This window comes from Lissotriton vulgaris, chromosome 1_1, assembly GCF_964263255.1.
Source record: "Lissotriton vulgaris chromosome 1_1, aLisVul1.2, whole genome shotgun sequence".
Taxonomy (NCBI): domain Eukaryota; kingdom Metazoa; phylum Chordata; class Amphibia; order Caudata; family Salamandridae; genus Lissotriton; species Lissotriton vulgaris.
The window spans coordinates 156,112,746-156,256,924 of record NC_141685.1 but is presented as its reverse complement, the minus strand read 5'-3'; the positions used below and the strand labels follow the sequence as shown (position 1 = coordinate 156,256,924).

General features: G+C 47.0%; 1 protein-coding gene and 1 long non-coding RNA gene across 2 annotated transcripts; both read right to left on the bottom strand.

Moving 5' to 3' along the window:
- Positions 1-24,988: 24,988 nt before the first annotated feature.
- LOC147737928 (uncharacterized) lies at positions 24,989-73,246 on the bottom strand. Its single transcript, XM_086924998.1, is given in 4 exon segments — positions 24,989-26,143; positions 42,554-43,245; positions 69,674-69,699; positions 71,811-73,246. Coding segments are annotated over 4 exon segments (3,309 nt in total).
- Positions 73,247-74,283: 1,037 nt separating this feature from the next.
- On the bottom strand, positions 74,284-128,270 carry LOC147737927 (uncharacterized). The gene is made up of 4 exons (XR_015304741.1): positions 128,175-128,270; positions 117,413-117,463; positions 77,614-77,694; positions 74,284-74,357 (listed from the first exon to the last, which is right to left on the bottom strand). It is a non-coding gene; the product is annotated as an uncharacterized LOC147737927 (long non-coding RNA).
- Between the last annotated feature and the right edge of the window lie 15,909 nt (positions 128,271-144,179).

Genomic DNA, 144,179 nt, shown 5'->3' with positions numbered 1-144,179 from the left:
CAGCCTGGACCTGGAGGCACACAGAATTAATGGCATCAGATAGTCCCTTGCAGTAGTCTAAGATCAAATTGTCTGTGATGTTCAACAACGCTGCAGTCGGAACCGATGGCAATCTCATAGCTCTCCCCATTAGCACTTCATGTGGAGAGAGACCTGTTTTCCTATCTGGTGTGCTACGTATGCTCATAAGAACCAATGGAAGTGCATCAGGCCAACTCAGAGATGTCGATGAACAAACTTTGACGAGTCTGGACTTGATTGTACTGTTGATTTGTTCTACAATCCCTGAAGCTTCTGGTCGATAGCTGCAATGAAGCTTCTGATCGATACTCAAAGCTGAACACAGCATCTTCACTATTTCGCTGTTAAAATGAGTTCCTCTGTCCGATTCCAAAGAGGATGGCACCCCAAACCTCGGTATCAGCTCTCTAAGTAACAACTTTGCTACTGTGAGTGTATCGCACCTACGTGTAGGGTAAGCTTCAACCCATCTTGAAAATATACAGACAATCACTAAAACGTATCTGAGTCTATTGCATTTGGGCATTTCGATGAAATCCAGCTGCATTCTATTGAAAGGCCCCCCAGACCTTCCTATGTGACTCAACGTGACTGGTGTTCTCTTTCCTACGTTTAGTTGCTGACAGATCACACAACGCTGACATACTGCTTCTGCCGCTACTCTAAACTTCGGATTAAACCACGTTTGTCTGAATACCCTCACCATGGCATCTCTACCTATGTGTGCTGATCCATGCAATTTCCTTGCCATTGGACTAACAAGTTCGTTTGGTAAAACTGCTCTCCCATCTGCAGAAATCCAAAAATTCATTTCACTTTTGGTACATCCAGCTGTTTCCCAGCCCTTTTTCTCATCATGTGGTGCATTTTCCTGAACACATTTCAATTCGTCCCACGTATCTACAGTGTCTAACAACATTGTTAACTCAGTTCTTTCTTGTATTCCCCCCACTTCTACATTGGTGTGAGAATATCCCTGTTCTGCACAGTAACGTGCTACCTCATCGGCATAACGGTTGCCTTGCGACACAAAGTCTACATTCTTCGTGTGCGCGGCGCATTTGACAACTGCTATGGCTGTCGGACCTTGCAATGCTTCTAACAATAATCTCACGAATTCTCCATTTCTAATGGGAGAACCCGATGAGGTCATGTAACCTCTTTGAGACCATAACTGCCCGTAATCGTGAACTACCCCGAAACCATACTGGCTATCGGTGTATATGGTGACTCGAATCTTGTTACCTGCCAAACAGGCACGCGTCAAAGCAATAATTTCAGCTACCTGAGTGGAATGTACTCCTTCCAGGCAAGCGGCTTCCACAACTCTGGTAATTGTGCAAACTGCATATGCTGCTCTCAGCTGACCGATATCGTCTCTTACGCATGAACCATCGACAAAGAATATTTCATCGGGATCAGTTAATGGCTCATCTACGATATCGGGTCTCGGTTTGGTGCATAGTTCAGTCACATCAAGGCAGTCATGATCTGTACAAATTTCATCATCAATCTCATTTGGAAGTGGCATCTAAGTAGCAGGATTCAAGACAGAGCATCTCTTTAGGGTCACATTCTCGGCAGCCAATATGACTTGCTCGTAGCGTGTGAGCCTGCTATTCGTCAGATGCTGAGTCTTAGTCCTGGTCATTAACAATTCCACAGAATGCGGTACGTACACCACTAACTGATGTCCCATTACCACACTTTCGCTTCTTTCAATGCTGACACCCGTTGCAGCTACGGATTTGAGACATCCGGGCAACGCTGCGGCTACTGGATCTAATGTAGCCGAAAAGTAAGCAACTGGCCTACGCGCATTGCCGTGTATCTGGGCCAAAACTGCTAAAGCGCAACCTTCTCTTTCGCAGCAGTAAAGCAAAAATGGTTTTTCGTAATCAGGCATTCCTAAAGCCGGGGCACGACATAAGTCCTCCCTCAGCTGCAAAAACGCCATCAAACAATCTTTGTCCCATGGTACCGGATCACTCACTCCTTTGTGCGTCAGTTGTAGTAACGGTTTTGCCTTCAGTGAAAAGTTGGCTATCCACTGTCGACAATAACCGACCATGCCTAGAAACATCCTGACTTCTCTTTGTGTTTTAGGCGCGTTCATTTTCATGATCGCCTCTATTCTGTCGGGAGACACCTTCCGTTTTCCCTTTTCAATCCTATGGCCCAAGTATTGCACTTCAGTCAGACAATACTGCAACTTACTTGGAGACACCTTGTGTCCGTTCTCGGCCAAGTGATTTAGTAAGGTAATGGTGTCTACTTTGCAAGCTTCCTCAGTTTCTGACGCCACTAGGAGGTCGTCTATGTACTGGACCAGAACCGAATTCATGGGCAGTACTAGACTTTCAAGATTTTTCTTCAGCAGCTGGTTAAAAATCGATGGGCTTTCTGTATACCCCTGGGGAATACGACACCATGTTAAAACGCGATTTTCCAGCTTAAAAGCGAACAAATACTGGCTCTCCTCATCTAAAGGAATCGAAAAGAAAGCCTGACACAAGTCTATCACTGTGAACCATTCAGCTTGGAACGGTATCTGAAACAATATCACTGATGGATTCGGTACCACTGGACAACATGAAACAACGATATTATTAATCTTTCGAAGGTCCTGTACTATTCTGTATTTTCCACTAGGCTTCTGCAAACCCATAATCGGGGAGTTACATGGACTTCCCACGATCTCCTTCAGTATTCCCTGTTTAATCATGGATTCGATCACAGGCTTTATTCCTGCAATCGTCTCCGGTGTCAACTTATATTGTGGTGTTCTTGGATACTCGGCATTGGGTCTTACCATGATCTTTACCGGTTCTACCCCTTTGATCAGTCCTATTTCTTCTCCAGTAAAATCCCACACCTCAGCTGACACTTTCTCCTTCAAGTCCTGTGGAAGCTCCTCCACCGTCAAGGTAGGATACAGTTCCACGCATCCCTGCGAGTTTACAACCTTAAAATCGGCATCATCATCGTTAGTCTGCACCTCTACTCCTTCAGGTGTGCAATATATTGTGCAATTCAGTTTACACAACAGATCTCTTCCTAGCAAACACACAGGGCTAGAATCACAGATCACAAACTGATGTTCGTCACTGTAATTCCCTATCTTCACTGACACTGGTTCAGTCAGAGGATTTGTCATTCTCCTGTTTGCAACTCCTACCACCTGAATCGTTTCTCCCGACATTGGCAGACCTGGGACTACCGCTGATCTCAAAGTGGATCGAGTGGCCCCCGTATCCACCAAAAAGGTCGTAGGACATCCAGCCACTTCAGCCTCTACGTATGGTCCTCTCTGATCTACCTCCAGGGCTGCTCCTAGAGTACAGTCTTCTTCTCTATTCACTCGTTGCCCCGTAAGAGGATCAACGTAGTAGCATTCTTCTCCTCCTACGAACAATGGCATTTGTCTATAGGTTTTCCCTCCATTTGCAATGCGAGGCGGTTGAGGGAACGGGGCTCGAGGAGTCTGAGTCCCCCCTTTGACAAACTTTCCCTTCGGGACTGCTGCTCCCTTAACCACGTTGTTCTGAACCTCATCCTCCTCCTGTTCTAATTCCCCCGTCTCGACATTATAAGGACACTCGCGTCTCCAATGTCCCACCTCGTTACACTGATGGCACCTCGTTGTCCTTTTCAATGTCGCGATATCTACTCTCGGTCTCGGTCTTTCTTCCTCATCTCTGCTTTGATTATTCTGTTTCTTTCCTAGTGTTCCTGTTCCCTGTTGCCGCTGTCCACCCTTTCCAGCTGATTGCATCTGCACCAACATCAGCTTTTCCTTAAGTTTCTTTGCCTTTGAATCTATTTCATCGCTACAGTCCCTTGCATACCTCAGAATCTCATCTAAAGGTTTGTTTTGCCAACAAATCAAATGCTGTTGAATCATCAGGCTTATGTCTGGTCTCAATCCCAGGACAAACTTCGACACAAACTGTCCTATGTCTTTGGGATCCATTACGTCCAATCCACTATACTGTTTGAATGCTTTCAGTAATCTCTCATAGAACTCGTGAACGGTCTCTTTAGGTTCCTGAGTTGTTCGATCTATCTTAACCCAGTCTATATCCTGCACCGGCACTTTCTCTTTTAACCATGCAATTACCCTCTCGTACTTTTCCATGACTCTCTCTGATGGACCGTTTGTCTGGGCATCCCTCGGAGGCTCACAAGCGGGCCATTCAACACTAAGTTTGCATGCCGTCCACAAATCTCCGGGTACTACGATATCAAATAGGGTGTTCAGATCGATCCACAACACCTTAGAGATCTTCACGAACCTCTCTACCTGTTTATACCACTCGACGGGGTTCTCTCTTAACTTGGGGAAAGAATGTGTAAATGCCGCTAAATCCCCCCTACTCCAGGGCACATGGACGTAGTTTCCATTCGCGATTTCTCGCAAAGGGAAAGCTTCCATTCGCATTAGCTCTCCATCCGGGGACCTCGCAAGTGTACTCCTTCTGACGGTTCCCCTCTTGGACCATTTTTCCTCCCATTTATCCAAAGTCCTCCACAATCTAATACTCTGAATCAGTTCCCTTATGTGTATTTTCAGCGCGATCGTCCTACGCTCATCCAAATCCTGATCCGTGCAAGTTAGCCTATGGTTACCCTGTAAAGCTTTAGTTCGTGATAGGTCTATCATATACCTGTTTGCCAAATTAGATACATTTTCATGAGCTGACCTCGCTCTTCGAGTAACATCCTTAGACATAAACAGTATTTCATCTGGCTCATACAGCTCTATCCTTTCCATTGCCACTGTGCCGTCTATTATTTCATCCAGGTCTGATTTCAAACTCATTACATCAAGCCGTTTTGCTTTTATCTCAGCTTTCAGTACCTCACTCCTAGGTGGTTCGCTTACATCCCTCTCACCTCCACTACGCGCCCTACGTCTAAGCACAGGTGAGTTATGAGGAGTTCTCCTTGTTTCTCTTTGTTCCCACCTCTCTAGATCCCAAGCTTTTCCATCCTCCCTTGGGGTATGGTGGAACAATGTTCTATTCCCCATCACTACATTCTGTCTTTTCGGCTCGGTCTCTCTAGATACGAGATAGGATCCCCCGTTCTGTTCTAAACCACTGCAACTCCCTTGCTGTCTGGTGTCGCTCAATAAACGATAAGGTCCTTCACGGTCCTCCATGTTCCCGCGATCTCGTTCGTGATCACCGGATGCATGGCGAGACGTTTCGCGACTCCCTATATTCTCATGACTTCGTCCGTGATCACCGGATGCATGTCGAGACCCTTCGCGACTCTCCATGTTCCCGTGATTCCAATGTCGCACATTTTCGCCCGGGGCATGGTGAGTGCACCTGAAACTATCTCGGTACTCCTGCGTCCTTCGTTCTCCCTCACTAAGGATGATGCGAGGCACTCCCCCACACCCTGCACTCCTGTCGTCGCACACTTGCCTACTGCTACTGGTAGTATGGCACGTATCTCCTTTGTTTCCTTGACTCCCTCTCTCCCACTCTGGGCTGCTTTCGCCAGCTCCGCAATGAGAGAGGATCCTGTTATCCTGATCTCTCCATTCTGCTTCTGTTTCCAATTGTTTATTCTGAGTCTCTTCGGCAGCATCCCATTCTCTCAAATACTCCCTTAATTCCTTAAAGGTTTTCGGTTTCGGTCCCCTCAAATCCATCTGTCCTCTTTGACCCCCCTGCTCTATCCAGGGACCTGTTGCTGAATCTAATGGGGTACTCCGACTCATTGGTCCTAGCAACTGCCTTTGGGAATTGATCGTATTATTCCTATTCTCCATCTCTGCCCTTTCCCTGTCCCATCGTGCCTGTTCCTCCTGCTGGACTCCCTCTGGGTTGTAGATTGACACTATAGGGCCTATGGTAACAGGTACTTGTAGAGCATCCGGCAATTGATACGACCTTGCATGCTGCGTTTCTGGTACCTTCTGGACCACGAATCTTCCTACTACTCTCTGTTCGGGACTAGATTGAGGTACTTCCTCACCTTTCTTGGAATCCCACTCTGTTACTGGGAGCGGTTTACATTCCCCCCATCTAGCTCCGTCCCCTTGCTGTAGTTCGGGACTTTCGGCTTCTCTGTTGTATGGAGGTGGTCTATCCATTAATAGCCTTTCTATCAGATCCTCTTCTGACTCGCTATCCTCATCTTCCTCTAGAGGTTTCTTTTCTCCCGTAACTTCTAGCATCGGGTACAATTTGTCTGCTTCTATCTTTTGCACCCTCCACTTTTTAGCTTCATCGTCTCATTTAGCATCCTGCACTGCTTTTACCGATCGTCTCACTCTTTCTTGGCGCCTCTTCAAGCTCTTCTCGTGTGCTGCTCTAAACCATGCACTAAGGGCTTCGAACTGTGTTGGCCTCGGTAGAGGTCTCGTTGCGAGCATTACCGCTTTCAGTTGGTTCAATACTTCTAGCTTAAACGTCCCGTATCTCGGAAACGTCAGTTCCTTATTCCCTTCTGTTAGCTTATTCCACTCGGAGATCCATAGTATCGAGTGTAAGCCTACATTCACTGCCATATGATAAGCTGGTGTGCCTTCTGGTGGAGCTTCTTCCCCTGTATACAAGTTTCTTCTATCTCTCTTAAAGATCGCCCTTAAACGCTTAAAACACTTCATTTTCGAGAACCTACAATTTTCCTTATTCTTCTTCCTTGTTTACGTCCCGATGACAACCACCAATCCCTGTGCGACTCTCGCTAATCAGCCTATCCCAGCGCAGTTCTACACCAACCGGCCAATCTCAGCGCGGCTCTACGTTGACGTCACTCGTCCCCTCTGCAGCAGTTCCCCTCCTTTCTCAGCTCGTTTCGCGGTCTTGCATGCGTCTCATTCATACACCGAAAAATGACTACTTCCGTCCAAGCGATCACTTTTCTCTGACTGTACGTCCACAGTCTAACTGTAATTGTCACCTCAACTGGCGAGACGTCTTCCTCTCACGTTCAGACGCTCGCCTTAACTGATAGGTTACTTACACACAGTAAACGTACGACCAGCGTCCGTTACTCATACACTCACTCTTACGCTCCCCCTATCATTGGTCCGACGGGCGATCAATGGTACCTCATGACCCCCTTTACAATGGTAGACAATTACTCTGGGTGTTCGATACACCCGAACCACTTAAGCCCTTCTCTGGATCTTAAGATTTTATCCGGTTGCGCGCGCTCACAACCTTCCCTCAATCACACTACAGGCATTCAACTCCGCTTGACATTACAACACAGGTACAACATAAAACACCGCAATCTGGCAACGCATGACCCTTATACTCACTCTCGACCGACTCTGCTGCTTTTCTCTCGACGCACCGTCAGCACCTTCTTCGGCAGGGATTCTTCTTCTGGTCGTCGATGACTAGGGACCTTGGGGTAATCTAGACCTGACCTAGGTTGTCTTCCTCAAGAAGAAAACCATCTTTCTCTGCTACCAACTGCGGGGAATGAGAATTTGATACCTTTTCTGATCACTTTGATACCTATCTCATTCGTCAAATTTGGATCGATTATTTTCTGTCATTGAGTAAAAGACAAACCCCGCATAGGTTAGATAAACCCCATGGACTGACGCAACTCTGAAGAACCACTTACGACTGATAAAGTTTTAAAAGTTTAATATAAAATCAGAATAATTTGCATATACAATCCTCTCAGGATAAGATTCAATAAGTATACAGGAACTAGAAGGAACATAAATTCCCTAAAGAACCTCAGTCTACAAACGAATACAATCAATATCAATTCAAGAATCAACAGATTAAAAAGCATAGACACAAAGTGGTTCCGTTGCGTCATCTAAAGAAAGAGAATAAACAAGTTAAATCTGTCCCTACTCTATACTAAGTGACATCCCTACTTCGCAAGTTCCTTACCTAAAAAAGGTGTCAGCAGTTTGACTTCCAAAGAAGTTCAAACTCTCTTAGCCTCTAATGGTAACTTATGTCGAGAAACAGTACCCTCTCTGCCTACCCATCCGCTCTCTCAGGGTCCTCGGCCTACTGCTCTCTTGCGCTCTGCTGTTCTCTCTCAGGCCATCTGCTCATGCCATCTGTGCTATCTTCTCCCCGGGGTGCTGTCCCTAAATACACAATCATTGCATGGGTGGAACGCCCCTTTGACGCCCACCACGTACACATTCACATGATGTCATTTCTGGCTCTTTCCATAGCTTCATCTCTTTGCGTCGTCCGTTAAGTTGACCCTTCTTCTTAGGCGCCATCTTCGTCTTCTTGCTGGTGACTTCATTGACATTCCATTTGACACTTTTGGAGCAAAAGTCTATCACCTCAGCAGAACTCTACTTTTTACGACTATGTTCTTAACCTCCTTTGGTCCTGTGAATGGTCATTTCTAAACAAGACTCAAATTCCAAGCGTCTCTTATCACGTTTAGGCCATAAACTTCGTCCAGCATTGTCACCTTAAATCTAACAAGACCTTTGACTCTTGGCTCGCACATTCAGATCAAGGCTATTCACGACTCCTGTGAGCCCACTAAATTACATACAGCGGACTACACTCCTGCGAACCCTTGGTCAGTTAGGTTAAAATCACACATGACCAAACTCTTCTAACATTCCTACAAACTCTTCTACACAGTATATCCTTTAACACACATTTATATATAATCGCATTTAGCTAATCATTTGATTATACTTGAATACATGTTACATAGAATACAACTTTATATTCTCGTGTTACATCGTGCTATATATGCTCTGCACATTTCTTCATTTCATTTCGCCGCTTTCTCCATTTAATATTACACACGTACATGAATTCTACTTGGCACGTTCTGCTGTTCGTAAGCATTTCTATACATTTCTATATTAGCCCACTATGTATACGGGCCTCTCAAATGCATATTCTAAAGTGAACACGAATACATTTCCTATTACCTTGGTTACATCGGCCAACTTTATACTACAAGTGTTAACTTCACGTTATAGATTCTACATTTGCGTTATATGCTTGTGAATATGGTACAGATATATTTTTTATTCAAATTGCGCTCTCTCACGGTTGTCGGGAGGTAGCGTAGGCGGGAAGGCGGCGCTGCTGAGGGCTGTTTTTTCGAGTGACATTGAGCAGCCCTCACAATTTTATTTATTTTAAAATGGCCAAGTTTGGAGAGCTTTCAGCTGGGGGCGCCATGAGCGACGCAGCCCTCATTGAGACGACACGCTTGTTGGTGGCAGAGCAGAGGAGCATGACGGGACCTGAGGTGACTGCACTGGGGCCTTCACAGGTTCGGCGGCCGAAGAGGATGGCTGCGGAAGGAGTGACAGAGGCGGTTGCGGCATGTCGGCCCATTCGGGGTTGTTTTTTGAGTTCTTCATTGCCCCCACATGCAGGCAAGTATGGCGCACGCAGGGGAAGGGCTACCCGGAGGAGCGCAGTGACAAGGAGCTGTCCTTCGCCCTCTGCAGACGCTGGGAGGAGGCTGGGGGTGTTTCCAGTTTTGCGCGGTCGCTCCGGGAGGCTGTCAGGGGGCAAGAGAGGAGAGATCCAAAATAATATTTATGGCCTGTTCAGGGCTGTGTAGTGTGGAGTTGCCTGGCGCTCCTTTATTTTCTCAGAAGGCCGGTCGGTCTTTGAAGCAGAGTCAGCCAGTGTGGGGGTTTGGTGATGTATGGCCGCCAATTTTGGCGCAAATTTCCATACCTTTGGTTGATATAGCCCCCGCCCCCCCCACCCTCCCCCATGTGACGCCAGTAGTGGTTTCTGCTCCTCCCGTGGATTATTCAGTGGATGGTGATGAGGTGGAGGAGACAGCCCCTTCTGGAAATCAGCCATTTTCACCTGGGGACTGCTTTGAGTATGGGTGCGAGGATGGCCAGGTTGTGGATTTACCTACCGCAATGTCTCAGACGCGGAGAGCTCCATAGAAGGCTTGCGGACTGGCAAAGCGCGCGCATATGTGTCAAGCTGCGTTTTGTGATTTAATTGACTTGGGCATAGGCGTGCACTCGCCGTTATTTAGCGTACAGGCTGGTTGGTTGGGGGTTGATCTGATGCAGGATTCGGAGAAGCATGGGATGTGCCGGCAGATGTAGCGCCTGTTTTCTCTGTGTCTCGCACATCTTTTTCTCATCCACAGGTTTCACTTGATGCAGAGTTGGGTCCGCGGAAAGACAGTGGGTATGGGTGGAGCACTCTGCCCCTGCGGTCTCCGGAGCGGGTATTAGTGAGCAGGTTTCTTCTTCTTTGGCTGGTAAGTTCAAGGCTCCTGTCACGGGCGGACGGAAGCTGGCGCGACAATCAAGCGTCACGGCAGCATCTGGTGTTGCTGGAGGATTCCGGGCGGACCATGTGCGGGTGTCTGACAAGCTCTCTTTACTGCACGGATCAGGTGCGGATTTTGGTAACACGGCCGGGTTGCCCGTACGGTTGCCTGTGTCCAATTGGAAAACATTTGATGGGGGAATTGGGGATGGCATGAGACCAGGTACAAGCACAGACATTGTTGATATTACTGTGTCAGGGGATACCTAAGATTTTGCTTTGGAAGATGCTTATGATGATGCGGTGTTGGAAGATGCTTTGGAGGAGGAGGGTGTTTTCTTTTTTGCAGGTTCGGGGGCGCCCAGCAAGGGGCAAGGGTGCAAATAAGTCTTCTAGTCTTTTACAGGGGTCAAGGACGGACTCTTTTACGGTTCACGAGCGGAACTCAGGACTGCAACGTCGGGATGATCCTCAGGACTTCTCTCCAAGCGGGCGGCCCAGTTAACTTCAGGTGAGCCACATTGGTCGGCTGCTTGGTCTGTGCCACTTGTGGGTACACAGGGTGATGTGGGAGGGACGTTGTTGGGTACGGACTCAGGTTTCATTGAAAAAGGGGGTAGTAGGCTGGGTTTGTCGCAGGCACCTGTTCGTTCAGTTTCGGCAGGTAGTCGTGCAGTTTCAGATGAGAGGTTTTCCCTGACAGTCTTCTCAGAGCGACAAGACTGTTTTTACCTAGTGAATCTGTCTCTGGTGATAGATACCAGAAGCTGCCTTATATGGGTTTGGCCATGCCTTTGGGTATACACCTTTCTGACAAGACTAAACAGCGTATTTGGCAACATGTATTTGTGGATGTTTTTAAACTTTTGCATAGGGACATTAAGCCAAGGTAGGTTTCAAGGAGGAGGAGTGGTAGATGGCCCGACGCCCGCGGGCCGCTCGCTCCATAGAGAACTGGACAGCTGCATTTTTAACTTATGCTAGTGTGTATAGTGAAAAATATCAAGATAGGGCGGTGTCTTTGTTTAAATATATAGATAACATCCGCAAGGCATACTTGCAGTTCGGGGGTTATGCATGGTTGAACTATGATGAGGAGTTTAGGGCACGGGTGGGGTGGTTTAAGGATAAACCCTGGGGGGGTGGATCAGGAACTTTGGCTACAATGGATGTTGGCTTCGCAGCTTAATGCTACTCTTCATACAGCAAGTGGTTTGCCTATTACTTATCGGCCCTTTCTGCAGCGTCCTGCCCAAACTGGGGCGGGTTTTGGTTGGGAGGGGACAACTGCCAATCTCAGGTGCCTGTTGGAACTTTAACAGAAGTTCTTGCATTAGACAGTTCTGCAGGTTTAAGCATGAGTGATAACAATGTGGAGGGAAACATGCCGTTACTCAGTGTTTTGCACAACGGCCATATGGAGGTCAAGGGAGTTTCCAAAGGGGTGGGTTGCAGTTCCAGCAGTTATGCCAAAGGGTTCCTACGCCATTTAGGTTGCAGGCTTTGTTACCTTGGTCGGAGTGCTACCCTGATTATGAAGCAGCATCAAAGATGTTTTGGTTTTTTTTGGAGGGTTTCAGAATTGGTTATCAAGGGTCACGTTCTTCTGGTTGGTCTGATAATTTGAGATCCAACAGGGAGCCCCCTCATATTGTTCATAAGAAGTTGCTGGGTGAGTTACAAGCCAGTAGGATTGCAGGACCGTTTCCTAAGTGCCCCTTGGTCAATTTGATTGTGTCTCCTTTGGGGGTGGTATCCAAAAAAGCTGGCTGGTGAGTACAGATTAATTCATCATTTGTCTTGGCCTGAAGGTCAGTCTGTTAATGACTATATTTCCACTTAAGATTCCAACATTTCGTATGCGTCGGGTGATAATGCACTTCGGATGGTGAGACTGGCTGGAGTTGGAAGATCTCAGAATTTGGTTAAGATTTTTGGAGGATTTCAGTGGTGTTTTTATCTTTCTTCTGGAGGACAACACAATTTGGCAGATACAGGTTTTTTCGGATGCTTTTGGTGTGAATGGTTTTGGCCTATTCTGGGAAGGGCGTTGGTGTGCGGAGCCTTGGCCTCCTACTTGGTTACAGCAAGGTCGCAGTATTGCCTTTTTGGAATTGTTTCCCTTGGTGGTGGCTCTGGTAGTTTGGGGGAAGGAGATGCGTGACAGATCTATGCTGTTTCACATAGACAATTTGGCTGTTGTTCACCTTATCAATAATCAGAAGGCGAAGGATCTGCGGGTGCTTCAGCTGTTACGTTATTTTGTGCTTCAGACACTTAAGTACAACATTGTTTTCAGGGCACGGCATATTCCGGGGATCAACAACTCAATTGCTGATGCTTTGTCTCGTTACAATTGGCAGAAATTCCAAGAGTTGGCACCAAGAGCGGATCTTTTCAAAATTGCCATTCCGCAAGACATCTGGTTCCTGGGGGACTAAGAATCACCAACTTGGTCTTTTATGGTCAGCTGTTTTTGGGGCGGGGTCTGGTTACGGATGTTCTATTGAGGCGAATGTTGAACGGTTTCAGGAAGGAGTGTTCTCACTTGTCTCAATTGAGGGAACCTATTACTTTTGACCTTTTGCGTATGTTACTGGGTCATTTACCTACATTTTGCTATGATTCATGGGAGGTTTTACGTTTTAGGTTTTGCATGCTTTGGTTGTTTTTGGGCGCATTTAGGGTTTCTGAGTTGTTGGGTCTAAAAGGGCATTTGGGTATCCAGTACAGTGACATCCGGTATCAGGATGGGGTTTTTGCATTTATGGTTACAGAGTTCCAAAACGGATCAATAGGGTGAGGGAACTTGGGTTTCTTTACAGGCCAGTGGTGTGGTCGGGTGTTGTCTGGTTGAGGAGTGGTTTTCTTTGCTTCGTCCTCATGCCTTGGCACATGCGCCTATATTTGTTCACCGTGCAGGAGACAACATTACCAGTTTTCAGCTTTTGTCAGCCTTGAGAAAAGCATTGTCACTGGCTGAGAGGAACACCTTACTTTTTGGGACACATTCTTTTCGTATTGGGGCTGCTACTGAGGCTTACAAACTGGGTTTGGGTGGGGAGGGTATCAAGCGGATTGGTAGGTGGAAATCGGACTGCTGTGCGCGTTATGTTAGGTTGTAATGTTCTATTGCAGTTAAGTTTTTGTTCTAATACCCAATTTTTTCTGCCTAGGTCGTATTTTACTATTCCTTGTCACGAAAAAAAAAAAAAAAAATCCACATGGCTGGTGGGACACTCATTTCTCAAATGGGCAGCGTCATTTGCAGAACGACAGATATATGGCAGAGCGCTGGATCTTCCTAGCAAGAGTCACAAACATTTATGGAAAGGTCAAGGTGGGATGAAATGGTCTAATTTGTTTACCATCTTATCACATTTATCATCTGTGAGAGGAATTCCGGATTTGATTATCATTCACTTAGGTGAAAATGACCTAGTACAGCTTTCAGGTTTATCCCTGTTGAAACAAAGGAAGCTCGATTTGGCAGTTTTGAAAAATAATTGGGCGGGTACTACTGTGGCGTGGACGGAATTCGTCTATCATTTTCATTGGTTGGGGGCCCGACATCAGACTGCAATGGAAAAGGCTCGTAGAAAGATAAACAGGGCCATGAAGTGTTATTGCAGGGCCATGGGTCTTAAGGTTTTGTGCCATGAGCACTTCACAGGTAAGGAGATGGATTTGTTTCATGAGGATGGGGTTCATCTTTCTGAGTTGGGGAAGGCCTATTATTTATTGGAGGTGAGGGATTTTTTGTCTGGTTTTTGGGGTCACAATCTTTGGTGTGTGGCTAAACGTGAAGTTTAATTCTTTGTTTGTTTCCTAGCTGGGGGTAGGGGCAGTGGGGACCAGGAAAACTCTTTGGTTTTCCTGGGTGGCGCTTTTTGGAGGGATGGGATGGTCTGGAGCGGGCTCATCCTTCCCTATGGGTTGGGGGGGGAGCGGAGAAAACTGGAAGGGTGAAAGAAACCATTGGCATTTTTCTGTTCATTGGGGAATTTGCTGATATAAGTTTTTGTGGGGAAGTTTGAAAATGTTAATAATAAAGAACATTCATAATGTTGTGCTAATGAAAACGTTATTTCTGTTATGGCTATACTGTTTTACCTGTCTTAATAAAGTGACCTTTTCTCCTAAGAAGTTATCGTGGTGGTTTGTTCCTGTTGCGCGATGGGGACCCAGGGGGACTTGGTGTCAACCGATGTCCCCCTGGGGTTGTTCGCGCGATTGGAACAATCCACGCGCTGGGGATTGGCAGCTGGGTTTTAGGCTCGCGAGCGGGAGGCGGTTGTGGGGAGGTAGCGTAGGCGGGAAGGCGGCGCTGCTGAGGGCTGTTTTTTCGAGTGACATTGACCCACCCTCCCTCCCCTTTTTTGTAAGTATTAATTCAGTTTGTTGTATAGTTACTTTTGCAACGTCACTATAAGACAGGTGACAGTGCCATGTGTTTTTTGTTCTTTTTGGGGGCGCTTTTTGGGGGGATGGGATGGTCTGGAGCGGGCTCATCCTTCCCTATGGGTTGGGGGGGGAGCGGAGAAAACTGGAAGGGTGAAAGAAACCATTGGCATTGTTCTGTTCATTGGGGAATTTGCTGATATAAGTTTTTGTGGGGAAGTTTGAAAATGTTAATAATAAAGAACATTCATAATGTTGTGCTAATGAAAACATTATTTCTGTTATGGCTATACTGTTTTACCTGTCTTAATAAAGTGACCTTTTCTGCTAAGAAGTTATCATGGTGGTTTGTTCCTGTTGCGCGAACTGAGCCACAGTTGTTCCAGCCATTACATGGATGAAAAAATGCTCACATGCCTCTGGTGGAATGGCGGTTTCTCAAAATACAGTTTCCGGGTGTAAGAGTACTCCTGTCCTGATTCTGCGAACGAAGATGTGAAAGTTTGGTCTACCTGAATCGGCCCCCCTGCACTTCGTGAGCTTCCTGGGAGCCCCAAGAGGCGCTTAGAACTTCGCAGCGCAAATTTTCTTTAGAGTCACCTTGCGCCCGCTTTTCTTTCCATCTCACCATTTTTACCAAGAGAAGCCAGGATTCTCCAATTTCCAGGGTTGACAGATCTTTTAACAAAGTCGACAACATACCCCGTAACTGTACATTGCACACTCCAAATCCACATGTTTAACCACGCGATATGCCTCTTTGCTTTAGCACCGCCGATTAACCCATACCAATATAATAAACAACTGGAAACAGGATGTAACTTTATTTTCTCTTCCTGTCTCACAGTTGCATGCATATTAAATGAATACGTTCGTAATTACGCCTGTCCAAGGTACCTTCATGTGGAACCCGAACAATCACTCACACCATTCCTCAGTACATAACGAGAACGACTGTATCAGCTGACCCGTACTTAACGAGAGTTCCTCACACAGTGTACTGTACACAGGCCTATTATATGCTTCTTACGTCGCTGACCTTATTTTATCAGAAACATTCAGTGGTGCAGTCAAAACAGTATAACGTGGCGTGCAGTAGAAGCACGGTCTTCATTAAAAGTGTTTCACATTAGAAGAGGGACACACGAGACGTCATACCCACGGTGACGGCGCCGCAGTGCATTTGTACGCACAATAAAACACCTGCAAATAGATGTAGTCAGAACGACCTGGCACAGAGTGTTTTGGGGAACTTCATTATGCTGTTTGGGAAAGATAGGACAAACTTTTCTGAAGTCCAGCAGTTTCTGAAGCAACCCTCAGAGCCCTCACGCGCCAGCACACCAAGTACCCGGAATTGTTTGGGTTCCTGGCCGCGCGCCGGTGTGACAGAGACGACAAGTTAATACTCACATTTCAAGGGGGATTTCCGTCTTATTGCCAGGCAGCGAGGAGCCCGCCACTTGCCACTGGCACATCAGATGTCGTCCGGAGCACTGACACAGCTGCTTGCACGGGTCAACCTGTAGTAAATTTGCAGGGCTGAAGCAAACAAAGAAGAGGAGCAGGCAGGACACATCAAAAGTCCCCATTGTGAGGTGGCTTGGAGGGTTTCAGTTAGCGCAGTCAGCTAGTGACATTGTCTTTGCTGTATTTAAGTTGGGCAGTCGGCGGGGTGAGGAAGAAGAGAGCAGAGAGGTGACGCGGGCAGCCGCGCGAGCAGGCAGCGTGTGATTTCTCCTCGTCTCTAATCAAATAGATGCTCAATTCGAAGTTCCTGAAGAGCTCCTCCCGTCTTTACCTCTGATGAACTGCCTATTTATTTTTAACCCATTGAATTATTGTCATATGCGTTGCCTCCTTCATATTTCAACTTAAGTTCACTAAAAGTAGCCAATCGCTTGACCTTTCTTTCATACTGTACTGGACACACGTTTGTTATTTGTTTGTTTAGAAAACAGTGCACGGTGAATGGGGATTTGGGGGGGCAGCCGACCAGCGGGAGGCGCCCACCCGGGGGAATTTGGGGCAGCAAGGGGGGGGGGGGGGGGAGGGGAGGGGGGAAGGTGAGCACTGAGGGCTCCCGTAGTTTAGTAGCATTGGGCGGTTTTGGGCTGGTTGGGCTCCTTTCTGGTCACCTTGGGCGGTTTTGGTTAAAACCGGACATTTTGTGGGGTCAGGCACCATTTCAGGTGCAGTGACACGGCAGCCGGAGGGTGAATTTAGATCGTTGTCGTTTCGTTCGCTGTGTGGCGGCGGGTGTCAGGCGGCGTGAGCGGAGGTCGTGTGAGGCGCGGTTATTGGGTGCTGAGCTGCGGGGATCGAGATGGCGGCGGAACGGGATCCCAGAGTTGCGGAGGCGTTGAGGCTCTTAGAGGAGGCTGGCCGTCTGGATATCGTGCGGCCGGAAATTCAGGTGAGGCCGCCGCGGCGCGCTGCCAACGGCGCCGCGGCAGCCGTGTGGGCGTGCGAGCCTCCGCAGTCGCGACCGCGGGCGGCTCGGAGAGGTGGGAGGGGGGGCGGGAGGGGGAGCGGTGGCGGGAAGGCCGGTAATGGCAGCGGAGAGGCGGCGCCGCGGAAGGAGGCGAAGAGAGGGTCGGCGAAGGCGAAGAAGCGTGGCGCGAAGGAGGCGCTGGCGTTTGTAGAGGGGCGGGAGGGAAGGAGTGTGGTGGGGGAGGAGCGGGACGCGAGGCAGGAGGCGGGAGGGGGGCAGGCCACGAGGAGCAGGCCGGGCCGGTTGTTGAGGAGACTGGGGGTCCGCGGGGGGCAGCAGGTGGCGCGGAGGGACCAGGGGGGGGTGACTGACCAGGGGGGGAGGCCCCACGATGGGCAGAGCGTTGTGCAGGCAGGGCGGGGGGGGTGGATCACCCCTGTTAATTGAGGAGACCGATGTGAAGGAGTTGGGTGGGGGGGGGAAGGGAGGGGGGGTGGGGGGGCGGACACGGAGCTGGATTGGAGCTCGTCGGAGGAGGAGGAGGGTGGGGTCATTGGGGGGCCGAGTGGGGTTCCAACACCGGGGGGAGGGCTGCGGGGACAGGGGGGGGTCAGGGGGCGGGGGCTAGGGGTGGCGTGACGAGCAGGTGGGGTGGGGGCGAGGGAGAGCGCGGTGGGGGGGCGGCGGGGTGGGGGGGGCGGGGAGCACGGGCGGGGGTGCCGGTGGCGGGTTTGGCGCGGCGGGGGTCTGGGGGGGGGGCACAGGGGAGGAGCGGTGCCTGGTTGGGGGGCGGGCGAGTGGGGGGGTCCGGGGGGATGGGAAATGGAGGGTGGTTGGGGCATGGGGGGCGGAGGGGTCCCTTCCCGTCGCGGCGGTCACTCGGCGGGGTGGGGGCGGGGGGCGCCAGTGGGGTGGGGGAGTGGGGGGCCAGGGGGCTCCGTGGGGAGGGGAAGGCGGTAGTTTTCACCCCGGTATGCTGGACTCCACCTTTTTTCCTTGGCAGGAGCTGTTTGCGAGGCACTCGAGTGAGCAGCATGCGGCTCCACACCACCGAGAGGATGGGCCGGCTCTGTCTTGTGCGGGCAGTCGAGCTCCCACGAGGGACCTAACACTGGAGCGCGGTAGCAGGCGGCAGGAGCCTTCTCCGCCGACCCCTCCCCGAAGGGTTGTTACGGCCGCCGGGGGCAGGGGAATGAGAATGGAAGCATTTACTGATGTGACGGATGCGTGTGCGAGTGGAAGGCGTGGGAGTGTGGATTTGGGTGAAATGATGAGGAGGTGTCGGGACAGTGCGGGTTTGAGCCGGGTGGATCCCCCAGGGGGGGCCCGGGAATGTGTGGAGGTAGCTGATGGTGAGTCAGCAGAGGAGGGGGAGATTCTGGGGGACGGGGGGCAGAGTAATGTTGTTCGCAGTGTTTTCCAGGTGCCGGCGAGGCAGGAAGTGCCTAGAGTGACGGCCCCCCCAGCTTCACTGGTTAGGCGGCGGGATCCGGAAAGGACGCCGACCTTGACGCCAGGTAAGGCGGGTGATGGAGCGGGGAGTGAGTGGCAAACGGCGCTGTGTGCAGGTCTCGGTGGGGACGGGGGGAGAAGGGGAGGACGGCTGGCGGCTGGTGCGGGGGCGGTACGTGCAGGACGCGGGAATGGGCACGGACGGTGCGGCAGACGCGGCGGCAGGCGCGCAGGCGGGGTCGGAGGCGATCGCCGGTAAAAGCGCGACCACTGGGGGGAAGGAGAGCTGCGTGGTGCCGGTGCGTAAGTTACCGTACATGGGGCTGTCGAAGCCGCTGGGCGCGCACCTGTCGTTGGCGACGAAGGAGAAGATATGGAAGGGCGAGGATATAGACATATTGAAGCTTCTCCACAGGGAGTTGACGTCCAAGGAAGGGTCAAAGGAGGAGGAGCAGGAGTTGGCCAGGCACCCGAAAGTGCCGTTGATGCTGGACAACTGGTCAGCCGCGTTTCTTATTTACGCGAGTGTGTACTGCGAGAAGTTCCCTGACCGCTCGGTGGCGCTCTTTAAATACATGGATGTGGTGCGGAGGGCGCAGGTGACATACGGAGGTTTCGCGTGGTCGCACTATGACAATGAGTTCCGGGCGCGCATGGCCGCGGACCCGGAGGCGGTGTGGGGAGAGCTGGATGCGGACCTGTACCAGCAGACGATGGGCGGGGCCAAGTTTGGCCACACCGTCTATACGGCCAGCGGTTTGCCGCTCGGGCCGCCCCCCTTTGCCGCGCGCCCCACCCGAGGGGGGGTGGGGCGGGGAGAGTCCACCAGTCAAGCCGCGGTCGGGGCCTGTTGGGACTTCAATAGAGGTTCGTGCGGACGGGCGGCGTGCCGTTTTAGGCATGAGTGCTCGACGTGCGGAAGGCGGCACCCAGCGCTGCGGTGTTGGGGGCCCGGGGGCCCGCCGGGCCAGCAGCCCGGGCATGGAGGCGCCCAGGGCGGGGGGGGGGCAGGGGGGAGGGAGGGGTAGTGTCAGGGGGGGGGAGCAGGCGCTATGGGCAAAGGCTCGTACGCCGGTTAGGTTGGATCGGATGGAGCCCTGGTTGGCGTCATATCCGCAGGCGGAGGATGCAGAGGTGCTGCGTAGCGGTTTTCGGGAAGGGTTTCGACTGGGCTATGAGGGCCCCCGGATTGCTCGCTGGGCGGACAATCTGAAGTCGGTGAACACGCACAAAGGTATCGTGCGGGAGAAGTTGTTCAAGGAGGTCAGAGAAGGGAGGATGGCGGGCCCATTTTCGGAGCCGCCGATGCCTGACTTGATCATCTCCCCCATTGGGGTGGTGCCCAAGAAGGAGGAGGGGCAGTTCCGGTTGATACAACATTTGTCATGGCCGGAGGGGGAGTCGGTCAATGCCTACATCGCGGCGGACCTGGCGTCGGTAACCTACTCATCGGTTGACGTGGCGCGGAGGCTGGTTACGGCAGCAGGGAGGGGTGCATTGATGGCGAAATGCGATGTCAAGTCGGCTTTCCGGCTCCTTCCGGTGCACCCGGCAGATCACCAGCTGCTGGGGATTCAGTTTGAGGGCCTCATCTTTGTGGATAAGGCGCTGCCGATGGGGTCTTCCATCTCCTGCTCGCTCTTTGAGCGATTCAGTTCCTTCCTGCAGTGGGTCTTTTCCAGGCGCACAGGCTCGGAGTCAGTGACACACTACCTGGATGATTTTTTCCTGGTGGGACGGCCCGGTACGACGGACTGCCAGCGGCTGCTGGACGGTTTTGCCGGGTTGATGGGGGATTTTGGTGTTCCCCTCGCGCCAGAGAAGACATACGGTCCCAGTACGGTGTTGTCCTTTCTCGGTATTGAGCTCGACTCGGTCGCCATGGAAGCACGCCTACCGGACGATAAGAAATCGGCCATGCTGGGGCTGGTGGCGGACATGCTGGCTAAAAGGAAGGTTTTCGTGCGGGAGGTGCAGGTGTTGTTGGGACACTTGAATTTTGCTTGTAGAGTGGTGCGGGCGGATCGAACTTTCTGCCGGCGGCTGGGAGTGGCGTTGTCCGGGTTGGCGTTGCCTCACCACCACGTGCGGCTGTCGGCGGGAATGAAGGAGGATCTGCGCATGTGGCGGGCGTTTTGGAGCGGTTCAACGGAGTGCCCATGGCGCCGGCGGAGGATTGGGAGTGGGATGTCACCATGTATTCGGATGCGGCGGGCGTAGGCGGCTTCGGTTTGTACTGGGACGGAAGATGGTGCGCAGAACAGTGGCCGGCGCATTGGCAGGCGGGGGGCCGGAGCATAGCGTTTTTGGAGTTGTTCCCGTTGGTGGTGGCGGTCACGGTTTGGGCCGGGGAGCTGGCTCACAAGCGCGTGTTGTTTCGGGTGGACAACATGGCAGTGGTGCAGGTGGTGAATAGGCAGTCAGCCAGGGACCCGCAAGTGTTGAAGTTGATGAGGGTTTTTGTGCTGCGCTGCTTAGAGAACGATATCCTGTTTCAGGCGCGCCACGTCCCGGGGGTGGACAATGACATTGCGGATGCTTTGTCTCGTTCCCAGTGGGAGAGGTTCCATGGGCTAGCCACGGAGGCGGACGAGGTCAGGACGCAGGTGCCGAGAGCGATGTGGTCGGTGGGCGAGCCCGGGTCGTTCAGCTGGTGAGGAGGTCCGTTGCAGCATCCACGTGGAGGTCATACGAACAGGCGTGGGAGGAATTCATCAGGTCTGGCGCGGTAAGGCAAGGGGACCGGTGGCAGCGCGAGGAACAGGTGGTGCGGTTTATGCTGGCGCTCATGGACAAGGGATTGTCGCGGGTCACTATTGCGGGCAAGTTGTCGGCGGTGGCATTCATGGGGAAGTTGTGGTGGGGTTTCTCTCCGTCGGCGGGGGAGTTGGGGTCCCGGCTGCTGGAGGGGTGGGCGAGGGAGAGGATCGCGGCGGCGCGGTTGAGGCATCCGATCACGGTGGCCTTGTTGGAAGCCATCATTGGCGCGCTGGCAGTGGTGTGCAGGGATGAAGGTGAGACGGTGCGATTCGCGACCTTGATGTCTTGGCTGTTCTATGGAGCGTTTCGAGTGTCTGAGCTTTTGGGTACGAAGGGGGTGCCAGGCGTGTTGTGGGAGGATGTGGACTTGCGGTCGCGTGAGGTGGCGGTGCGGCTGCGGCGTTCGAAGACTGATCAGAGGGGGGTTGGAACTTGGGTGGTCCTGGGCCCGGGGGTGCGGGAGGGAGTGTGTCCCGCGGCGTGGGGTAGGAAGTTGGTGGCTGTCCGGATGGAGGGAGTGGGGGAGGTGTTTGGCCGGGGCGGTGGGGGCGGAGTGACGGCGGCGCAGGCTTTGTGGGTGCTGCGGCGCGCCCTGCGGGGCTTGGGTGAGGACCCCTTAGCTTTTGGGACTCACTCCTTCAGGATTGGTGCGGCGACAGAGGCGGCGCGTAGAGGTTGGGGGAAGGAGGAAATACAGAGGCTGGTACCGGACGTATGTGAGGCTGCGTGAGGTTGAGGGGGTGTCGTTACTGTAATTCCGAATTCTGATATATGTCTCTTTGCAGGTGCTGTGGCGGGGCCAGAGGTGGCTGTGTTGAATTTGTATTTGGTGGGACACTCATTTGTCAAGCGGGCCGAACAGGCGGAGTGGGAAAAGCATCATGCACTCAATTTGGGATTGGATGGAGGACTATATCGTTGTCATTGGAGGGGAAAAGGGGGCATGCGTTGGCATGAATTGTTGCCTTTGTTGAATTCAGTGGTTCGGGGGGGTGTGTGTCCGGATGTGGTTGTGATTCATTTGGGGGAGAACGACCTTGTGCAGTGCAAAGGGTTGGCTTTGGTTAAACAAATGAAGAGGGACCTCAGGGAGGTCAAGAAGCAGTGGGCGGGGTGTCATGTGATCTGGTCCGAGCTGATTCCCAGGCGGGTGTGGAGGGGAGCTGAGAGCCCCGGGGCGATTGACAGGGCACGGAGGAAGATTAACCGTGTGATGGGGGATTTCTGTGCACGTGAAGGGGTGGGGAGAGTGGTTCATCCGGAGTTACGCTATGGGGCGGTGTATTTTTTCAGGGAGGATGGGGTCCACCTCTCCAGGTATGGCATGGAACTGTATATTGTACAGTTGAAGGAGGCGCTGGACGGGGCTTTGGGGGTGCTCAGGTATTCCAGGAGGCAGGAGTCCTAAGGGGGGGGTCGGAAGTCGAATCGGCTTCCGAGTGGCATGTTTTCCTAAGGAAAGGGGGGTAAGCACAGGAGGCCTGGGTCTGTATGGACAGATGGGGAAGCGGAGGTCAGGAAGGTCAATGAGGTCATTGCAGTTGGGGGTAGGTTGATGAGCGGATGTGGACACTTTATTGCATTGTTGGAGATACATTTAGGGGTGGGGGTGGGGGGGGGGCGTTAGGCAGTTGCTATTTAGCGAGCTTTAGTTTTGTTTGGCACAGGCCAGGCGGGTGTTTTATGTAGGTGCACCTGATTCCAAATAAAGCGGCCTTTATCACACTAAGTTGGTGTCCGTGTCAGTGCTTCCCCCCCCCCACCTACTGGTGTGCCCCAATGGGGATTTGGGGGGGCAGCCGACCAGCGGGAGGCGCCCACCCGGGGGAATTTGGGGCAGCAAGGGGGGGGGGAAGGTGAGCACTGAGGGCTCCCGTAGTTTAGTAGCACTGGGCGGTTTTGGGCTGGTTGGGCTCCTTTCTGGTCACCTTGGGCGGTTTTGGTTAAAACCGGACATTTTGTGGGGTCAGGCACCATTTCAGGTGCAGTGACACGGCAGCCGGAGGGTGAATTTAGATCGTTGTCCCGCCCTCCCTCCCCGTTTCCCGTGGGGTGGGGGGGGGGGGGTTTCAGGGTGGTCCAGGGGATTGAGGGGCTTTCTTGGTTGATGGTGCATCTGAGGTGAGGGTCAGGAGTTGTGTTGTCGCTGGAACAGGTGCTGGAATGGGTCCCTCTCCCCTTCTGTTCTACATTTTGGCCACAGGTGTGGTCTCCACAGGGCCTATATTAGTTCGGGGAGGGGCCCTATGGCCCCTTTCTCCTTTAAAAAACAATGCCCTAGGTGATGGAGTCTTATGAGGCTCGGGGAGATTGGCCACATGGGGGGTTGGCTTTACATATGGTAATACAATATTACTTTAAGTTAATTTTTAAAACACTAGAAATTCACTGGAAAGACCAAAGGTTATCTGAAATCTGGCACAGACCATCTTAATGTCTGCATTTCTGCAAGTACAGCATTTTAAAACCTATTACAAGTTGTACTACACTCAGGGTAAAATAGCTAAATGGGGTGGAACCAGAAACAAGCACTGTTCCCGATGCCATTCACACGGGGCACATTTAATACGCTGTTTGCAACCTGCCCAGCCCAAGGTGGCCTCATTGGGGACATTACTGAGTTCCTGGAGGGAGGGCTGAGATTAAGTATAGTACAGAGCCCGTAACTTATATTACTGGGGATTAGTAATGAATCAATCCCTAGCCAGGCACAGGCATTTGTGTTTATTGTAATGACAGATTTTCGGCTAAGCTTGGCTACAGCATGGCAAGACCTCTCCGGACCATCGGTCCAACAATGGCTCGCTCGTCTAATGTGGGCACCTCTGTCGGGTGGGTGGCTACACTTGAAGAGGGATAGTAGAGCATCGTTCTATTCTCTATGAGATGTGGGAATAGGGGGTCAGTTGGGTAAATTTTTCCACAGGTGTCTCCTACGTGGGAAAGATAGGAATATATGTATAAATGTTTGATCAGTGTATAAGACGTGACATGAATTAACCTTAAGAATGGACTGTCCACTTGGAGAGGTACGTTTAAACGTAAGCTATAAAATGTGCAATAAAGATATGTTTAAAAGAAGAACGGAAAACATCAAGTCATTCTCAAAGCTGTTGCAAAGGTAACCCATGAACCTTAGAAGAGGGGATGTGAACTGTGCCCGGTAGACCCAAAGACCTATTTGAGCAATTATCAGCGTCAACTTTTTGAGATTGGTAGTAAACCAGTTTTGCTCTTAGTTTAAGTGGTTTACAACCACTGCAATGGATATGACAAGTGCTTCTGGCAAAGGGTATATATTTAAGATTTTTTACTCGGTGGGGGTTCTCTCATGTTGAAAGGCATTCATTTTACAACTCGTGTTCCTGACATTCAGATCAGTGATAAGGATTTGGCATAGGACGCGTTCTTGAATTTCACTGAAACTAATTTTATGAATAAAGCTTTTCTGGCATCCAGAACACTAATAAACACTTTTCCTTTAGAACATGGATCTTCCAAATGAATCTTTACATGCCTTCATAATACTCATACTTTTTTTTAGCTAGTATGGGCTTTTACATGTGGAGGGAGAATTATTTTATAACTAAAGCTTCTCTGGAATTCAGAGAACTGAAGAGGTTCTTTCCCCATTGTGTGTTCTCTCATGAACAGTAAGGTGACTTTTCACACTGAAGCTTCTCTGGCACTAAAGGCACTGATGAGGTTTTTCACCAGTGTGAGTTCTCTCATGTAAAGTTAGACTGAGTTTATGACCGAAGGTTTTCTGGCATTCAAGGCACTGATGAGGTTTTTACCCAGTGTGAGTTCTCTCATGTAAAGCTAGACCGAGTTTATGACTGAAGCTTTTCTGGCACTCAAGGCACTGATGAGTTTTTTCCCCAGGGTGAGTTCTCTCATGTAAAGTTAGACTGGTTTTATAACTGAACATTTTAAGGCACTCAGAGCACTGATAAGGTTTTTGCCCAGTATGGGTTTGTTCACGGTGAGTGAGAATAGCTCTTTCACTAAAGTTTTTGTGACATTCACAGCACTCATATGGGTTCTCCCCAGTGTGAGTTCTCTCATGGAAAATAAAACCAGTTTTCAGCCAATAGCTTTTCTGGCATACAGAGCAGTGATATGGGTTTTCCCCGGTGTGGGTTCTTTCATGTTGAGTGAGAAGGTATTTACGACTAAAGTTTTTTGGGCATTCAGAGCACTGATGGGATTTCTGCACAGTATGGGTTAACTCATGCCGGCGTAGAACTTTTTTCCGACTGAAGGTTTTCTGGCGTTCAGTGCACTTATAAGGTTTTTGCCCAGTATGTGTTCTCTCATGTAGAGTGAGATCTGCTTTACATTGGTAACTATTTAGGCATTCAGAGCACTGATAAGGTTTCTCTCCAGTGTGAATTCTCTCATGTTGACCGAAAAGGGTTTTACAATTGAAGCTTCTCTGACATTCAGAGCACTGAAAAGGTTTTTCTCCAGTATGTATTCTCTCATGCCGAGTAAGGCTGAATTTACTTAGAAAACCTTTGTGGCATTCAGAGCACTTATGAGGTTTTTCCCCAGTGTGAGTTCTCACATGTCGAGTCAGATGTTGTTTGCGAGTGAAGCGTTTCAGGCATTCAGAGCACTGATGAAGTTTTTCCCCAGTGTGAGTTTTCTCATGCTGACTGAGACTGGATCGACGACTAAAGCTCTTCTCACATTCAGAGCATGTATGAGACTTCATTTTGGAGCCAATATCTCCACATTCGGTTTTGTCTTGTATACATTCCATTATGAGACAAGATTTCTTTCTGAAGTTAATATCGCCAAGTTGGGATTTTTCTAGCAGAAACGCCATAAGACAAGGCTAAATCTTATTCAGCATGTGTTTAGCATCACCAACTCAAATGTGCTGCCCTTATTCAACTTAACACTTGGACATTTATTTAGCCAAAGATGACTTCTCTGTGGAGTTCACAGTTTATAACTTCTGTAGGCAACCTAATTCGCCCTACAACCTTAATATCAGCAGCCCCTGGTACTTATTGGGGAAGCTTCTCATGGTATTATTGCCTCTTCATTACATCCATGTGGATTCTCAAACCCTTTTCTCAAAATTATTCATTTATGAGTTAATGAGGCACTTATCAGGTCTTTGGTTGGTTTTCAGTATTTCAAAGCTAGGTACATATTCACATAATGTATTGGCATGAACATTAAGAATACTATTGTGTATCAGTAGCAGCACATTGTTTCTTGTCACCCTTCTTACGGATGTCTTCTATGTCTGTATATAAGACTACAATAAGGATTTTGCAGGTCTTGCAAGGTAACAAATACCTGAGGTCACTTCTAATGGGTTAGAATGGTAGTGGACATGTGGACCTGGACTACAAGCAAAATGGTCATTGGTCACAGAGGAGCATTTATTTTCCCTCATTCTACTTCCCTTGGTCCCAGATATACCCACATCGCTAGTTCGTAACTAGCAGTTATCTTGGTCCTAACCTGACTACCTGGTCTTTTAAGCAGCTTCATTAACACTGTATAAGTGACCAACAGATATTTGTTTAAAGACAATTCACTGGATATGGTGCTCAAGTGTCCCATTTGCTGAGGTCTGTTAAAAACTCTTCAAGTCCCACTTGTTCTGTGTGTATCATCTTCTCTTGGATCGATTATAACTTTAGACTGATGCTGATCCTCTCTGGTTCAGACAGATGATCTTCCAGCCCTGGGTTAGCATCTCCAGGAAATTCTTCATATACCATTAGAGCAGCTGGAAATCCATTTAGAGAAACTGCTTTGACATTCTTTATTTTACTCTAATCCGAGTTCCTCACATCTTTTTCATGGATACTTTCCTCTTGTTGGAGCTCTGAAGCAACTTTACTTCTTTAGCATTTTTGCTTTAATAGTCTTCAATTATTTGCTTATTACCGACTACCATTTTGTCTTCAACGCCAACACTTCAATCATCTGTGGATTTAAAACCAGAGATTGTTAAAGAATGAAAACTGTAACAAAGGAATAATATTTATTAGCCAATACAGACATCCAGAGTCTGAGTTCATTTTGAGAGAGGGATGAGAGGGCTCAAGGCATTCTCGAGATAGAAAGCTTGAGAACACTGGAACACTAGGTTGAGGTCTAAAGATGGAAATTCTGATGAACAGTTTTGTGCACATCAGTAATCATCAGTAAGCTTTTCAAGTGTCTGATCAAAACTTTCTCCAACTCACTATGCGGTATACCTCTTTGCACAAGTCCCCAAACCAGGCAAGCAATATCTCAAAGAACAAGCATGCACACCCTCATAAGAGTCTCCCCTTCCCAGCACCACAAATAATGCTACTTCTCCCGGGCAAGCATGTGTTAACAACTTAGAGTCGACAATAGACAAGATAAGAATAGAATTATGGAATATCATGGCCAACCTTAAGCTGGCAGTTGAAATAAAAACGGCTCAGGAAACTAGGAGACCGCATAGATCTCCAACCACCACAAACACACAGTATCAAGCACACCTAGATGGATCTCTATGCCTTTGCCAAATACAACTATACGCCTCAACAGGACAACAAACCAGATGTTAGTTGTGGACATTGATGACCTTTGCCAATCTTACATAACATACCCTCACCACGTAAACAACTTATAAAATACACACTATAGCTATAAATACTTCTCTGGAGCAACAAATCATAGCTTCTACTAAAAACCTCTCAAGAGTAAGACAGATCACCTTCATCACAGGTAATCAAGACAGAAAAAAGAGAGCCTAAAAAGACACTGAAGAGCTTACTGCACAACTGCAATCAGAAGCTAAATATGCCAATGACATAGCCAACCCCATCCTGTCACAATCTAGACCAGGGGTGTGGAATTTAATAAAATATCTACTTGTCTATGGGGCAGGGTGCTTCATAAATCTACTTGTCCTGTAACAAAATCCACTTGTCACTTTAGTGCCATGAAGTGTGGCGACACATTATGGCAGCAATCTCCTTATATAAGAGCTCTGATATAGCTTCTCGGATTATGAGAGGGCTCTTACCAGAGTAGTGTTTGAATACTTGCGGTCTCCTTATGTTGCCACGTTTCTGCAAATCTACATACTGGGGCTTAAGGTAGTGGTACACAATAGTTCTAGGGTTAGAATGCCCTTTTGAGTCTGTGCAAACCTACTAACTTGTATATTTTAAGGGTTTTCAACAACTCTTCTCTGACCTTTTCCCATACTGAGAAATGTTGAAAATGTACTCCTTACAATGGCAGCCGTAAACCTTCTTCCAGAGTTGGGGAAAAAAGTGGTTGGTGGGAAAGTAAACTTGCAAACACTCAGATGTTCGCATGAGCAAAGATACACATGCATATTTGCTCATGACAAAATGCAATTCAGAAGTATTTCCTAGGGGTACTATTTTTTGTCCTACTTCTGTAAATTCTTGGGAGTTCATGAAAGCCGTATAGTTGCACTTAATGCAAAGGACATAGAATTCCTTTAATAATTGAGCCCTTAATTTGGTCTGGTGTTGACCATGACGCTTTGCATTTATTAAAATGCTGTCTCTCTCTCTCTGTATCGGCTGGCTTCACTGTGAGTGACAGCATTCTGCTTTCATAAGAAGCATATCAGCACACAGTAGTTTTGCTCAATGCCAGTAACTACTGTGGCAGTGTATGCTATTTGAGACCAAAAACAATTGTTGCTTTTTGCAAAGTTTGTTATAATGGTGAGGGGCCCGGCAGCTCCCACACCAATAAGGTTTTACAAAAACCATGCCAAAACAATTTGCACATTGACCAAACTAAAAAGCTGACCTGGAATTTCAGACCTAGTGGCTTGGTCGATGCTTGTTTATTTTTGTTTCCCATAATCTTACTGAAACTGTTTTTTTTTTCCAAGACCTTTATTAGATGCACAGATTGTATACCCAGCTTTTTAATGCCCACAACCCAAAATAACAGGCCAGCAGCAATTGAATGTATTGTCGCAATATCCACCCAAGAGGTGCAGTTTGTTAACACAGCATGTCGCCTACAACCCTTCCGGGCCGGCCGCATTGTAAATAGATCAGAGCTGCTACATATTTCGTCATCTCACAAACATGTTCCAAAGCCAGTCTTAGGACAGCAACTAGACATTAGAGGTCTATTATTTTATTATTTTCACCCCCCTCCACCCCCTCCTCCCCTCCAAAACCTGAGAACAGATTTGAGGAAAACCAAAGTATACATTCTCTCCCTCATATATGACCACCATACATAGTATGTGACACAGCTGAGTTTCTGGGGCAGAGCGAGTGGAGGTACTGATCCCCCTTCAGGAGCATGATGAAAGCGCGCGTGGAGCACCCTGCCACCCCTTAGCTAAATGTACTGCAGAGGGAGCGGAACTTATGTGGTCTGTGAACATGTCCGCGATCAGGAAAGTGCACTATCTGCTCATGCGCTGCATGTATTTTGTGCAAGTAGTTGTGTGTTGGAGACTAGTGTGGGGTGAAAAAGCGCACCGGGTGTCCCTAGGCAGGCAGTGTAGGCAGGTTGGCCTGAGGTCGGCCTTGAAGTATCCACTATAATTATGGCTCGTGTCCCCCCGACTGTCCCCGAGCCGACATTTATGCTTGAGTTGTGGAGGTGATTGTGCGGGGGGTCCGGGGAGTGGGGGGGAGGGAAAAGGGGGGGTCTTAAGGGGAAAATCTATCAGGGGATGGGCTCTCTACAGGTTCCGTCTGCCGCTTTGCGCGGACCTGAGCTATTTGAGGGTCCGGTTCATCCGGTTCGTCGTCCTGAGTTCGGAGTAGGTAAGCAGTGAGAGGTCCCCATAGGTCCTTGGGGCGCATTTTATGGGGCAGCAGGTCAGCATAGTTGTGGAGTTGGTCCTGCCAAGTGGACATAGTTGACAGCCAAGTCTTGAATTTGGGGGCCCGTCCCCGTCCCCAAATGCAAGCCAAATGTCGTTTTGCCAGCAAAAAACCCAGTGCAAAGAATTTTCGGTGTTTCTTAAGTGAGGGGGGGGGGATTGCCCCAGGAGTGCTATTTTGGGGCAGGGAGCGATCACCAATCTCACCATGTCGGACATAGCATTAAAAACCTCGACCCAGTACGACGCTACAGCCTGGCAAGTCCAGGCAAGGTTGGCGAAGTCAGCACCCGCATGTTTACAGCGGAGGCAGCGGTCATCAGTGCGCAGTCCGAAGCGACTTAATTTAGCGGGTGTATGGTAAAGGCGGTGCAAGAATTTGAAATGTACCAGGCGGAGGCGAGCATTACCCGTCACTGCGTTAGTGTGGGAGCAGCTTTCCTCCCATTGTTCGTCAGAGAGGGGGGCATCAAGGTCCCCGTCCCAATCCTGTCTAGCCTTGAGAGGCGGAGGGTCAGAGGCAGCATACGCGTGCTTGTACAGCATGGACACCACGTGTGTCGGTGTGGAGGAGGGCATGCAATGGGGCGACGGTTTCCGGTTCACCCGGGAAATCTGGAGTGATTGCCCGAATATTCTGCCTCGGTCTCGTGTACAGGAAAGTATCCATGACCGTAGGCGTGTGCACACCAAAGAATTGCGCAGCGGTACGGAAACGGCCCTGAATATACAGGTCTCCCCACGTATGCAATGCCAGTTTAGTCTACATCTTGCGACCAATTTCTTCGCGGGTGATGCTTAGTCTTTGATCATGCGCCAGTACCATGCAAGGGGAGTATAGAATGGTAGCGCCCATACGTTTCAGAATCCTGCGCCATGCTAGAACGGTGCAGTCCACTGTAGTGGGGTCGCGGTCAGTGACCCGCGTATCCAAGTAGAGGTAGCCAGACGGTTTTTCAGGTCTCATGTAACCGTCTTCAACAGCAAGGTGAGCCATAAAGGGAGGAGGGTGGAGCCAGTAGGCGGCAAAGTGGCCCTGCGCAGTCATAGTAGAGCCGGAAGTTAGGCACGTCAAAACCCCCCTGATGGTAGGTAAGCATGAGAGTTTTTAGTCTGACCCTGGCCTGCTTTCCTCCCCATATAAGCCGGGATATCTGGGAGTCAAGGGCCCGGAAGAAGTATGCTCCAGGGCTGTAGGGGATATTAGTAAAGAGGTATAGCAGCTTGGGGAGCACCACCATCTTGATTAAAGAGATCCGCCCCGCCATAGACAGAGGGAGGTGGATCCACTTAGTGACACTGTCTGTCAGCTTATCAAGGACTGTGCCGTAATTTGCTCGCATAAGGGCTTTCCGATTTCTGGTGATATTTATTCCTAAATATTTTAGTTCTTCGTTTTCCCATACTAACGGGTAATCAAGAGGAAACTGTTGGGTCTTGTCTGTAAGGGGGAAAAGGGATGACTTCGCCCAGTTTATCTGTATTCCCGCGATGGCGCCGAATTTGGTGACCTCGCGCAAGATGGGATTTAAGTTTTCCTGTGGCTTATGAACATATAGTGTCATATCATCAGCATATAATGATATGAGTAGTTGTCGTTCAGGGTAGATAAGGGATCTGTGATTGTGGCTCTGCCGGAGTTTGGCAGCCAGGGGCTCAATTGCGATCGCGAAGAGGCCCGGGGAGAGCGGGCATCCCTGTCGAGTGCCTCTATATATTTCAAAGGGGACTGAGCGTGCGCCATTTAGGAGGACAGAGGCTTGTGGTTTACGGTACAATAGACGAATCCAGTCCAGGAAGCTAAAGGGGGTACCCATTCTTTCCAGCAGGTTTAGAAGGTAATCCCACTCTAGGGAATCGAACGCCTTTGTGGCGTCCAGGAATATCGCAGCGGCCTCGCAGTTGGGGTCTATGTCCTGCAACACCGCCTGGAGAGTGCGGAGGTTGTGAGAAGTGGCGCGATTTAGGACGAAGCCCGCCTGGTCCGGCAGGACCAGGCGCTCCATCAATAGATTGAGGCGGGTCGCTAAGACCTTCGCTAGTATTTTGACGTCAGTATTTAACAGGTAGAGGGGTCTGTACGAATCGCAGTGCTCCGGTGGTTTACCCGGCTTTAACAGGGAGGTAATTAGGGCTTCCCGCATACTTGTCGGTAAAATGCCTTCCTCTAGGGCCGAGTAGTACACATTTTTGAGAATCGGGCCAGTAAGTATATAAAAGTTTTATAGAAGTCTATCGGTAGGCCATCAGAGCCCGGGGCCTTGCCCGATTTCATGGACATGATGGCGTCTTTGATTTCATCCACTTCCAATTCCAGGTGCAAAAACATTTGTTGGGTCGGGCCGAGCCAAGCAATTGCGGTGTCGTCTAGGTAGGTAGAAAGATCCAGAGGTGTCTGCCTATGGGAGGTGTATAGTGTAGCGTAATGATCCGTAAGAACCTTGAGCTGGCCTGCGAAGTCTCTCTGGGGCGTCCCATGACAATCAAGTAATGTAGTGACAAAGTTGCTGTGTCTGGGCGGCCTGATTGCAGAAGCGAGCGCTCTACCCGGTCTGTCCCCCTCTCCGTATATCCGTGCTGTAAAGGGTTTCCCCATGAATGTACATTCTTTGTCTGCAGCCTCAGAGTAGTCATTAATTTTTTCCCTGAGTTGAGCTTTGACTTCGTGTCCGCCTGACCCTTGGGAAATTTCGCTCTCCAGTCTGCCTATTTCCACTTCCAGTTTCCGCAAGTCACCGCGAAGGGACCTGAGGACTCCCTTGGAGATGCACCAACCGCGCACAGTGACCTTGATCGCCTCCCAGACGGTGGTAAGACTGGAAACTGAGTCGACATTGCGGTCAAAGAAATCCGATATGTCTTGCTCTAGGTCAGCTTTAAAGGCTGAATCAGTTAGGTGTGCGTGGTTCAGGCGCCAGCTTAGGTAAGGGGAAGCATCTAGGGGAACGCGTAGTGTCAATAGAACCGGTGAGTGGTCCGAGAAGGTGCGGGGAAGGTGTTGTGCCTTGACAAGCCATGGGGTGAGACCAGCGGAAAGAAAGACAATCAATGCGCGCCCAGGTGGAATGGATTGCGGAGAAATGTGTACCCTGTCGAAGAGAAGGGTGTAAGTGCCTCCATGTGTCAGTCAGGCGGTGCTCTTCTACAATGCCCAGGAGGGTGCGTTGTGTGTGCGTATAATGACTGGCTTGCGGGTGCGACCTGTCCACTGCAGGGATCAGTGCAGTGTTAAAGTCCCCGCCGAGAACTATGTGAGATATGCCAAGGGTTTGTATCTTGCCCCACATGGTGAGGAGGGCATCAGGGTCGTCAGTGTTGGGGCCGTAATAGTAGGCGAATAGGACAGTGTGTGAGTGTAGTTTCCCCCAAATCAAACAGTATCTTCCATCAGAATCTACCTCTGAGCCAAACGGGGTAAACACAATACCTCTTTTGACCAGGACAGTGGTGCCTCTAGCATAATTTGAGTAAGATGAGAACACTCTGCATGATGCCCATCGGGAAGCAAAGGAGGGGGACGTAGTAGGCACTAAGTGAGTTTCTTGCAACAAAGCGACCGAGACCCCATGTCTGTCCATATATCCCAGTATCTGTCGCCTCTTCCTAGGGTTATTCAACCCGCGTACATCCCATGCTACAAGCTGAAATTGCACAGCTGGTTGCGAGTTGTTCACGTCACCCATCCCACCCTAGAAATGAAAACATGGCACATGCACGCAGCGCGCAACAGCAAACAGAACATAGCAGTAAAACCAGTACTTTCGCATAGCAGACTTTCCAAGGCATTCCTCAAATTCCCAGTGATGTCCACCGCGGCTGCGCAGGTGGACCTAAAACAGGTAATATACCTAACTTGTCCGGCAACCCCAACAGGCCGGTAATGCAAAACAGCAGTAGCTCGTGACGTGTTGTGCAAAAACACAATGTGAGCTATCTCAGTATGAAGACAAATAAAGTCCCCACCCACACCGGCATTCCCAACTGGCCGGGAATCAAGGACTCCCTTTCCCCTCCCAAACTTTAACAACCCCAGAACAAAAAATACGCTAAAGGTTTGTAGGGGATCACCCATTGGGGACGGATATCCAGGGGCGCCAAACCTGCCCACCACCTCCTTGCTTTCACCCGCAAGACGCACGGAGGCCCTAGCTATCCTATGCGGGACGGAGGTGGGCGACCAAGCACTTTCTCAATCTTAATCCAGTGAGATTTAAAACAGAAATTGTACCTCACCAATGAACGTAGATTTCCGTCACGTGGAAGGCCTCAGGCAGCGTCGTTCTGATCAAAGCGGTATCTCAGTTTGTCAATCTTGTTGAGACATAGGGGACTGCGATCTGGAGCGTCGGGTTTCACCCTTGTCCCCGGCGCGTTCTTTTTGGTGGCGCTTAAGGAAGTCCTCCACCTGTTGCGGATTTAGAAAGAAATGTTGTGCACCCTGGTGCGATATTTTCAGTTTGGCCGGGTAGAGCATGGCATAAGGAATTTCCAGGGATTGGAGTTTCTTCTTCACCCCTGCGAACTTACGTCGAGCCTCTTGGACTGAGGGGGTAAAGTCAGGGAAGAAAGAGAGCGTTGTGTTGCCATATGTCACTGTTCCCACCTCCCTCGCTTGGGCAGCACTGCATCTCTGTCTCTGTAATTTAGGAAGCGGGCGATGATTGGCCGCGGCTGGGCACCTGGTGGAGGGCGGGCAGCGAGAGATCTATGAGCTCTCTCCACTATGAGGTGCGGGGAGGACTCTCTACCAAACAGTTCCACGACTAGTTTTTCCACAAACACCTCCATTTTACCTGTGTTGGTGGACTCTGCAAGTCCCAGGACGCGAACGTTGTTGCGACGGGACCTCGCTTCTAAATCCTCGTTCTTGTCCGCTATTATTTTGAGCAGTCTGTCCATCTGCGTGACTTGCTTGGTAGTGGAGGCAGCGCCATCTTCAAGTACCGATATCCTGTCTTCAGTCTCCTTGATACGAGTGTCATGGTGTTCAAGTTTCGCGACGACACTGTCCATGCGTGTATTAATGGTGTCTATTTTGGCATCAATCGTGGAGAGGCTCTGTCTCATGCCCAGCAAGAGCGTTTTCCAGTCTTCTTCCTGGGGCGCAGAAGCGGTGGGGCTGTCCGCTCCCTCCGATTGCGTTTTGGACGCCTTTTTCTGGGTTTCAAAGGGTATTTTTGACTGTCTAGCGTCATTGCGACCCATGTCGCGCCGGGGAGTCAGCGATGTTGCGGCCAAAGAGGAAGCCAGGTCGCGGGGCGTTAGCGACCGAGTGGCGGGCTGAAAGTGGCGGGAGACGAGTGCCACAGTGCCAGCGGGGCGCAAGGCTGCAAGTGTTTAGGAGCCTGGCTGGTGCGCGTCTCCAGCGTCGCGCGGCTTCCAGGTCCCAGGCTGCAGGAGAAGTGGTCGTGTGGGTCGTCCGATTTGTACCAGCCGCCAGCCCGACCCAGTACCACCAATGTAGGGAGAGAGCAGCGTGCGGTCGGAGAGGTGGCTCACAGGCGCTCGGGTGCCACTAGGCGCGTTTGCAGGGTTAACGCTATCGCTCCCAATCGAGAGAAGAGGAGGGTATAGGCCCGGCAAGGGAGGTCAGAAGGGCCCAATAGTAGGCGAGCCTGATCGCAGGCCTCCGTGGGTGTGCGTTGCATGGTCCCTCAGAGGCAGGAGGCAGGGGGGCCAGAGTCCGAGCCAGTGTTATGGCGGCCGCTCCGGTTCCGAAACAGTCCGGTCGCACGCCACAGCGCTGTGTGGAGTAGGTGCCGGAGTCAAGGAGGGTCTCGCTGGACAGTTGACAGCAGGGCGTTTAGATGAAGCACAGCGGGTGTAGCGCGGGCCGCCCCCGAGCCAAACCGTACATAGGGGCCCCAAGGATGGCAAGGATTCTGGGGAGGGGGGGCAGCGCGTATCAGCCCACTTCCGGTCGGTGTCGCTGAAGGCGGCAGGAGGGTCGCAAGGCTCACCCACCTCTCCCACGTTTGGGGGCTGCACCACGTGTCCTCCAGCAATGGCGGTGAAGATGCTCCCAGACGACTGGCCGTGGGGGGGGGGGTCCCCCACGGCGAATCAGCCTGGGAGGAGCTGCGGGAGGAACTCTGGTCTACACTGGCTCCGCAGCAGGCGTAAGGGGGCCCAGTAGGTAAGCGCTGTGGGGGGTTGCACAATGCCCAAGAGTGAAGCGCAGGGTTGAGGGCTGCCCCGGAGGCAGAGTTCAGCAGGTCCCTTCTGGCTCTGAGCTGATAGGCCGCAAGCCTCGGCCTGAAGTGAAGCTGGGTCCGGTGACACAGTCCTGCGGCAACTCCTCCAGACGTACGTAGGTATTTCAGGCGTATTGCAGGCGGCCTCCGGTAAATGCCGCGCATCAGGGGCCAGAAGTGTGTTGAGGCTCGGGGGGGGGGGGGGAGAAGTGCGAGCCGGCCCCTCCGCCGAACGAAGACGCCACGAACAACCGGCGGCGGGGGTCCTGAGGCGACGCGCACCACACCAGCAGTCGCAGAGCAGATATCGGCTCCCGGGAGATTTGCAGCAAGCGATAGTGCCGGGGAAAGAGAGGTCTTCCGGCTGGCGTGTGTAGGCCCAGAAGCACCGGACTTTCCCGACTGCCAGATCCGTCGGCAGTGGTCGGGGTCCTGAGGCGACGAGCGCCACACCAGCAGTCGCAGAGCAGATATCAGCCCCCGGGAGAGTTGCAGCAAGCGATAGTGCTGGGGAAAGAGAGGTCCTCCGGCCGGCGTGTTTAGGCCCAGAAGCACCGGACTTTCCTGACTGCCAGATCCGTCGGCCGTGATCCGGGGTCCTGAGGCGACGCGCACCACACCAGCAGTCGCAGAACATATATCAGCCCCCGGGAGAGTTGCAGCAAGCGATAGTGCCGGGGAAAGAGAGGTCCTCTGGCCGGCGTGTGTAGGCCCAGAAGCACCGGAATTTCCTGACTGCCAGATCCGTCGGCAGTGATCGGCCCCTCCAGCATCAGTGACAGTCAAGGGAGAACTGCTCCGTGGCTTCCGATCCCGTAGCCCTCAGGGGGAGATCTTGGTATTGATCTGTCCGTCTCGGCGCCAGGAACAATCCGGGATATAACACAAGCCGTTTGCACTGGAAAGGATGGTGAAGGATCGTGTGAGAGCGCTCGGTCAGTCGGGTGCCTCACACCAGTGCGGCCATCTTGGTTTGGCGCCACCTAGCTCCCCCTTACTGAAACTGGTTACACTGATTTCCCATAATGAACAGTTTTGGGAAATAGTAGAATGCATTAACACGTTACTAAATGATGCTGCAGCTGCAAAGAAATGGTACCTGAAATTCTACAGTAGTTTAGCTAAATGTTTTTTTTTTCTGCATAGAGTTGCCAATTTAGATGCTTTGGGTACTTTGCACTGCTGATCAGTGTCAAAGTACAAGTGTTCCCTGTGTAAAGTGTAATGGTAATTGGTTGGCCATGATTGGTATGTTTGCCTTACTAGTAAAGTCCCTAGTGATGTGCACTGCGTGTGCCAGGCCTAGTAATGCAAAGGTGCGCGGAGAAAGGAACTCAGGCCGGCAGTGTAGGGCCTGCGCGCAGTTTGCTAAGTTAGGATGTTGTACTGACAATTGCAACCACTTGTCAGCCCTCATTTTCCCTTTTGCGTACACAGTGGGCACCCCTGTGGTAGGTCCCGGGTAACCTCTGGGCAGGGTACAGTGTAAGTAAAAGGCAGGTCATATACTGAGGTGTGTGCTACTTCGTGACAGGAAAAAACACTCCTGCCATCCTGCCCATAGAACAGACCCAACCGTCCAGTTATACAACCATTTTCTAACCTTAACTTCTCAAAAACTACTGAATGGATTTGCATTAAATCGCAAAAAGAACAGTCTGTGGACCAAGATCTAGCTTCCTGCAGAAGTTGGTGTAATTCCATTAATCAGTTTTTGCTGTAGCCCATCCTAAAGAAGTCTATGAAAAATGCATGGGGATTTTGCGATTTGTGACCCTCCCTTTTATCTTGGCCACAGCTTGCTGTGTCACCACAAAACTTTCCAGGAAGGAGATGAGGTAGATGAACTCTTTTTTGAAAAGTTGGAAATTGGGTCAGAGTTATTACCAAAACACCCAAATACATTCTGTCTCGGAAAACAGACCTATCTATAACTTCCTAGTGACAACACCACTAGGTACGAATATGCTACTTACCAGTATGCATCTGTTCTTGGCATGTAGGGCTGCTGACATTCATATCTGTGCATAGATCGCCGCCTAGTGTTGGGTCCGGATGATTGCACATTGTTGTCCTGGAGAAGTCTTCGAAGTATCACGAGATAGTTGGCTCCTCCCCTGGACTACAGTGCGCATGGGCATCCTCTCCATCCTCAGATTGTTTTTCGCCATTGTGGCAATGATGGAGTAGATTACGTAAGTGATGACCATGCTAACAGTAATTCTGAATGCTGCAGCCGCTACAGGCGCCGGGGAGGAGGGTGGGCGATATGAATGTCAGCAGCCCTACATGCCAAGAACAGATGCATACTGGTAAGTAGCATATTCGGTTCGAGGCATGTGGGCTGATGAATTCATATCTGTGCATAGATTGCATAGAAGTACCTCCTTTTAGCGGCGGCTGCCCGTGCCAGCTGCAGCAGTCTGAAAAAGAGTCTTGAGAACAGCCTGTCCTACAGCTGCTTGCTGTCTAGAGTGTACATCTACGCAGTAGTGTTTCGTAAATGTATGTATAGTGGACCATGTGGCTGCTCTACATTTCTCTTCTAGTGGAATGTTCCCTAGGAAAGCCATGGATGCTCCTAACTTGCGTGTTGAGTGCGCACGTGGAGGAACCGTTAAAGTGCGTTTCGCTTTTTCATAACATATCTGAATGCACTTAACGATCCACTGGGCTATTCCTGACTTTGAAATGGGGTTGCCCTTATGCTGTGGAGCAAAGGCAACAAACAGTTGTTTGGTTTTCCTGAAATCTTTCGTTCTATCTATGTAGTACATGAGGGCCCTCTTGACATCTAGTGTATGCAGGGACCTTTCTGCAACATTTTCAGGATTTGGGTAAAAAACCGGCAGTTCTATTGTTTGATTCATGTGGAACTGCGAGATCACCTTCGGCATAAATGTAGGGTTTGTACGTAGTACCACTCTGTTTGGGTGAACTTGAATAAATGGCTCTTGAATGGTTAGTGCCTGGAGTTCACTAACTCTTCTCAGTGAAGTGATAGCTACAAGGAAAGCTACTTTCCAGGTAAGAAATTGAATCTCACATGAGTGTAGAGGTTCAAAAGGAGGTCCCATTAATCTTGTAAGGACTACATTCAGGTTCCAGACTGGTGAAGGTGGATGTCTGGGAGGGATCACTCTCTTGAGTCCCTCAAGAAAAGCTTTAATAGCAGGCACTCTAAACAGCGATAGGTGCTGTCTGTTCTGCAAGTACGCTGCTATTGCTGACAAATGTATGCGGATGGAACTATAGGCTAGATTACATTTATATAGGTGTAATAGATAACAAATAATGTTCTGAATAGATGCATCTAGAGGGTTAATGTCATTATTGTTGCAGTATATGACAAACCTCTTCCATTTTGCTGCATATAATGCCCTAGTCGTGGGTCTTCTTGCTTCCTTGATGATGTCCATACATTCTGGAGGCAAGTTGAGGTATCCAAATTCTAGGACCTCAGGAGCCAGATCGCCAGGTTGAGCTGTTGCGGATCTGGGTGCTGAATTTCGCCATGGTTCTGCGTCAAAAGTCTGGGTGTTAGTTGCAGCCGACTGATGCGGCACCACGGAAAGCTCTACGAGCGTGGTGTACCATGGCTGGCGTGCCCACGTTGGAGCAACTAGGATGAGTGTCATCGAGTGTTGCTTCAGTTTGCGTGCCACTAGCGGTATCAATGGAGCTGGGGGAAAAGCGTATGCAAATCTGCCTGACCAGTTCATCCATATCGCATTGCCCTGAGACTGCGGGTGTGGGAACCTGGTGGCGAAGCTTTGGCATTTTGCGTTCTCCCTTGTAGCGAATAGGTCTATCTCTGGATGACCCCACTGTTGGAAGTACGGTTGGAGTACTGATGGATGTATATCCCACTCGTGCATCTGATGGCTGTGCCTGCTGAGCAGGTCCGCCATCTGGTTGTCCTTTCCCGGGAGGTGCTCCGCCATAAGGAACATGTTCCTCTGAATGGCCCACTTCCACATGCTCTGAGCCAGATGAGACAACTGTGGAGAGTGTGTTCCTCCCTGCTTCTGTATGTAGTACATGGCAGTCATGTTGTCCGTCCGGATCAACACGACTTTGTTGCACAAATGTACTTTGAAAGCTTTCATTGCCATGAAGATTGCCATCAGTTCTAGATAGTTGATGTGCATCTTTTTCTGCTGTGTCGTCCATAGTCCCTGCACTGTGTAATGGAGTACATGAGCTCCCCATCCCTGGGATGCGTCTGTCGTCAGTATTATCTGTGGTACAGGCTCCTGGAACGGTCGCCCCTTGCAAAGGTTTTGTGGATTCCACCAATGCAGAGAGTTGTATACCCGACCTCTCACCAACACTAGGTCTTTCAACTGTCCTTGAGCCTGATTCCACTGACGTGCCAGGCACTTCTGAAGCGGGCGCATATGTAGTCTTGCGTGCGGGACTATGAAGATGCAGGAGGCCATCATGCCTATCAACTGCATGAACACTTTCGCTGGAAGAGAGTGTTTAGGTCTGAATTTCTGTATCAGCAATTGCATGCTGTTTATCCTCACTGAATTTGGCTGTGCTTTGGTCGCCAGAGTGTCTATTGTCGCGCCCAGATACTGCCGTACGTGGGCGGGTTCTAGATGTGACTTTGGGTAATTCAGTGAGAATCCCAGATCGTGAAGGAGATGAATGGTGTAGGACATGTGGTTGGCACACAGCTGGGCAGACTTCGCTTGGACAAGCCAGTCGTCCAGATAAGGGTAGACATGTATGTGCTGCCTCCGTAGGTGTGCTGCCACTGTCGCCAGACACTTTGTAAATACCCTGGGTGCTGTTGTCACTCCGAAAGGTAGGACCTTGAACTGGTAATGTTGGTCCTGAATGGTGAACCTGAGATATTTTTGTGTGATGGGTGTATTGGTATGTGAAAATACGCATCTTTTAGGTCCAGTGTTGCAAGGAAATCTCCCTGACTTAGCAACGGTAGCACCTGCTGTAGGGTGAGCATGTGAAAATGCTCTGACAGAATATTCTCATTCAGAGGCCTTAGGTCGAGTATGGGTCTTAGAGACCCGTCTTTCTTAGGAATTAGGAAGTACAGTGAGTACACCCCTGATCCTTGTTCTGCTAGAGGCACGAGCTCTATGGCTCCTTTTTGCAGCATGCTGGTGACTTCCTGCTGCAATAACTGCAAGTGCTCTGCGGACATAGGACGGTGTCTTGGTGGTATGTTTGGTGGAGTGTCTGTAAGCTCTAGACAATAACCGTACTATACAATATCTCTCACCCACCTGTCTGTTGTGATGGACTTCCAGACAGGCAGGAACTGTTGTAGTCTCCCCCCAACAGGTGTTAGATGGTCGGGGGCAGTGACAAGACGTCACTGTTTGTTGTTAGCAGAGGATCTGGAGTTGTTGTTTCCTCTTCCTCTGTCTTTGACGTTGTTTCCTCTGTATCCACCTCTGTTGTTTTTACTGTAGGTGGGTTGTGTACCTCCCTTGTTGAATTGGCCCTGTTGTGTATTTTGGCCTCTTGACGGTCCTCTGTTGCTTGAGCGACGAAAAGAACCGCCACAAAACTGCTAGGTCTGTAAAGCCCCCATTGATTTTGCGGTTTCTGTATCCTTTTTTATTTTCTCTAGTGTGTTATCTACCTCTGGGCCAAACAAGTAGTCCATGTTGACTGGTTGATTAAGAATTGTTGTCTGTATCTCTGGTTTGAACCCGGAGATTCTTAACCAGGCGTGACGTCTCAGCATGACTGAGGTATTAATAGCCCTTGCTGCAGTGTCAGCTATGTCCAGTGCACACTTAATAGAAGCATTAGATATGAGCTTCCCTTCTTGTATTAGCAGTTCTGCCCCTTCTTTGTGTATGTCTGGGAGGTGCTGCAGTAAAGCTTCCAGAGTGTCATAATGAGCTCTGTCATATCGTGCCAGAAGTGCTTGTGTGTTGGCAATGCGCCAGATGTTTGCTGCCTGCGCTGCTACTCTCTTCCCCGATGTTTCTAGCACTTTGGACTCTTTATCTGGGGGAGGCGCTTCCCCTGAGGTTTGTGAGTTCGCCCTTTTCCTTGCGTTAGCTACTACCATGGAGTCTAACGGCAATTGTCCTCTAATATAGGGTGGATCCACCGGGGCTGCCCTATACTTTTTCTCTATCCTAGGGTTTATCACCCTTGCTCTGGTGTTTTCCTTGAAAATATCATTGGCGTGTTTGAGAACGCCCTTGAGCATAGACAGAGTTTTTACATTTCTTTCAGAGGTTGCGAATGTGTCCATAAGGAAGTCCTCTTCAATGGTGTCACTGTAAAGTTCCACATCGTGGTTTAATGCGGCCCTTTCAATGAGGGCATTGAAAGCTGCAGTGTCTTCGGTAGGCGATGTTTTGACATGATAGACTGTGCTATCGGGGTCATTTCGAGGGTCGGCAGGGTCTGCCCATGTTAGTGTCTGATCGTCACGATCAGGGTCCATGGCGTCATCATCACCATCATTGGTGTTGTCCCCTGCTCCTGCATCTGTAGGTGATTGGGGTTCTTGATTAAAAGTCTGCACCCTCTCCATCATTACCGGCGTTGATGGTGATCCCCTTTTCCTCTTCAGGGGTATCTTGAAGGGCTCCATTGGCTTTTCTGGGGTTATCTTCCTTTTGAGTATGGAGAGTCTCCCCGTCTCCGAGTCAATAAATTGTCTCGGTTCTTGTTCTTCGTCTTCTTCTGCAGCCCTTGGAATCGCTGTCGATGGTCTGACAGGTTCCGCAGTCTTTCTCAGCTGGAAGATCTTTGGCATGACTGGCGGCAGTAGGCCATATTTTATCGGCTCCGACGTAGCCAGTACGGTAACCAGCTTTGTGGCCGTTGTTTTCTTTGTTCCGGGCATTGAAGCTTTATCCTTGATCCTTTGGAACGACTCCATCACCCTTATGGTCATGAATTTAGAGTCTTGAGCCGGTTCGACAGATGGTTTTGACCCAACAGTATTCTTCGGTCCCATCTTCGTCCTAGGATCGACGGCTTGTGTCGATTAGAGCCTCATCTGGGCAACGACTCTCTTCGGTGCCAGTTTCTTCGATTCGATGGCTTTCTTGGCCTTCGTTACCGTGGTACTCGAATCGAGGGCTTGCTGGAAGGTTCCAGAAGCGAAGTCCCTCATTTCTGTGGCAGCTCCGAGGGTATCGATGCCTTGGCGCCGCCCATAGCCAGTTGCAGTTTCGGTTTCGATTTTGTCTGCAATGGCTTCGGTTTCGTTTTCATGAAATCAACTAAAGTTGGTTTCGAAACCGATGGCTCGTATATAATGTTCGAAGCCGGGCCTTTTTGCGGGGCTGTTGAACTTGATTGTAGATCTTGGGTAAGGCCTCATGGGGATCCCTCGACCTGAGCCGAATCGATATTTTGTTCATCGGCCCCCGTTTCAACGGTTGGGCCTAGCTCCTCAGAGGTATCTTCTTCGGCCCCCAAGGCCTGAACGTCGTCTCCTACCTCGTCGACGACTTCATGCTCTTGTTCTTCTTCCTCAAGATATACATCTTCTTCTTCCTCATACTCCGATGCCTCTTCGGATCCATGTTCCGATGGCTCGGGCTGGGTCTGTATTTCGATTACATCATCGTCTCCGGTCTCGAAGATGTTCTCCGGCTCCGGCGCTTCTCTCCTCGATTCCAGTCGAGCCGCGCGCCGAGTTTTGAGGGTTTTCCTTGACCTGAATAGAGCACAGGCCATACACTGTCCCTCGTCGTGCTTAGGGGACAGGCATTTGTTGCACACAGGGTGTGCATCGTTGACTGCATACTTTGCATTGCAAAGTGGACATCTTTTGAAGAGGCCTCGACTCTCCATGGTTAAAAAACTCGATGTGAGAGAAGAGCGGAAGCCTCCCGAAGTCGATGTCTAACGTATAAAGTCTATCGATGCCGATCGCAAACGATACCGACGCTCGAAAGCCTTCTGGCTTCAAACTAAAAGTTTCCTAACTTGAGCTAAGATTTTTACCATCCGAACCCAATGGTGGAAAAAAACAATCTGAGGATGGAGAGGAGGCCCATGCGCACTGTAGTCCAGGGGAGGAGCCAACTATCTTGTGATACTTCGAAGACTTCTCCAGGACAGCAATGTGCAATCATCCGGACCCAACACTAGGCGGCGATCTATGCACAGATATGAATTCAGCAGCCCACATGCCTCGAACATATAATATATATATACACAGACTTCTTTCTCCAAGACCTGGTAAAATCTTTGCCTTCCTTTGTGTTAGATACGGGTGATTTCCTCAAGAAAGTGTATGATGTAAGGTGGAAATCTAGCTATCTACTAATATCTCTGGATGTAACCGCATTATACACCAGTATACATCACATGGACGGCCTGAGAGCAGTGCAGCACTTTCTAGGCTCCAAACCAGAGGGGTTAAAAGACCATACCCGCATGTTTATAGACATGATCAGGCTATGTCTGGAGAGCAATTTCTTTCTATTTTGAAAACAGTTGTTTCAGCAAATCAGAGGAGTGGCAATGGGGGCCTGCTTTTCTCCCAGTTACGCCTGTCTGCACATGGGCTACTGGGAGGAGCAGGTCCTCTTGTCGAAATTTGCAGACACCATGTCCACCAAAATAGTGAAATGGTTGAGGTACATAGATGACCTCTTTGTAATTTGGGATGGCTCAGCACAAGAGGCGACTGAGTTCATTGACAAATTACATGACAATGGTTTGAATCTACAGTTCACTAGTCCTATAAGTGACAAATCCATATGTTTCTTGGACATAGAAGTTTTTGTAAGAGGGGACAAACTTGAAACCAAGCTGTATCGGAAAAACACAACAGGCAACAGTGTCCTCCATGCAGATAGCCATCATCCTGCCCATCTTATAAGGAGCATACCTTATGGAGAAATGCTCTGTATAAGACGGATCTGCAGTACAGAATCAGACTGTAAAGCAGCCCAACAACTATGCAGCAACAGATTCAGACAGAGGGGTTACAATAGCGAGGTCATAGAAAGAGCAATGAATCGAGCCAATTCGCAGGACAGGACAACCCTCCTATCTGTAACATCCCATGACGCAGTACCCTCACAGTCCACAACGGTGCATAATAAGAAAGCTAAAACCCGCAAAATTGAAAGTGAAACCAAATTGATTTTCACTTTCAATAACCAACACAGGACTATTAGAAATATAGTCAAGCGCAACTGGTCACTGATTACGAGTGACCCAGTACTGTGCAATCAAATTGGTGGGGCACCGAGTATAGCGTACAAGAGAGCAAGAACTCTAGGCAATTGTCTGGTATCAAGTAGCCCTGAGATCAGGACTACGGGCTTGTGGTTAGATTCAAGCAAGGGGTTTCTGAAATGCTCATCTTGCAAGAATGGAGTAAGCAGAACAGAGTATTCCACGCCATTCAACAGCATACCTACCACCATCAAGTACAAACTGACGTGCCGCACCGAGTACGCAGTGTATGTGCTGGAGTGTTCCTGTGGTCTACGCTATGTCGGTAGCACGAGACCACAGGTGTACAAACGTATACTCCAGCACTTAAGGGCCATTACCAACGGGAACACTGCGTACCCGGTAGCGAGGCACTTTGGTGAGACTCATGACAAGAAAGCATCCGAGTTGAGGTACTTTGTCATTGACACGGTCCCACCTCAGAGAAGAGGCGGTGACCGGGAACAACTATTGCGTAGGCTGGAAACTCATCACATTATCCTACTTGATACCAAAAATCCTCATGGACTCAATGCAGGGGAAGATTGCCACACCTATCATTAGGAAACATACAAACAGTAATATTTGTGGTATTCAGTAACAGGTTAGGTGCCTCGGCATTTTCATTTATATTTTAACTGCAATAATATTGCATTTTTCTAATATTCACGTCAACAATGGGTATCACGCAACCTTTTTTAGCCAAGATTCAGTATTTGCCAATTTTGTACATAGGTCCGCTTGTTGCACATTGTGGTTAAAAAGGCCCACTGGGGCATAATAATGGTAACCTTTGGTCTATTAATATCTATGAGTATCAACCAACATCGGATGTACAATCATAAAAGGTGGAGTGCAGGAATTACTGGGAGATAACAACTTCATTCCCAGAGTGAGAGTATATTTTTATATATATTTATACTTTTATATTCTGTTGTGTATTTATTTTGGAATATTTATATATCTATCTAAATATTAGCACATCACCCTCCCCCTTTTCCTCCAATTGCTGCTTCAACTGTATATATATATGAAGATATTGAAGAAGTGTGGCTCACTGGTTAGAGGCGGCAGACCCGTAAGCAGAGGACGGCCCGGGACCAGGGTTCAATTCCCGACGCGGCAGGGTCGTGGACCAGGGTCAGCGGACTCGATAATTCTCGCTTTGGTGCCTACTCTAGTCAGGGACCACACTCGGCAACTCTGGGCATTAGCTTGCCTCATCTTCACAACGGCCCCCCCAGACCGCCGGGGATACTTGGTCGCACCTTGGAGATACCCATTAGGGACCATCTCTCAGGGTGAGCCAGGACGGGTTCCCCAGCGGTCGAAGCGCAGAGATACTCCTCCGGGAGTTGATTCTAGCGCTATATAAACCCACAATTAATTAATTAATTAATTAATATTTATATTGGTGATTATATATTTGTATTTATGCATTTATTAGAACTGATTGCACAACATGTTATTTATTGTTGGGAATTTACTGACCACCTCAGTTTGTAGACCATTGATAACCATGGATTAACTTTGCACAAGTGTGTGTTTCCACATTCATGCAGTAATGGACTTTTAACCGTATGGCTTTTATGTCTATTGCATTTGGCACTGTATCATGGTATCGTATCACTTTAAAAGGAGCACATCTGCCCCAAGACGTTGTCATGCGATCAAGGTGCTTCGGGCACCGAAATGCGTCTTGGTCGAGTGGTGAAGAGCACAATAAACTGCTGAGCACTATACCTGGGTTTGCTTCGTCTTCTTTTGCTGCCGGACGTCTCTATGCCGAATATATATATATATATATATATATATATATATATATATATACATACATACATACATACACACACACTTAAAACTAAATGTTTTAATGAACACATTTAGATTAAAATTAGCAACTTGAGTTTGTAAAGCTTGTAGATATTACATTTCAGTGCACATAAAGCTTTATTGAAATTAATTGCCAGAAGCATCATTCAACTTGAACATTAGTGACACTGTTACACAATAACAGGGCGCAGCCCCTCCAAGTTGATGAACTGATGAAATGCATCGATCAGGAAATGAAACACCAAAAGCAATTTTGACCGGTACAGCCAAAGATTCCATTACAGGACATAAAAACCCATATCAGCCATGGTGCAGGGTGTGGACACCACAAATGACTGCAGAGTAACTTGTGACCAAACTTTAGAGTTGTGCCAGAGGCGGTAAGTCTTGAAAAAGCTGTTTATTTTTTCCTGGAATTACAGTCCCTGTGCAGACATACAAGGCCAGGAAGCTCTTTAAGTACACACAATGGAGATGGAGCATGCGCTGCAGTAGACCAAAGGAAAAAATAGAAACAAACACATAGGAAAATAAACACCAAACAGAAAGTGAAGGGAGAATTGAGAGTGAAAGCACAGTGAATGGATATAGATTTCCTTTATAAGGCATTCTTCACCCTCTAAGTTTTAAACAAGCTGTACATAATTACATTACAACACAAAGGTTTTAAACAGAGGGACTCAAAGAACAGAGCAGGTGAATTTTTAGAGACAGGACACAACCTGCTTGGCGAAGGGTGCAAGTTATCCACAGTTATAACTGCCAAGTTTCTCAGGTCCTGGAGTGATGTGCTGTGCTAATTTTATTTTTTCTTTTCATTCTAGGAGTTATGGTCTTGTTTTTCCATTAGAAAACCAAGACGTCAAGGGCTGGGAAACAAAGTAGGGGTGCACAGTTTGTTTGGTAATTGGACCTGTGCTGCCTTCATGATTTTCTCCTCCAGCATCAAGTATCCCAGGGTTGCTGGAGTCATCTTCGTCATCTGTAACTCACGCTCTCCTCCTAGTAGAGCCTTGAAATATGATGAGTTGCGAGTGATGGTGTGCTCATCTCACCAGGCCGTAGTCAGGGTGCCATGGACAGCAGTGATCACATAAAGCTGAGGGGCTAAGTCGGTATCATCCTTGTGATGAATCCTCGACTTGGCAAGTACCAGATCGCCTTGTTGGAGCTTCGACGACTTGGCTGTGTGGTGATTGTCAGCATAATATTTTATACATTTTTTGCATCCTCATCCTTTTGTTGAGTTTGACATGATATTCATGAGTTTGGACCCTCCATACAGTAGGGTGGATGTCCACAAAGGCAGCAGAAGAGGAAGATAAAAGACAATGCAAGTGGAGACGTACAGTTCATCGTTGAAAAAGATTCCCAGGTTTCTACCTGATATATTGGGATGGGAGAGAGGAACTAGACAGTGCCTAAAACTTTGGTGCTATTCAGACACAGCCAATTGTTTGTCAACCATTTCTGTATGTGTTGGAGGCAATGACGCAGTTAACTTTTTTCTCTAGTTCTTTTGGGATTGTATGTATTATGGTATTGTCAGCATGGTGGTAGCCACTGTTGATGTTGTCGAGTATAGAAGTGAGTGGAGCCATTGTAGGTGGTGAATAGAGTTGGTCTGAGAGATGAACCCTCAGAAACATCACTGGTCATTGCAGTTAGTTCAATGCGATCTGAGCCACTGGAGTGAAACACATTTGAGTCCAAAGAGGTCTAAAGTTGAGAAGACAGAATGATGCAGTTGTCTGTATATAGAGCTGCGAACAGGACTAGGAGGATCAATATGCAGCTTTTACTGTAGTCCATGGCAGAGAGGGATGCTTACCTGAGGTTCAATAGGATAGTTTTAATAATTCTTTGGTGCCTGATGACTGGCTAGAAGTCACTAAGACACTTCCAGGATTTAGTAATACTGGTCTAGGACAGAAATCCGTCTATAATTGGCAAGGACATTCAAGTCACTGGCAGGTGTCTTTACAAGAGGTGTCATTATAACAGCATGTATGTCTGGGATGTTTCCTACCAACAGAGATGTTTTGACAAATATGGTGATGATTGTCACGGGGGCATATTGGTCAGGTTAAATGGTTTTGGCACTGTAGGTTTTTGAGGAGGTGGTAACAGGTGTTAGTTTGTTGATGATTTTATTTACAAAAGTTTAACTAGTGTGGCAAAGGAATCCCAGAAGGGGCGTCGGTCTCAAAAGACAATGATCTCATTCTGGCGAATATGAGACATTTATATTAGCGAGGATATTAATGATCTTGCCATTGGAAAACTTCACGTCAAATATGTAAAACCAGGATCTGAGGTATATTTCTTTCTCCAAACGTCCCTCAGAACATGAATGGAGCCTAGATCCAGCAGAGAACGAAGAGCTTTAGATGTACGACCTTTATACTTTCTAGAGCCTGTGCCTACCAAATCCACATTCAAATTTATATAGAAATCCCCACACATGATAAGAGGGAGTGGCCATAATGATAACTCAGAGTTTAACGACACAAACACCACTGGGTTATCTAAGATTGACCCATATACTGAACAAAGTGTAAAACCTTCTTTGGGGAACTGACACTGAGCGATGACCCAGTGTCCATATTGGTCTCCCCGAACCCTTGGGAAATTGCTTTACGAGCTCCTATCGAAGTACTCCCTACTCACAGTGCTATCTAGATCCCTCAATGTGTGTCTCTTGCACACATATGATGTCTGCCTTGAGATAAAGCATATCAAGGGCTACCCTACGCCTTTTCATGGGACCATTTACACCCACAAATGTTAATAGTTGCAATCTGCAAATTACTCATTGATAATGTGTGAAAAGCCAATTGTCATCCCCCTTGTGCATGACTGTCCGTCTACTTTGATGACCTCCCCTGCCCATACCCCACCGACCCCTCCCCCAACCCACCCTACAGCACCCACCCCCTCACCACCCCCACCTCAAACGAGCAAATAGGTCAGATCTGACCCTGTTAATGCCACCCACTCCACCTTTCCCGAAGTGCCCCCAGACTCCAACCCTCATGTAAAAACAAGGGCAGAAAAAAAAGACAAACTAAGGAAAAGAAAGATTCGGTGGTAAAGATAATATAAGTAAGAAGAAGAAAAAAAAGAGCCCTCTTCTTAAAGTCCATAGACTGCTGGCTGCAGAAATCTCTACACAGATAATATTAAGGGAAACGTTTCATTCTAATCCTGGAACCCTGGACCATTCTTTGATCTCCTTCAGATGCTCTTGAGCCTTCATTTCAGACGTAAAAAACTGCACCCTCCCATTATAGATGACTTTAAGACGGGACGGATTTAATAGATATGCCTCACTACCTAGTCCCTGAAAGGATGAAATCAGCTGGCGTAGTCACAATCGCCTTTCCACAATAGTGTAGCAAAATTCTGGGCGGACAAAGAACGTATGTACCTCATAGGTGCCCTTACCTTCCGCTTGTTGAATATGGCTTACCTGAGTAGGAAGTTACCCAAGAAAAATAAAACTGCCTGAGGCCATTCAGGTTGTCCTGCCACTTGGTTTTTTTCTTAGCGTAATCGGAAAACAGTGAGCTCGCTCCACCTCAGCGTCCCAGTTCCACTGAGGTAAGTCAGAAAAAACTCCCTTAGAAGTCCCACCATAATACATCTGATATCACTCCCCTCAATGTTTTCTGCTAGACCCAGAAACCTAAGATTGTTTCGGTGCTGTTGGCTCTTAAATTCCTCAAGTTTCCGCATTACATCCGTCATTTGCGAATAATGTGCCTCCTTATGCTTTTAGAGTTTCCTGCCTCCCCCCTCTGTTACTCCGGCCCTTTTCTCCATAAGGGTCACTCTATCCTTCATTTCTGAGCAAGTTTTACTGATTTTCCAAATTGACCCTTGCAATTTTTTGTGGCCTAGTGAGCCCAACGATTTTCCAACCAGGCCTCCCCTTGCATTTGCTTGAAGGTTGAGTAAATAAGTTCAAGAGGGAGGTCTTTTGGATCAGGGAAGTTGCCAGAGCAGACTTGAGTTAAGCTTTTTCCTCCCCCGTCCTTACTGTAAACCTGATGGGTAGTAGAATAGTTCCATCTTAGTTTGCCGTCAGTGCTGGTATTCGTATGTTGGCCAGTTCAGCTGGTTCTGATCTTCTTTCTCCATTTTTGAGTAGCGATTTTGTCAGGGACTACCTCCAGGGCTGACTGATGAGCCTCGGTCCCTAATTTTTCAGCTCCATATAAAGTTTATGCAAGGCTAGACTATTTTTTTTATTTCCCTAGATCTTTTGCAGGGTTGCCGAATAGAGAATTATCCCATGGTCATGTCAGACCATAACCCTTTGGTACTAGAGGTCCCTCATCTAGATAAGGTGGGTCAATTGCAGGGTTGGTCTTTTGAACGGGATCTGTTACTGGATGATGCATACCTCCATTTTATGCAGGACTGGATTCCAGTTTTTATGTAAAAAAACATGGGTAGTTCCCCCGTTGGGATAATCTGGGATGCCTTCCAATATGGGGTTCGAGGCAAGACTTACCGGTACAGCTGGGCCGTCAAAAAAATGAGAGAGACTCTTTCTGGGTGACCTCTATAAAAGGCTGTCACTCGCAGAAGCTATGGTGAGGGAAACAGTGGCCTTGGGTATGGAGACTCAGACAGCACAGCTGAAAGTGGCTATGGCTAAAGCAGCAACAGTGAGTCTTTGGACAAAGAAGGCCGCAGACAAATTTCTGGCACAGCAATAAAAAATTTTACAAATACAGTGAGGGGTGGGTCATCTCTTGGCGGTGCGGACTAGGCAGCAAATAGCCCAGTCTCATATTCAGGAAGTTCAAGATCCTGTGTCAGGAATAGTCTCGGATTGAGAAAGAACAAGGGCTGCCTTTTAGAGATTTTACCAAAGGTATATACCGAGGATGCGGGAGAGGAGTCTGAGGACTTTATAAGATATTTGAACTCAGTGATGATGTGGAATATAGGAGAGGAAGACCAGTAATATTTAGATCAACCAATCACTGTAGAGGAAATTGAGTTAACAACCTCCGCCCTCGCAGCTGGAACGGATCTCATTCAGGGAAAGTTCTAGAAGATTTTGTCCTCCTGCCTCAATGAGTACCTGCTGGAACTTGTGCTGATAGTACAGGGAGGGGAGGCGCCACATGAATCTTGGGCCTTAATAAAAATGGTGGTATTCCCAAAACAAGGGAAGTCTCCATTAGAACTAGGCTCATACCAGCTGATTACCCTAATGAACAGTGACTCTAAAATCTACTCCAAGATCCTGGCTACAAGGCTGTCTGGAACAATCAGCAAAATTGTGTCTTCTTGGAAACACAGCTTTGTTCCGGGTCCAGGAACAACTGACCACGTCAGGCGGGTAAATCACACTTTTCGATGCAGCAGCAGTGAAGGGAGACTCTAGGGCTTCAATACTCTTGGATGTTGAAAAAGCATTTGACAGAGTCTCCTGGCACTGCCTTGGGTTAGTGATCAAGCAGATTGGATAGGGGCCAGGTTCTAAATGGTCTTGAAAGCATTGTATCAGCAGCTCAAAGCTTGGATTTCCATGATGGAAGGCCATTCAGAACTTATAAAAATACAGTGAGGTACTAGACAGGGATGTCCTTGTTCTTCCTTGTTATTTGCCTTGCATATTGATCCTATGATAAGGAGGATAGCAAAAAATATATTTATTCAGCATATTAGGTCACATGATTGGGAAACAAAAATACTGGCCTACGACGATGGCTTGGCAGTAGTTACTACAGATCCCAGGGAAGCATTAAGAGAAATAAAAGAGCAGTTAAGAAGATTTTTGGGATATCCATTAAATCTCGATAAGAACCAAATTGTTAAAAACACAGAAGTGGAATGGAAGGATTGGCAAGTGTTAGAGGGGGCTACCTATTTAGGGGTAAAAATCATAGTTGACGTAGATACAATTATACAGACAAAATTTGGATCCATTAATAACAAGTATTTGCAATGCAATAGGTCTCGCAATAGAAAAGTTTGAGCTTTTGGTGTGTAAAATGTAAAAAATTTGTAATTTTTGTTTATGTTTTTCAAAATATAAAAGTATTCATTTTGTTATTAGAAATGCCAATAGTTATAAAGTTAGCAAATGTTACATCTATAGCATTAGGAAAGGTATATGTTTAGTTTTCCCCTGTCTTACATGTATTGATCTGACAAATCACAATGTTTTAACAAGAACAGAAGTGAAAACATTTAACATCTTTTTATGACATTTGTAATAAAGCTTGAAACATTGACAGAAAATATTTGAACCAGTTGTTGTTGAATGGTTGCACAGATTAATGCTGTGGTGGCGTTGAGTGATGTTGTTTTGGGGACAAGAGATGCTGTGGCGTTCAGTGATGCTGTTGTAGCGCATAGTGATGTTGTGGTGCCCATTAGTGATGCTGTAGTAGTGCTGAGTGGTGCTGTGGTGGTGCTGAGTGGTGCTGTGGTGGAAGTGTGCACTGCCGGCAGGTGGTGTGTGTGCCTGGTGGAAGCGTGCACTGAAGGCTGGTGGTGTGTGTGCCTGGTGAAAGCGTGCACTGACGCTGGTGGTGTGTGCCTGGTGAAAGCGTGCACCGACGGCTGGTGGTGTGCGTGTGACTGGTGAAAGCATGCACTGAAGGCTGGTGGTGTGTGTGTGCCTGGTGAAAGTGTGCACTGACGTCTGGTGGTGTGTGCCTGGTGGAAGTGGGCACAGACAGCTGGTGGTGTTTGTCCCCTGCGAAAGCGTGCACTGATAGCTGGTGGTGTGTGTGTGGCTGGTGAAAGCGTGCACTGATGGCTGGTGGTGTGTGTGTGTGGCTGGTGAAAGCGTGCACTGGTGGTGGTGTGTGTGCCTGGTGAAAGCGTGCACTGAAGGATGGTGGTGTGTGCCTGGTGGAAGCGTGCACTGACGACTGGTGATGTTTGTGCCCGGTGAAAGTGTGCACTGACAGCTGGTGGTGTTTGTGCCCGGTGAATGCATGCACGGACGACTGATGGTGTCTGTGCCTGGTGAAATTGTGCACTGACGGTGTGGTTGTGCGTGTGGTTGTATGTTGTATGTTGTATGGCGGGCGTGAAATTTAAAGTACGGCCGGCCGGCCGTAAAAAAATAATTAGGGGAGGAGAAGCCCTTTGATGTGGTGTCAAGGCCTGGCAGCCGTTAAAAAATGCAATTAGGAGGAGAGGGGAGAGTAGTGAGGAGAGTGGTGTTGAGAGAATAGAGTGGTGTTGAGAGGGGAGAGTGGTGAGAGGGGAGGAGTGAGTCAGGCCTGGAGAGAGTGAGGAGAGGGGTGAGTGAGGAGAGGGGAGAGAGGCGAGAGAGATGTGAGTGAGGAGAGAGAGAGGGATTGGAGAGGGAGTGTAGTGGTGAGTGGTGAGAGGGTAGAGTGTTGAGTGGTGAAAGGGGAGATGGGGAGAGGAGAGGGGTGAGTGGGGAGAGGGGAGAGAGGAGTGAGTGGGGAGAGGGGAGAGAGGAGTGAGTGAGGAGAGAGTGGGATTTGAGAGAGGGAGGGGAGGGTGGATAGAGTGTGATAGTTCGCTATCCAGATAAAGTGTATTTATGTGGCATTGAGTAGAGTGTAATTATGTTGCGTGTAATCATGTTGCACCTAGTCGTATTCGGAGTGTATGTTGAATTGAGTGCAGTATAATTATGTGGCATGAAATTATGTTGCACTGAGTGGTGTTTGGAGTGTGTGTTGCATTGAGTGCAGTGTAATTATGTGGCTTGTAATTATGTGGCACTGAGTGGTATTTGGAGTGTATGTTGCATTGAGTGCAGTGTAATTATGTGGCGTGTAATTATGTGGCACTGAGTTGTATTTGGAGTGTATGTTGCATTGAGTTCAGTGTAATTATGTGGCATGAAATTATGTGGCACTGAGTGGTATTTGGAGTGTATGTTGCATTGAGTGCAGTGTAATTATGTGGCGTGTAATTATGTGGCACTGAGTGGTATTTGGAGTGTATGTTGCATTGAGTGCTGTGTAATTATGTGGCACTGAGTGGTATTTGGAGTGTATGTTGCATTGAGTGTAGTGTAATTGTGTGGCTTGTAATGATGTGGCATTGAGTGGTATTTGGAGAGCGTTGCATTGAGTGCAGTGTAATTATGTGGCGTGTAATTATGTGGCACTGAGTGGTATTTGGAGTGTGAGGGCGGTCGAGTGGTAGAATGAGGGCGGTAGAGTGAGGGCGGTAGAGTGGTGGAGTGAGGGCGGTAGAGTGAGGGTGGTAGAGTGAGGGTGGTAGAGGGCGGTCGAGTGAGGGCAGTAGAGTGGTAGAGTGAGGGCGGTAGAGTGAGGGTGGTAGAGTGAGGGCGGTAGAGTGCTAGAGAGTGCGGTAGAGTGAGGGCAGTAGAGTGAGGGCAGTAGAGTGAGGGTGGTAGACTGGTAGTGTGAGGGCGGTAGAGTGAGGGCAAACATGGCGGCCAGGCTGAGGGGTGAGCACATTCAGCGGTAGTTTAAGTATGAGGCTGAGGGTGTCACAGAGCCCTGTTTACCCAAAATATGTCTCAGAAGTTAAATTAAATGCCAGGACAGAAGGAGTAGAGTAAAGACCGACGCCCATAAACTGAGGAAGATACTGGCAGGCATATCAGCACGGGGCAGAGAGTGACCGTCAGTCACCGGCGGACCACAAACAGAAAGCAACAGGAACCGAGTGCCCGACAAATACACACCGATAGCCGCAGCGAAGTGGAAGCAGTGGAAACTGACAGCTGCTTAGATAACCCCCACGAGGCTGAAAGGCACAGGGGCGCAGGCGGGCAGAGGCCAATCGACAGAGAGAGAAAAAAGATAGACGAAAAAAAAAAAAACAAGCAGTAAAGTTTTGCGGATAGGTGTGAACCTAATACATCAGAGAGAGAAGGAGAAAGGCAGAGCTGCTACTAGAAAGAAAAAAAAATAGTCAGAAAGAAAGATAGAGGCTGGGAATACAAATGGAAAGAGAGATGCGATGTCAGAGAGGTTGGGGCTCAGATTTGCATGCAGCCACTGGAGAAGCCTGCTTGTGGGGACTGGGAGGAAGGGTGACGAGACGCAGGCCCTGCAGTGAATAATTATGGGAGGAGAGATGCTGGCCTGAGGCAGAGCACACGCAGAGTGAGAGCAATGAAGTTGGAAAGGGATGGTATCACTGAGTTCTGTAAGCACGACAAACATGCACACACACTGTGGCACAATGGGGTTAAAACAAGCAGATGGGCCTAAAGACACAGAAGCAGGCAGACACCCTGACGCCCATAAACTGAGGAAGATACTGGCAGGCATATCAGCACAGGGTCAGAGAGTGACCGCCAGTCACCGGCGGACCACAAACAGAAAGCAACAGGAACCGAGTGCCTGACAAATACACACCGATAGCCGCAGCGAAGTGGAAGCAATGGAAACTGACAGCTGCTTAGATAACCCCCACGAGGCTGAAAGGCACAGGGGCGCAGGAAAAAAAACAAGCAATAAAGTTTTGCGGATAGGTATGAACCTAATACATCAGAGAGAGAAGGAGAAAGGAAGAGCTGCTACTAGAAACAAAAAAAATTGTCAGAAAGAAAGATAGAGGCTGGGGAAGACAAATGGAAAGAGAGATGCGATGTCAGAGAGGTTGGGGCTCAGATTTGCATGCAGCCACTGGAGAAGCCTGCTTGTGGGGACTGGGAGGAAGGGTGACGAGACGCAGGCCCTGCAGTGAATAATTATGGGAGGAGAGATGCTGGCCTGAGGCAGAGCGCACGCTGGGGGAAGGAGGCTGGGCTGCCTTTGATGTGGTAGAGGGAGGGGGTGGGCTGCCTGTTTAGTTCGTGTGTCAACAGATGGAGAGAGAGCCCACACACAGAACGGGGGCTGCAATAACAGAGCCAACTGGGATGGGAGGTGGGGGAAGCGAAACCACGACAGCCACAACACACTGAGAAGGAGAGGGCAGGGATGCTAAGTGGCAGAAGAGGCACACAGCATAAAAAGAGTCACGGGCTGAGCCGCCTAATAGAGAAATATTATGTGCTACATGCCAACGCTGCTTAAAATAACACGTCGCTCACAGCTTACACTGGCCCTTTGTTCTTATTTCGTTTTAAATGCAGGGTAATGTGTAGAATACAGTTCACTTTGTGTCCCAAACGCTAACAAGAGTATGTAAAGTTGCCCGTTTCTTACAGAGCTGATTCTTAACTAAAATGCACATTTCTGTCGAGTGAGCGCAAAGACCAAATGCCCTTCATTTGCTCTTGTAAAGCTCCTTGTCATTTAACTTGTAACTGTCCACTGCTGGCAGCTTCCACTGGCCCTTCGTTCCTATTTCGCTTTAAATACAATGTGATGTGTACAATAAAGTTAACCTTGTGTCTTTAACGCTAAAATGAGTATATACAGTTGAGCGTTTCTTACATCGGCTATTTTTTTTACTAAAATGCACATTTCTATGAGACAGGAATTAGAGTATATCACAGGAAGCAGGGGCGCAAGCTTCGCTCTCGTGCGCACAGATTATTTTTTATTAATTGACAGTTTGCAGACAGGCATTTCCCTTCCTTAATCGCCCTAGGCTGGGGAACCCTGCAGCCCATCACAGATTGTGCAGAGAACATGCTGTGACGCTGATCCTTGCTCCTCCATATGAAACAACGCAGGGACTGCACAAACTGCGTTGCGCAGGCTGCGAATCGGCAAACTGCAAACAAAGACCCTAGGGTTGAAATCTGCTTGTTTGCCAAGAACGAGCACACCATGGATTTTGCTGGCTCTCTGGTGACACTGGCAATTTTAGCAGGGGAACCCTATCGAGCACTGCTTCCCTGAAGTAAAGACACCCAAGCTAACACCTCTGACTATGCTAGGCCCATTCATACGATTTGCCCATTTTGATCAGCCTCAAAATCTAGCTTCATTAAACAGGGCCACGGGGTGTTGTACATAAGTGTAAACCACTCCGTGATTGCCGGCTGCCATTTACACGGCTATGGGATAACAACAGTACTCACCACCCGCTGAGTGCCTGCCGAAACAGACGTGCTGCCATAAGCTAAGTGCTATACCATCGCACTACTCGATCATACCTGATAATCCACAGTCGCAAGCTGCAACTCTTCCTAGCTGCACATATGCGAGACGGCATGGGCAACAAGTGTACAAAATGCAGTATGCACAATATCAACAAGAGAGGGAAAGAAAAGAACGAGAAGTGGATGATTCAATCAAGAGAAGGTAGAGATGAAGAAGGGATAAGGAAGAAAGCAAAGAAAAGGGAAATAACCAGAAAGGAGTAGAAAAATAACCGACAGAGAGGATGAGATGCGAGGAGCAGAAGAAAGGGAGGGGAAAAGGAGAGCAGAGGCAAAGGAGAGAAGAAAGGTAGAATGAGTAGGGGCAGAGGGAAAAGCAGGAATAGTGTGGGGATAAAGATGAAGGGAATAAGAAGGAAGGAGGCATATAAGTAGAGTGTATGGGGAGATGGTTGAGGGAAAAGGAGTGAAAGTTTTTAAAAAAACGAGACACGGCCAGCCGTCTCACGGGAATCCAAGGGGAACAGATGGCTCTGCAACAGATGGCCGTGCAGAGGGCGGGGCAGTGCTTGGGAAGCCTGTGAGAGGGTGATTGATGGGAATGCTGCTGGCAGGGGGAAGGCTCGGGCAAGCTCGTTCACGAGGAGTCACGAGACTCGTGAACTGTCCAAAATCCGCCGAATCCCCCTGCTTGTAGAGTGCCTTTTCCAAAGTAGTGGTTTGGCCGCAATAGTCCTCACCCCTTCTATTTCTGCGAAATAGAAAAGGGGCGAGCCCTAAAAAGTACAAGAGTAGAAATTGGCAGAATAAACAACTTACAAATGTCTTTAATAGGTAGAATCAATTTGATCAAGATCCCTAAAATACTCTACTTGTTTAGGGCCATCCCTCTTGAAGTAGGGAACCAATGGTTTAAGGATATTGATGGGGCTTTTTCTAGGCTTATACTAGGTCTATAATGGTGCTAAAATATCTGACCCCCCTGAGAGAGCTCACCTAATACAACAATCTACTACTGGGCCACTGCCCTGCAACAGATGTCTATTTTGTTGGGGATAAAATGAGTGGCTTATCAAAGTCCTAATCCCGTACAAGCTTCTGATGGGGAATGGGGTGTACTTTGAAGGCATCTTTAGTATGGATACTATAAAAGAGTATGATTTAAGACCCGCCGTTGTTTGTTCAAAATATGGGCCGTGGTCCGGAAGAAAGTAGGGCTGGGTTGGCTGAACTGCATTACACAAAAACTCTAATCACCTGGTAATTTTATAGGACTCCCATATGAATTGTTTGAGACCCTACTGCACAGGTTTAACCTAGGGCATCACAAGTTTTTAAAAATATCTTCAGCTCCATGATTTGTTACTGAAAAAAGCAGGAGGAGCAAAGGCATTTTGAGGGTTGAACTGGTTGATAGAGTCTTGATTTTCAAACCCCCCCATTGGGAAACTTTATCAGTTGTTGAATAAGCTCATGCCAGAGGATATAGAAAAACAGATAAAGTGGTGGGAAGAGAAGGTTCATGCAGGAATAGTCGTCCTCTCAGAGTCCCGAAATCTGGCACAGACAATCTTAATTTTTGCCTTTCTGCAAGTACATCTATACAAATGTACCATACGGGTGTATTCAAATACTTATTACACTTTTTAATCAAGTCATAACTATGAACAAAGAAATGTATCACAACAGGGACATATTCAAACTAGATGTTTTAGTGCGAGTCAAAACATACTGTTCGGACAAAAGAGAGGCATGAGTCGGGCGTCTTTATCATCATCAAAAGGAACACGTCCTGTTTATTCACAGTCTTGTGAAGGCCTGGTGCATTCTTAAACAATAAGATATTACTTAAAGGCAGGTTCTTATGCCACAGAGGTGTGACAAGCTGATACAGTACATATAAATGGGGTATTAAAACAAAAAAAACAATTGGGATAGGGGGTGACACCCCTGTGCAGATACCTCGTTGTGGTCTGCAGACAGGACAGGTGACAGAGGCTTTTAAGAACTGCGAAAAGGATCAGACGGGAACACAAAAGGACAGAAGCCAGGATCAACCTGGTGAGTGATGACGCGCTGCTGTTTTCCCTTCTGATTGGTGGGTTCCGTCTCAGCCTTGAAGGTGTGGGAAGGGCTATGCTCAGAACTCCTTTAGTTCGTGACTCGAGTCTTATTGCCTAGTTCAAATTCAGAAGCTCTGTAATGACCCATCCTCTCCCAGCCAAAAAGGGCTTCTAGGCACTGAGTCTGAGCACAGGCAGCACTCACCACAGCAAGAGAAAACAAACTCAAGGGAGCGTTTTACACGAGCAACAGTTACATAACAAAGGGACGCATTCATATTGTGAACAGGGGAAGGTGAAGCGATTTGCCTGGAATCACAGGGTGCTGAGCCGGCGCCTGGACTCGTCTGATTGACTAGGTCCAAAATCAGCAGCTCTGTAATGACCCATCCTCTCCCAGCCAATAACATGGAGCACTTCTAGGCACTGACTATGAGCACAGGAAGAGCTCACCACAGCAAGAGAAAACAAAAGCGAGGGAGTGCTTTACACAAGCACCAGTTACATAACAAGTTATACGTTAAAGGCAGCTTACCTGTGCCTGTACCTTGGTGCAGAAGATAAGCGCTCATTTCTTGCCAGTCTGCCATTCTTTTCAGCAAACAGGACAAACAAGGGACGCCCACCACAGGTTTAGCCGAAGCGAAAGCGGGCGACCTCACGGGAACACACACGCAGTCCTTACGCACTGCACATGCGTGCGGCCAACTTTGCCTGGGCATGGAGCGCGTGGCAGTGTCCGGGGCTCCCGTGAGCTGAGGGAGCCCCGCGTTTTTGGAGCCTGTAGCAGAAAGAGCCCGGTGATGGGGGGCGGGGGTGTGTGTGTGTGTTTGTGTGTGTGCGTGTGTGTCTGCGTGTGTGTCTGCGTGTGTGTGTGTGTGTCTGTGTATCTATGTGTCTATGTGTGCCTGTGTGTGGGTGCGTGCTTCGCGCGCTTTCGCCAGGGCGAGACCTAAAAAGTTGTATTTATAGAATGAATTTAAATCAATCGACTACCTAGCAACACTGTCACTAGTAAATCTATTTCACAGTTTTCTTAGTGTAACACCCTCTTGTAAACATAGCTAACTCACAGTTCACAGGTATTTTTCAATCAGAAACCTTTTTATAGTTTTGACAAATATATACAAAACAGGTGTCAGAAAATCTGACAAACATACAAAACGGGTGTAAGGAAGTCGACGTTTCGGTCTTTAGTAGGTCATACAGATCCATAAGACCATCCTCAGGACACAGCGTTGCTTAGTATCCAACCATTCCAACCACAGAATAAAAACGATATACACAACCATGAATATCCCCTGGGTCTAAAAGTATTGTCTGCTCACTCCGCAGTCCAATTTCAGTGACTGACCCATCAAGCATGCCTAATCAGAAAGACAAGCCTCAAGATACTACAACTAAAACTACACCAATATGTGTGGGAAAGAAAACCAATTGAAAACACTCAATGTGCCCATAGTGCACAAACCTGTGACCAACTGTAATGGCAGAGTTTTTGGCTTTATTTAGCAGTGATATAGATCATTAGTCTTGCTCGCATCTAGTATAGGTATTCTTAGCCTGTGTTGGCCCTTTTAAGCCCTTTTTCCAGACCTAGAAGAGGATAGCTGCTTAATATGCCTTTGTTCTTGACTTTCACCTGTCTATTGCCTATTGGCTTTGACATATTAGACACATTGGTATGGTTTATGTAGGTATTCTGACAGAGCTAAGGAGCATTTCACCCCTTTCAGGCCTACAGGCCTAGAGCTAGAGGGACTCCATCTTGATGAAGCTGAGAGGCTTTTCAGGGCAAAGGCAAAGTTTATAGTTAAGGCTGTTTTTCACTTGGAGAGAACCGGTCTGGGCCAGCCCTTATCGGTAGGCTGTATTATTCTCTGTGTAGAAGACACAACAAAAGGCCGGCCGGCTGGGTGTGTGTCCTTGATGCGAGGTGATGCAGAGACCTGGTGGGCGGCAGGCTGATGGCTGGAACTTTCCATGAGGAAACAGCATTCTATATCAGTGAAGTGCAGAGGCGGAGTCAGTTAGTCAAGCAGAGAGTCAGTCAGCCAGAGAGTCGAGCAGAGGAAGTCAAGCAGAGAGGGTTCAAGCTGGAGAAGAGCTGAGTTGAATAGTGAGCTGGAACTGAAGGAAGCAGTCAGAAGCAGTTGCTTATCAGGAGGAGGTGTGAATAGCTGGAGTCTGAAGTAATGCCTTTTTAGAAGAGACAGAGGAGAGATCGTGGACTAACCTATGGGAGCAGATGGAGTTAATTGGACATTGGCGCAGAGACAGAGTGAATAAGCTAGTGGAATGAACGGTGATCAGAGCGGCAGGAACCATTAAGATTGAAGATGGAAGGTGGAGACAGTTTGTGTGGGGGAGAGGAGTCCAGAGACAGAGTGATCAGCGCAGAGGTGTACCCAAGAGTGCAGGAGAGAGAGAGAGTCTGAGATGAGCCAAGGCACAGACGAGAGAGGAACCCAGATGACAGCTAGAACAAGACTTCACACTAATCAGGTGATATTGTTTTCATCACATTAGTTACACTTACACTTTATGTCTAATCTTTTCCCTTTCAGCGGAGTGTTCCTGTTATGTTTAATCCTTCTCTTTCAAGCGGTGTGTTCTACCTATAGTCTTTGTCAGTTCTGTGTAAAGGTTTATATTGTACTAATAATAAATGACCCCATTAATTAGTGAATTAGTGTGCATGAGTTCTTTTATGATAAAGTTATCCTGGCTTCAAGCCAGTTGCTGTTGAGCCACTGATGGATCAAAAAGGGGGGTAGGAGCGCTTAAATCAAGAAATAACTCAGTCACATAGTTTGTATATCTTTATCCCCATACAGTGAGGGTAATCACTCCTGGTAAGTATTACTGTTTGAACAGATGCTACCCCTGATCAGGTAAGTAATAGTGAGGGAGAGAGGAGACTTGCAACCAAGGGACTAAGTTAGTACACCATCCCATAATATTATTGTAGTAGCAGACCCTTAGTGAAGAGACTTCCCAATATATTTATATATATGTATAGGTGTTCATAGGAATGTGGTCGTCGTTGATATGCGGCGTTAGTGAGAGCACTGAGTATGAGATCAGTGTGTATACCCACTGGATTGTGGCTTGAGTAAATGAGAGCACTGAGTGGGAGATCAGTGTGTAGTTTTGCAGGATTGCAAACACTTTGGAAAAGGGAGCATTGGGTTCTGCAGGCCCGTGTGTAGACGCACCGGATTGTGTGTCATATCTGCCCTAGGGTAGAACGGTCTGGGTCAGGGTGGCCGCGAGACCAACTGATGTGAATAAGTGTGGTGTAGGGTATGGATATCCCTAGTAATCAGTGAGTATTCTTAGTATCCCTATAGATTTAGTGGTGTTCTTAATAATATGAGCTTGTATATTGCGAGTTCCCCATCCTCAGGTAGGTACCAGGTGCCTGGATAGGTGGTCCTGAGGAGGGAAGGTGAGTACGTTCTGGCTGGGTTGGAGGGGCCCCTGGGGGCTGATCCCACCTACTCAGAAAATCCAGACATTACATCTGGCGTAGTCGGACATTTTACGAAGCCTGTGTGATCTGGCCATGTGCTTAGAGAGTTTCCCATGTGTTCTGAGGGAGTGCCCTGAACGCTGGTTTCATCTGGCGTAATGTTGCAGTTTATGTAGCCTGTTAGACATATGGGCTTGAACAGTTGCAGCGTGAGGAGATTGCATTACATCATGGCATTTGGTTTATTCAGGGTGTAAGGAATGGTTTTCATCTTGGTGTTTAAACTGTCAGAGTTGAAGGATGGCATTACATGAGGAAGCCAGTTACATCTATGTGATGGTCCAATTGTATAAATGTGTGTAAAAAATGCTTTTAAATTGCCCATTAAATTGCTTGCTGCATTTGCTTATGCTGTGCAATGTGAAATGTGTTCATTGTAATATGATCTGTGGAGTTCTTTGAACATAGCTCCTTGTAAATAAATATGACTTGTGAATAGCGCCATGTTAATGTGGCTTGTGAGGTGCATGTTCTCATGTTGATCTGCTGTGTTCCTTGTGCATTGCGCCTTGGAAATGTTGTTTGTGAAAAGCTTGTCTTGTAAATATGACTTGTGAATAGCGCCATATTATTGTGGCTTGTGAGGTGCATGTTCTCATGTTGATCTGCTGTGTTCCTTGTGCATTGCGCCTTGGATATATTGTTTGTGAAAAGTTTGTCTTGTAAATATGGCTTGTGAATAGCGCCATGTGGTCATGGCTTGGACAGGGCATGTTATCATTACGTTTGGCAGGAGAGAGCTGGATCTCTCTCGGGTGCTTGGGGATAACGTTTTTGAAAATATGTGTACGTGTCATCTGTAAACGTGAAGAAATGTGCTAATGATTTTCCCATGTATCTGCAGTCGTTGGGAAATGATTCTGCTTGAGCTGCCAAAGGGTTAATATCTTGAGTTGAGATGGCAGTCTTTATTTTTTACATGCTGTCAACATGCATGGTTATCTGACCTGACTATAAAAGTCAGTGGATTATTTGATGGTTTGATTTTGACTTTTTTTTGATTCCTTGGTCTGCCTATGTGCTTTGTCAGTTTCTTGACGGAAAGGTAACATCTTGTGCTTTGCAAAGGGTTCTGTTCATTTCACATTCTTTTTGAAATGCGTCTACGAATTTGTGTGGGTTTGCCTTGGAACTGATGTGGTTATAAATCAACCAGTCGGATTACGGAGAGAGCTGTGTTCTTTTAAAATGAGTGAAATGTTAAAAAGATGGCCCGTTAGAATGCATGCTACGGGCTGTTTTCATTAATTATTTCTTTGAGGGTTTTCCATCTAGACAGGAATGTGCTGGTTGCAATGATTACAGGTTGAGTATAATCAATCTTGCCCGACAGTGCATGGTAACATGTGCTTTTAATTAGTGGAAGGCAACCATGTGCCTTTGAAAGAAAAAAATGTTAAAATGTAACATTATTATTTTCCCAAATGTAAATTAAAATGTATGCTTTTATAAATGTGTCAGCAAAACCTTAAATTAAATACAATGTTGAAATGTATCTGCATTTTATGTTGTTTTACAAATTATTTCTCTTTTCAGCAGCTGACAATGGACCATGTTAATTCGTTCTTTTCCCCAAATGCAGAATGTATAATCTTGTGTGCATACGTTAGTTGCCCCTTTCTAAATAAGTGCCCATATTTTGAATGTCTTGCCTTTAGCTGAATTAGTTGGACAAAAGTCTTTTTAAAAACTGGAGCTTTTTTAATTGGCAGTACACTGTAACAGAATTGTTTTTTTAAAATGCTAGCTTTCGTTGGTTAGCACAAATCAGGCATGAGAACAGGCAAAGGTATTTGTTTGTCGACCTTGGCAGACCAGCTGGTTTGTGCAGACGAGTTTTTTTTCCTTCATTCTGCAAGTTTCGATCACGTCCCTGTTCGTTATGATTGGCTACAATCCAATTTTCTTCCGCGGACGGCGTGTTTATTTAAGGGAGGGGCTGGTTTAGAGAGGCTCATCATATGGCAGTGTTTCAAGTAGCTTCATACTGTAGCGTGGCTCCTGCTCTGAAGGGAGGGGCTGGCTTAGTGTGGATTAGGGTATGTTAGGCCCTACGTAATGTTATTTAAAGTTAAATTTTGAATGTTTTTAATTAATTAGGATATTTTCTTTTCAATAATGAAAGGCACCCGGGGTGCTTTTTAAATGGAAAATTTTATTTTACAAGAATAATGATACTTGTTCTCTTGTTCCTAGGATTGCTGAAGTTGTGGTTGTGCGTGGGTCCCTCCCCCTTCCACTTCTTTTTTTGTTTTAGCTTTTTACTTTCATGTTTTTATTTTAGTTTATTATTTTTGGATGATGGAACCAGACCAGACCTGACCAGACCGGGTGATGGATGGCCGCATTGGAGGAAGTGTCCGGATACCGAGGATGCAGGGTGGTGGCCTACACTGAAGAATTTGGACATAATTGCTTGGCCTGCATTTTTTGTTGACATCACTACGAGCAGGCCCCACTTAAAAAAAAAAAAAACCACAAACATGTTTTATTTGTTACAGCATTTTAAAAGGATTTGATGAATAATCCCTTGGACAAGCAGGCCCCACTTTTAAAGCAAAAAACATGTCACCTATTATAGTTTTTCTGTTTTCTTCAAAACAGTTTTTGCCAATGAAGGACTTTTTTTTTTGAATGGTGGTGCCCACATGTGTTCCACAGTGTGATTTAAAAGCTTGATGTTACACCAGCTATCTTGTAGAAATGGGTTTTTTTTTTTTTTACTGTTCTTACATTTTCACCTTGATTGATCAAAGGGTGGTTACCTTAAATTTTGGATTGTTATGATTATGTATTAATGTTTGCCCAGACCTTGAAACGTTACTTCTCAGATTTCACCCACAAACAAGTCCCTACACCAATAGTTTCATGAGTCATCATTAGCTTAAGTTGCCTATAGTAGGTAAGGATCATTTAGGCCCTTTCTTGTTTTCTCATTAGGAGTTGAAACACATTTAGTTCTTAAGTTGACAATAGTAGGTAGGCCTCATTTAGCCTTAAGTTGTCGAAGTAGGCCCCATTTAGGCCCCTTGCTGTTTTCATTCAACACATAAGTCCCTATATCACTAGATTTCACCAGTTATCATTAGAAGTTGAGGCACATTTAGTTTGAGGATGCTTTGGTTAGTTTCTGTTGTTATTAGATCCAATCTCAGATATGTTTCAGCATTCAAGTCGAGGGTGCTTTGATTTGTTTTTAGGTTTCTATTGCCTACAATTGAGTTTCAGGTGGAATTTCCTTGAGTTGTCATTGTTTTTAGGGAGTTTTTTTTTTAGGTTTTGATTTGTTGATAGATTGTGTTGATGTTTGTTTATCTAGATGTTATTGTTTATAAGATGTTCGCAAGATAAGGATCTAAGGGTGGATGGCAGAGATATTTAGCAGTGATATAGATCTTAATCTTGCTCACATCTAGGATAGGTATTCTTAGCCTATGTTGGATAGATTATGTTGATGTTTGTTTAGATGGTTGTTGTTGTTTACTGATGCTCGCAAGATAAGGATCTAGGGGTGCAATGTAATGGCAGAGTTTTTGGCTTTATTTAGCAGTGATATAGATCATTAGTCTTGCTCGCATCTAGTATAGGTATTCTTAGCCTGTGTTGGCCCTTTTAAGCCCTTTTTCCAGACCTAGAAGAGGATAGCTGCTTAATATGCCTTTATTCTTGACTTTCACCTGTCTATTGCCTATTGGCTTTGACATATTAGACACATTGGTATGGTTTATGTAGGTATTCTGACAGAGCTAAGGAGCATTTCACCCCTTTCAGGCCTACAGGCCTAGAGCTAGAGGGACTCCATCTTGATGAAGCTGAGAGGCTTTTCAGGGCAAAGGCAAAGTTTATAGTTAAGGCTGTTTTTCACTTGGAGAGAACCGGTCTGGGCCAGCCCTTATCGGTAGGCTGTATTATTCTCTGTGTAGAAGACACAACAAAAGGCCGGCCGGCTGGGTGTGTGTCCTTGATGCGAGGTGATGCAGAGACCTGGTGGGCGGCAGGCTGATGGCTGGAACTTTCCATGAGGAAACAGCATTCTATATCAGTGAAGTGCAGAGGCGGAGTCAGTTAGTCAAGCAGAGAGTCAGTCAGCCAGAGAGTCGAGCAGAGGAAGTCAAGCAGAGAGGGTTCAAGCTGGAGAAGAGCTGAGTTGAATAGTGAGCTGGAACTGAAGGAAGCAGTCAGAAGCAGTTGCTTATCAGGAGGAGGTGTGAATAGCTGGAGTCTGAAGTAATGCCTTTTTAGAAGAGACAGAGGAGAGATCGTGGACTAACCTATGGGAGCAGATGGAGTTAATTGGACATTGGCGCAGAGACAGAGTGAATAAGCTAGTGGAATGAACGGTGATCAGAGCGGCAGGAACCATTAAGATTGAAGATGGAAGGTGGAGACAGTTTGTGTGGGGGAGAGGAGTCCAGAGACAGAGTGATCAGCGCAGAGGTGTACCCAAGAGTGCAGGAGAGAGAGAGAGTCTGAGATGAGCCAAGGCACAGACGAGAGAGGAACCCAGATGACAGCTAGAACAAGACTTCACACTAATCAGGTGATATTGTTTTCATCACATTAGTTACACTTACACTTTATGTCTAATCTTTTCCCTTTCAGCGGAGTGTTCCTGTTATGTTTAATCCTTCTCTTTCAAGCGGTGTGTTCTACCTATAGTCTTTGTCAGTTCTGTGTAAAGGTTTATATTGTACTAATAATAAATGACCCCATTAATTAGTGAATTAGTGTGCATGAGTTCTTTTATGATAAAGTTATCCTGGCTTCAAGCCAGTTGCTGTTGAGCCACTGATGGATCAAAAAGGGGGGTAGGAGCGCTTAAATCAAGAAATAACTCAGTCACATAGTTTGTATATCTTTATCCCCATACAGTGAGGGTAATCACTCCTGGTAAGTATTACTGTTTGAACAGATGCTACCCCTGATCAGGTAAGTAATAGTGAGGGAGAGAGGAGACTTGCAACCAAGGGACTAAGTTAGTACACCATCCCATAATATTATTGTAGTAGCAGACCCTTAGTGAAGAGACTTCCCAATATATATATATATATGTATAGGTGTTCATAGGAATGTGGTCGTCGTTGATATGCGGCGTTAGTGAGAGCACTGAGTATGAGATCAGTGTGTATACCCACTGGATTGTGGCTTGAGTAAATGAGAGCACTGAGTGGGAGATCAGTGTGTAGTTTTGCAGGATTGCAAACACTTTGGAAAAGGGAGCATTGGGTTCTGCAGGCCCGTGTGTAGACGCACCGGATTGTGTGTCATATCTGCCCTAGGGTAGAACGGTCTGGGTCAGGGTGGCCGCGAGACCAACTGATGTGAATAAGTGTGGTGTAGGGTATGGATATCCCTAGTAATCAGTGAGTATTCTTAGTATCCCTATAGATTTAGTGGTGTTCTTAATAATATGAGCTTGTATATTGCGAGTTCCCCATCCTCAGGTAGGTACCAGGTGCCTGGATAGGTGGTCCTGAGGAGGGAAGGTGAGTACGTTCTGGCTGGGTTGGAGGGGCCCCTGGGGGCTGATCCCACCTACTCAGAAAATCCAGCCATTACACCAACACAGCAACATAGAATCCTTACTCTATATATCCAATTGCATTTCCATCCTGCCTTCTCAAACATGTCTCTAAAGCAAAGAATAAGGTCAATATTAAAATTCAGAATTGTAACTCATTTCATCATAGGAAGCCAAAATCAATCAAAGGCCAACAGAGCAGTCACTCTTACCTGTGTCAACAACAACCATTTTGTAGCTGTAGAAATGGAAGAAAAGAAAAATCAAACTAATCTAATCACTGCCGACTTCATCTATCCATATACTCTCTTACAAACCAGACAACTAATATTGTACTCACATTTCGTATTATGCATGAAGAATCAATCTCCAAGTCCGTTTGAAACCGCCAGCCTCACGCTGAACTTTAACCCTGTTTACGTGAGAGACGGCGGGGCGTGACCGCCATCTTGGAAGTATTAATAAAAGTAATGGATTACATAATCAGTAAAATACAACGGGAGAATAAGCCATCCCCCTTAAGGACAGATCAGCATTTAGGATATCAATTAGTCAGTGGCTCGATTCAACCAAAACTAAATATGTTGTGACAGTACTTGGATCGTAAATGAGAAGCCCACAGTTCTCAGAACATAAGAAACCACAGGACCATCTGTTTCGTTAAAAATCCAACGCAGACCAGACAGGATAAAGTTCTTCAGTACATCACAGCAGCAAATGCCTCGCAAAAATATCACAAAAATCTAGTGATACAGTGTTGCCAGAGTATATCACTCCAAAAAAGAATTGAGTCCCTTCTCTACAGTCTTAGCAGACCAGATCCATATGTTTTCCTTCAGTGTGAGTAGGGGATCAACATTGCGTCACCGTCTAGAACCCTTAACAATCTCTAGTACAAACCATTGCATATCTGTTGGAACATGAGACATAAGCAAGTAGTGCTCTACAAGAGGTGCAGTTGTTCCTTTGCATCGTATTCGTGATTGATGTTGCATTATGAGTTTTTTCACCTCTTGTGCAGTTTTTCCAATGTAAAATAATAGGCACGGGCATTGGATACAGTATATTACATTTCTCGACAAACAGTTAGAATGATGTTTCAACACCTATTGCTTATCGTTCAGAATGCATGATTTTACCACTAAAGTGGTAGAACAGGCGGCAGTGCCCACATGGGTAATGATCCACCACTGGCATAAGGCCCCACATATCCTGTAACGCTGTAGTTTTAGGTTTCTGTATGCCCTAACTAGATGATCTCTAAGATTTCCCCCACGTTTGAATGCAAAACGCGGTTTCTCTAATTGTGAGTCAACCTTTCTTATCAAATGCCAGTTCTTAAGAACAATTTTTCTGATATCATTGGATTCTGTGCCAAAAGTCGTCACACACGTAATCGCATTGTGATAAGCATTCTGTCCTTTAACCTGTAACAGCATTTTAAAACAGATTACAAGTTGTACTACACTCTGGGGAAAATAGCTAAATGGGGTGGAACCAGAAACAAGCACTGTTCCCGATGCCATTCATACGGGGCGCATTTGATACGCTGTTTGCAACCTGCCCAGCCCAAGGTGGCCTCATTGGGGACATTACTGAGTTCCTGGAGGGAGGACTGGGACTAAGTATAGTACAGAGCCCACAATTTATATTACTGGGGATTAGATATGAATCAATCCCTAGCCAGGCACAGGCATTTGTATTTATTGTAATGACAGATTTTTGGCTAAGCTTGGCTAAGGCATGGCAAGACCTCTCAGCACCATCGGTGCAACAATGGCTCGCTCGTCTAATGGCTATTTATCATACGGATGTGGCAGTATATGCAAAAAAAAGGCAAAGGGGCTAGGAGGAAAGGGTCAAGGGTGGGGGCACCTCTAACGAGTGGGTGTCTACACTTTAAGAGGGATAGTAGAGTATCTTTCTATTTTCTATAAGATGTGGGAATGGAGGCCAATTGGGTACCTTTTTCCGCAGGTGTCTTCTACGTGGGAAAGACAGGAATATATGTATAAATGTTTGATCTGTGTATAAGACGTGACATGAATTAATCTTAGGAATGGACTGTCCCCTTGGAGGGGAAAAGGAAAGCATCAAATCATTCTCAAAGCTGTTGCAAAGGTAACCCATGAAACTTAGAAGAGGGGCCTGTGAACTGTGCTTGGTAGAACCAAAGACCTATTTGAGGAATTATCGGCATCAGCTTTTTGAGATTGGAAGTAAACCAGTTTTGCTCTTAGTATAGATCGTTTACAACCACTGCAATGGATATGAAAAGTGCTTCTGGCAAAGGGTATATTTTTAAGGTTCTTCCCCCATTGTGTGTTCTTTCATGAACAGTAAGATGACTTTTCACACTGAAGATTTTCTGGCATTCCGAGCATGGGTGTTTCCCAAGTGTGAGTTCTCTCATGTGAAGTTAGACTGGATTTATAACTGAAGCGTTTCTGGCATTCAAGGCACTGATAAGGTTTTTCCCCAGTGTGAGTTCTCTGATGTACAATAAGACTGGTTTTATAACTGAACTTTTTTAGGCATTCAGAGCACTGATAAGGTTTTTGCCCAGTATGTGTTTGTTCATGGTGAGTGAGACTAGCTCTTTCCTTAAAGTTTTTGTGGCATTCAGAGCACTGATATGGTTTCTCCCCAGTGTGAGTTTTCTCATGCAAAATAAGACCAGTTTTCAGCCAATAGCTTTTCTGACATTCAGAGCAGTGATATGGTTTCTCTCCGTTGTGAGTTCTCTCATGTTGAGTGAGAATGTATTTACGACTAAAGTTTTTTGGGCATTCAGAGCACTGATGGGATTTCTGCCCAGTATGGGTTAACTCATGCCGGGTGAGAATGGTTTTCCGACTGAAGGTTTTCTGGCATGCAGAGCACTTATGAGGTTTTTGCCCAGTATGCGTTCTCTCATGTAGCGTGAGATCTGATTTACATTGGTAACTATTTAGGCATTCAGAGCACTGATGCGGTTTCTGTCCAGTGTGAGTGCGCTCATGTTTACGGAGATCGGCTTTTTGAGCGAACCTTTTGTGACATTCAGGGCACTGATAAGGTTTCTCTCCAGTGTGAGTTCTCTCATGTCGACTGAGAAGGGATTTACAATTGAAGCGTCTCAGACATTCAGAGCAATGAAAAGGTTTTTCTCCAGTATGTATTCTCTCATGTCGAGTAAGGCTGGATTTACATCGGAAACCTTTGTAGCATTCAGAGCACTTATGAGGTTTTTCCCCGGTGTGAGTTCTCACATGTCGAGTCAGATTATGTTTGCAAGTGAAGCGTTTCAGGCATTCAGAGCACTTATGAGGTTTTTGCCCAGTATGCGTTCTCTCATGTTGAGTGAGATCTGCTTTACATTGGTAACTATTTAGGCATTCAGAGCACTGATAAGGTTTCTCTCCAGTGTGAGTTCTCTCATGTCGACTGAGAAGGGATTTTTGAGTGAACCTTTTGTGACATTCAGTGCACTGATAAGGTTTCTCTCCAGTGTGTGTTCTCTCATGTTCAGTAAGTCTGAATTTAGATAGGAAACCTTTGTGGCATTCAGAGCACTTATGAGGTTTTTCCCCGGTGTGAGTTCTCACATGTCGAGTCAGTTGTTGTTTGTAAGTGAAGTGTTTCAGGCATTCAGAGCACTTATGAAGTTTTTCCCCAGTGTGAATTTTCTCATGCTGACTGAGTCTGGATTGACAACTAAAGCTCTTCTTACATTCAGAGCATGCATGAAACTTCTTTTTGGTGCTAATATCTCCAAGTTCAGTTTTGTCTTGTATACATTCCATTATGAGATAAGATGTCTTTCTGAAGTTAATATCTCCAAGTTGAGATTTTTCTAGCAGACACACCATAAGACAATACTAAATCTTATTCAGCATGTGTTTGGCATCACCCACTCAAATGTGCTGCACTTGTTGAACTTAACACTTGGACATCCTCTGTAGGCAACTTAATTCACCCTACAACCTTAATATCAGCAGCCCCTGGTACTTATGGGGAAGCCTCTCATGGGATTATTACCTCTTCATTACATCCATGTGGATTCTCTGACCTTTTTCTCATACTTATTTTTGAGTAAATGAAGCACTGATCAGGTCTTTGGTTGGTGTTCAGTATTTCAAAGCTAGGTACACATTCAATAATGTTTTGGCATGAACATTCAGAATACTATTGTGTATCAGTAGCAGCACATTTTTTCGTGTCACCCTTCTTACGGATGTCTTTGTCTGTATATAAGACTACAATGAGGATGTTATGGATTTTGCATGTCTTGCCGGGTAAAAAGTACCCGAGGTCTCATCTAATGGGCAAGAATGATAGTGAACATGTGGACCCGGACTACAAGCAATAGGTCCTTCCCTTGGTCCCAGATATACCCACATCACTAGTTTGTAACTAACAGGTATCTCAGTCCTAACCTGACTACCTGTCTTTTAAGCAGCTTCGTTTACACTATAAGTGACAAACAGATATTTGTTTTTGATTTAAAAGCAATTCACTGGATATGGTGCTCAGGTGTTCCATTTGCTGAGGTCTGTTAAAAACTGTTCAAGTCCCACTTGTCTGGTGTGTGTTATCTTCTCTTGGATCGATTAGAACTTTAGACTGATGCTTGTCCTCTCTGGTTCAGACAGATGGTCTTCCTGCCCTGGATTAGCATCTCCAGGGCATTCTTCATCTACCATTAGAGCAGTAGGAAATCTATTTAGAGAAACTGCTTTCACACTCTGTATTTTACTCTAATCCAAGTTCCTCACCACATCTTTTTCCTGGATACTTTCCTCTTGTTGGAGCTCTGAAGCAACTTTACATCTTTAGCGTTGGTCCTTTAATAGTTTTCAATTATTTGCTTATTACTGACTACCATTTTGTCTTCTATGCCCACTCTTCAATCACCTGTGGATTTAAAACCAGAGATTGTTTAAGAATGCAAACTGTAACAAAGGAATAACATTTATTAGCTAATATAGACATCCACAGTCTGAGTTCATTTTGAGAGATGGATGAGAGCGATGAGAGGGCTCTAGGCATTTTCGAGATAGAAAGCTTGAGAACACTGGAACACTATGATTGAGGAGGTCTAAAGATGGAAATTCTGATGGACAGTTTTGTGCACATCAGAAATCATCAGTAAGCTATTCAAGTGTCTGATCAAAACTTCCTCCCTCTCACTGTGCGGTATACCTCTTCGCACAACTCCCCAAACCAGGCAAGTAATCTCTCAAAGCGCAAGCACGCACACCCTCATAAGAGTCTCCCCTTCCCAGCACCACAAACAAGGCTACTTCTCCCGGGCAAGCATGTGTTAACAACTTAGAGTCGACAATAGACAAGAATTTTGGAATATCATGGCAAACCTTAAGCAGACGGTTGAAATAACTACGAATGAGGAAACTAGGAGACCGCATAGATCTCCAACCACCACAAACACACAGTATCAAGCACACCTAGATGGATCTCTATGCCTTTGCCAAACACAACTATACGCCTCAACAGGACAACAAACCAGATGTTAGAGGTGGACATTGATGACCTTTGCCAATGTTACATAACTTGCTCTCACCACACAAACAACTTATAAAATACACACTATAGCTATAAATACTTCTCTGGAGCAACAAATCATAGCTTCTACTATGACCCTCTCAAAAGTAAGACAGATCACCTTCATCCCAGGTAATCAAGATAGAAAAAGAGAGCCTACAAAGACACTGAAGAGCTTACTGCACAACTGCAATCAGCAGCTAAATATGCCAAAGACATAGCCAACCCCATCCCGTCACATAATCCAAGACCAGCGGTGTGGAATTTAATAAAATATCTACTTGTCCTTGTAGAAGGTTGCTTCAGAAATCTACTTGTCCTGTAACCAAATCCACTTGTCCCTTTAGTGCCATGTAGTGTGGCGACAAATTATGGCAGTAATCTCCATATATAAGAGCTCTGATATAGCCTCTCTGATTATGCCAGGGCGCATACCATGATAGTGTTTGAATACTTGCAATCCCCTTATGTTGCCACATTTCCGCAGATCTACATACTGGGGCTGAAGGTAGTGGTACATAATAGTTCCAGTGTTAGAATGCCCTTATGTGTCTGTGCAAACCTACTAAGTTGCTGTTTTAAGGTTTTCAACAACTCTTCTCTGATCTTTTCCCATACTGAGAAATGTTGGAAATGTACTCCTTACAATGGCAGATGTAAACTTTCTTACAGAGTTGGGAAAAAGAGTGGTTGGAGGGAAAGTTAACTTGCAAAGCTCAGATCTTCGCATGAGCTAAGATACACATGCATATTTGCTCATGCCAAAATGCAGTTCACAAATATTTTCGAGGAGTACTATTTCTTGTACTAGATCTGTAAATTCTTGGGAATCCTCTCAAGCGGTATAGCTGCACTTAATGCAAGGACATATACTCTGTGTGCACTTTTTAGACTTTCTTTAATAATTGGTTGCCTAATTTGGTCTGGCGTTGACCATGACGTTTTATGTTTATTAAAATGTTGTCTCTCTCTGTATCGGCTGGCTTCACTGTGAGTGACAGCATTCTGCTCTTTCACAAGGAGCATATCGGCACACAGTAGTTTTGCTCAATGCCAATAACTACTGTGGCAGAACATGTTATTTGAGACCAAAAACAATTGTTGCTTTTGCCAATGTTTTTTATAATGGTGAGGGCCCGGCAGTTCTCACACCAATAAGGTTTTACAAAAACCATGCCAAAACAATTCGCATATTGCTAAAACTAAAAAGCTGATCACCAATTTCAGACCTACTGGCTTTGCTGATGCTTGTTTATTTTTGTTTCTCATAATCTTACTGAAACTGGTTACAATGATTTCCCATAATGAATAGTTTTGGGAAATACTAGCATGCATCAACACATGTTACTAAATGATGCTGCAGCTGCAAAGAAATGGTATCTGAAATGTTATAGTAGTTTAGCGATTTTTTTTTGCTTTCATTTATTGATGAACATTTTATTTTGAAAGCAGAGAATCATCAATCTTGCTTTCGATTTTCTGCAAATATTTGCATCAAATAGGAGCATTCTGGGAGCATTATACATAGCCTCATATTGCCAAACTTTGAAAACGTGAGCAGACGTTCCTATAGTGGAACCACGGTAAGTAGTGCAGTTGGAGCTTACAACATTTACTCTAGCCCTAATAATAAATGCTTTTATTTAATGAACCATAAATACAAGCTTGAACAGCATTAATATATGGACAAAAATATTACCTTAACTGCAGACAGTGCCCTTCCCTGATCCATAATGTGGTAATGCAAACTGGCAGCCAAAGGGTTTGTGCTGGAGGGGGTTGGGCCTACTTGTCCCAAGGACAATAATTAAAATGAAAACTTGTTGCCCTTGGCCTCAAACAATATGTCCTGGGCGTCGGCCTATAGGAATTCCACATCCCTGCTAGACACAACAATCCTAACAGTGACCTGACTAAATAACTCTTCCACACCACTATTGGATATCTTAGTTCCACCTAACTACAACATCATTAGACTGGACCACACACTACAACCAAGTTGGGGTCGTGTGGGCTGCGTGCATTCACAGATCAGCCTTACAAATCAAACGATTCCAAATGAAGAAGATATCCTCCTGTGAACATATGGGAGTTGAAGTCCTCATGGGTTAGGGGGATTTATTCCCTGACCAAATTACATATTATCTACCACCCTCCTGGAGACAAACAGACCCTCGTGAGCAATTAACAATCACAGTACAGACCTTAAGGCACCCGAACACAATCTTTCTAGGTGACTTCAACCTAAATTGCAATTAAATTGAGGACCCACATGTGACTGCACTAAATCTTTTTTCAAAGACCATAATCTGGTGCAATCATGCAATCAGGGGAGAGGAGTTGGCCCAACGGCTAGGGCGGTCAATCTTGTATCTGGGGAACTGGGTTTGAGTCTCTGCAATGACGCTGAACATACTGCGATTCTGGGCAAATCATTTAATCTTCCTGTGCCTAATAAGAATGAAAAATAAAAAAACGTGTCCTCATGTAATGCAACTGGTGCTATGTAAAACGCTCTGATACCCGATCTGGGTCAAGATTGCGATATATATAACTCTTTAAAAAAAACATGCACAGGTCGAACACACAGCAAAGGAACATCACTAACCCTTATCGCCATGGCAGAAGCTCTATGCATAGACTCCATAACGGCATGTGATTCACAGCATCTCATTCCACATCTCAGCTCCTGTAGCAAAGTCAACAAGATAAGAGGTTAGACCTAGACTGTGGGTCAGAGATACTAGAAATAAGAATAGAGATGATCTGTATGATCTATGCCAAAGAAAACTTCAACCCCAGGAAAGCATTTCCGATGCTCACAAACTCATGGAACACAACAGAACTATGAATGGCAAAATGGAAAAATGGAGACGGTAGCCCCCCATCCCCTAACAAAAAAGGATTAAAAACAAATGAACACAACCTTGGTAGAACGGTCACCAAAATGAAGAAAGAAGCAGACTCCGATTTGCAGAGAGACGATGGAGGCTAGCACCCTCACCACACCTAAAACAGCTCAGAACTCTGAAAAATGTATATAAAAAATGTATATTTATTTATTTTTATTTATAGTGTTGTATCGCGCGAACATGACCCTTGCGGGTATTGGAACACTTTACATGACGAGAGGCAGAGTAAATAGAGTTAAAAGCTTGATTTCAATAATAGTAAGCAATAAGATGGTCAAGCATCATAAAGAGTAGTTAGTATGGTTACATTTTAATGAGCATAAATATATTGTCATAGGGTAAAAACTTAGTCAGCAGAAAAGAATTTGCTTCTTTTTTGAAGGCGGTGGTAGAAGAGATTAGACAAACTTCCGGTGGTAGAGAATTCCATATCTTAGGTGCGACCACCGAGAACGCGCTGGCGCCTGTTTTCTTTTTATGGGTTCACTTGGTTTCAGAAGCAGGGTGTGCGCACTTCGCAAAGGTCTGCAGCCCCCTCACTGTTTAGCTTTTGGGCCTGATATCTGGAGGTATTGATGTGTAGCACTTTATGAGTCATGCATGCAATTATTTATTGAATTCTTGCTTCGTACAGTCGCCAGTTCAGGGATTTTTGTTCCGGAGACAAGTATGGCTGCCGTGATGAGGGAGGCTCTTAGAGAGGCCAACTTGTATCGAGGTAAGCCACGTAGAGGGGCACTACCATAATCCAGTCTGGGCAATACAAGAGTTTAGACCGCTTGTTTTAGGTCTTCATGTGGAAGGTAGGGTTTAAGTTTCCGCAGAATGCTCAGCTGCCAATTCGCTCCTTTAGTGACTGCGCTAAAGTGATCCTGCATATTCAGATGTTTGTCTAATGTAATACCCAAGGATCTAGCAGAGTGTATGATGTGAGGAGAGTAGTTGAGGGCTGCAAGAGGTTTCAACCAAAGATCGATCTTGGGGCTGTTATTCGGCGGTGAGATGAGAAAGAATTCCGTTTTTGCAGTAGTGAGTTTGAGATGGTTTTCTGTGAGCCAGTCAGTCAGTGTACATATTACAGTGGATGGCAGCGGATTTTGAGTGGTTTGCCAGGGGTTCCAGGAATAGATTGAAGAGAATGGGTGAGAGAGCAGATCCCTGTGATAAGCCAAGAGTGATCGCATGGGGCTTAGACAGAGATGGATTAATTTGGACTCTCTGAGATCTGTTTTAGAGGAATGAGGAAAACCATTGCAATACGACCACTAATAAGCCCATCCTTTGTTCCAATAGTTTCAGTAGTCTATCGTGATTAACTGTCAAAGGCAGCCATAAATTTGAAAAGTAGCATGAGGGATGATTCATTTAGATCCAGTGATCCAGTGTTACTATGTCATCCACAAAATGAGTAAGTGCAGATTCAGTGCTGTGACCTTGACGGAAAACTGATTGGTGTTGGTCAAGGAGTTAAAAGGAGTTAAAAGTTGTCTATGTGGTTGTAGAGTTGGATATAGGCACATTTTTCTAAGGAGTTCACAAGAGTAGGGATGTTGGAGATGGGCTGAAAGTTATTAGGATCAGAGCAGTCTGCCTTTTTTAAACGGGGGTTACTTGTCCTGCTTTTAGGCAATCAGGGATAGTGTTTTGATGTAGCAAGGCATTTACTATCTTAGACCATAGGGGAGAATGAAGGTTTTGATCTCTTTGAATATAGATGGAGATAGAGGGTCAGTGAAGTGATTAGATGGGTTTAGTGATGAAAGGATTTTGTAAATGTCACTTTCGTTGATTGAGGAGAAGGTGTGGCAAGAGGCATTGTTTTTGGAAGGGTGCCTGGATGGATCACTACCTTCAGTATACTTGGTGGTGAGTAAAAAACTGAGTGAGGAAGCCGGTAGTAGTTTATTCACTACTTGTAGTTCAGTCTCGATCTTTGTGGTTTTTTCCATGAAGAAGGCTGCCAGTTTTTCACAGTTTGGGAGGGCGCTGGTTCCGGCGTGACTGCTGCTTGACTATTTCAAATAGTTTTTGGGCGCATTTCTGGCTTGGTCAAGCTGTGCTCTAAAGAAATTAGCTTTCATTTGCCTTATTCTTCTGTTGTATGTGTTCCTCATTGATCTTAAGCATTTTAGAAGTTCTATGGATGGAGAGGATCTCCAGGCTCTTTCTGCTAATCTTAGATTACGTCTTTCGGTGTTCAAGTTGTGGGTGAAACACAAAAACTGAATAGACAAAGAAATCCTCAGCACACCGTCAAAGGTGTATCAACAATTTGTTAAGTGCACGATGTAAGCACAAACTATACACAAGTTATTTCAATTTTTTTCCAACCCACAAAGGGATTCAGTATCTTGCGCGATGTCAATAAGGCAGTCCATGCATCTGAGGGATCCTATTTTGTCCCAAAAATGTGAGCTTGTGAGTCGGACGGTCTTGTCCCAAACGTCGCTCTCCGTGTAGCTCGAGGACGATTTCCCTTTGCAGCGGTGGCTGCAGATTGTGCAGTTGCACACTCTTGACCCGGCTGGAGTCAAGGAACAGTTGTTGTTAGACCCGTGGCCCCCTGGACTGTGGGCGGAGAGGTGGGGCCTTGATTGCTGCTGAGCAAGGCCAAGGGGGAAATCTCCTGGGGTGCTGGGGACTCAACTTCTCCTTGAGGGTGTTATGCGGAGCATGGCATGCTGCACAATATCACAGGCAATTACAACACATTTGACACAAAGGGTTTTCTGTCAAGCTGCATGTGGCCTGGTCCTACTGCTGCAGGCCATTTAGGTCGGCCTGGGGAAGGGCGAGGAGCTGTTCACTCTGGAGTCACTCGTGCAGTCACTCTCACTCTGCTGTTCACTCTGCAGTCACTCGTGCAGTCACTCTCACTCGTGCAGTCACTCTCACTCTGCAGTCACTCTCACTCTGCAGTCACTCTGCAGTCACTCTCACTCTGCAGTCACCCTGCAGTCACTCTCACTCAGCTGTAACTCTCACTCGGCTGTAACGCTCACTCGGCTGTAACGCTCACTCGGCTGTAATGCTCACGCTGCTGTCCCGCTCACGCTGCTGTCACTCACGCTGCTACTCATGCAGTCGCAGTCACTCACGCTGTTACTCATGCAGTCACTCACGCTGTTACTCATGCAGTCGCAGTCACTCATGCAGTCACTCTCACGCTGCTGTCACTCTCACGCTGCTGTCACTCATGCTGTCACTCACTCTGTTGTCACTCATGCTGTTACTCATGCAGTCACTCTCACTCATGCTGTTACTCATGCAGTCACTCATTCTGCTGTCACTCATGCAGTCACTCTCACTCATGCAGTCAAAGATAGCTTTATTCGATTTCAATGTTAAAATCATAAAAGCACAGTTCAATACATACATACATTAGGAATATTTTTATCTTAATAAGAACCCTAATTCATTCATAATATGGGGAGTCACTAAAAGAACACTAAGGTGTAACAGTAGCATGCTTTAAATACAATCGCTTCCGAATTAGAAATGTTCGTTGGGAATATAAGACTAATGCATAGTCGATCTGCATCTAATAATGGACTTAAGAAACAGATACAACATGTATCGACATTTCATCATGAAGTTGTTGGATTTTAATCAAAGCTGGTCTGCACTGTCTCAGACCCCAGATTTTTAACAATGGTAACAAATACCTCTTTCTACTCCACATATAAAATTTACAAAATAAAATACAATGTATTAACGATTGTGGAGATAAGTCATCGCATGGACAGTTAATTAGATGTTTTGACCAGTCATTAATGGCTGGAAAAGTAATCAGCCTAAAGAAACTGCCGGTTCACAATCATGCTAATAGCATCCTTGTGTAACAGGACTGATCGGGGGACTGATAATTATGTAAACTGGGTCCCTGAATTAAAGAATAGTGTTGTAAAACAGAAGCCTTCTTGCCCTCTACCTTCCATCGTTGATCATCCAGAAAAGGTAAACAATGTTCCTTCAAGGTTCTTCTGGAGATCAAGGACAGTGTAGTTGGTGTACTAAAGAATTCTGGGTGATCAAGTTTAACCAAGAAATCCTTAACATAACTGAGCCACTGAATATTTTTTTTACCCTACATGTTTAATACAGTCCTGAAGGATGGCCCTGTTAAACTCTGTAGCCAATGAGGTCCATATTTTATGCCAGAGCAGCACTGGGCTTATCCTAACTAAGTCTGAAATGTGAACCAGCGCAAGTTCTTTATGACAGACGTAAGTGGGGGTAGATTTGGGGACAGCTAACAAATAACGCAGAAAGCTATTTTCACTTATTTGTAAGGCCCTGCAATTAGCGACCCCCCAAATGTCAGCCCCATACACTGTCGTTGATACACATTTGGCTTTGTAAATGTCTAACAGGATGCGAACTGGTCTTCCCCCCAACTGATTAGAACATTTTCTAACAGCACCAATAGCGCGAGAAAAAGCTAAGTTCCTTGAGGTAATTGCGGAGGTCCACCTCTTTTATTAAAAACAATCCCTAGATAAGAGAAGGTATTAGTTAAACCTATCTTCGACTGTTCTAAAAAAGTGTTGCATGAGACTTTATTTTTAGATGAGCAGCACATGGTAAAAGTTTTCCCAATGTTAATCTCTAGGCCCCTAGATCCCATATAATCTGAGAAACTAGTCAATGCTTTCTGTAGGCCTTGTAACTTGGGTTCTTGCCATTATCACCGCATCATCTGCGTACTATAAAATTGGTACTGCAGCACTATTAACTTGGGGGTAATCCACCTCTAATTTTGTTAGATGTTCAGCCACATTGTTAATGTACAAATTGAAAAGAAAGGGTGCCAGGATACAACCCTGGCGGACACCTTTCTTTATTGGAAATTTAGTGGTGCATTCACCCTTCTTGCCAAATCGCACCTTAGCCCCTACTCCTCTATATAATTCTTTAAGAAAATTTAAAATATTATAATCAAAATTATAGTCAGCTAAAGTGCCCCACAAAATATCATGGAACACAAGGGTGGCTGGGCCCAATGGGAAAGAGGGTAGGCAGGGCCTCACAATATGAAAATAGAAAGTTTGCCTATGCCTCCGAACTTACTTAAAGTACATACTAGTTCATGTACAAGTAAACCACAACTAGTTAGTTTACAAAAAACAATTTATGTTTTACAATTTAGTACTCAGTTTGCAAAAGAAAAATTCACAACAAACAGAACAAAGATCACTATCAACCTCATGTCTGAGCCATATAAAAAATTCAAAACAATAAATACGAATGTGCAATGAACCCAAACATGTAGTGAACAATTAGAAAAACAATGAATTGTTGACATATACACACATACATTAAATACATGGACCAAGAAACTTTTTGCATTTGTGAAACAGGGGCTCTTACAAACATTTAGGAACCCGGGGAGAAAAATGGAAAACAGTGTTTACAGTATTTGAACTCCCAAAACCTGAACAGGAACTAATCAATTAAATATCAGGAATAGTTCGTTTCTACAACAAATGACAATGGCCAACCGGTTAAACAAGGAAAAGAGAGTGCCGACGCGTTTCGAATCCTGATTAACAATTTGCAGAATTCTCATCAGGGCAGACTGGATCTAGTCCATGGGCACTATTTAAAATGAAACAAAACAGAGTGTTTACTATCTAGCGGATCCTCTAGCCATTAATCTCGGGACAGTGCGATTACAAAACAATTCGTACCTTGTGTAAATCCTGCCCACAGTCAATTCTGGATAAGGGGAAATGTCGTCTAGGCATGGAGGCCTACGCTGCAACAGAGTAATGGAGTAAATAAGTACTAGCCAGGTGCACAGGAAGGGAATGCTTGAAAGCCATTATAACTCGGTTACCTGCGTTTTTAAGGAAGCTGAGCCACATCTTCGCCATATGGGGTGAAGTTCCTTTATCTGAAACATAGGTGACAGAGTGCGACTTAGTACACTGCTTATTCGATGACTAGCTAGTCGCGTGTAGATTTTAGTGCTTAAAATGGTCCACTTACTTGGGCACCGATCCACAGTTACCTCAGGGGGGTTCTGTTTTATGACAACGTTACGCCACGCAGAGAGCAGTTAATAATCTGTGAGAATGAGGAAAGGGGCACCATGTTACCGCGCTGCTATTTGGATGATAAGTAGAACAATTTTAAAGTGTATCCGCATTCGCGCTAGTCGCGTATGAATTTTACACTTTTGCAAGTGGTCCACTTACTTGGACACCGAGTCGCGGTGACTTCAATGGGGGTTCTGATGTTAAGACCGCATTTCTCCGATCAACTAACACTTGAGTGAATGTCTGCGAGGGGAAGGAGAGGGTACACGTTACCGCGTTGTCGTTTCTGTGCATACCAAATACAAAGCTGACAGTTATGGAAAGTGGCCGCTTCCGTGCTTACCGCAATATGTCTAAACCAAATCCGATCAGTGTGCTTGCTCCACCGCGATAACCAAGGGATGTGAGTGTCCCTGGGCGTCGCCGGCATTGTAGCCCAAACCATGTAGTTGGTAACCGGCCAATCAGGCAGAAGTCCAGGTAATGATGCACGCTGGGACCTGTAGTGTCAAAGAACCGATCAAGGTTACTGTGAACCCTTGAGGTGCATTATGGGACATGTAGTGTTAGCCAGCGGGCACAGATTATTTAAGCCCTGTTTATTTCACTGAGGCTGTTCAGACCCTTGTTTACGCTGTCAAACTTTAAGATTAGGTACGCCTCCTTGCGCAACAGCATTGTATCCACATCTAAAAAGTGTTTAGGGTCGATCCATGCCAGTACGGTCCATTTGAAGTCCGTCTCAGAATGGCCATTACTGATAAAATGTTCCACCATGGGGGCAGTGATGACTTTTTTCTTAAGCCGGGAGCGATGCTGGGTAATGCGAGCATTAATGGGCTGATTTGTTTTGCCTATATAAACTCTGTTGCATGGGCAAACCACCGCATAGACGACATTTCGAGTCTTGCAATTCGTGAAGCAGTCATGCTTCCATCTAATGCCATTGTTTACAAATATGTCACCTTCTATGGTGCTCGAACATGAAACACAATTGCCACATTTGTGGTGTCCGCATATTGGTTTCAGATTCCACTGTGTGACAAGGTCGCTTTTGGGTGCTGTGATGTGACTATCTGCTCTAATTAGATGTTGCCCTATGCTTCTATTCTTGCGCATAGCAAAGATGGGTTTTGAGAGGGGATGCTCTAGAGTCTCAAGAAGATGCCAGTTATTCCGAATTATGTTCTTAAATTGGTTCGTGTGTTGGCCAAATGTTGTCACGCAAACCAATTGTTCCAGATCTTTCTTTTCTTTCTTTTCAAACAGTGTCTCTCTTGGAATAAATTTGGCCCTATTCTTTGAATGTTTTAACAACTTTTTAGGGTATCCTCTTTCTGCCATCTCATTGCAGAATCTGCTTGCATGAGAGTCAAAATCACAAAGGTTTGTGCAATTTCGCCTGATCCTCAACAGTTGCCCGTAGGGCAAATTATTTTTTAAGGATTGAGGATGCGAACTGGTGTAATGCAAGATGGTATTCCGGTCAGTTTCCTTTTTATGCAAGGAGGTAGTTAACTTAGCCTCATAGGAGCTTACCGTGACGTCCAGGAAAGTCATTTCTTTGGGACTGTAGTTTAGTGTGAATTTAATGTCTGGGTGCCTAGAGTTCAGCCACAGATGGAACTGTTCGAGGTCCGCCTGGCTCCCCTGCCACAGGAGCCAGACGTCGTCGATATATCTCAGCCACTGAGTGATATGTCCTGAGAAAGGGTTGTCACTGAGGACAAAACGCTCCTCATATTGTGCCATGTACAACACGGCCAACTCCGGTGCATAGGGACAACCCATGGCTGTCCCCTTGACTTGAACGAAAAAGCTGTTCTCAAATTTAAAATAGTTGCTGCGAAGAGTGATCTCAGCTAATGCCACAATGAAGTTGGTAGGTACCCGATGGGGTCTATCCCTTTGTTCTAGATAAAGTTCGATGACCTCTAGAGCCTCATCCTGCGGTATCTGTGTGTAAAGTGAGGCGACGTCAAGTGTCACCATCAACTCAGTCTGGTCATTAAATGGGCGTCCCTCAATCTGTTTAATGAAGGCTGTTGTGTCACTGAGGTGCGATCGGACTTTTGCAATACATGGCTTTAAAAAGAAATCAATGTATTTTGATACTGGTTCAAGTACCGAATCGCATCCCGAGACAATGGGTCTGCCCGGGGGTACCTTTTCATTTTTGTGAATCTTCGGTAAGAAGTAAAGAACCGGAGTTCGGGGCATTTTTTTATTCAAAAATTCATACTCTTTAGGTCCCAAAAAAACCTATGTCCAAACCATCCTTGGTAATTCGGGATATTTTATCCTGGATTGCATGGACAGGGTCTTCTTTGGAGGGTCTGTACCATTCCCTATTGTTCACATGTTTTTGGCCTTCAGCAAGGTACATGGGACGTGGCCAAAGGACCACTGCCCCGCCCTTGTCGGCTTGTTTAATCACTATTGAAGTGTCAGATTTCAGATCCCCGATTGCTTTTTGTATACCCTTGCTGATGTTGTTCTTGTTGAAACTTTTTTTCTTTTCAAGTTTGGTAAGGGAAGATAGTACAGCTTGCTCAAAAGCTATGACCTGTTTTGGAATATTTAGGGTTGGAGTGAAGCGTGATTTAACTCTAAGTCCAGTGGTTTCCTGTGTGGACGTCATTTCGGCTCCCGCGAAGAAAGTTTTTAACCTTACCTTGCGGCAGAAGTCAAGTGCTTCTAATTTTAATTTAGTAAAATCCGTTCTTTTGTTTGGAACGAATTTGAGGCCAAGGTTAAGAAGCATTTTTTCATCCCTGGATAGATCCTTGTTGGAAAGATTCACTATAGTGGACAAATTTAATTGTTGTTGTAGTTTTTGTTGCGTGTTCGCATTTGCCATGGTTGTTTGAACCGAGGTCGCGATTGGCCGCCCCTGGACAAAAAAGGAGCCGACCCTCGAGTGGCGCCTCGTTTATTGAAATTAGACTGTCTTGAGTCTGGGGAAGAGTCAGAAGAAGTGGTGTCTGAAAAGGTCAAAAACCTGTTTTTAGATCTGCCCTGAAATGAGTTTAGGGCCCCTCGTGACTCACCAGAAGAGTAAAAATCCTCTTTGAGGAAAGGATAAACCCTCTCCAACTGGAAAGATTTGGAATCTTTTTCGAACTGAGCTGCTTTTGTATTCAGAGAGTAATCCTTGAAAGTGGCAATTTCCTTTTCAATTTTATCCAGGAGTGCCTTAGCTTCAGTCGTAGTCTGGTTGTCATTGATTGTTTTAATCAAGTCTTCTATCTCCTTCTCTTCCTGACTGCAAATGCGCTGGGCCGTTTCAATGGTATGCACCATTAAATCCCTGCTACACTTAGTATTAATTTGGCTAAACCCTTTCTTGTACTCAGTGTCCTCTATAAAAATAACGGGGATGTTCTTAACCTGAAGACCCCAAGGAATGGTGCCAGCTTTTAGGTGCCTTAGTAGGAAGTGGCCGTGCAGTTCTGTCCGAATATGCTTCTTTTGAAGCCTAAGCAATTTATCTGCCTCGTTTTGTTGTTTTGCTGAGGCGCTCAAAGTAATTGTAGAGAATGGCGAGGACGCTATTAGTTGATCAATATGGCTTTCCGTGAAGGACAGCGTATCTTTATCTGCCATAGTAAGCAAGAGTGAACACTCTTGCGCTGCAATAAATGCTAACAAAATCCAAGGACACTTTCAAAGTGTCGTTCCCAAGCCACTCGGGCGATTGCCCGCACAATTGATCAAGGAACACAAGGGTGGCTGGGCCCAATGGGAAAGAGGGTAGGCAGGGCCTCACAATATGAAAATAGAAAGTTTGCCTATGCCTCCGAACTTACTTAAAGTACATACTAGTTCATGTACAAGTAAACCACAACTAGTTAGTTTACAAAAAACAATTTATGTTTTACAATTTAGTACTCAGTTTGCAAAAGAAAAATTCACAACAAACAGAACAAAGATCACTATCAACCTCATGTCTGAGCCATATAAAAAATTCAAAACAATAAATACGAATGTGCAATGAACCCAAACATGTAGTGAACAATTAGAAAAACAATGAATTGTTGACATATACACACATACATTAAATACATGGACCAAGAAACTTTTTGCATTTGTGAAACAGGGGCTCTTACAAACATTTAGGAACCCGGGGAGAAAAATGGAAAACAGTGTTTACAGTATTTGAACTCCCAAAACCTGAACAGGAACTAATCAATTAAATATCAGGAATAGTCCGTTTCTACAACAAATGACAATGGCCAACCGGTCAAACAAGGAAAAGAGAGTGCCGACGCGTTTCGAATCCTGATTAACAATTTGCAGAATTCTCATCAGGGCAGACTGGATCTAGTCCATGGGCACTATTTAAAATGAAACAAAACAGAGTGTTTACTATCTAGCGGATCCTCTAGCCATTAATCTCGGGACAGTGCGATTACAAAACAATTCGTACCTTGTGTAAATCCTGCCCACAGTCAATTCTGGATAAGGGGAAATGTCGTCTAGGCATGGAGGCCTACGCTGCAACAGAGTAATGGAGTAAATAAGTACTAGCCAGGTGCACAGGAAGGGAATGCTTGAAAGCCATTATAACTCGGTTACCTGCGTTTTTAAGGAAGCTGAGCCACATCTTCGCCACATGGGGTGAAGTTCCTTTATCTGAAACATAGGTGACAGAGTGCGACTTAGTACACTGCTTATTCGATGACTAGCTAGTCGCGTGTAGATTTTAGTGCTTAAAATGGTCCACTTACTTGGGCACCGATCCACAGTTACCTCAGGGGGGTTCTGTTTTATGACAACGTTACGCCACGCAGAGAGCAGTTAATAATCTGTGAGAATGAGGAAAGGGGCACCATGTTACCGCGCTGCTATTTGGATGATAAGTAGAACAATTTTAAAGTGTATCCGCATTCGCGCTAGTCGCGTATGAATTTTACACTTTTGCAAGTGGTCCACTTACTTGGACACCGAGTCGCGGTGACTTCAATGGGGGTTCTGATGTTAAGACCGCATTTCTCCGATCAACTAACACTTGAGTGAATGTCTGCGAGGGGAAGGAGAGGGTACACGTTACCGCGTTGTCGTTTCTGTGCATACCAAATACAAAGCTGACAGTTATGGAAAGTGGCCGCTTCCGTGCTTACCGCAATATGTCTAAACCAAATCCGATCAGTGTGCTTGCTCCACCGCGATAACCAAGGGATGTGAGTGTCCCTGGGCGTCGCCGGCATTGTAGCCCAAACCATGTAGTTGGTAACGGGCCAATCAGGCAGAAGTCCAGGTAATGATGCACGCTGGACGTCACGGTAAGCTCCTATGAGGCTAAGTTAACTACCTCCTTGCATAAAAAGGAAACTGACCGGAATACCATCTTGCATTACACCAGTTCGCATCCTCAATCCTTAAAAAATAATTTGCCCTACGGGCAACTGTTGAGGATCAGGCGAAATTGCACAAACCTTTGTGATTTTGACTCTCATGCAAGCAGATTCTGCAATGAGATGGCAGAAAGAGGATACCCTAAAAAGTTGTTAAAACATTCAAAGAATAGGGCCAAATTTATTCCAAGAGAGACACTGTTTGAAAAGAAAGAAAAGAAAGATCTGGAACAATTGGTTTGCGTGACAACATTTGGCCAACACACGAACCAATTTAAGAACATAATTCGGAATAACTGGCATCTTCTTGAGACTCTAGAGCATAGGTCTTCAATCTGTGGGGCGCGACCCCCAGGGGGGGCGTGGAGTCATTGGAAGGGGGTCGCGCATTCACCTGCCTCACTGCTGCCTAACATCCTAAAAGTTTCCGTTTTCGCTTTGGATTAAAAATAATTACATCTCAGGAGCTCTCTGATTGGAGGACAGGGCAAAATGGGCCAATCATAATGTGGTCACGTCAATAATGCCTGCCCTCCAATCAGAGAGAATGCAGCCAGGAAATGCCCGCAAACTTTGTCCATAAAGATGGAGCAGCACCTTCGTAACGAAGCGCCTTTGCACGTTACTGCTGCCTTTCACTGGACCCAGTTGTTTTTTTCATGGCTGTTGCTGCTTTCACCTCGTAGAAAATATACTGCATGTTTTTGTTGCTGCAAACATGAAAGCGATGTTTCGAGACATTTTTATACGAGTGCACTGTGAAATGCGGCTGGGAGGGGAGGTGTGTGGGAAGCAGGCGGGTGTTTTTGTGCTGTCAGACAGCGGAAGACCACGGAGGGATCTTGATCTCTTCATGTTATTTCTAGGCAGGCAGTGTTTACTGGCCCAGCATACATGCATCCAAGTGTACTGGAAAAAAACGGTCAGAAACGGTTTCAGCAATTGAAATCAAGGCCATATCGGTGATCCTTTCTGCAAGGCCCATCTTTCCTACTTTCACTAGACACGCTGAAGCAGCAGACTTTCGTATGATAAAAATAAAGGCAGTGATGCTAATTAAGATTTAAAAAAAAAAACTTTCCCTGGCTGATTTGTCAGGGCTGTCCTTCATTAAACTGCCAATATTACCCGTTATTGCTTAGAAAATATACTGTTTTACAAATATTTATAAAATGAGAATGAGCCTATCAGCATGATGACACTGTACTATTTTGAAATGTATGTACACATAGCTTTTCAAGAAGAAACGGGAATCAGCCATGTTACAAGCTGCTCTACATGACATTGCATGTTCAGTTTGATATGGTAAACAGCGATAGTGGGATGATATAAACCTAATTTGCCCTCAGTGCACCTCACTGAAGTTCCATGAGAGCCCAACAGTGTATCTGCAGCCTTTTGTATTTATTCCTCAGTTACATGTATCAATACCCACATTTCATAAATATTTAAAACCAATGTCAAGCGTTAAAACTAACAGTTCTCAACAGCAGTGGGGGGGATGAATGATGGGTGGATGGATGGATGAAAGGGTGGGTGGATGGATAGATGAAAGGGTGTATGGATGAAGGATAGATGTATGGATGAGAGGATGAAAGGGTGAATGGATGTATGGGTGGATAAAAGGTTGCATGGATGAATGATGGATGGATGTGTGAAAAGGTGGGTGGATGAATGATGGGTGGATGGATGGAAGGGTGGATGGGTAAACGATAGATGTATGGATGGAAGGATGAAAGGGTGGACGGATGAAGGATGGATGGATGAAAGGGTGGATGAATGGATGAAAAGGTGGATGGATGGAAGGATGAAAAGGTGGACGGATGAAGGATGGATGGAAGAAAGGGTGGATGGATGTATGGATGGATAAAAGGTTGCATGGATGAATGATGCATGGATGGATGTGTGAAAAGGTGGGGGTGAATGATGGATGGATGGATGGATGGATGAAAGGGTGGGTGGAGGAAGGATGGATGGGAGGATGAAAGGGTGGATGGATGTATGGATGGATAAAAGGTTGCATGGATGAATGATGGATGGATGGATATGTGAAAAGGTGGGTGGATGAATGATGGGTGGATGGATGGAAGGGTGGATGGGTAAAGGATAGATGTATAGATGGAAGGATGAAAGGGTGGATGGATGTATGCATGGAAGGATGAAAGGGTGGATGGGTGAAGGATAGATGTATGGATGGAAGGATGAAAGGGTGGATGGGTGAAGGATAGATGTATGGATGTAAGGATGAAAGGGTGGATGGATGGAAGGATGAAAGGGTAGACGGATGAAGAATGGATGGGTGAAAGGGTGGATGGATGTATGGATGGATAAAAGGTTGCATGGATGAATGATGGATGGATGTGTGAAAAGGTGGGTGGATGAATGATGGGTGGATGGATGGAAGGGTGGATGGGTAAAGGATGGATGTTTGGATGGAAGGATGAAAGGGTGGATGTATGGATGTAAGGATGAAAGGATGGATGGATGTGTGAAAGTGTGGGTGGATTAATGATGGATGGATGTGATGAGGTCTAACAGGCGCATTTATGGTTGTAAAAAGTTGATGATGAGGAGTACCAGTTTCTAGAAACTTTTGTCGGAAGGGGGTCCTTACGCCTAAAAAGGTTTTACAAGGGGGTCTCGGCATCAAAAAGTTTGAAGACCTCTGCTCTAGAGCATCCCCTCTCAAAACCCATCTTTGCTATGCGCAAGAATAGAAGCATAGGGCAACATCTAATTAGAGCAGATAGTCACATCACAGCACCCAAAAGCGACCTTGTCACACAGTGGAATCTGAAACCAATATGCGGACACCACAAATGTGGCAATTGTGTTTCATGTTCGAGCACCATAGAAGGTGACATATTTGTAAACAATGGCATTAGATGGAAGCATGACTGCTTCACGAATTGCAAGACTCGAAATGTCATCTATGCGGTGGTTTGCCCATGCAACAGAGTTTATATAGGCAAAACAAATCAGCCCATTAATGCTCGCATTACCCAGCATCGCTCCCGGCTTAAGAAAAAAGTCATCACTGCCCCCATGGTGGAACATTTTATCAGTAATGGCCATTCTGAGACGGACTTCAAATGGACCGTACTGGCATGGATCGACCCTAAACACTTTTTAGATGTGGATACAATGCTGTTGCGCAAGGAGGCGTACCTAATCTTAAAGTTTGACAGCGTAAACAAGGGTCTGAACAGCCTCAGTGAAATAAACAGGGCTTAAATAATCTGTGCCCGCTGGCTAACACTACATGTCCCATAATGCACCTCAAGGGTTCACAGTAACCTTGATCGGTTCTTTGACACTACAGGTCCCAGCGTGCATCATTACCTGGACTTCTGCCTGATTGGCCCGTTACCAACTACATGGTTTGGGCTACAATGCCGGCGACGCCCAGGGACACTCACATCCCTTGGTTATCGCGGTGGAGCAAGCACACTGATCGGATTTGGTTTAGACATATTGCGGTAAGCACGGAAGCGGCCACTTTCCATAACTGTCAGCTTTGTATTTGGTATGCACAGAAACGACAACGCGGTAACGTGTACCCTCTCCTTCCCCTCGCAGACATTCACTCAAGTGTTAGTTGATCGGAGAAATGCGGTCTTAACATCAGAACCCCCATTGAAGTCACCGCGACTCGGTGTCCAAGTAAGTGGACCACTTGCAAAAGTGTAAAATTCATACGCGACTAGCGCGAATGCGGATACACTTTAAAATTGTTCTACTTATCATCCAAATAGCAGCGCGGTAACATGGTGCCCCTTTCCTCATTCTCACAGATTATTAACTGCTCTCTGCGTGGCGTAACGTTGTCATAAAACAGAACCCCCCTGAGGTAACTGTGGATCGGTGCCCAAGTAAGTGGACCATTTTAAGCACTAAAATCTACACGCGACTAGCTAGTCATCGAATAAGCAGTGTACTAAGTCGCACTCTGTCACCTATGTTTCAGATAAAGGAACTTCACCCCATGTGGCGAAGATGTGGCTCAGCTTCCTTAAAAACGCAGGTAACCGAGTTATAATGGCTTTCAAGCATTCCCTTCCTGTGCACCTGGCTAGTACTTATTTACTCCATTACTCTGTTGCAGCGTAGGCCTCCATGCCTAGACGACATTTCCCCTTATCCAGAATGGACTGTGGGCAGGATTTACACAAGGTACGAATTGTTTTGTAATCGCACTGTCCCGAGATTAATGGCTAGAGGATCCGCTAGATAGTAAACACTCTGTTTTGTTTCATTTTAAATAGTGCCCATGGACTAGATCCAGTCTGCCCTGATGAGAATTCTGCAAATTGTTAATCAGGATTCGAAACGCGTCAGCACTCTCTTTTCCTTGTTTGACCGGTTGGCCATTGTCATTTGTTGTAGAAACGGACTATTCCTGATATTTAATTGATTAGTTCCTGTTCAGGTTTTGGGAGTTCAAATACTGTAAACACTGTTTTCCATTTTTCTCCCCGGGTTCCTAAATGTTTGTAAGAGCCCCTGTTTCACAAATGCAAAAAGTTTCTTGGTCCATGTATTTAATGTATGTGTGTATATGTCAACAATTCATTGTTTTTCTAATTGTTCACTACATGTTTGGGTTCATTGCACATTCGTATTTATTGTTTTGAATTTTTTATATGGCTCAGACATGAGGTTGATAGTGATCTTTGTTCTGTTTGTTGTGAATTTTTCTTTTGCAAACTGAGTACTAAATTGTAAAACATAAATTGTTTTTTGTAAACTAACTAGTGGTTTACTTGTACATGAACTAGTATGTACTTTAAGTAAGTTCGGAGGCATAGGCAAACTTTCTATTTCCACAAAATATCATGACTTAGACAGTCAAAGGCTGAGCTGAGATCTACGAACGTAATAAATAAGTTCCCCTTTTTTGCCACCGTGTATCTTCCTATTAACATTGCCAGGTTTAAACCTTGCTCGACCGTGCCAATGCCCGACTTAAACCCGTACTGGAATTTGGATAGAATGCCCTCGTCTTCCGCCCATGTTTGCAATCTATTTAGGATAATTCGACCTGCGACTTTCATCAACGAGTCGAGTAAGGAAATGGGCCTGTAGCATTTGGGATCAATTTGATCTCCCTTTTTAAATATTGGTATATCTACCGCTTCCTGCCAGGTTGATGGAAATCCTTTAATGTTACAGCTGTTAAGTACATTAGTCAGGAGCGGGGCCCATAAGTCAGTGTTATCCTTGAATATATCAATAGGTACCCCGTCCGGGCCTGGAGCCTTGCTGTTTAAACTTTCAGCGATTACCTGTTCTACTTCTTTCAAAGAGAAGACTATCTCCAAGGGAAAGAGATCCGAAGCAGCGGATTCCATAGGTACTAAATAGCCGATGGACTCTGCTCTGACCAGGTCATCTTCCTTGTATAACTCAGTGAAATGGTCAACCCAGACAGACTCATCAATGGCCACCTCGGCCGGGTCAGTTTTTCTATCGACGAAGAACGGGGCATTTACCGCCTTCCAAAAAGCGGTATTATCTCTCAGCGAGGACGCTTTAGACAATGCATCCCAGGCAGCCATCTTTAGTTCCTTTTTGCGTTTTTTTAAAGCAATTTTATAAAATGCCCTGGCAGACCTAATGCCTGACCTATTTTTGGGTACTGTTTTTAGGGCTTGAATTAATAAAGAGTGAGTTCTACTACACTCCGAGTTAAACCAGCCCTCTGCCTTAGGTCTTTCCCCTTCCCGTATGGTGCCGTTTAAGTTGCTACTGATCTGTGCGCTGATTTTACAGAATGCTGCTATAACCAGGCTTGAGTTTGAGTCTTCCACAAGACAAGTCATACATTCTTCAAGTTGCCCCTTGACAAGATTTTCAAAAAAATTTGTCGGGTTCACCTTCTTCCATTTTATGCGTAGCCATTCGTTCTAGACAGAATGACGCCATGATGGTATAAGTTATCTGCCACGTTAGAGGTCTGTTTACCTCCTAACCCAATATCATAAACTGAGCTGATTGGGAAATGATCGCTTAATGCGATATCCTCTGTTTTGAATGATAGAACGCTGGTATAATAGCTGGCGGAAGCCAAGGTGTAATCTATAACGGAGTATAGTCCCCGCCCATTAAATGTTGGTCGAAAACCCGCCTGAGGATTGCAAAGCTCGTTTACAAATCCTAGATCCCACTCGGATATTAAATTGTTAAATACATTTCCAATCGTGGAGTGTTCAAAGTGGGTGCAAGGGTCACCCTTGAGATTTGCCATACCACATATACGTTGACTGCCAAAAGGGCAAAGGTGGCAAATAAAGTCGCCTGTTAATATTATACACTTCGCCCTAAATTCTGGACCTGTTCCGTTATGTAAGAATTTATTTAGTTCATCCACTACCTTCATTTGATCAGCCTTAGGTATATTATTATAAAAATTAATAAGAGTGAAATACTGATCACGGCCCGCCTTGAGTGAAAGTACCTGGTAAAAATAAGTACCCCCATTTAGTAGACATTTAACAGTCAAGTTGTCTGTATTGGATATGAAAGTGCAAAGCCCTCCAGAGCACCTCCCTCTGCTAGTCTGCTGTGCTGCGGAGAAAAAGGTTTGGAACCCGTTTATATGGGTCTCGACCAAATCCCAGCATTCCTGTAGACAGATAACATTGAAGTTATCAATGAATGCCAGGAAAGTAGGGTCCGAGATTAGTTAATAATATTCGATACGCAATAGAAATACGAGCATAGGGCATAAAGTGATACGGAGTATTCTGTTTCCCGACAGACTAAGGAGGAACAGTGCCGCACCTCCAAAAGAGCATCTTCACGTCCGCCGAGGGACGTCACCCCCTAAGGTAGACTGATTTAAGCATTTGGTCGTGTCAACCACATAATATAATTTTGCCCCATCCATCTGTGCAAACAGTTCCAACTTCAATTTTTCTTGCATAGGGAGGACAATATCGAACACCATAAACACCATCGAACACCAGTGAAGTAGTATGGCTCACTGGTTAGAGGCGGCAGACCCGAGAGCAGAGGACGGCCCGGGACCAGGGTTCGATTCCCGGCGCGGCAGGTTTCTGGACCAGGGTCAGCGGACTCGATAATTATCTCGCCTCGGTGCCCACTCTGATCAGCGATCACACTCGGCAACTCTGGGCATTAGCTTGCCTCATCTTCACTAACGGCCCCACCAGACCGCCGGGGATGCCTGGTCTCACCCTGGAGATACCCATTAAGGGACCATCTCTCAGGGAAGCCAGGAAGGGTTTCGCAGCGGTCGAAGCGCCTTGGGACCCTCCGGGTAAGTAGTGCGCTATATAAATGCCTATACATACATATACATACATACATAAACAAAACATTAGCAGAGCACAGAAGAGGATAAGGAGAAATCGGATACTGACCTTAAGAACAGCGGTGCCACAAACAGGTACGAAATATGAGCACCGCCCGGTAGTTAGGAGAGATCACTCCACAATTACCACCACACTAATAGATCAAACTATCTTACAGAATATCCTGAGACGTAGAAAAAGTGAGAAGGCTGTTGAACCCCTTGGATCCGGCTACACGCAAAGTTACAGGTACACAATTGCTAATAGACAGAGGTCAAGCGAAGCGCAATGGGGGAGAACAAAATTACTAAAGTGTTGTTCCCTCTCGTTTGCACACTTTCCAGATAGAGAAAGAATAGAAGTGACAAGGCCCTGATGAGACCCCGTGTATTGAGTTTACGGGTTCGAAACGCGTCGGCATCAAGAAGGCTATAAAAGTGCACAGGATTTATTGCGATATTGCATTCATTGATTTGTATCTATTAGCCTTTTTGCAGACTCTTTTGTCCTTCAATGACTCTTTGAAATTTTCATTTCATGATACAGGCATTTTGGAAAATAATGTGCAAAATGTTGTTTGTTTTTTCACTTTTGTTTAGACTTAATGTTCTTGCAATGAATGTGTTGTTATTCATGATTTGTATTTTTTTGATTAAGTGTTATATGTTTCGTGTGTTTCTCATACATGCAAAAGAAACCTATTTTTGTATTTGAATTTAGAAAAAGTAAATGGTGAAACTAAATAAACCTACATAATCAGAAGTAGCCCTGATTTATGTGCTTGCATTAACCCCTTAAGTGCTGCCTCGGTGCATTGGCCGACGGCAGCACTACCTCCCCAGTGCTGCGCACGACCATTGGACGTCCATTCAGCACTAGTTCCAATGGACAGCGCAGCACTGGGGAGGAATGTTTAATAGCATCTATGAGGTTAACAAGCAACAAAGAAGTGTGAGAGGGGCAAATTGTATGTTAATCGAGGAAAGTAGGGTCAACATTTTGTGCCACTATGTCAAGTTCCCTAGGATTGGCAATGCTTGTTATACAGATTCTGAAGTATCAACTACACTCTTCTTGGTCACACTTGTACTCCGTGACTGGACTGATAGGCTTTCTATAGCTATTTTATTACCTCTAAAATCTGAATTTATCGATCTGTCGCCCTCAATAGTTATTTGACATTTTAAAATGGGTGCAATAGCATCATCCTTGTCTCTATTACTTAATGATGATGTAAAATTGCAACACGCCAATGGGGTAATTCTCCTCTTTGCCATACGGTGTCCTTCCCTACTCCCATTTATAAAATTAGTAGGTGTTAACCGTCAGTCTAAACATTTTTAAAATTGTCACCTAAACTTAAATTCAATCCACCTTTTGATTAAACACTTCCCATTCCAGCAAGCTTGTACAGTGGTTACTGTCATCTGCTCACCTACATTATGCTTAATATAAATAGTGCACAATTTAGGGGTTTATGTCTGCCTACAACGTGGACCTGATACAAATAACAGTACCTACAAGGTGGATGTTACAATTCAACAAGAGTCTAAGATAGTCTGCATCAACATTACGGGGCATCAGTCTTGATGACAAGCCAACTTAAAACGTATCCGTATTGTTTACCTTATTATCAGAGACTATACTTGTCTCTTGGATAGAACTTTACAACAGAATTTTATAAATTTTCGTTCAGTTGTGTGTGTATATAATAAAACAACCTACTCACCATAATTGATCTATCTATTAATCTTTTTTGGTTCTGGAGTAGCATGCTACTCGCCGAAAAGCGCTTCAACACTTCATCAGGGGTAGCAAGCACTATATAAATGCAAAACCTTCCCTCTTCTATCCCTCCACTATCTTTTTCAACCCAACTAACAGACCAACATGTCCAGCTCCCAAAATATTTTTTATATTTCCCTATACTAATTCACCACTAATCCTTTTTGGATCCTGGAGCAGCGTGCTACTCGCCGAGCGAGCGCTTCAAAGTTCGTCAGGGGTAGTAAGCGTTATATAAATACAAATACATTACAATTACACTTTACATCGGGCTGCACTAACACGAGGATAGAAGTTGAGTGGGGCTTATCTGCCCAGAACGAAGCATACTACAGAAAGTGTGTGAACAGTCTATATGTTGTGCGCCAAGAGAGAAAAAACAGCATAAATATGTATCAAAGAGTCTATTGGCTCAGTCAAGGCTTCTATTTTTAATACAATTCATGTTTGCAAGCACAAGGATAGGAAAAAAGCTTTCTTATTATACAAAAGAAAATTGAATGAGTTTGAAAAACATTCCGGCCCACACCCATCTCCCATATAGCAGGAAGGATACACTGTGAATGCAATATCCTCTGTGGAAATGTGCGCCTTTACAGGAGTTACATTTGAATTATCAAAAACATACCTCCTCCCAAAAAGAAAATGTTACCAGGCCAACTGGAAAGTAAATGTAAAGGAATAAATAGGCACTGTATCAATACTGAAGGCATTTTGGACAAACCGGGGTTAAATGTTTCAGAAGGCAACAATTCGATGAACCAGGCTACCAAAGCACAGGAATGTGGCGGGATCCTCCAGCTCTGGGTCGGATTCCTGTAATGATGCACGCGCTGCAGAGAACAGATACAAGGGGCACACAGCGTTCCCGTAAACTACCTTGACCTATATGGTGCAAAAATATAGGCGCTTTCATAATTTGGTATTAAAACACATAGATATAGAAGACAGACCCCACGCTCCGGACCTCAAAAGAATGGATTCTTAGGCATTCTGGATTTTTTTGTGCAAGGAGGGATTTAAAATGAACTACATTGCCTGCAAAAGGTCAGAGGGCACAACATGCTCTGGAGTGTGCATGATTTTGTTCCCACAACTCCTTGCAAGAAGGAGCTTGTGAATTTGAGTCTCCGCAGAGCTGCTGCGGGATCTCTGATGGGTCAGTTCATCTGTCCAAGCTATTACGCAATTCATTTCTCCTTAGTTAATGCTCAGAAACCGGCAAACGAGGTCCATTTTTCATGGGTTCATCGTACTCCAATCTGCCATAGCTTCCAGGCACAGGGTGATCAAAAAAAAGAACAACGATCGGTCAGCAGGTTTTACAGCTTTTTGTTAAACATTGAAAAGGTCCTAAATCAAGAGAGGGAAAGGCAGAAAAGAGGAAGGTGATAAAGAGAGACAGCAAGAATGAACAAGCGCGGCCGCGCGCGCCAGGTCGGCGGGGAATGTGAAAGAGCCGCGTTTGGAGCAAAAGTGCACCAGGGCCAGCGCGGCCGTCATCTGTTCCCAATTAACGAGACAGCGAGATGTGGGCGTGATAAATGGAAACAGATGGCGCTGCTGCTCGGTCCCAAGCTGCCTAGGCCAGGGGAGAGGGAAGGCAGGACATGCACCCCCCTTTGGCCAATTGCATGCTGTCTTTCTTAGAAAGACAAATGCAAAGGCCGATAGCTGGTGATGAAAAAACAAAAAGCACACACACGAGCGTGTGTTCAGAGTTTAAAGCCCTTACTAAAAGCCCTGCAGAGCAGCGCATGCACGCTGGCTCAGGCGAGACCAAAAATTGGTGTACGAACCAATATAAGTATACAGAAGGGTTTTAATGTACAAAACCATCCAGTGATCATATTAATCTTCATAGAGTGGTGAATTTACTGGTGGTACCTAAATGAATACATACATAGGAAAAAAAAGAATGGTTTGAAAAAATCTAGGTCAGACATTTGAACAACTGTGCTAGCGTTACATTTCAAAGCTATTCAGTCCAGGACATACAAAACCATCTGAACGGGACAAACATATACTGTATAGTCAATGTCTGTTATTCTTAGTATAGGTGAAAAATAAAATAATTTTTATACAACAAGATTCACTACAATAACAATATTCTGTAGAAGGGTTAATCCGCTTATGTTGGGATATGTGCCTCAACTCACCGTGGCATGCGGCTCAGGGTGACTCTCCGCCCTATAAAATAATTATGGGAAGGGGAGCATGGTAAGAAAACAAGTCTTTTGAAAGGCTGTAAGAGTTCTAGGTATTTCACAAACAAGTGTAAAGATAAAGTGTGCCCATGTAGATTAAAAACCATCCAAATACTCATAGGCGGTGTCTGCAACAGTGATTGAGGTATTTTCGTATGGCTGTGAAGTTCCTAATAGGTTCCCCAAGCATGTATTCAGATGTCACTAAGGTCTATCGAGACAAGCGGGCAGCGTACTGGTGTTGAACACTAGGGGGAGACACACCAAGACAATAGAGGCAGTCGTGTGTCTGCCTTGAAGTTTGTGTATCAATGCATTTGATGGTCCGTGCCTCATAACAGGCCTGTGTTAAGGCGGCACAGGGTGAACAAAGGCAGAACCTAGTGCAGTAACTTCCATAGCAAACATGTGGTGTTATGGGGGAACAAAAAGACTCTTAGAGCTAGTTGGCCTAACAAACAAGTACAGTGTGCTCAGATTTCAGAAGCAACTGCCCCATCAAAATATGCAGCGGTAAGGCACATGATGACACTGCCTTAAACATAAATGCAGCATTCTTCAAGTGAAAACAGCGGACGTGTCTGATGTGCACTGCAATAACAAGGCTGCAATGTATTGGAAGAAATGCGCTTAAAATTGTTGATCTCAGCATGGGTGCAGCGTGCTTTGTTTTCAAGACACAACACCTGCCACATGTGCACTGAGAGCTTTCCTACGACATGAGAGAGTGTGCTTTGAAACTTCCATATCTTTAACACAAATGCAACATTCTTTCCGTTTTCATAACAAACAAAAAAAGAAAAGACGCGCTCAAGGCACAAAAGATTCAAGTTAAACAAAAAGGTAGGTTCAGGGACCCATTTCTGTATACAAGGAACATGCTGCTTCGGTGCAGAAAAAACTTACAGATATAACAAATGTAGAGTCAGAGACCCATACCTATATACGGGGAGACAGCAATCTGTTATACCACTGCAGATGAAGGACGGTGCCCAGAGTAATTGCTTTTGCTTGAATAGAGGATCCGGGGCTAGCTAAAGCCGGATTTGGTGTGTGGCTACTCACTCAGGTTGTATAATCGAATCACTTTGATGCAGTCACGTGACCACGTGTACTTGGGAAATGTAGTCCCATGCCGGCAGCATGAATCTGAATGAACACGCACTAAATGCTGAAGGCTTTCGTGCCTCTGTCACATACAGCTGCTTCTTCACGTGGATTAGAATCACTAACTACGGGCCTCCATCGAAGTTAAATGCAAATGTCACGATGTACTGGCATGTGTTTTTAAAGGGTCAGCGCCATATACCCATTTGGAAAATCAGCACACCCGAAAACCAGATTGCTCATAGTAGAAATGAGTGATGGGTGTGTAAACCATGTCCCTTTTACTATGCATGTATCCTGTTGCAAGCTGTCAGCCCCATATGTCTAAGGGTATGGAGAAGTCAGTGCACCCGAATCAGAGTGCCCAGTCTTGTATGGTTTCACTGACGATCAGATCTCCCGAGGCTTCGCCGGGAGCAACAACGCTACCTGGTGTGGCGCAACTTTGTGTTTTAAATAGGAAAGACTTTTTTAATAACTTTACGTGGGGTGGGAATGGCGAGTCAACGTGGGGTGGGAATGGCGAGTCAACTTCGGACTTCCCGGTGGAAAGGGGGGTCCGACAAGGCTGTGCCATGGCACCCTTACTCTTTTCATTATTCATTAATGGGATTGTTGAGCGAATGTTGGAAGCAAGCGTAGATGCTCCATCGTTAGCGGACATCAGGGTCCCCATCCTGATGTTCGCCGACGACACCCTGATCATGTCAAAAACCCCTGCTGGGTTACAACGCGCATTAAATATATTTGATGTTTTTTGCAAGGAGCACGGCCTAGAAGTAAATGTGGGGAAGACGAAACTAATGGCCTTCTCCCCACGCCGTAAAATGTATCCTAAGGTAACCCTGAACAATAGCAAGCTAGAGACTGTCAAGGAGTTTACATATCTAGGGGTACAGATAGCTGAGGGCCCTGGTTGGTCACATCACTTGGAAAAAACGGCCCTAAAACACCAACAACTATCAGGAGCATTGCGGGGGGAACATCGAAAATCCAAGACGAAACCGATCAAACCTGCCCTTATAGTCTATAACGCCAAGGTCTTAGGCGCGACCTTATACGGTGCAGAGTTATGGGCTTGGGACAATCTCTCGACCTTACAGACATCTGAGAACAAGATTCTCAGAGGGATCACAGGCCTCCCACAGAGCACCCCCCTAATACCACTGTTTCTGGAGTTGGGTACACGTCCAATTAGTGATAGAGCGCGACTGCGCCCTGTTCTCTATTGGAGACGTCTTTGGACAACTCCCGAGATTAGGCAATATGCTCAGGGTTTCCTCTCGATAATCAAGGAAGATAACTTCCACAAGATAAAGTGGTTAAAAAATTTAAGGTCCATGTTAATTAACCTTGGGTTTTCCAACCTTTGGACCAATCCACTGGGGGAGGTCTTCCCAAGCAAGGAAGCCCTCAAATTACAATATTGGGACTGGGTGGGCAGTAATTTGTTGAGAAGTGTTAGGTCTGACTCTATGGCGGATCGCTTCTTGGAGACAAAAATCTATCCTATCTTAGAAAATTACTGGAATACTATTACGGTCCCAATGGATAGAAAGCTAGTCTTCCAGTTTAGATCTGGTTCTATTCCCCTAAAAAAACTAACTGCAGGTTGGCAGAGGTCGACCAATATGTTATGCCCAGTATGTGAAACAGCTGAGGAAAGCCTAGGCCACTTTCTATTTGTCTGTAAAGCCTATTCTTCACCTAGGAGGGTATGGCTTACACCTGTATGTAAAAACCTCGGGACACGAGATAGCGTTGTGGCACTGAGAATTTTGTGCACATCAACCCAGGAGTCGATAGTTATTGGGGTAGCCAAATACTTGGGGTGGGCCTGGGCAATTAGGCGGCGATTTTTGGGGGGGCCCAGTTAATCAGGTTTTTAATTGTCTTATAAAATCTAAATCTAAATTGTTATATATGTACATTTTTTTATATAGGTATTGTATGAGCTTGCACAAAATGTTTACATGAATTTGTATTTGTAAATGATATGTTTTATTCTGTCATGTTCAATTTTATGCTGTGCTTTTATGAGAAATTCTCGAATAAAGCTTGTACAACCTTAACCAACCTTAATAACTTTACCTCTTCCTGCTCTGGGGCTGCGCTCTGGACATCGCGCACCCCTTGCCGCCACTTCATCCCCTTGGCTCCCGCTGCCAGAGCGCCCCACGCTGATCGTTCTCCCCCCTCTGACGGGCAGGTCACTGGGGCGGGGACGGGCGTGGCCACCATCTTGGGCTGCTCTGTGGTTGGTGGGGCAGCTCCTCTGTCCCTCCCCCCCTGGCAACTTCTTCCGGACTGGTTGAGTCCCGCCCCAGCTTTCACTGACGATCAGATCTCCCGAGGCTTCGCCGGGAGCAACAACGCTACCTGGTGTGGCGCAACTTTGTGTTTTAAATAAGAAAGACTTTTTTAATAACTTTACCTCTTCCTGCTCTGGGGCTGCGCTCTGGACATCGCGCACCCCTTGCCGCCACTTCATCCCCTTGGCTCCCGCTGCCAGAGCGCCCCACGCTGATCGTTCTCCCCCCTCTAACGGGCAGGTCACTGGGGCGGGGACGGGCGTGGCCACCATCTTGGGCTGCTCTGTGGTTGGTGGGGCAGCTCCTCTGTCCCTCCCCCCCTGGCAATTTCTTCCGGACTGGTTGAGTCCCGCCCCAGCTTTCACTGATGATCAGATCTCCCGAGGCTTCGCCGGGAGCAACAACGCTACCTGGTGTGGCGCAACTTTGTGTTTTAAATAGGAAAGACTTTTTTAATAACTTTACCTCTTCCTGCTCTGGGGCTGCGCTCTGGACATCGCGCACCCCTTGCCGCCACTTCATCCCCTTGGCTCCCGCTGCCAGAGCGCCCCACGCTGATCGTTCTCCCCCCTCTGAAGGGCAGGTCACTGGGGCGGGGACGGGCGTGGCCACCATCTCGGGCTGCTCTGTGGTTGGTGGGGCAGCTCCTCTGTCCCTCCCCCCCTGGCAATTTCTTCCGGACTGGTTGAGTCCCGCCCCAGCTTTTACTGACGATCAGATCTCCCGAGGCTTCGCCGGGAGCAACAACGCTACCTGGTGTGGCGCAACTTTGTGTTTTAAATAGGAAAGACTTTTTTAATAACTTTACCTCTTCCTGCTCTGGGGCTGCGCTCTGGACATCGCGCACCCCTTGCCGCCACTTCATCCCCTCGGCTCCCGGTGCCAGAGCGCCCCACGCTGATCGTTCTCCCCCCTCTGACGGGCAGGTCACTGGGGCGGGGACGGGCGTGGCCACCATCTTGGGCTGCTCTGTGGTTGGTGGGGCAGATCCTCTGTCCCTCCCCCCCTGGCAATTTCTTCCGGACTGGTTGAGTCCCGCCCCAGCTTTCACTGACGATCAGATCTCCCGAGGCTTCGCCGGGAGCAACAACGCTACCTGGTGTGGCGCAACTTTGTGTTTTAAATAGGAAATACTTTTTTAATAACTTTACCTCTTCCTGCTCTGGGGCTGCGCTCTGGACATCGCGCACCCCTTGCCGCCACTTCATCCCCTTGGCTCCCGCTGCCAGAGCGCCCCACGCTGATCGCTCTCCCCCCTCTGACGGGCAGGTCACTGGGGCGGGGACGGGCGTGGCCACCATCTTGGGCTGCTCTGTGGTTGGTGGGGCAGCTCCTCTGTCCCTCCACCCCCTGCCACGCCCCTACTACTTCCGGCGGCCTACATTATGGCTCTCCTATCCTGGCCGCGCAGCGGACGAGCGCAGCGGGTGCGACGAAGGCGTGCCTAAGTTAAGCCCGTCTGCGCCCGTCCGCGACGGGCCGGGACCAGGGGCCACAGCCCCTGCCTCTTTACTCGCATACTCCTCTGCGCAACTTCTCTCCTGCTCTGCTGATGTGCCCCTTCTCCTTTCCCTCACGCAGCATCTCACTTCCCTAGGTATCTATGCCCCCCATCCTGCCCGTGCCACTTTCCCGCGGGCCATTCCTCCTTGCCTTCCCAGGATCCTATGCTTTCTACCACCACACCTTCTCCTTCTCACATTGCCTCTGCCTGCCTCCTTAACACTCGCTCCGCAGGCAAGCATCAACTGCAATTATTTAACCTTCTTACCTCCGATTCCCCTGACATTCTGTTTTTAACAGAAACTTGGTTCTCGGAGGCTTCACTCCCCGATATCCTGGCCATCCTCCCCGATTCCTACTACGCCCTCCGGGCTGATCGCCCTGACGTCAGGATCGGAGGGGGTGTAGCCATGATTGCTCGGGCCAGTCTCCAATTCCAGCTTCTCCCTCAATCTTCCATAGCTGGAGTGGACTTTTTGGTTGCCCGTTCCACTAACCTTCCTGCCCCTCTGAGAGTTGTCCTTGTGTACCACCCCCCTGAGCATTCCTTTGTTTGTGGCCTCCCTGCAGGAACTCCTTGCTACTCTAGTAGTTAACAACTCCTCGGTTCTCCTGCTGGGAGACTTCAATTACTGGCCTGGTGATCCCAAGGAGGACCTGGCGTCCAAGGACTTCACGGCCACCCTCTCCTGTCTCATGTTTCTGCCCCCACCCATAATCTTGGTCATACATTGGACCAAGTCTGGTCATCTCAGGACATTGTCTCTCCCCCTAGCATCCTTCCTTGCACCTGGTCTGACCACTCTCTTATTTCCTTCACTATTAACCTCGGTTCCCTTCACAAATCCTCTCGCCCCAAGAACATCTTTGCACGCAGCTGGAACCGCGTGGACCTCAATTCCCTTTCCCTCTCCCTGGCATCCTCCCCTCCTGACCTCAACGGCCTTCCTCTCGATCTTCAGGCCGTTGCAGTCAGCAATTGGTTATCTTCTGGTTGTGATCTAGTTGCCCCTCTTAAAATAGTCAAGTCTATTCGCCCACACGAGGCCCATAGATGGTTCAACTCTGAGCTCAAGGTCCTTAAACTGGAACTCAGACGCTCTGAGCGTCTTTGGCGCCACAGTTATTGCCCCGATCTCAAGATTAAATATAAACGTCTCCTTAATGATTATAAGAAAGCTATCCTTGTGTCTAAGACCAAGTATTTCTCTGAGCAGGTAGCATTATCCGCTAATAAATCTAAAGAGATCTTTTCCTTGGTCACTAATTTGGCCACCTCTGATCGTGTCTGCCCCAAGCGTATCCCTTCCCAGGCCCTCTGTTCTTCTTTAAATGACTTCTTTATCGAGAAGATCGCTAAAATTAAATCCAACATTCCTACCACTCCCTTCCCTCCCCCTCATCCTGCCCTCCCTGTGTCTAATTTTGCCTTTGATTCTTTCCCACCTATTTCCTTGGATTCCTTTCTAGCCTTACTTACCAAAATCAAGTCTGGCTCCCCAGCCGATTGTGCCCCTGCCCGCGTGCTGAGAACTCTCTTTACCTCTTGTCCTACTACTCCCCTTTCCTTTCTTAAGGCTTCCCTCTCAACTGGCTTGGTCCCCTCTTCATTTAAATCTGCGATTGTTTTTCCTATCCTCAAAAAACCTGGTCTTGATTCTTCCCTCCTTTCTAATTTCAGACCTATTTCTCTTCTTCCCTATCTTGCCAAAATCCTCGAAAGTTATGCCACCTCCTGTCTTTCCTCTTATATTGAGCAGAACCATCTCCTCGCTTCCCACCAAGCAGGCTTCCGCTCGGGCCACTCGACCGAGTCAGTGGTGCTTGCGGTTCTCGATGAGTTGAAAGCCAAGGCCGACACCAACTCCCCCCAAGCTCTGGTTCTCCTGGATTTATCCGCTGCGTTTGACACGGTCGATCATACCATCCTTCTTGACCGTGTCAGCGCAGCGGGCATTCGGGGCTCCGCTCTCTCCTGGATCACGTCCTTTCTTACAGGACGCTCACAAGCTGTTCACCTCTCCGGTTTCTCTGCCTCCCCCCTCCCGGTGTCCTGTGGGGTTCCCCAAGGGTCCTCTCTCTCCCCTCTTCTTTTCAATCTTTATATCCGCCCTCTTATTGTTTCTCTTCTCGATCTGGGGGTCTCTGTGTACAATTACGCAGATGACCTCCAGCTCGTCTTTGATCTTTCTTCCTCTTCTCACTCCTTATCTTTTTTCCGCTCCACTCTGGTTTTCATTTCCGGGTGGATGAGCGCCAATCACCTCAAGCTCAACCCAGATAAGACTGAGCTTGTCTTGACTGGTGGCTCATCCAGCCCCTGGTCCTCTGCTTTCTGGCCCCCTATTTTTGGTCCCCCTCCTACCCCTGTTCCTTCCGTCAAAACGCTGGGCATTAAGGTCAGCCATGACCTGTCAATGCACGGCCAGGTCAGTTCTGTAGTGTCTTCTTGCTTTCTTTCCCACCGTCTGATTCGTAAAATCTCCCGTTTCTTTTCCCTTGATTCCCTCAAAATTATTATTTCGGCCCTCATCACTTCCCGCCTTGATTATGGAAACAGCTTGTTCGTGGGTATCCCTGCCTACGAAACCCGTCGTCTCCAAGCAATCCAAAATCAGGCTGCCCGACTTATTTTTTTTTTTCCCAAAACTCACCATATCACTCCTGTCCTCAAATCTCTCCATTGGCTCCCCGTTCTACAGAGATCCCTGTTTAAACTAGGGTGCCTAGTCTTCCGGGCTGTTGATCGCTCTGCTCCGGCGTTCATCAATTCTTTGATTTCCACTCACACTCCTGCCCGTACCCTCCGCTCATCCACTTCTGCCCTCCTCACTGTTCCCCGCTTTCGTAAATCCCGCACTGGTGGAACCAGATTCTCTGTCCTTGCCCCCCGGTTCTGGAACTCCCTCCCTCTCTCCATGCGTTCTATTCCCATCTTTTCACACTTACGCAAAGCGCTCAAAACATTCTTGTTTGCTCAGGCCTACCCCTGCTAACTTCCTTGGCCCTGTCTGTTCTGTTCAGTAGAGCTCTCAGCGCCAGGAAGCCGTTTGGCCACCGTGCGCTCTATAAATACCTTATTTCATTTCATTTCATTATGGATAAGTGTAGGATGTTTGGACCATGTCCAACGGACAGTCTGTGACAGGTATCTGGTGGAGGTAATCTTCTTCTGAGCTTATGAGAGGACAAAAAAAAGATGTATATGTAAAGATAGGAAAGAGCAGGCAGTGTTCAAGCACAAAGTCTCCCTCTAGTTTCCACTTCCAAAGGAATTGGAAGACATATTTCACCAAGCAACACTGGAAGACCAGTTCTCTGGGGCCTTTGGAAATCATGGCCAAGTAAGCAATCCTACTGGCAAGTATGGCAGCTGCACCTGAAACTAAAAACCACAGAAGCAGGATTGTACTGAGAGTTCACTGGTTTCCAAGTATCTCCTACCTGGGCCTTTCACATCCAGGGGCTGGTGAGGTCAAAGAGTCAAGGTTTACACTAAAAAGTTTCTTCTGGGGTAGAGCGTTAATTCAAATAGTAAAATAACCCCTGTAATAATCTATGTCCATGCACTTATATTTTTAAGTAAAAGAAGACTTTCTTTCTAATATGTTAACACTTTTTAGGAATAAAGTTAAATAACCTACATGCTATGTCCTTTGACAAAGGAACTACGCACACCCTAAACTGGTCTCATTCATCATTACAGAAAGAAAAAAAAAGCAAAGTACAAAGTATAATAAAATAAATACAAAAGTGTCAGTGGCTTTCAAGTATTTCTCAGCTCATCTGGCATCTGCTCAAAGAAGCTGGGTTCTTGCAGGGGAAAAGTACGAGTCTGGACACAAAGTTTCAGCTTCTCAGCTTGGGAGGGCATTCACACATCATTGCCACTGAGAGGCAACCAGCAGTGGAATGTAAGGCTCACAGGGCTAAGAAATGTGCTAAAAGCCACCTATTTGTTTTATTTATTTGAAAAGTTTTATATAGCGCTGGCTAGATCCGGAGGTATCAAAGCGCTTAACATGAGGACAAGCATGTTTACAAGCATAGTTACAGATTACATAGTTACACAGTTTCAGAGCATAATTACAAGTTGCTGGAGCGTAGTTACATGTGTTAAAAAACATATACGTAAGGTAAAAAGCAGGTAAGGGGAGAGATTCAGGGGAGAGGGGATAGGAGTAGGGGAGGTAAACAAAGAATGAAAGCGGGAAAGAGGTGAGGGAGGGTGAAAGAAACAACCGGGAGATGATGAAAAACAGTGTCCAACGACCGGTGTGCTGTGATCCCAGTGGAAATGATGTCATTCCCACATCTCCGCTGTGTGTAGCTCCCTTTACACTGTGGACTGTCCCAGAGGGGTCTCGGAGACTCCATGGTATACATACTGGATCCCTCCCCAACAAGGATAGAGGGAGTGCTTTGGCAAGGGGCGCCATTCCCACACATTCACTGTGTGTGGCTCCCTTGATGCTGTGGACTCTCACAGAGGGGGCTCTGAGACTCCAGGGTATAAATGTTGGATCCCCCCCAACAAGGAGAGAAGGAGTGCTTTGGTTAAGGGAACATGGTTACAATAGTTAGACTTGCAAAAGTCCAAGACAGAAGAAACAAGTCCCCAGGATAGGAAAGAGGGAAGGGGGGCAGGGGTGCAGGGGACTGGAAAGCGGGTCAGATCAGCAGTGGGAGTTAAAAAACCTCTTGGGGGCCTAAGAAGGTAGAGTAAATTGCCCCCACGGTCAGATGGGGTCTCAGTCATAAATTGAAGTCTGGGCACCATTTTAGAGCACGGCAAGTCTCAGGTAGCTGGGCACAATGATCCCTAGGCACAATGGCTGCTATCTTAGGGTCAGGCAGCTGGGATCTGGTCAGCCCGTGCATCAATCCCCCAGAGTCAGGGTATCTCAGAGCAGGTCTGATACAGGACAGTGCGATCACTTCTCAGCAGGACAGGACTGTGATACAGGACAGGTCAAGCACTCCTCAGCAGGACAGTGATATAGGACAGTGCATGCACTTCCCCGCAGAACTGTTATATTAGATAGTGCGATTACTTCTCAGCAGGGCTGTGATGTAAAACAGTACTAACGCTTCTCAGATGGGCTTATGTGCAGTTAATGGGACAGTGCAAGCACTTCTAACCAGGGATTTGCTATAGAACAGTAAAGATGTTTTCAGCAGGGCTGATGTGCATTTAATTGGGCAGTACAAGCAATCACTCCTCACGAGTGATTAGATGTCGATCAGTCCAATGGCTTCTAAGCAGAGTTTGATATAGGAGAGTACAAGCACTCACTCCTCACGAGTGATTAGATGTAAATCAGTACAATGGCTTCTAAGCAGAGATTAATATAGGATAGTACAAGCACTCACACCTCACGAGTGATTAGATGTAGATCAGTCCAATGGCTTCTAAGCAGAGTTTGATATAGGAGAGTACAAGCACTCACTCCTCACGAGTGATTAGATGTAGATCAGTACAATGGCTTCTAAGCAGAGTTTGATATAGGAGAGTGCAATCACTCACTCCTCTAGAGTGATTAGATGTAAATCAGTACAGTGGCTTCTAAGCAGAGTTTGATATAGGAGAGTACAAGCACTCACTCCTCTAGAGTGATTAGATGTATATCAGTCCAATGGCTTCTAAGCAGAGTTTGATATAGGAGAGTACACGCACTCACTCCTCACAAGTGATTAGATGTAGATCAGTACAATGGCTTCTAAGCAGAGTTTGATATAGGAGAGTACACGCACTCACTCCTCACAAGTGATTAGATGTAGATCAGTACAATGGCTTCTAAGCAGAGTTTGATATAGGAGAGTACAAGCACTCACACCTCACGAGTGATTAGATGTAAATCCGTACAGTGGCTTCTAAGCAGAGTTTGATATAGGAGAGTACAAGCACTCACTCCTCTAGAGTGATTACACGCACTCACTCCTCACGAGTGATTAGATGTGGATCAGTACAATGGCTTCTAAGCAGAGTTTGATGTAGGAGAGAACAAGCACTCACTCCTCTAGAGTGATTAGATTTAGATCAGTCCAATGGCTTCTAAGCAGAGTTTGATATAGGAGAGAACAAGCACTCACTCCTCTAGAGTGATTACACGCACTCACTCCTCACGAGTGATTAGATGTAGATCAGTACAATGGCTTCTAAGCAGAGTTTGATATAGGAGAGTACAAGCACTCACTCCTCTAGCGTGATTAGATGTAAATCAGTACAATGGCTTCTAAGCAGAGTTTAATATAGGAGAGTACAAGCACTCACACCTCACGAGTGATTAGATGTAAATCAGTACAATGGCTTCTAAGCAGAGTTTGATATAGGAGAGTACAAGCACTCACACCTCACGAGTGATTAGATGTAAATCAGTCCAATGGCTTCTAAGCAGAGTTTGATATAGGAGAGTACAAGCACTCACACCTCACGAGTGATTAGATGTAAATCAGTCCAATGGCTTCTAAGCAGAGTTTGATACAGGAGAGTACACGCACTCACTCCTCACAAGTGATTAGATGTAGATCAGTACAATGGATTCTAAGCAGAGTTTGATATAGGAGAGTACAAGCACTCACTCCTCACGAGTGATTAGATGTAGATCAGTACAATGGCTTCTAAGCAGAGTTTGATATAGGAGAGTACAAGCACTCACTCCTCTAGAGTGATTAGATGTAGATCAGTACAATGGCTTCTAAGCAGAGTTTGATATAGGAGAGTACACGCACTCACTCCTCACGAGTGATTAGATGTAGATCAGTCCAATGGCTTCTAAGCAGAGTTTGATATAGGAGAGTACAAGCACTCACTCCTCACGAGTGATTAGATGTAAATCAGTCCAATGGCTTCTAAGCAGATTAAGCCATTAATGCCAGAATAACGCAACATCGTTCTCGGATAAAGAAAAAAGTGATGACTGCACCAATGGTGGAACACTTTGTAAATAATCACCACACTGAAAATGATTTTAAATGGACACCACTTGTGTGGCTGGATTCCAAACGCTACCCAGACGTTGAAACTATGTTACTTCGCAAGGAGGCATATCTTATACTCCGATTCGATAGTGTGAATAAGGGTCTTAACACTCTCAGCGAGATTAATCGGGCTTGAAGCCCGTAGTGGACTACAATTCCCATAATGCATTAGCATCTGTCACAAACCTGATTGGTTGACAGTGGATCACATGTTTTTATTGTTGTCAGCACGGGCAGTGCCTTGGACAACTAAACTCTGTGTGTGCCGGTTGAAAGTAGTATGCATTAGCGGAGCCCTCCGCGGCGATTTATGGTAAGAACTCGACCCCCTTTCACAGTTCACGGAGCCATAGCCATTAACTTTTAATGAAAGCGCCACGAAGTACACTTTGGTTTAGCCTCCTTTCTCCCTTGTTTCACAGAACGGACAGCGTTCCTTCCCAACACCGGTGAGGACTTCCCGCCCGTGTTGAATCATCCAAAAGTAAGTGTTCCCAGTGAGGTGTGCCCGCCTCCGTGCATGTCCTTTCTATTTTTGGATTTATTCCAAACGCCTCCTTTTTCTGATTTTGTCCCCCCAGCGTAAAATTCATGCCAACATCGAAAATTAATTCCGATCACCGGCACTTCTGCCCCCAGGTTTTGAAGACTAAAGGTAAATTTTAAATCTTACCGCTTCGCTACCTGTTAGCATTTATCTCGGCACTACGAATTGGTGACACCAGTCTCGCTTTGTTGCAGCCCAGACCCGCCTGCTATAGACGATATTGCCAAACAGAAGCCACTTGGGGCTAATATTGACAAGGTATGCCGCATTTTCATGCGGGTTTAGCTCTAATAAATAGAAATGGCGAGAGTATGAAGTTTGTTAATCAAACTTTTTTCATTCATTTTTTTGTAAACAGTTCCCATGGACTAGAATCACCGCCCTGATGAGAATCCTGCAAATAACGCAACAGGATTTGAAACGCGTCAGCATTTGACTTGACATTAATGGCTTGTGTCAGTCATGTATAAAATGGGCTTTTTTGATCATTAGATAAAAACGAATTTAGTTCATGAGCAGGGAGTTGATCCTTTGAAAAAATATTCACTCCCGCTCTCTCACTTTGTTGCATTTATGATCTTTAACTGTGAATTGTTTACCTGTTTTTTTCATTTCACTTCTGATTTATTGTGTCCATGCACGTATGATTAAATGCAATGTTCTTGATTTAAACCTTTTCACTGTAAATATGCACATACGTTTTTTTGAAATACGTATGGCTAGAAATGAAGTTGATGGTAATTCTTTGTCTGTTTTTGTATAATGAAAATTGTTCAACTAAAGTATTGATTCAGTGACAAAAAGTTTTGTCGGGATAAACTAATAAATTTATTGTTTATCCTCAATCATTCAGTGTTCAAATTTATAAAATTGGAGGCATAGGCAATCCTTTTGATTCGCGTTAGTGTGGCCCAGCCTACCCTCTCTCCCATTGGGCCCAGCCACCATTGTGGGTTTAATTACCTCAGAGCTCAGCACTCATATTTTTATTTGTTAGTTGTGTTTTTGAGACATTTTGAACTTTGAACAATGGCATCTTCTGCAGTACGAGACAAGCGAGTTCTTGGCGCAGTGCTATTTGTTCTGACAATTGTTGTAATAGCTGTGATAGCTTGGGTAGTAGAACTTGTGGTGCCGGTACGAGAACATTTGTTGCCAACTACCCCGATTCCACCTGAACATTTCCATTTTACTCTGCCCTATCATGAAGAACGGCACCGACAGACTTATTTGAACAATAGTTTTATTCAGATTCTGCATCACACCCATAATATGACTAACACTTCGAACTGCTGGGTATGTGGGTTGTTGCCAGGGCATCAAAAGAAAGGAGGCACACCGCTTATCCCACTCCCGTTTTCCCATAATGGTTCCTGTAATGCCTGGTATACACTCCTATTCACTTTGCGATGGCCAACGAAAGGGGGGCTGCTCTTTCGACTCAACAAGATATGCTACCATGATCGAGATGGTTATCCGCAAGCTGAAAGAACTAAGTTTGAATGGGAGGAGTACCGCCTCGACAACGTGTCAGCACCACGAGTTTATAATAATCAACGGAGTGTTAATATGTCCAGTTCACATGTAATTACTGTTATTGATACTAAAGCTGATCTCTGTGTTCGTAATAAAGATACAATCCCAGTTGGCAGAAGTGAATGTAACACCACTCTTACCTTCGATACTCCAAATGGCATTTCATTTGTGGCCTCCCGAAATACGTATTTTATATGTAGAAATAAAGGCTATCATAGTCTCCCTATGGGATGGTTAGGAACATGTTATATATCTTTTGTATTACCCCCTGTGTTTATTGCCCCACCTATGTATCATAACAATTACATCCTTTATCACGACTTCATATTGAATAGGGCAAAGAGAGCATTAGTCCTTGAAGACATTGACCAAACGGACACTGCGTTGCAACAATATGTCGATTTTAATTTGGGCCTGTTTTCTTTTGTTGGGGCTGCTCTAAATAGTCGAAAAATAAGACGGTTAACTCGTGTTGTAGAAGCTGTTGCTAATGATACTGCTTTTGCTCTAGGAAACTTAACTGAAGAACTTCAAATTACTAGAATTGTAACGCTCCAAAACCGGATGGTATTAGATGTAGTATTAGCTGATCGTGGAGGAGCATGCCGCATTATCGGAAGTAGCTGTTGTGTATATGTGCCAGATAATTCACCTTCTGTGTACGATGCAATATCCAAATTACATAAAATTGCTGCTGAGATACATCCTGATAATGGTACATGGACATTTTCGGGGTGGTTTTGGTCAATACTTAGTACCTGGGGTTGGAAGTTACTGACGATTGTATGTGTAATAATTGGGATATTATTCTTTTTATGCCTCTGTATCCAGTGTGGCCCTGTATTATGCTCTATGTGCCTTTCTGCTTGTATTCCATCCAAACGAGCTTTTGCTAAACATGAACAAATGATTCATAAAGAAGTAGCACAAATCATGTCTATTGATATTGAAGATGAGTACCCCGATTGCGTCCACTATCAGGTAGCTTCAGCTAAACGCTAAAAGGGTCGTCTGTCGTAATTTGACGGTGATCGAGTTAGCGTTAAGCTTTGCTACACGTACCTTTCCCTTATCTGGACTATAGTTGTCAGACGCCATTTTGTATGTATCGGCGGCCATTTTAGAGAATTTGTTGCCTCATGGTCAGCATGCCCTTTTGTCCTTCCTCTGTACCACTGACCACTCGAGTTTGCCCAGCAACAGGCTATTTTTAGTAATGGTCAAGCTCACACATGCGCAGTTTAGATTGAGCAGTCATCACTTAGGAATGTTCCGCCAAACTGACCAGCGGTGTTGTAGCTCCTCCCACGAGTTGGCTGTGTTCCAAAAATGACCATATATGTACCTAAAACTCTGTAACTGTGTCCCGCCTATGTTTTATTGCTGTAAAACTGTATAAAAGAAGGACTTGCACCGATGTTCGGTGTGATACTTCTTGCATTACCGAAGGGTGCTGTAGGAATGTACCACCACCCCATGGGGTCTTAATAAACTTGTCTTTTGCATTTTCTAGTTTCCGTGCCAACAGTTCTTATGGTGTAGAGGGTATTCTGCGGAGTATGTAGGCCTGGAGAACCCGATACCACAGTGGGAGCGCACGAGACGACGTCGCCGTGAGCATGCACGCAAGCTGAGGGTCGCCGGAGAAGACACGGAGCCAGATGCCGAGACTGATCCACTGCAGAGGGAGAAGGACACGTGGAAAGAGCCCGGTGAGTAGGGGGGGGGGGGAATGTGTGTGTGCGCATGTCTGTGTGTGCGGAGTGGTGCTTAGTTGTAGGGGGGAGGGAGGGTGTGTGTCTCTGTGCGCTTGTGTGTGTGTGTGTGTGCGCGGCGCGGGGGTGTCTCTATGTGTGCGTGCATGTGCGCTCGTGTGTGTGTGCGCTCGTGTGTGTCTGCTTACAAGGAGCTAAAAGGGAGACAGGAGATGGTGAACGCGCGCGTGACCTGATCTGATCCGATTCCGCTAGGCTGCGCATGCCCATCTCTTGTCTCCCTCTTAGCTTAGAAAGGAAATTCACATGGTACGCTCCTGTCAGATGTCTGCGTTCCTCCTCAGCTAATCTGATTTGTGCTCCCTGTGTGACTAGGGTCCGTATGGGTGGTAGATACTTCTCATTCACAGCATCCACACTTTGGAATGCCCTTCCTTTGGAGCTGAGACTAATAAATAACCTGTCAAGTTTCAGAAAAGCACTGAAAATGAGGCTGTTTCCTAGAGATTCGCTCCCTACTGTTGTGGGTAGTATTCGCAATAGCTGATTGGTAACTCTAAGCGCCAGGATACCCTTTGGGTGATAGTGCGCTATATAAATGTACCTACATTATATTAAGCCCATAGGTTACATTCACAGCCAGATGGGTTCGGAGAACTTTATCTGCGCTTTACCTGCACCGAGCAGATAGACGTAGCTCATCATAGGCTGTGTTGTGTGCTGGGTGATGCCTGGCATCTTATTATCGTTGGCGGGAAGATGAAGCTCTGATAGGAGCTACTACAAGAAGAGCAGAGAAACAGGACCACAGATCGCCACAGAGCGACAACTGCCCAGATGCGGAAGAAAGAACTCTGGAACGGTAAACCTCCTACACCCTGGAGATTTTCCTGGATAAGCAAATGATGGTAATGAAATAGAAACTGCAGCATTAATGTCACACACTACAACATATTTCCCTTTAAACCAAAGGTAACAGCCTACAATAAAAAACTAACCAAAAAGCAACAAAACTAGAAAATGCATTTCCAAATGATGCAAAAGAGAAACAGTTAATACGATTGAAAAATATTAAACTTTGTTGGTACCTTAGTAATGTGCTTACATCTAGGCTTCACTCCATCTGCAGCAATAACGCTCTGAAAGGAGAAATTACTGCAGTGAGTCTCAGAGTCTTCAGTGTTACTGGTCTCAGTCACGAAGACTGTGGTGTCATAAGATAACTTTCTCTTATTTGGCTTTATAGTTCCACCAGGCACGCCATCGCTTTTAGCAGACATGCTACTGTCAGGAACATCATAACTTCAGGCAGACCAACAATGTGGATCTCACCACTCACATTGGGTGAATATTCAACAAGCACGGTCTCGGCTTGCCAAGCAGAACAAAAGAATCGGGTCTCATAACCATACCCAGAGCCACAGTTAGCTCTGCCGCGACTTGAGAACACCCAAACACCTCAGCACTTAAGCACCAGTCCCAGGGGAGACCATCTGTGAAGTCCTTGTTAACTGGCACCACTCCTGGGTCAGCACAAGCAGCATCCTGGACAGCGTCTAACACCGCTACCACAAACATTCATGAACATCCAAATTCTCATCACCCAAACTACCCAAAAATGGCTTTCTAGATAAGCAGCCAACCCTGTAGTGTCTGTCTCTGTGCACTAATTTGATGTCAAAGTTGTAATTTTAAAAACAGCCATAGCAGCCTTACAGGGGCCTTACTGACACCATTAAGGATGGATTCAAACCAAAGGGCTGTGGTCTGTGAACTTCAAAAGATGCATGCCCCCAGATCTCTTCTGGACAATAAGAAATGGTGAAATCATTCAGAGGAATTGGTGACATCATAAATCATGTAAAAGGGCAGTAAGCTCACTCCGTACCCTCAGAAAAACAGAGCGCACTCTATGAATGAGAGGTACTGCCCGAGTTTTAAGTTTGATACAATGCTCAACCCATTCATGGCTCCCACTCGGTAAACATCAGGCGAATGTAGTAAAGTATTCTTAATGTCATTGGCATCAAAATCTACATTAGATACCAGCATGTCACTCAACACCACTGCATTATCAGGACCCGGCCTCATAGCGAAATCAACTTAGTCTGATTCTGCCATCCCATCCCTTACCTTCCATTGATAGTTACATACATTTTTGAAGTAATCTTTTAACCCAATCATTCCAGCGGACTAACAAAGTAATTCAGTATAAATCGATATCCTGCTCACCTAAGGCTTTGGGATTTATATTGGAGCTGGTCAGCTGTTTCTCTCATCTCTAGTTTTATCAAAGGCTACATCACACAAAATCTTGATGAGTAGTCCTGAATCCGCCATTCCATTTAACAGCATTGTACCAGCATGAACCATACACAAGGACACATTACCTGTCGCATGAAGGTGGAACGAACTATGGAATCAATTTCTAAAACTAAGTTATTCCCTCTGGAGATATTCTTCCTCATGAACATCAATTGTGCCGACTTTTACAGTAGTGCATACACTCATACTGCTTGAAAATGCCCCAACACTGCACCACTGTCCTTGATCCGGGCATTTCCCATTACTTCCCACGTGTGCCTTAAACCCACACCTGTAACAACTGCCATAATGAGCTTTCTCAGCCCAATTCCCATTTGTTCTGTCTCTGGAGTTCACAGAACAACCCAGAGCAGAATGCGACTCACTGGTGATGCGCCCTCCTCAGAGGTTAGTGTCTTAGATGAAAGCGGGGAGCGCTCTGTGCTTTTAGGAATATTCACCTCTCAGGGAGAGTTGGGTTCCTGCATCTCAGTAATCTCTCCTATAACTTCTTAGAGAAACAGTTAAACACAGACTCGTCTCTGCTAGATACATCCACTCTGTTCTCAAATTTGCTTGGGGCTGTCAAAATGCAAAGAGCTGCAATATATTCATCACACTTCCCTGACTACCGTGTTTTAAAAAGTTGTGACGTTCAAGCGTGATGCTTGGTTCATCTCTAAACTGAATTTTTTAGAGGTTCTGTTCCGGAACTATACTCGTCCCATAGTCCAAGTGCTTCAACCCTGGTAGGTTATCAACTGCCTATTTGCAGATAATTTCTAAAAACTCTCTGCTAGTTTCTGCAAGAAATTGAATTATTATTAGTGGTGAAAGAGGAAAAATCACAACCCCTGTCAGAGTGAATTCTCAACGCCATTAAAAGTAACCTGGAGTCAACGCTCTGGTACCTAAGGCACGGAACAGGCAGGCTTAACTTAGGGCAGTATGTAAAATATTTATGCAGAAACCAAAACAGTAAAAGTCAAAATGCAAAACAATAAAAATAAAACAAGCATTTGCAATGCAATAGGTCTCGCATTAGGAAAGTTTGAGCTATTGGTCTTGTAAATGACCATTTTTTTTATTTATGTGTTGGTTTTGAAAATAGCTAAATTAATAGCTTTGTCATTTACAATGCCAATAGTTATAACTTTTGCAAATGTGACACCTATAACCTGGGGTTGCGCTGTGGTGGTGCTGTAGTGGTGCTGAGTGGTGCTGTGGTGGTGCTGTGGTACTGAGTGGTGCTGTGGTGGTGCTGAGTGGTGCTGTGGTGGTGCTGTGGTGGTGCTGAGTGATAATGTGGTGGTGCTGAGTGGTGCTGTTGTGGTGCTAAGTGATATAGTGGTGGTGCTGAGTGATAATGTGGTGGTGCTGAGTGATGCTGGGGTAGCGCTGAGTGGTGCTGTGGTGGTGCTGAGTGATAATATGGTGGTGCTGAGTGATAATATGGTGGTGCTGAGTGATAATGTGGTGGTGCTGAGTGATGCTGGGGTGGCGCTGGGTGGTGCTGTGGTGGCGCTGAGTGAAGCTGTGGTGGTGCTGAGTGGTGCTGTGGTGCTGCTGAGTGGTGCTGTGGTGGTGCTGTGGTGGTGCTGAGTGCTGCTGTGGTGGTGCTGAGTGATAATGTGGTGGTGCTGAGTGATAATGTGGTGGTGCTGAGTGATAATGTGGTGGCGCTGAGTGATGCTGGGGTGGCGCTGAGTGATGCTGGGGTGGTGCTGAGTGATAATGTGGTGGTGCTGAGTAGTGCTATGGTGGCGCTGAGTGATGCTATGGTGGCGCTGAGTGGTGCTGTGGTGGTGCAGATTGGTGCTGTGGTGGTGCTGAGTGGTGCTGTGGTGGTGCTGAGTGGTGATGTAGTGGTGCTGAGTGATAATGTGGTGGTGCTGAGTGATGCTGTGGTTGCGCTGAGTGGTGCTGCGGTGATGCTGAGTCATAATGTGGTGGTGCTGAGTGATGCTGAGTGATGCTGGGGTGGTGCTGAGTGATGCTGGGGTGACGCTGGGTGGTGCTGTGGTGGCGCTATGGTGGTGCTGAGTGGTGCTGTGGTGGTGCTGAGTGATAATGTGGTGGTGCTGAGTGATAATGTGGTGGTGCTGAGTGATAATGTGGTGGTGCTGAGTGATAATGTGGTGGTGCTGAGTGATGCTGGGGTGGCGCTGAGTGATGCTGTGGTGGTGCTGAGTGTTGCTGTGGTGGTGCTGAGTGATAATGTGGTGGTGCCGAGTAGTGCTGTGGTGGTGCTGAGTGATGCTGTGGTGACGCTGAGTGGTGCTGTGGTGGTGCTGAGTGATAATGTGGTGGTGCTGAGTGATAATGTGGTGGTGCTGATTGGTGCTGTGGTGGTGCTGAGTGGTGCTGTGGTGGTGCTGAGTGGTGCTGTGGTGGTGCTGAGTGATAATGTGGTGGTGCTGAGTGATAATGTGGTGGCGCTGATTGATGCTGGGGTGGCGCTGAGTGGTGCTGTGGTGATGCTGAGTGGTGCTGTGGTGATGCTGAGTGGTGCTGTGGTGGCGCTGAGTGGTGCTGTGGTGGTGCTGAGAGGTGCTGTGGTAGTGCTGAGTGATGATGTGGTGGCGCTGAGTGATAATGTGGTGGTGCTGAGTGATAATGTGGTGGTGCTGAGTGATGCTGGGGTGGCGCTGAGTGGTGCTGTGGTGGTGCCGAGTGATAATGTGGTGGTGCTGAGTGATAATGTGGTGGTGCTGATTGGTGCTGTGGTGGTGCTGAGTGGTGCTGTGGTGGTGCTGAGTGGTGCTGTGGTGGTGCTGAGTGGTGCTGTGGTGGTGCTGAGTGATAATGTGGTGGTGCTGAGTAGTGCTGTGGTGGTGCTGAGTAGTGCTGTGGTGGTGCTGAGTGATGCTTTGGTGGCGCTGAGTGGTGCTGTGGTGGTGCTGAGTGATAATGTGGTGGTGCTGAGTGATAATGTGGTGGTGCTGAGTGATGCTGTAGTTTCGCTGAGTGGTGCTGTGGTGATGCTGAGTGGTGCTGTGGTGGCGCTGAGTGGTGCTGTGGTAGTGCTGAGTGATGCTGTGGTAGCGCTGAGTGAATGTGGTGGTGCTGAGTGATAATGTGGTGGCGCTGAGTGATGCTGGGGCGGCGCTGAGTGATGCTGGGGTGGCGCTGAGTGATGCTGGGGTGGTGCTGAGTGATGCTGGGGTGGTGCTGAGTGATGCTGGGGTGGCGCTGAGTGATGCTGGGGTGGCGCTGAGTGATGCTGGGGTGGTGCTGAGTGATGCTGGGGTGGCGCTGAGTGATGCTGGGGTGGCGCTGAGTGGTGCTGTGGTAGTGCTGAGTGATGCTGTTGTGGTGCTGAGTGAATGTGGTGGTGCTGAGTGATAATGTGGTGGCGCTGAGTGATGCTGGGGTGGCGCTGAGTGATGCTGGGGTGGCGCTGAGTGATGCTGGGGTGGCGCTGAGTGATGCTGGGGTGGCGCTGAGTGGTGCTGCGGTGATGCTGAGTCATAATGTGGTGGTGCTGAGTGATGCTGAGTGATGCTGGGGTGGTGCTGAGTGATGCTGGGGTGACGCTGGGTGGTGCTGTGGTGGCGCTGTGGTGGTGCTGAGTGGTGCTGAGTGATAATATGGTGATGCTGAGTGATAATGTGGTGGTGCTGAGTGATAATGTGGTGGTGCTGAGTGATAATGTGGTGGTGCTGAGTGATAATGTGGTGGTGCTGAGTGATGCTGGGGTGGCGCTGAGTGATGCTGTGGTGGTGCTGAGTGTTGCTGTGGTGGTGCTGAGTGATAATGTGGTGGTGCTGAGTAGTGCTGTGGTGGTGCTGAGTGATGCTGTGGTGACGCTGAGTGGTGCTGTGGTGGTGCTGAGTGATAATGTGGTGGTGCTGAGTGATAATGTGGTGGTGCTGATTGGTGCTGTGGTGGTGCTGAGTGGTGCTGTGGTGGTGCTGAGTGGTGCTGTGGTGGTGCTGAGTGATAATGTGGTGGTGCTGAGTGATAATGTGGTGGCGCTGATTGATGCTGGGGTGGCGCTGAGTGGTGCTGTGGTGATGCTGAGTGGTGCTGTGGTGGCGCTGAGTGGTGCTGTGGTGGTGCTGAGAGGTGCTGTGGTAGTGCTGAGTGATGATGTGGTGGCGCTGAGTGATAATGTGGTGGTGCTGAGTGATAATGTGGTGGTGCTGAGTGATGCTGGGGTGGCGCTGAGTGGTGCTGTGGTGGTGCCGAGTGATAATGTGGTGGTGCTGAGTGATAATGTGGTGGTGCTGATTGGTGCTGTGGTGGTGCTGAGTGGTGCTGTGGTGGTGCTGAGTGGTGCTGTGGTGGTGCTGAGTGGTGCTGTGGTGGTGCTGAGTGATAATGTGGTGGTGCTGAGTAGTGCTGTGGTGGTGCTGAGTGATGCTGTGGTGGCGCTGAGTGGTGCTGTGGTGGTGCTGAGTGATAATGTGGTGGTGCTGAGTGATAATGTGGTGGTGCTGAGTGATGCTGTAGTTTCGCTGAGTGGTGCTGTGGTGATGCTGAGTGGTGCTGTGGTGATGCTGAGTGGTGCTGTGGTGGCGCTGAGTGGTGCTGTGGTAGTGCTGAGTGATGCTGTGGTAGCGCTGAGTGAATGTGGTGGTGCTGAGTGATAATGTGGTGGCGCTGAGTGATGCTGGGGCGGCGCTGAGTGATGCTGGGGTGGCGCTGAGTGATGCTGGGGTGGCGCTGAGTGATGCTGGGGTGGCGCTGAGTGATGCTGGGGTGGCGTTGAGTGGTGCTGTGGTAGTGCTGAGTGATGCTGTGGTGGTGCTGAGTGAATGTGGTGGTGCTGAGTGATGCTGGGGTGGCGCTGAGTGATGCTGGGGTGGCGCTGAGTGATGCTGGGGTGGCGCTGAGTGATGCTGGGGTGGCGCTGAGTGATGCTGTGGTTGCGCTGAGTGGTGCTGCGGTGATGCTGAGTCATAATGTGGTGGTGCTGAGTGATGCTGAGTGATGCTGGGGTGGTGCTGAGTGATGCTGGGGTGACGCTGGGTGGTGCTGTGGTGGCGCTGTGGTGGTGCTGAGTGGTGCTGAGTGATAATATGGTGATGCTGAGTGATAATGTGGTGGTGCTGAGTGATAATGTGGTGGTGCTGAGTGATAATGTGGTGGTGCTGAGTGATAATGTGGTGGTGCTGAGTGATGCTGGGGTGGCGCTGAGTGATGCTGTGGTGGTGCTGAGTGATAATGTGGTGGTGCTGAGTAGTGCTGTGGTGGTGCTGTGGTGACGCTGAGTGGTGCTGTGGTGGTGCTGAGTGATAATGTGGTGGTGCTGAGTGATAATGTGGTGGTGCTGATTGGTGCTGTGGTGGTGCTGAGTGGTGCTGTGGTGGTGCTGAGTGATAATGTGGTGGTGCTGAGTGATAATGTGGTGGCGCTGAGTGATGCTGGGGTGGCGCTGAGTGGTGCTGTGGTGATGCTGAGTGGTGCTGTGGTGATGCTGAGTGGTGCTGTGGTGGCGCTGAGTGGTGCTGTGGTGGTGCTGAGAGGTGCTGTGGTAGTGCTGAGTGATGATGTGGTGGCGCTGAGTGATAATGTGGTGGTGCTGAGTGATAATGTGGTGGTGCTGAGTGATGCTGGGGTGGCGCTGAGTGGTGCTGTGGTGGTGCTGAGTGATAATGTGGTGGTGCTGAGTGATAATGTGGTGGTGCTGATTGGTTCTGTGGTAGTGCTGAGTGGTGTTGTGGTGGTGCTGAGTGGTGCTGTGGTGGTGCTGAGTGGTGCTGTGGTGGTGCTGAGTGATAATGTGGTGGTGCTGAGTGATGCTGTGGTGGCGCTGAGTGGTGCTGTGGTGGTGCTGAGTGATAATGTGGTGGTGCTGAGTGATAATGTGGTGGTGCTGAGTGATGCTGTGGTTGCGCTGAGTGGTGCTGTGGTGATGCTGAGTGGTGCGTGGTGCTGTGGTGGCGCTGAGTGGTGCTGTGGTAGTGCTGAGTGATGCTGTGGTGGCGCTCAGTGAATGTGGTGGTGCTGAGTGATAATGTGGTGGCGCTGAGTGATGCTGGGGTGGCGCTGAGTGATGCTGGAGTGGCGCTAAGTGATGCTGGGGTGATGCTGAGTGATGCTGGGGTGGTGCTGAGTGATGCTGGGGTGGCGCTGAGTGATGCTGGGGTGGCACTGAGTGATGCTGGGGTGGCACTGAGTGATGCTGGGGTGGCACTGAGTGATGCTGGGGTGGCACTGAGTGATAATGTGGTGGTGCTGAGTGATAATGTGGTGGTGCCGAGTGATGCTGGGGTAGCTCTGAGTGATGCTGGGGTAGCGCTGAGTGATGATGTGGTGATGCAGGGTGCATAAAGGCACAAAAAACGAGTCTAACAGAGGGCAGAAAAAAAGGGAAAAACGAGTCTAACAGAGGGCAGAAGGGCACAAAAAACGAGTCTAACAGGGGGCAGAAAGGCACAAAAAACGAGTCTAACAGAGGGCAGAAGGGCACAAAAAACGAGTTTAACAGGGGGCAGAAAGGCACAAAAAACGAGTCTAACAGGGGGCAGAAGGGCACAAAAAACGAGCCTAACAGGGGGCAGAAGGGCACAAAAAACGAGTGTAACAGAGGGCAGAAAGGCACAAAAACCGAGTCTAACAGAGGGCACAAAGGCACAACAAGTAGACTGAGGTGGCATTGATAAGTGTATTGTGAGTGTTGAGGTAGACATAGGTGAGTTAAAGCAGGGCTGGTTTTGTACGCGAGGTGCATAGAGATGTAGAAAGAGGGTAAACGGGAGGTAAAGAGGAGTGAGGTAGAAGAGATGAGATAAAATAAGGAGAGATGGGATAGAAAGGTATGTGAGTGAGACCGAGAGAGACAGGCAGAATGTAGTAGACAGGTGAGACAGAGATAGAGAGAAAGGGAAACGGAGAAGCGAGGTAAAGAGATGAGCATGAATGTTGTGATTGGTGAGGTAGAGAGAAAAGATAAATGAAGACCGATTGGGAGGTACGGGCGTGAATAAAGATTGTGGGAATGACTGCAGGGGGTGCACTAATGGGGCGTAAGCACTCACACATCCGCTCACCCACCAATGTAGCCATTCACACCTACACTTACTCTCCAGTACATCCGCTGGTTCCAACAGTAGTTGAGTGCAAGTTCGGTAAATCATGAGTGCCAGTCCAGCAGAGGCTCAAGGCGAGCCCCACAGATCATTAGTGCGTGTGCCCCAGATCAAGAGTGCCAGCACCACAGAAGATAAGTGATATCCCGCATGGGGGAAGCCAAGCCCTACAGGGGCCGAGTGCGAGCTCCACATACCCTTTTCTGCAAGGCGCACAAAGTGACTGTTGTATTTGGAATCAGAACTGCCAGTCACTGCCATCTTCGGACCTGCAACCCGCGCCTGCTTTTCAAGGGCACATTTAAAAACGCCAGCCCTTGGCAGCCTGAGCCGACAGGCCTTGCCTCAAAGGCCGTGTGAAGGGCTTCCTGCAGCAGGGTTGACATTGCATCGCACGCTGCGGATTACACACATGTAAGTTAAATAATCCGGCTGGTGATTCTATTTTTCCTCCGGAGAGGTTAGAGTTTTGTTGTCTAGTGGCAGTTATGACTGACCAGCATGGCTAGTAGCTCTGAGGGTTAATTATCCTGCTCCAAAGAATGCGTATCAGGCTTTTATCGCAACTATGACTGTATTTTAGGATTATAGCAATGAGTTACTGGTTTTGTCATATAGATCCGTTTGGTACTTGTGTAACGTCTGGTGCACTACAACACCTAGCACTGATCTGGGGGAGTGGAGGGCCAGGTGCTGTGTATTCAGAAATAACATGGGTTTAAAACCACCTGCTGCCAAATTCATTGTGTGTACAAGAGTTCTCAGGCAACAATAAAAATGTAAAGATGCCTCCTGTGAATAATATTTCTGCTGGAGCGAGATCAGCGTTTTGTCTAGTGGCAGTTTTCCCTCATCATGAAGTAGCAGAGAAGGGTAATGTGACTGCTATAAAGAAAATGTGCCATGCAGATCACTTAACTCAGTGTTATGTGGCCAGCTCAATGAGTTACTGCTTTCATTACAGAGGTCCTTTTGTTACTTGCAGTTCATGAGTTACAATCCTAATAGAGCACAGTTAGGTATGAACTCTCTTCAAGTACCTGCATTCAAACTGTGTGTTACAGGTTAGAACATTCTTTTCCGCCCCAGTCTTTTATTATCCTAATGTTGCTAAAAAGGGTTCGATGTGCATTCTTTTTTTAGTAAAGTCAATCACTGTAGTACGCTTTTTTTTAAGTCATGAGTTTGTGCTTCTCCAGACCAAACACTCTTAAAATATGCTGCCTACCAGTATGGATGACGTGATTTCTACAACTTGTAATCCTCACCGTCATATGTAACATTTCCTATAGTCTGATTTACACAGTTATGATTCAATGTCTCTGTATAATGTGTGTATGATGTATAGTGCTCTGACACCCTACACTGGTATGAGGGGCGCTATAAAACAAATGAAATGTATATGAGAGAGGTAAGTGCCTCTTCATAACTTGATTTTGATAGTGACAAAGTGTCACACATTTGGTTGTTGGAAGTCACATGATCCTAGATGCCCTAATATTGGCATGATCCTTCACCTACATTAGCCCCCTACACTACATAATTACAGGCTCTTAGGATTGAACCTTTGTCTAGTTTCAGTTCTGGTGCAGAAGGAGGGTTTCCTTAAACAAAGGCCTCCTATAACATCTCAGATGGGCTCATATATTATGTATGAACATTATCTATGTACAACGTTCATCCCTTACGTCTTCCTCAGTCCGACAATGGCCCATACAAACCACACAAGGAGAAAGAAGCCCCAGATACTTTGGGGTATAAATACACCACATCTTGCCATAGTAAGTTAGAGGAGACTGTGACTTCCCAGCTGACACACTGACCAGAGGCGCCGAGGTTCCTTCATGCAGACGCTCCAGCTAGCAGTGGTCTAACATCCCTCGCGGGGGTGTTAAACTCAAGACCAGAATGGGGTCCCACATTTTTTCATTACTAGGTAATGGTGTTGAGAGAGATCTGGGCCTAAATCCATCGTTTTTTTGCACTTCACACCACCCCAGTTCAGACATGGCCATATGCAAATCAGTCTGACCCTGTGCCTCATGGGTACAGTCCAGCCCGAACTGCCAAGCCATGTCTTTCCTGGACCGGATTCTGGCATTCACACCCACAGGCCCCACCCCCACAGGCCCGCCCCCGCCAGAGGAGGAACATTCACACCCACAGGCCCCGGCCCCAACCACAGGCCCGTCCCCAGCAGAGGAGGAGCATTCACACCCACAGGCCCCGCCCCACCCCCGGCAGAGAGGCGCATTCATGTGCACTCTGAAACTAATCACTCATTGCCCCCAGACTGGGCGGAGTTATTGTTTTGATCCGCCCTCCACATTCACAGGCCCCTCCTCACACCTACAGACCCCGCCTCTCCCATTCACAAGCCCCGCCCCAAACCACAGTGGCCTCCCCACACCTACAGACCCCGCCCCTCCCATTCACAAGCCCCGCCCCCACTACAGTTCTTATACTTTACTTAACGCTCTCCGACCGCTGCCTCGAGGCTATTTCGTACCTTCCGTGTGCGCTCGCGCTGTGAGAGGCGGAGCCACGGCCTGGCACTGAGGGGCCCCCGATGGCCCCGCGCGACTCCGGCTCAGAAACACAAACAACCAAGCAACGCGCGGGACAAGAGCCGCCGAGAGGATCCTGCAGCTGCGCATGCGCTCGAGACTCTGCCTCCAGCAGCAACTCCGCATGTGCGGAGGACAGACGCTGCCTTCCGCAGTAGAGCGAGTGTTAAAGAGGGGCTGGGATTAACCACTGCGCATGCGCTAAAGGGAAGCGTACCAATGCAGTTTAGAAACGGAGAGAACTGCAGCCAGGCTTAAATTAGTTACTCAAGCGCCGTGCAACTGCGCATGCGCTGAAAACAGACACTGTCTCTAGCATGCGCAAAGCGTACAGTAACTGGGATTAGAATGCCTCACCTCTCCTTGAACACCGCTCAGTGGAGGCTGCAGGGACTGGGGGAGAGGTGGTGCACGCTGGGGGCCCGGATGCCTGTGAAGAGTGTGTCCCGGTGTGTTATTGCCCCCGAAGCGACGCGCGCGCTCACGCCGCTGCACGAGCCGCCATCGCGCACGAAATAAAACATGGCGTCTCTCAGCTGCGCATGTGCGGAGCGAGCATACCACTTCCTATCGCTGAGTTAGGACCTTGCCAGTGTACTATCAATAGACCCACCCCATCTGTCTTTACACCCCCCGCGTTTCCACGCATGCGCATAGTTCTGCGCAGCCGCACTATGGTCCATGTCTTGGCTGCATGTATTTTTAAGCTCCCCGCTCTTCTGCCGGTTTAGTGCGCATGCTCGTGATTGCACTTTCAGTTTCAAGCTCCAGACACCGGAGTCACCCTTTCGCAGAAAAACTCAAACACACTGATATAACGCAATGTAGGCAGACACGGCCTACAAGAGCAGGAGAGAACTGGGAACACTGCTGCGCTTTAACAAGAGATTTAACAGCTAACTGTGATTTACGTATTATCCATATTAAATATATACAGCTGTCCTATATGACCAAGCATCTGCACAGATCTGGTTTGAGAGTTGGCCGCTGTAGGCGATGCTCACACACACCTGGCGTGCTATTGTGAAATAGTTTTGGGCACGATCCTGGAAGCGGTGGGTGGCACCTGCTATTGTGTCAGTTGGGACTTATTGGACACTTAAAACCACAGGACTGGCCGGTGCACTTTTGCTAGCAAAGAGGAAAGTGGTCTAAACTGCGAGGGCAGAGGTGTCCCCAAATTGCAGCACTCGTTAGTGGATATCACATGGTGTAGGGATCAGCTCCCAGGACCGTCCAGACCGAAGGACATTTGGGCCCCCTTTGGTGCATATTTGCTGACAAATCAATGTGAAAAGTCACCTGATGGCTTACCCAACGTTTGATCTTTCGGCCAGTTCCTGGCCCCCTCATGAATATTCTATGCTGTATAAGAAACAATATGTTGTGTAACCGCCCCGAGTACAGTAAGAGCCAGGGCCGGACTGGGAACTGAAAGCAGCCCTGGCAAATTATCGCCAGACCAGCCCCCGCTCGGCGCATAGACCACTACTTCCCCCCGAAGAAAATTTTGGAAAAAGAGACCAAAATGGTGAATTTTACAGCACAGTTTTCATTACATATTCAGCTACAAAGCCCCGCTCTGGGTCTCACTCCAGATCATTGATAGCCCTTAGTGCACATGCATGATCATTGTATATGCTGAGGGGAGGGACAAAAACATTACAGCTTCCTATGGGACTTCGAGACAGGGTTGTGCGTTCTCCCGAGCCATGTAGGGGACTTTCTCCAGCCCAGCAAGCAAAAACTCACCTTTTTGTGCAAGCCTGATTTTTTTAGCTACTCATTGTACGAGTAAGTCTTCTTTTTGTTTATTTTTACATTACTGCGACTGTGTAACTTCGATTCTAGTGAGATGTGGTTTAGGAAGAAAATGTCTTGAGGAAACTCTCAAACTACCACCCGCTGTGAATAAACTAGATGGCTACACGTGCTGCGATGTTCATTGCGCAATTATAGATACTGGTTGTACACAATGTACCTGGAAAGCGGATGGTAGAAATGAGGCCCTTGCAATAAACATGCATCAAAAAAGTCCTGATTTTCATGTATATGACTAGGCTCCCGCACCGGCATCTCACATGACGCACAAGACTCATCAATTTCACAAGCATTGCACAAATTAAATGTAGGTGATTACGCCCACTCCTCCTCTATGTCATCATGTCACACTTTTCTAGACTGTCGCAAAACTTCTCATGTGTAGCAATCAAATCCCCAAAAGCATGCTTTCACCTCGCTTTGCATCTATGCTTACCCTATTGTTCTTATACTTTCGCTAAAATCCCCTTTCCAAGAGAAACGCTTTAATCTTCTGCTGGGCACACATTTTTCACACATTAAATCGAATGCACAGATGTACATATTCCAAAGGGTCACCATCCTTTTATGCTAGCCTGCCAGTGTTTCGCCTTCCAGATCCAAGCACAGACCAAACCCTTTTGCAAGCTTTCTTTTTTACCCCTAATTCCACTCAAATGCCTTCAAGGCAATTTTTAAAGCACCTAAGTGACACAATGAGAGGGTTTTTTTGTCAGGCTTGACCGCTCTCTGGTAAGAAGCAGGAGTCAACACACAGCAAAAGTGTTTCAGCTTTTAACAAATAAAATAAATTTTAATTGAGATGGAAATGGCTAACCACAGTCAGTGCCGAGCCCTCGTTTTCTTCCCTACATAAGTACCACGTGATATGGGGAGACACCAAATACCGAATAATAGCTCCCCTCCCTGAAATGTGTCAGGGCCACAGTAGTAAGTTTCAGTTCGAAGCAGCCATTATTACCTTCGTTCTCAACTTCTACTTTAATCGTGGCCCTGCCGCCAGCTACATGCACTTGCGCTGTGTGTACCAAATCAAACATTTTAATCATGATGATTGTCACGGTCCCTTATGGTGACAATCATCATGATTAAAATGTTTGATTTATTGCCGCGATGGTGCGCAACTCAAGTCACCTGACCTTGCTCTCGCTCCGTCCTGCTCACAATCAAATCCATTAGAACAGGGCCTATACCTTTAGCATTGTTTTAAATTTAATCCCTGCCCGGTCACGACGCCCGCCCACTGCCCATGATGATTCATTGCCTAACGGACAAACTCACCTGCTGCGGGGGGGCAGATTACAGGGCCCAGGGGGCTAGAAATGGTTAAATTATGGCAGCAACTCAGTTGTGCTTTCTGTTTTTTCTCGTAACGCGCGGAGCGGATTTACAGAAGAGACCGGACCGAAACAAAACCGGCTCCCAGTGTAAAAACCGGCCTTACCATTTTACCGTATATGCCCCCAGTCTCGGGCCGGGAGGTTTTTAACCAGGTAGGTATTATAACTTATCAGGGCCCAGGGGTACTGGTAACTGGTACATAGTCACGTGAGTGACGTTGCGGTCGCGCTGCTTGCTTACAGAGTGGGGGGGGGGGGTGGAAAAACGGACTCACCTCACAGGGGGGGGGGGTCGGGCTAGGCGGCGCTAGCAGCTGCCTACAATTATGTTATGTGGCCGCTCCTTGTCCGTCCGTGGCTCTGTGCGCACTTTCTGCCTCCTCGCTCTCGTCAGTCACGAGTTACTTGCAATGCGCATGCGGAATTACAACCCCAACCCCAACCCCAACACCCCCCCCCCCCCTCCCCCGGAGGCGCGCAGACGCGGTGACAGGGCATAATTCTGCGCACTGCGCGCACAGGCACCTCCTCCTCTGTTAGGTTGCACTCAGGCCTGGTTACACTTGCACATAACATTCAGCAATGCACCGGTCAATCAGCCTTGCTGGCGGCGCTACTGCTATTCTGCCTAAAGCTACTGATTGATGTCCCATTGTCCCTAAACTAAGTGAGTGACGCACGCTGTTGTGGCTGGGGCCTGGGGGGCCGATTTTCAGTCCGACCGTCACAGGCTGTGACGGTCGGACTGAAAATCGGCCCCCAGCCACAAAACCGGCCCCCTTTTCGAAAACCGGCCCCCCAACCCCTCCAGCCGACCGGGGGATTGCCCGGTGGGCAAACTCACCAGTCCGGGCCTGGTAAGAGCAATGTGATGTACTTTTGTATGGGTTATGATTGACAAAATCAATAAAAATTAAATAAAGAAGACCTGGCTTTTTGACCAACACACAGCGCCCAGATACCCCTAGTGATGACAGTGCTGCGCTATACAAATGCTAATTGATTGATTTGTGTTTGTTTTTATCCTGTTAATATTACTAACAAAAGATAGGAAAGGAGGCCTTTACATTCCCTGGGAGCTTTGCTCTTAAAGGCTCTCCTTTCATAGCAGCAAGTTATTTTCAAGCGGAAACACGTACTTTATCAGTACAACCTTTTTGTCACCAATTTCTTTACAGCACTTTCAGGCAGCCAAAGCTGAAAGCACAGTTTTTAAATAGTTGAAATAAATAACGTTAAGAAAGAGAGACAAGGAGCAGAGAGATGAGGGGACTGGAGGCAGGTATGGCTCGGCCGTTACTCTCAAAAGCCTTAGGTAGTAAGTACTCAAAACATATGAAGGTCTCACCAATGAGAAAGAAAGAAGGAAGTGGAAGGGTTAGAAATAGAGAAATAATACATTGAAGTGAGTGGCAAAGAGAAGAAGGGTATCAGGGAAATAAGAAAGGAGGCGCAGGCAGGAGACAGTCTGTGGGAGCCTGTGAGGAGACAGGCGCAGGGAGGAGACAGTCTGTGGGAGCCTGTGAGGAGACAGGCGCAGGGAGGAGACAGTCTGTGGGAGCCTGAGAGAGAAGAGACAGGAGCAGGGAGGAGACAGTCTGTGGGGGCCTGAGAGAGAAGAGACAGGAGCAGGGAAGAGACAGTCTGTGGGAGCCTGAGAGAGAAGAGACAGGAACAGGGAGGAGAAGTCTGTGGGAGCCTGTGAGGAGACAGGCGCAGGGAGGAGACAGTCTGTGGGAGCCTGTGAGGAGACAGGCGCAGGGAGGAGACAGTCTGTGGGAGCCTGTGAGGAGACAGGCGCAGGGAAGAGACAGTCTGTGGGAGCCTGTGAGGAGACAGGCGCAGGGAAGAGACAGTCTGTGGGAGCCTGAGAGAGAAGAGACAGGAGCAGGGAGGAGACAGTCTGTGGGAGCCTGTGAGGAGACAGGCGCAGGAAGGAGACAGTCTGTGGGAGCCTGTGAGGAGACAGGCGCAGGGAAGAGACAGTCTGTGGGAGCCTGTGAGGAGACAGGCGCAGGCAGGAGACAGTCTGTGGGGGCCTGAGAGAGAAGAGACAGGAGCAGGGAGGAGACAGACTGTGGGAGCCTGTGAGGAGACAGGTGCAGGGAGGAGACAGTCTGTGGGAGCCTGAGAGAGAAGAGACAGGAGCAGGGAGGAGACAGACTGTGGGAGCCTGTGAGGAGACAGGCGCAGGGAAAAGACAGTCTGTGGGAGCCTGTGAGGAGACAGGCGCAGGGAAGAGACAGTCTGTGGGAGCCTGTGAGGAGACAGGCGCAGGGAGGAGACAGTCTGTGGGAGCCTGAGAGAGAAGAGACAGGAGCAGGGAGGAGACAGTCTGTGGGAGCCTGTGAGGAGACAGGCGCAGGGAGCAGACAGTCTGTGGGAACCTGTGAGGAGACAGGCGCAGGGAAGAGACAGTCTGTGGGAGCCTGTGAGGAGACACGCGCAGGGAAGAGACAGTCTGTGGGAGCCTGTGAGGAGACAGGCGCAGGGAAGAGACAGTCTGTGGGAGCCTGTGAGGAGACAGGCGCAGGGAGGAGACAGTCTGTGGGAGCCTGAGAGAGAAGAGACAGGAGCAGGGAGGAGACAGACTGTGGGAGCCTGTGAGGAGACAGGCGCAGGGAGGAGACAGTCTGTGGGAGCCTGAGAGAGAAGAGACAGGAGCAAGGAGGAGACAGACTGTGGGAGCCTGTGAGGAGACAGGCGCAGGGAGGAGACAGTCTGTGGGAGCCTGAGAGAGAAGAGACAGGAGCAGGGAGGAGACAGACTGTGGGAGCCTGTGAGGAGACAGGCGCAGGGAAGAGACAGTCTGTGGGAGCCTGTGAGGAGACAGGCGCAGGGAAGAGACAGTCTGTGGGAGCCTGTGAGGAGACAGGCGCAGGGAGGAGACAGTCTGTGGGAGCCTGTGAGGAGACAGGCGCAGGGAGGAGACAGTCTGTGGGAGCCTGAGAGAGAAGAGACAGGAGCAGGGAGGAGACAGTCTGTGGGAGCTTGTGAGGAGACAGGCACAGGGAAGAGACAGTCTGTGGGAGCCTGTGAGGAGACAGGTGCAGGGAGGAGACAGTCTGTGGGAGCCTGAGAGAGAAGAGACAGGAGCAGGGAGGAAACAGTCTGTGGGAGCCTGTGAGGAGACAGGCGCAGGGAGGAGACAGTCTGTGGGAGCCTGTGAGGAGACAGGCGCAGGGAAAAGACAGTCTGTGGGAGCCTGTGAGGAGACAGACGCAGGGAAGAGACAGTCTGTGGGAGCCTGTGAGGAGACAGGTGCAGGGAGGAGACAGTCTGTGGGAGCCTGAGAGAGAAGAGACAGGAGCAGGGAGGAGAAAGTCTGTGGGAGCCTGTGAGGAGACAGGCGCAGGGAAAAGACAGTCTGTGGGAGCCTGTGAGGAGACAGGCGCAGGGAAGAGACAGTCTGTGGGAGCCTGTGAGGAGACAGGCGCAGGGCGGAGACAGTCTGTGGGAGCCTGAGAGTGAAGAGACAGGAGCAGGGAGGAGACAGTCTGTGGGAGCCTGTGAGGAGACAGGCGCAGGGAGGAGACAGTCTGTGGGAGACTGTGAGGAGACAGGCGCAGGGAAAAGACAGTCTGTGGGAGTCTGTGAGGAGACAGTCTGTGGGAGCCTGAGAGAGAAGAGACAGGAGCAGGGAGGAGACAGTCTGTGGGAGCCTGTGAGGAGACAGGCGCAGGGAGGAGACAGTCTGTGGGAGCCTGTGAGGAGACAGGCGCAGGGAAGAGACAGTCTGTGGGAGCCTGAGAGAGAAGAGACAGGAGCAGGGAGGAGACAGACTGTGGAAGCCTGTGAGGAGACAGGCGCAGGGAAAAGACAGTCTGTGGGAGCCTGTGAGGAGACAGGCGCAGGGAAGAGACAGTCTGTGGGAGCCTGTGAGGAGACAGGCGCAGGGAAGAGACAGTCTGTGGGAGCCTGAGAGAGAAGAGACAGGAGCAGGGAGGAGACAGTCTGTGGGATCCTGTGATGAGACAGGCGCAGGGAAAAGACAGTCTGTGGGAGCCTGTGAGGAGACAGGCGCAGGGAAGAGACAGTCTGTGGGAGCCTGTGAGGAGACAGGCGCAGGGAGGAGACAGTCTGTGGGAGCCTGAGAGAGAAGAGACAGGAGCAGGGAGGAGACAGTCTGTGGGAGCCTGTGAGGAGACAGGCGCAGGGAAAAGACAGTCTGTGGGAGCCTGTGAGGAGACAGGCGCAGGGAGGAGACAGTCTGTGGGAGCCTGTGAGGAGACAGGCGCAGGGAGGAGACAGTCTGTGGGAGCCTGAGAGAGAAGAGACAGGAGCAGGGAGGAGACAGTCTGTGGGAGCCTGTGAGGAGACAGGCGCAGGGAAAAGACAGTCTGTGGGAGCCTGTGAGGAGACAGGTGCAGGGAGGAGACAGTCTGTGGGAGCCTGAGAGAGAAGAGACAGGAGCAGGGAGGAGACAGTCTGTGGGAGCCTGTGAGGAGACAGGCGCAGGGAGGAGACAGTCTGTGGGAGCCTGTGAGGAGACAGGCGCAGGGAAAAGACAGTCTGTGGGAGCCTGTGAGGAGACAGGCGCAGGGAAGAGACAGTCTGTGGGAGCCTGTGAGGAGACAGGCGCAGGGAGGAGACAGTCTGTGGGAGCCTGAGAGAGAAGAGACAGGAGCAGGGAGGAGACAGTCTGTGGGAGCCTGTGATGAGACAGGCGCAGGGAAGAGACAGTCTGTGGGAGCCTGTGAGGAGACAGGCGCAGGGAGGAGACAGTCTGTGGGAGCCTGAGAGAGAAGAGACAGGAGCAGGGAGGAGACAGTCTGTGGGAGCCTGTGATGAGACAGGCGCAGGGAAAAGACAGTCTGTGGGAGCCTGTGAGGAGACAGGCGCAGGGAAGAGACAGTCTGTGGGAGCCTGTGAGGAGACAGGCGCAGGGAGGAGACAGTCTGTGGGAGCCTGAGAGAGAAGAGACAGGAGCAGGGAGGAGACAGTCTGTGGGAGCCTGTGAGGAGACAGACGCAGGGAAAAGACAGTCTGTGGGAGCCTGTGAGGAGACAGGCGCAGGGAAAAGACAGTCTGTGGGAGCCTGTGAGGAGACAGGCGCAGGGAGGAGACAGTCTGTGGGAGACTGATAGAGAAGAGCCAGGAGCAGGGAGGAGACAGTCTGTGGGAGCCTGTGAGGAGACAGGAGCAGGGAGGAGACAGTCTGTGGGAGCCTGTGAGAAGACAGGCGCAGGGAAAAGACAGTCTGTGGGAGCCTGTGAGGAGACGGGCGCAGGGAAGAGACAGTCTGTGGGAGCCTGTGAGGAGACAGGCGCAGGGAGGAGACAGTCTGTGGGAGCCTGAGAGAGAAGAGACAGGAGCAGGGAGGAGACAGTCTGTGGGAGCCTGTGAGGAGACAGGTGCAGGGAGTCACTGTCGCTATAGGGTGTGCTGCTTCATAGGCCTGCCTGCAAGACTGGAGGTGAACTTCGGTATGGATTGTGGTAACCTTTAAGGTTAACCCATACCTGCCACTGCTAGGGTCCACCTGCTGGTGGTAAGACACTAGGGCTTCTAAGGTCCAGTGGGGCCTTCTAAGGTCTAGCATGGGAATATGCTCCCTCAGGAGAATGGTCTGGTAATGAATGCTGAACCTGGTTCACCAGTTCCATTTGTAATATACTCTTTAAAAAAAACCTGCTGAGAAGGTGCAGTAAACATGGTGCCCATTTGGCAAGGGTAACGGCAGCTCCACTTACAGCACAAACATTTCTGCCTGCCTGGTGGGGCTCCTAGGTGTGGCAGGCTCTATTCTACCAGGGGGAGAGGTGCCTAACCTCGCTGGCATGGCGGTCTGGTGGGCCACCTGCCAAACTCTAAATGAGTACCATACTCTACTACAACGAATCTTAGGTGTACCAACATGTATAGAGAACTTTGCATCATGAAAACGTTTATACTGATGTAAGAATGCATCTCACGTCAAAGCCAGTAGGCCTTCCATACTGATAATGATACCCCCTTGTACCATGATAGTGTGTCAATGCCTATGTGTAGGAGTACTTGGATTTATTGTTATTGTTATGGCTTCCTCGGGTGCCAACTGTTCAGCATGCGTCACCAAAGGTATTTCCATCTACCTGACTGTATATATTTGTAAATGATGCATAGTATGTAATAGTGTGTTTGCAATAAAGTAATATCTATGAGATAAAGCACTGACTGGACAATGACTTATTGAGTGTGGTTGTCACGTACTAGCAAACTGGGGGCACCAGCCCACACCACCTCCCGAATAGGCCTCGCACTGCTCTGCTTCATGAGCCGGATGGAGTCAAGTGCCACAATCGTGTATTTGGTTCCCAGAGAATGTTGCAGACTTTTTTCTTGTGGAGGACTAACATCTTTTTCAAGTCGTAACTCTCGTCCTTAGAAGGATGAAGTTAGAAAGCAGGTGTAACAACCGCAGATAAAGATTTTCAAAGTCCGGACTGGAAAATGCATCATCTGGATAGACTGCCTTTCAGGCGGTAAGCAAGGAAGATATCCCCTCTTCCTTAATCATTGGGAGAACTAGGATACGAGGGATGAAGGCTTGTAATGATTCTGCATGGGAAAGCATGAAATAAGATGGAAAATACAGTCATGAATGACCTCGATCTCTTAGATAAAGGAGGCCAAAGTTTCACAAGCATCTTAGGAGGGGGGATCGTCATTTTGATACAAGGCAAACTGGTGAGATTCGAGACTGCCCTTGAGGAGTTGGAGGCTTAAACATTGAAATTAAAATGGTAGCAATAAGATGCAATATCCAATGCCTGAGTTGTTGACATTTATTTTGCACTTTTGTAGGCAGGCGTATGTATGTGTGTGCGCGCACACGGATGTATATACATGTTTGGGTTTTGCTGAAGGAAGAATTGTTTATTTTGTGCATGTAGAGGTGAAGGGGTTGCAGCCCTGTTTCTCTTCCTCTGACCTCAATCAGATGTGCCTAAACTACCTCCAGCCTGTCCTACAATCCCTTCCTGCTTATCCGATCCTTTTTGATATTTTCTTTAGCACTATACACACACACCACATGCTGTAGTACAAGGAGCAAAGACAACGTTGAAAACTAAAGAAATCACTTAGAGTTTGACGGAGTGGGAGAATCATCATAACCCTGCTGCACTTTCACCTTTCCATACTTGCCATTCCCCTGCCCTGTTCCGAGTTGGCCTAAGGGCCATGTTTACACCAGTGGAGCCAATGCTGCCCCTGGTTGTGTAAACCTCTGATCTGGTGGCCCATCTGCCAAGGGGCTGCCATGTCACAATGAATGTTGTCCTCCCCTATTGAGGGTAGGACTCCCATCAATAATTTACAGAGAAATGATGGCTCCATGTCTGAGCATACCCTGCCAACTTAGGGCGAACAAAGCGATACAAAAGGGGATGATGGACGGAGAGCTTGAGCAAATCAAAACACTCACCCCCAGTTTGTTATTTTGCAATCTTAAAAGTACTAAATAGATAATGGAAACTGTATTTGGGAAAGGGCACCTCCAGTTTCTCAAGAAGACTTTGTAGGTATGAAGATTTGCCGTTGAGGAAAAAACAACAAGGGTTTGGCTAAAGCACAGTGAGGCCGCACCGCAATATCAATAAACAAAATAAGTTGCCAACACTGCACAGTTATTTACACATTAGTTCAAGGCACAATGAACAAAACAATTGCCCATGTACAACTACTTTTTCAGTTCGATTTTAATCATCATCTTTATAGAATTTGTTGGTCCAATACCTTGCAGGACCGACTCAAGTGGTGGCAGATCTGGGCGCATGCAGTGGAACTTCTCATGAGCATTCACTGCGAAGCTCAACATGGTCAAGAGCACAAAGGTTGGTCCCTTTAGTGGTCACTGAAGCGGCATTGGTGAGGCCTGCTCTATGACCCAGGGCACCCTGATACCTTACACAGTACTGACCTGTGCAGTTACTAAGGCACATTTAACATGACAAACAACCACAGAGCAGCAGAATTGCCTTCTTTCTTTAGAGGATTACCTGGTGTCGGAAGTGGCAGATCCGACACTGGCCAGGAAGATGGGGGGAATCCAGAAAAAAGAGGATATGCTGTCCTCAACACTGACACCCCTGGTAACCAGTCTGACGATGAAAAAGAAGTGCTGGAAGCTTGAAAGAACTCGGTTCCCCTGAGACCTACGCTGGCTAATATCATTTCATTCATTTCAAAACTTTATTCGATTCAATACAGAGAATCATAAAAGTAAAAGTACATTTACAAACAGTTTAAAATTCATTTTGAAAGACAGTTTTACAGTTTATGGCACTATAAAATTCATTAGCAGGTGAAGTCACAAAACCATATTTTTACTTTCAATTAGTTGATTCGGGGAAGTACATAGTTCATTGTGCTGGGGTGCTTTTTTTTAAAAACAAGTAAAAAGAGGATCACGATGCAACAGTAAAAGGTGTACATATCAGATGGTCAGTTTCTTGGGGCAAGGTTTAGCCATACCGTTTTCTAATCAGGAGTGACACTCGTATAAAATTCAACATTGCACAACAGACTGTAGGGGATGACAGGGATAATAAGAAATCATAACCCTCTTTATAATGGCATGGTTGTTTTCCCTTGAGAATCGGTTTGATAAACCTGATTCTCGGGTCTTTATATAAGGGACAAAAAAGAACAAGATGCATTGTGTTTTGGCTATCTTTGTTGTTACAAATACAGGGGGGCAGTTTTTCACACCAGCCCCTTTGTATAGGAAATGCAAAAAGAAAATGTAAAGTGTGTAGCCTAAATCTTGTCAAATAGAAACGCCATTGCACATGATTTGTGAAGGTCAAATAAAACTGGTGCTGTAAGGCAGCCTTAGGAGCATAAGGACTGTCCAGGGAGTTTACAACCGATGATTTCCAATAATTGGTTTTAATTACATTTTTAATATCTCCCTGTATATTTTCAGGGTTGTCAAAGGTATCACCCATGCCTATTTTATGGAACATTTCGTTTACATAGGATAGCCAGGGGATTTGATTCATGTTTGACAATTTTAGACAGTCCTGGAGGATGTCTTTAGTAAGCTGGAGATCCTCCGATAACCAAATTTTGCCCCATAGCAATAGGGGCGAAAGACGAATGATGTCACTCACATAGCTTAGACCTATTTCGTTGTGGGCAAATCTGTTTGAGGAGCCCGGTGGAATGGCCAATACACGTTTTAGAAATTTGTTTTCCATAATCTGTATTGTATCAGGGCTATCTGTCCCCCAAACCCCTGCCCCGTAGGTAGCAATCGACAAACATTTAGCTTTATACAGAGTTTTTAAATGTATAATAGGTTTTTGGCCTAATTTGCCACAAAAACGGAACAGTCCCTCTATTGAGCGACTAGCACTCTGGACTCGTGTCTTCATTAGCGGGGCCCAACTTAGTTTGTGATTAAAAAGGTTTCCCAAATAATTAAAATTTTCAACCTTGTCAATGACGGAATTGCTTACTACAAACTTTCTGCTCTTGGTGCCCTTAGGGCCACAGACCATGATGAAAGATTTAGCAAAATTAACTTTAAGGTCTAGGTCCAACATAAATTTATGAAAGGCATCGAGGCAATGCTGCATACTGTTTGCTGTAAGTGTCATAAGTACCGTATCATCGGCATAGGAAAGCATTGGAATGCTTCTGCCGTTGACTTTTGGAAAATCATGACAGTGGTCCAACAGGTATTTTTCCAAGCCATTTGTGTATACAAGGAATAAAAAAGGGGCTAATATGCATCCTTGACGGACGCCCTCAGTCGAGAGAATAGACTTAGTTTTCTCTCCCCCTGGTCCAAACCTTATGGCCACAGTGGTAGATTCGTGAAGTCTGCGAAGCAGAGTGACCAAGGGTTCCTCGAAACCCATGACCTCCATCATTTGCCACAACTTGCTACGACACACAGTGTCGAATGCACTTGAGAGGTCCATAAAAGCAAGATGGATTGAGGATTTTCTTGCCTTTGTGTATTTCCCAATAATTAGGGCCAGGTTAAGCACTGTTCAACAGTGCCTTTGCCTTTTCTGAATCCATATTGGGAATTCACAATGAGGCCCACTGAGTCCGCCCATGATTCTAGTCTTGCTAAAATAACCCTGCCCAAGATCTTGCATGATGCATCGATTAATGAAATTGGGCGATAGCATCGGGGGTCTGATCTATCGCCCTTCTTAAAAATTGGCACCACCACTGCCTCCTTCCATGATGCCGGAATATGGCTAGTGACAACTGCTTTAAACACATTCAACAACACAGGTGCCCAGACATTTACATTGTGCTTAAAAAAGTCCAAGGGTACTCGATCGGGGCCGGGTGCTTTTAGTGGTGTGCCCTTCAATAGAGCATCCTCCACTTCTTGCAGGGTCAGCGATGAACTCAGGGAAAGAGAAGATTGGGAAACCGCAGATACCCTTGCATCTCCTGACAATAACTCATCCGATTGAATTTTATGTGGGTTAAAAATGTTCCCAAAGTGAGTTTCCCATGATTCACAATCAATCTCCATCACAATATTGTCCATACCATTATTTGCAAAAAGGGGGCGATTGATGACTTCCCAGAAAAGCCTGCTATCCTTTAATTCCGTGGACTTTTCTAGAACTTCCCAGGCTTGATTTTTTAAGTCCAACTTCCTTGATTTAATAGCTTCTTTATAGGCCAGTCTAGCAGCTCTAACCAATTTTATGTCCCTAGGTTTTTGTTTTAATGCTGCTTTCAGTGATCTATGCGTTGCTGAACATGCAGCATCAAACCATCTGGGGCCTAACTTTTTATTTTTCCCAATTGGTTTTATGAGGCGATCTGCTACATGACCACATAAAGATTCAAAGTTACCTATAACCTCTTCTGGACTGGTTGTAGGTATGAGACATGCCTCATATTCAGCACTATATCCATTTAGGATCTCTGCCTCAAGACCCACCGCATCTACTTTGCCCCATTTGAGGGTAATACCTTGATTTCTACTATACTTTACCGGTTGCTCCCAAACAGAATGTTTGGGTTTAACAGGACAAGACAAGGTTAAAATTAGAGGATTGTGGTCACTGGCAGCATTAGGGATTACTTCCAGCTTATCAACATAGCAAAAGTGCCCACTAGAGACAATTACAAAATCAATGAAACTCATAGTACCTCTGGTTCCCTGAAACGTCGGTATAGGAACAGAATTTGGACCAACCCAGGGCTCCACTATGCATAGATCATTTAAAATAATGATGTTATTTAACGCATCCCCCTGGGGTGTGTGTTTAAAATGTAACAGTGGTTGATCGTGTGAATCTGTCAAACCACACACCTTTGAATCCCCATGGGCGCATAGTGAGCAATTAAAGTCTCCCAACCAGATGACAAATAGTTGGGGTCGTTCTTGGCGTGCCCTGGCTATGGCCTTTTCCAATTCTGAAATTACGGTTGTCTCATTGTTGTCAAAGATGTTGTAGTACCAGTTAATCAACAACAAAGGTTCAGGAAACAAATTGTCCAACATTAACACTTGAAACCACGGTGAGTCAACTATTATAGAAGTTGCAAGTTTGCATAATTTTAAGGAGGTTGCTGTCATTAGGCCACCCTTTGCCCTACCCATTTGTGAGGGTATTGCTAGGGTGTTAAAGGCTTGAAAACCCTCCATACTCTGGGCGGTTCGGCTCCATGTTTCCTGCAGGCACAAGATGTCACAATCACCCACAAAGTCCAGCCATGCCTCATCCTCCAGTCTTGACGCGAGTCCAGCAATATTCCAAGAGATTAAACCCATCCTTTGATCATTTTTGTTTTTCCTGTCTGGTTCGGGTAAAACTTCCAGGTTATGCCTAAAAAGGATTGGACTTGAATCGCATTCTTTGGTAGGAGATGCGTTGAGAACTTGGGCATTCGAGGTGCGATCATCACCAGTGGAAGCAATCTCCCATGAGTTGTCGTTTCCACTATCCCCCTCCTCCATCTGACTGAGCTCTCCTATTACTAGATTATTAATGATACTAGGAGGATTTTGTGATGGTCAATCTATCTCTTCCATGCCTACAAGTGGATCGAAGCGGTTTCTTAAAGGGACATTATTTGGGGGCCATCCTACATAGTCCTCCCCCTGATATCTTGGTCTTAGGGCATTGTGCCAAGTTTCCAGAGAGTAGTTGTTGCTATGAGTTGGACCCCAAAAGAAGGCATCACTCTGTTGCGGGGGTCCCCAGTTATTTTGGCTTGGCCATATGGCCTTATTTCTGCGGGCCCGCACAGGATACATTTCATTGTTGAATGCCTGCCTGGCGTTGTTATAAGGGAGAGTTTGGGGTACAAAGCTCAAACTTGGGTAGAAATATTCCAGACCTATACACTGGATATCCCCAACTCTAGCAAATCTCGGTTTGCTGCAGATGATGTCTTTTACCCAGGTGTTACTAGAGTTAATCAAAATGCAATCCCCCTCAAGATCCTTCTCACTCGGGCCCACCCAGGGGACTCTACGTACACTAAGTATGTTTGTTTTAGAGCCAGGAGGAAGTGGTCTGTTAATATTGAGCCAATGTGTTATTTTGTTTCTTAGTTCCTGAGTTGATTCCGTTTTATTAGGAAGTAGTGGGGGTACTCCAGTAAGTATTACCATAAAAGGGGCTGAGTCTGGGGGCAAGTTCAAAGGTGGTGGTTTCTTTCTGTATACTCTCTCGTTATCGTTTTTTGCGGGCCCCTGTAAAGATGTTTGTTTGGGCCCTTGTGTAGTTCCCTGTTTAAGGGTAGTTGCTTCTGTTGTTGGTGCTATATTACCCGTTTTTTGGCTAGAGGTCCCTGCAGTATCCACCACAG